We start from the raw sequence: 138695 nt of genomic DNA, 5'->3' as shown, positions 1-138695 counted from the left end.
CCTCTAGTCAGGAGCATATTCAGGTATAAGTTTCTTCTGAGATAATAGCCCACAAAGTCCTCATTTTGTCTGACAGAATTAATAAACCTTATTTCTTTTGTTCTAAGACCCTGATCTCATTCTTCATCAATTGTCTGGGAGGGGAAAGTCCATGAGATTCTCACCTCCAATGAGCCAGCAAAAAGCTGGAAATAGAGGTATAACTCAGGTGGCGAAGCACCAGCCTTGAGCAAAATAGCTCAGGCACAACAACCAGGCTCTAAGTTCAAGTCTCAGGAACAACACACACACACACAAACACACACACACACACACACACACACAAACACACACACACGCAAGAAAAGACAGTCTCTCCTCCATCAGGACAGAGAAAAGCAGCTGCCCTTAAGCTACGGAGGGTATTTCTAGGAAGGAGACTGAGAGAGATGGGGGGAACTGTGTTGAGAATGGGAGACAGGGTTAACCTTAGTGGCCAGGCCAGAGCAACCTGGAGACACAGAGAGCCAGGCAGACATGGCCTCGGGGCAGATAGAGCTTGGGCTTAGGGGCAGACAGACATGGCCCCGGGGCAGACAGAACTTTGGCCTGGGGGAATGTAGGCCTCACAGAATGACTTCACACATGCAAACATTCCACCTTTCTCCCATTTTCTTTTTTTTATTATTATATCTTTAATAGTTGTACAAAGAAGTTCCCATTCTACAAAACAGTACATGAGTACAAGGGCCCGACCACATCATCACCCATCACTCCTAACCCATCCCTTCTCTCACTTTTCTTTTACATTGAGATTACGTGATTACCTAAATTTCACGTTTCACCGCGTTGTGCAATAGTGACACTTAGTTAAAGTCACAATCACATTTGAACCTTCACTAGGCAAATTGTCATTATCATGGTCTATACATTTGTCAATTCCGGGATCTTTGACAATAGAAATCCATTCTTCCACCGCAGGGAATGATTACTTTTCCCTTTTTGCCTCTTTCCCTCTTTCCTCCCTTCCCATCGCTGTCTTTGGGTTGCTTAGTTCTTGTTCTTCTATGTCCAGTGCAGCCGATGGGCCCCTTTGTTGTACGTTGTTCCCTTTCCCACTTATTCTGTTCCTTGTTTTTGGCCAGGAGAAGAGATAGTGATCCCTCTTCTGAAGTTGCTTCCTGCTAGAAAGGGGCGATGACTCTATGGGGTGGCCTCCTGAAGGTCTGGGTATCCATCGGACTTGTGGGTGGAAGTTGACTGTAGCCTCCATACCCACCATCTGGTTAACCCAGCATACCCACCATCTGGTTAACCCAGCAGATGACCAGATCATCTATGGAGGACTGATGCCAACCCCCGGTGGTGACCAGACCATCAATTGGGGTCAGATGCCAATCCCTGGTGGCGACCAGACCATCTATGGAGAACTGATGCCAACAGCCGTTGGTGAACAGACCATCAATGGGAGTCAGATGCCAGTCCCCGGTGATAACCAGACCGTCGATGGGGAACAGATGCCAGTCTCCGGTGTTGACCAGACCATGTATGGAGGACAGATGTCAGTCCCCGATGGTGACCAGGCCGTCAATGGAGGACAGATGCCAGTCCCCGGTGGTGACCAGACTATTAATGTGGGTCAGATGCCAATTCCCACGGGTGTCCAGACCATCTATGGACGACTGATGCCAGTCCCCGGTGGTGACCAGACCATCTATGAAGAAGTGATGCCACTGCCCGGTGCTGAGCAGACCATCATTGGAGGACAGATGCCAATCCCCGGTGGTGTCCAGACCGTGTATGAAGGACAGTTGCGAATCCCCAGTGGTGTCCAGACCCTCTGTGGAGGACAGATGCCAGTGCCAATGGTGTCCAGACCAGCTTGGAGGAACAGACAATGGCTTTTCTTCCTAAGCATGCTTTCTGTAGTGGTCATGTAATCACCTACAATAGTACCCAGAACCTCTCCTGGGACTCTGTGCCATCTCAGCAACTTCTGTCGTTGACATGCCCACAACTCGTCCGCGTCTCAAGTTCCCCTTCCACGCAAGGACAAGCCCCAGACAAGTGGGACCTCAAGACCCAGAGTTTCCAGCTCCCACAGGATCCTGCCCGACTGAAGCCCTATGTCTGCACATACCCAGGCTGTGGCAATTCCTACTTAAAGCCTTCCCACCTCCGGATCCACAATCGCAAACACACTGGGGAGAAGCCCTATGTATGCGATGTGACGAGCTGTACGTGGAAGTTCTCCCGCTCAGATGAACTCAAACGACACAAACGGACACACAGCCAAGATCGGCCCTACCTGTGTACCAAATGCAACAAGAATTTTGCAAGAGCTGATCACGTAAAGCAGCATGAGAGAGTCCACAGGTAATTTTGTCCTCATGGAGCTTGAACTCAGGGCCTGGCCACTGTCCCTGAACTCTTTTGCTCCCGGTTAAAACTCTACCACTGAAAACCACATTACCTCTTCTGGTTTGGTGGTTGTTAATGGAAGATAAAGCTCACAGACTTTCTTGCTTAGGGTGGCTTTCAACCACGATCCTCACACCTCAGCCTCCTGAGAAGCATTCTAGAATTATGGAGCCAGCTTGTACTCTAAATCGACAATAATCTGTACATTTAGTATAGTGAATTATATTGTTTCTATTATTCTTATAACTGTAAGAGGTTTTTGTAATTTCTATTTTGTATATGATGTTTATGGTTTGTAGTTATTTAGTTATATAGCACAGTATGTAATGAATATTTTTATAACCTTTCAAATTCCAAATAAAATACTACTTTGAATACACACAAACACACTCACACTCACACAAAAGCTCCTTCTTAAGTAAACCTCTAGTCAGGAGCATATTCAGGTATAAGTTTCTTCTGAGATAATAGCCCACAAAGTCCTCATTTTGTCTGACAGAATTAATAAACCTTATTTCTTTTGTTCCAAGACCCTGATCTCATTCTTCATCAATTGTCTGGGAGGGGAAAGTCCATGAGATTCTCACCTGCAATGAGCCAGCAAAAAGCTGGAAATAGAGGTATAACTCAGGTGGCAAAGCACCAGCCTTGAGCAAAATAGCTCAGGCACAACAACCAGGCTCTAAGTTCAAGCCTCAGGAACAACACACACACACACACACACACACACACACACACACACACACACACACACACGCAAGAAAAGACAGTCTCGGGGCTGGGAAGTTGGCTCAGTGGTAGAGCGCTTTCCTTGCATGCATGAGGCCCTGGGTTCGATTCCTCAGCACCACATAAGAAAAAAAAAAGCCGGAAGTGGCGCTGTGGCTCAAGTGCTAGAGCGCTAGCCTTGAGCTGAAGAACTGAGGGACAGCGCCCAAGCCCAGAGTTCAGGCCCCACGACCGGACCCAAAAAAAAAAAAAAAAAAAAAAAAAAAAAAAAAGAAAAGAGAGTCTCTCCTCCATCAGGACAGAGAAAAGCAGCTGCCCTTAAGCTACGGAGGGTATTTCTAGGAAGGAGACTGAGAGAGATGGGGGGAACTGTGTTGAGAATGGGAGGCAGGGTTAACCTTAGTGGCCAGGCCAGAGCAACCTGGAGACACAGAGAGCCAGGCAGACTTGGCCTCGGGGCAGATAGAGCTTGGGCTTAGGGGCAGACAGACATGGCCCCGGGGCAGACAGAACTTTGGCCTGGGGGAATGTAGGCCTCACAGAATGACTTCACACATGCAAACATTCCACCTTTCTCTCATTTTCTTTTTTTATTATTATATCTTTAATAGTTGTACAAAGAAGTTCCCATTCTACAAAACAGTACATGAGTACAAGGGCCCGACCACATCATCACCCATCACTCCTAACCCATCCCTTCTCTCACTTTTTCTTTTACATTGAGATTAGGTGATTACCTAAATTTCACGTTTCACCGTGTTGTACAATTGTGACACTTAGTTAAAGGCACAATCACATTTTAACCTTCACTAGGGAAATTGTCATTATCATAGTCTACACAGTTGTCAATTCCAGGATCTTTGACAATAGAAATCCATTCTTCCGCCTCAGGGAATGATTACTTTTCCCTTTTTGCCTCTTTCCCTCTTTCCTCCCTTCCCATCGCTGTCTTTGGGTTGCTTAGTTCTTGTTCTTCTATGTCCAGTGCAGCCGATGGGCCCTTTGTTGTACGTTGTTCCATTTCCCACTTATTCTGTTCCTTGTTTTTGGCCAGGAGAAGAGATAGTGATCCCTCTTCTGAAGTTGCTTCCTGCTAGAAAGGGGCGATGACCCTATGGGGTGGCCTCCTGAAGGTCTGGGTATCCATCGGACTTGTGGGTGGAAGTTGACTGTAGCCTCCATACCCACCATCTGGTTAACCCAGCATCTGCTTAACCATTTGGTTCGTGAAAACTAGCTCATGCCAGCAGTACCTCCTGTAAGCACTTGAAATAGGCAGGAGGAGGGGGGCTGGGAATGTGGCTCAGTGATAGACTGCTTGCCAGACATCCATGAAGCCCTGGGTTTGATTCCTCAGTACCAAATACACAGGAAAGCCAAAAGTGGTACTGTGCCTTAATTGGTAGAGTGCTAGCCTTGAGCACAGAGAAGCTCAGGGACAGTGCCCAGGCCCTGATTCACGCTCCACAACTGGAAAACAGAAAGAAAGACAGAAAGACAGAAAGACAGAAAGACAAACAGAAAGACAGACAGACCAAAAGACAGAGAGAAAGACAGAAAGACAGAAAGACAGAAAGAAAGAAAGAAAGAAAGAAAGAAAGAAAGAAAGAAAGAAAGAAAGAAAGAAAGAAAGAAGGAAAGAAGGAAAGAAGGAAAGAAAGAGAGAAAGAAAGAAAGAAAGAAAGAAAGAAAGAAAGAAAGAAAGAAGGGAGGGAGGGAGGGAGGGAGGGACAGAGGGAGGGATGGAGGGAGGGAGGGATGAAGGGAGGGAATGAGGAAGGGAAGGCAGGAGGGTAGGAAGAGAGATAGAAAGAGAGAGAAAGAGAGAGAAAAAAGGAGTCAGACATGGATGCAGGGAGGGAGGGAGGGAGGGAGGGATGTATGGAAGGACACAGTGTCTGGGGAAGGGATTAAGGAAAGAAGAAAGAAGGAAGGACAAGAAAAGAAAGGAAAAGAAAAGTCAGGGTAACTAAAATGCCGACTTAGCTGGGCACCAGTGGCTCCCACCTGTAATCCTAGCTACTCAGGAGCCTGAGATCTGAGATTTGCAGTTCAAAGCCAGTCCAGGCAGCAAACTCTGAGATTCTTATCTCCAATAATCCACTCAGAAAACCAGACTCTGCCACTCTGACTCCAGTGGTAGAGCACTAGCCTTGAGCTGAAGAGCTGAGGGACAGCGCCCAGGCCTTGAAATAAAGCCCCCAGACTGGAAAAGAGAAAGAAAGAAAGAGAGAAAGAAAACAGGAAAGAAGGAAGGAAGGAAGGAAAGAAGAAACAGAAAGGGAGGGAGGGAGGGAAGGAGAGAAAGGAGACAGAAAGGGAGGGAGGGAGGGAAGGAGGAGGGAATGAAGGAAGAAAGAAATGAAGGAAAGAAAGATGGAAGGATCGGGAAAACACAGGATAGAAAGAAAGGAAAGAAGATAGAAATAAAGACACAGAAAGAAAGAAGCAAAGAAAGAAGAAAGAAAAAGGGAGGGAAGGAGGAGGGAATGAAGGAATAAAGGAATGAAGGATTGAGAGATGGAAGAATAGGCAAAAGACAGGATAGAAAAAAGAAAGAAGAAAGAGAGACACAGAAAGAAAGAGAGAGAGAGAGAAAGACATGGACACAGGGAAGGAGGGATGGAGTGATGGAGGAAGGGAGGAAAGAAAGAATGAAGGAAAGAAGAAAGGAAGGAAGGAAAAGAACAGAATGGGTCAGGGTTACTAAAATGGGGGCTTAGCTGGGCCCAAGTGGCTCACACCTGTAATCCTAGCTACTCAGGAACCTGAGTTCTGAGGATTGCAGTTCAAAGCCAGCCCAGGCTGGAAACTCCAAGAGATTCTCATCTCCAATAATCCACTCAGAAAACCGGAAGTGGCGCTCTGCCTCAAGTGGTAGAGCACTGGCCTAGAGCTGAAGAGCTGAGGGATAGCGCCCAAGCCCAGAGTTCAGGCCCCAGGACCAACAAAAAAAATAACAAAACAAAACAAGAACATTGCCGGCATTAGTAGAGCGGTTACAGGACCGAGGAGTGGCATGAGCCAGGAAGTCATGGGTCTTAGCAGGGAAGAGGCCCAGAAGCCATTTTTTTCTCTTCCCCAGAGAATCTAGCAAATTTAGTCATCTTTTCCTCCGTTCTGAGTATTTGGTTTTACTTTAGCCAATACGTTAACATAGTAGCAACACTCTTCACCCCAGCATACACAGATGTCTCCTATTTGGGCAATGGGAAGATCTAGGGCCCTTTGGTTTGGGGCCAGAAAGGAGATCCGTTGTTAGAGTAGGCCAATGGTGGCAAGAGAAGTCTGAAGGCATTGTGTTCCCAGCTGCTAGAGCTGGGGATGCTGTGGGGCTAGCTTTTAACTGTGGCCCAGTGTCCCTCCCGAGAGGACCACTGAGGCAAGAGTGGTAGCAGAGCTTCTGCCCACCAGCATGGCAAGAAGCACAGCTCATGTTTGTCTTGGTGGAACTCCACGTGTAGGGCAAATTCTGCAATGTTGTAGAAGGGAAGGTGAAGTGAGAGGGAAACCAACAAACCAGGTCGCTCAACTGAGGAGTTTGCACACGAGTATAGGATCTGTCGGGGGAGAGGGGGAGAGCCTTTTCTTTGCTTGTGTGTGTTGAAGCACTCAAACAAGAACAAAAGCAAAACCTACGTTGGCATGCACATGTAGAATCTAGGAATGACCTTTCTGAGGTTCAGCCATCTCCTTGTAATCTTCTATTCTGTAATCAATTCCGATGACTGTGTAGAGCTGGAAGGGGTTAGTCCATGAGGACCCCTTCCTGACACTGAGAGGTTCTGGGAAATTCTTGTGCTGCCTGGAGGCGGTACAGGTGGGCACTTCCATGGCTGCCTGAGGCGCTTAGAGGAGGACAGGAAACTGTGATTGGCTGATGGGTTTGCTCCGCCCTTTGGGAGTGTCTTCCACCCCCTGGTGCTATAAAAGAAAGGCCAGGGCCATCTTCGGGTCATTGGGCTGGTGTGCTGCTCTCCTCTGGCTCCAGCTCTTGGCCGCAGCCGTCTCCCGTCTCGCTTGGGGTCCTCTGCTGAGAGTACGGAGGGCACCAGGCGACATCTACAACCGTGCCTGTGTTTAGGGATGTCCTGGGGAGCATCCCTGCTGTTCCTTCCTGTGGTGCTGTGCTGCACCTGCCCTCTGTGACTACCCGCATCTGCTGGCTGAAACAACCTACCAGCGCACAGACCTCTGCACGCAGACCTGAACCAACGCTCTGAACCTGCTCTTGGACCTTACGACTGAAGAACTGACTCCACTGTCAGACACCAGCAAAGAGATGTCTACCTTCCCTGAGACACTGGAAGAAATGGAAGAGTCTCTCCAGAGCCTCTCGAACGCCTATCAAGACTATGCCAACATCTCCACTATTCTAGAATCACATCCATCGATACCTCTGACCGACTTTGGGGAGAGCAGCCAGCACAATCCAACCCACAGCCAGGTGAGAGCTTCTCCAGCCCTCGGTGGTGAGCAGACCATCAATGGGGGTCAGATACCGGTGCCCGGTGGACACCAGACCATCAGGGGAGGACTGATGCCAATCCCTGGTGGAGACCAGACCGTGTGTGGAGGACAAGCGCCGATCCCTGGGAGTGAGCAGACCATCAATGCGGGTCCGATGCCAGACCCCGGTGGGGACAACAGCAAAGAGATGTCTACTTTCCTTGAGACACCGGAAGACATTGAAGAGTCTCTTGAGAGCTTCTCTAACCCCTATAGAGACTATGCAAACATCTCCACTGTTCTAGAATCACATTCCTCCATACCTCTGGCCGACTTTGGGGAGAGCAGCTGGCACAATCCAACCCACAGCCAGGTGATGACTTCTACCGCCCTCGGTGATGAGCAAAACATCAATGGGGGTCAGATGCCAGCCTCCACTGCTGACCAGACCACCAATGGACGACTGATGCCAATCCCCGGTGGTGACCAGACCATCAACGGAGAACAGAAGCCACTCCCCAGTGGTGACCAGACCATGTTTGGAGGACAGATGTCAGTCCCCAATCGTGACGGGACCATCAATGGAGGACAGATGCCAATCCCCGGTGGTGACCAGACCATCTCTGAAGGATTCATGCCAGTCCCCGGGGGTGACCCAACAATCTATGGAGGACGGATGCCAGATCCCAGCGGTGACCACAGTGCCAATGGAGGACAGATACCAATCCCCAGTTTTGGCCAGACCATCAATACGGGTCAGCTACCAGTCCCCAGTGGTGACCAGATCATCTATGGAGGACTGATGCCAACCCCCGGTGGTGACCAGACCATCAATTGGGGTCAGATGCCAATCCCTGGTGGCGACCAGACCATCTATGGAGAACTGATGCCAACAGCCGTTGGTGAACAGACCATCAATGGGAGTCAGATGCCAGTCCCCGGTGATAACCAGACCGTCGATGGGGAACAGATGCCAGTCTCCGGTGTTGACCAGACCATGTATGGAGGACAGATGTCAGTCCCCGATGGTGACCAGGCCGTCAATGGAGGACAGATGCCAGTCCCCGGTGGTGACCAGACTATTAATGTGGGTCAGATGCCAATTCCCATGGGTGTCCAGACCATCTATGGACGACTGATGCCAGTCCCCGGTGGTGACCAGACCATCTATGAAGAAGTGATGCCACTGCCCGGTGCTGAGCAGACCATCATTGGAGGACAGATGCCAATCCCCGGTGGTGTCCACACCGTGTATGCAGGACAGTTGCCAATCCCCAGTGGTGTCCAGACCCTCTGTGGAGGACAGATGCCAGTGCCCAGTGGTGTCCAGACCAGCTTGGAGGAACAGACAATGGCTTTTCTTCCTAAGCATGCTTTCTGTAGTGGTCATGTAATCACCTACAATAGTACCCAGAACCTCTCCTGGGACTCTGTGCCATCTCAGCAACTTCTGTTGTTGACATGCCCACAACTCGTCCGCGTCTCAAGTTCCCCTTCCACGCAAGGACAAGCCCCAGACAAGTGGGACCTCAAGACCCAGAGTTTCCAGCTCCCACAGGATCCTGCCCGACTGAAGCCCTATGTCTGCACATACCCAGGCTGTGGCAATTCCTACTTAAAGCCTTCCCACCTCCGGATCCACAATCGCAAACACACTGGGGAGAAGCCCTATGTATGCGATGTGACGAGCTGTACGTGGAAGTTCTCCCGCTCAGATGAACTCAAACGACACAAACGGACACACAGCCAAGATCGGCCCTACCTGTGTACCAAATGCAACAAGAATTTTGCAAGAGCTGATCACGTAAAGCAGCATGAGAGAGTCCACAGGTAATTTTGTCCTCATGGAGCTTGAACTCAGGGCCTGGCCACTGTCCCTGAACTCTTTTGCTCCCGGTTAAAACTCTACCACTGAAAACCACATTACCTCTTCTGGTTTGGTGGTTTTTAATGGAAGATAAAACTCACAGACTTTCTTGCTTAGGGTGGCTTTCAACCACGATCCTCACACCTCAGCCTCCTGAGAAGCATGGTAGAATTACGGAGCCAGCTTGTACTCTAAATCGACAATAATCTGTACATTTAGTATAGTGAATTATATTGTTTCTATTATTCTTATAACTGTAAGAGGTTTTTGTAATTTCTATTTTGTATATGATGTTTATGGTTTGTAGTTATTTAGTTATATAGCACAGTATGTAATGAATATTTTTATAACCTTTCAAATTCCAAATAAAATACTACTTTGAATACACACAAACACACTCACACTCACACAAAAGCTCCTTCTTAAGTAAACCTCTAGTCAGGAGCATATTCAGGTATAAGTTTCTTCTGAGATAATAGCCCACAAAGTCCTCATTTTGTCTGACAGAATTAATAAACCTTATTTCTTTTGTTCCAAGACCCTGATCTCATTCTTCATCAATTGTCTGGGAGGGGAAAGTCCATGAGATTCTCACCTCCAATGAGCCAGCAAAAAGCTGGAAATAGAGGTATAACTCAGGTGGCAAAGCACCAGCCTTGAGCAAAATAGCTCAGGCACAACAACCAGGCTCTAAGTTCAAGCCTCAGGAACAACACACACACACACAAACACACACACACACACACACACACACACACACACACACACACACACACACACGCAAGAAAAGACAGTCTCTCCTCCATCAGGACAGAGAAAAGCAGCTGCCCTTAAGCTACAGAGGGTATTTCTAGGAAGGAGACTGAGAGAGATGGGGGGAACTGTGTTGAGAATGGGAGGCAGGGTTAACCTTAGTGGCCAGGCCAGAGCAACCTGGAGACACAGAGAGCCAGGCAGACTTGCCTCGGGGCAGATAGAGCTTGGGCTTAGGGGCAGACAGACATGGCCCCGGGGCAGACAGAACTTTGGCCTGGGGGAATGTAGGCCTCACAGAATGACTTCACACCTGCAAACATTCCACCTTTCTCTCATTTTCTTTTTTTATTATTATATCTTTAATAGTTGTACAAAGAAGTTCCCATTCTACAAAACAGTACATGAGTACAAGGGCCCGACCACATCATCACCCATCACTCCTAACCCATCCCTTCTCTCACTTTTCTTTTACATTGAGATTAGGTGATTACCTAAATTTCACGTTTCACCGCCTTGTACAATTGTGACACTTAGTTAAAGTCACAATCACATTTGAACCTTCACTAGGCAAATTGTCATTATCATGGTCTATACATTTGTCAATTCCGGGATCTTTGACAATAGAAATCCATTCTTCCGCCTCAGGGAATGATTACTTTTCCCTTTTTGCCTCTTTCCCTCTTTCCTCCCTTCCCATCGCTGTCTTTGGGTTGCTTAGTTCTTGTTCTTCTATGTCCAGTGCAGCCGATGGGCCCCTTTGTTGTACGTTGTTCCCTTTCCCACTTATTCTGTTCCTTGTTATTGGCCAGGAGAAGAGATAGTGATCCCTCTTCTGAAGTTGCTTCCTGCTAGAAAGGGGCGATGACCCTATGGGGTGGCCTCCTGAAGGTCTGGGTATCCATCGGACTTGTGGGTGGAAGTTGACTGTAGCCTCCATACCCACCATCTGGTTAACCCAGCATACCCACCATCTGGTTAACCCAGCAGATGACCAGATCATCTATGGAGGACTGATGCCAACCCCCGGTGGTGACCAGACCATCAATTGGGGTCAGATGCCAATCCCTGGTGGCGACCAGACCATCTATGGAGAACTGATGCCAACAGCCGTTGGTGAACAGACCATCAATGGGAGTCAGATGCCAGTCCCCGGTGATAACCAGACCGTCGATGGGGAACAGATGCCAGTCTCCGGTGTTGACCAGACCATGTATGGAGGACAGATGTCAGTCCCCGATGGTGACCAGGCCGTCAATGGAGGACAGATGCCAGTCACCGGTGGTGACCAGACTATTAATGTGGGTCAGATGCCAATTCCCACGGGTGTCCAGACCATCTATGGACGACTGATGCCAGTCCCCGGTGGTGACCAGACCATCTATGAAGAAGTGATGCCACTGCCCGGTGCTGAGCAGACCATCATTGGAGGACAGATGCCAATCCCCGGTGGTGTCCAGACCGTGTATGCAGGACAGTTGCGAATCCCCAGTGGTGTCCAGACCCTCTGTGGAGGACAGATGCCAGTGCCCAGTGGTGTCCAGACCAGCTTGGAGGAACAGACAATGGCTTTTCTTCCTAAGCATGCTTTCTGTAGTGGTCATGTAATCACCTACAATAGTACCCAGAACCTCTCCTGGGACTCTGTGCCATCTCAGCAACTTCTGTTGTTGACATGCCCACAACTCGTCCGCGTCTCAAGTTCCCCTTCCACGCAAGGACAAGCCCCAGACAAGTGGGACCTCAAGACCCAGAGTTTCCAGCTCCCACAGGATCCTGCCCGACTGAAGCCCTATGTCTGCACATACCCAGGCTGTGGCAATTCCTACTTAAAGCCTTCCCACCTCCGGATCCACAATCGCAAACACACTGGGGAGAAGCCCTATGTATGCGATGTGACGAGCTGTACGTGGAAGTTCTCCCGCTCAGATGAACTCAAACGACACAAACGGACACACAGCCAAGATCGGCCCTACCTGTGTACCAAATGCAACAAGAATTTTGCAAGAGCTGATCACGTAAAGCAGCATGAGAGAGTCCACAGATAATTTTGTCGTCATGGAGCTTGAACTCAGGGCCTGGCCACTGTCCCGGTTAAAACTCTACCACTGAAAACCACATTACCTCTTCTGGTTTGGTGGTTGTTAATGGAAGATAAAGCTCACAGACTTTCTTGCTTAGGGTGGCTTTCAACCACGATCCTCACACCTCAGCCTCCTGAGAAGCATGGTAGAATTACGGAGCCAGCTTGTACTCTAAATCGACAATAATCTTTACACTTATTATAGTGAATTATATTGTTTCCATTATTCTTATAACTGTAAGAGTTTTTTGTAATTTCTATTTTGTATATGATGTTTATGGTTTGTAGTTATTTAGTTATATAGCACAGTATGTAATGAATATTTTTATAACCTTTCAAATTCCAAATAAAATACTACTTTGAACACACACAAACACACTCACACTCACACAAAAGCTCCTTCTTAAGTAAAACTCCAGTCAGGAGCATATTCAGGTATAAGTTTCTTCTGAGATAATATCCCACAAAGTCCTCATTTTGTCTGACAGAAATAATAAACCTTATTTCTTTTGTTCCAAGACCCTGATCTCATTCTTCATCAATTGTCTGGGAGGGGAAAGTCCATGAGATTCTCACCTCCAATGAGCCAGCAAAAAGCTGGAAATAGAGGTGTAACTCAGGTGGCAAAGCACCAGCCTTGAGCAAAATAGCTCAGGCACAACAACCAGGCTCTAAGTTCAAGCCCCAGGAACAACACACACACACACACACACACACACACACACACACACACACACACACACACACGCAAGAAAAGACAGTCTCTCCTCCATCAGGACAGAGAAAAGCAGCTGCCCTTAAGCTACGGAGGGTATTTCTAGGAAGGAGACTGAGAGAGATGGGGGGAACTGTGTTGAGAATGGGAGGCAGGGTTAACCTTAGTGGCCAGGCCAGAGCAACCTGGAGACACAGAGAGCCAGGCAGACTTGCCTCGGGGCAGATAGAGCTTGGGCTTAGGGGCAGACAGACATGGCCCCGGGGCAGACAGAACTTTGGCCTGGGGGAATGTAGGCCTCACAGAATGACTTCACACATGCAAACATTCCACCTTTCTCTCATTTTTTTTTTTTATTATTATATCTTTAATAGTTGTACAAAGAAGTTCCCATTCTACAAAACAGTACATGAGTACAAGGGCCCGACCACATCATCACCCATCACTCCTAACCCATCCTTTCTCTCACTTTTTCTTTTACATTGAGATTAGGTGATTACCTAAATTTCACGTTTCACCGAGTTGTGCTATAGTGACACTTAGTTAAAGTCACAATCGCATTTGAACCTTCACTAGGCAAATTGTCATTATCATGGTCTATACAGTTGTCAATTCCAGGATCTTTGACAATAGAAATCCATTCTTCCGCCTCAGGGAATGATTACTTTTCTCTTTTTGCCTCTTTCCGTCTTTCCTCTCTTCCCATTGCTGTCTTTGGGTTGCTTAGTTCTTGTTCTTCTATGTCCAGTGCAGCCGATGGGCCCCTTTGTTGTACCTTGTTCCATTTCCCACTTATTCTGTTCCTTGTTATTGGCCAGGAGAAGAGATAGTGATCCCTCTTCTGAAGTTGCTTCCTGCTAGAAAGGGGCGATGACCCTATGGGGTGGCCTCCTGAAGGTCTGGGTATCCATCGGACTTGTGGGTGGAAGTTGACTGTTGCCTCCATACCCACAATGTAGGAGCATCTGCTTAACCATTTGGTTGGTGAAACCTAGCTCATGCCAGCAGTACCTCCTGTAAGCACTTGAAATAGGCAGGAGGACGGGGGTTGGGAATGTGGCTCAGTGATAGACTGCTTGCCAGACATCCATGAAGCGCTGGGTTTGATTCCTCAGGACCAAATACACAGGAAAGCCAGAAGTGGTACTGTGCCTTAATTGGTAGAGTGCTAGCCTTGAGCACAGAGAAGCTCAGGGACAGTGCCCAGTCCCTGATTCACGCTCCACAACTGGAAAACAGAAAGAAAGAAAGACAGAAAGACAGAAATACAGACAGAAATACAGACAGAGAGAAAGACAGAGAGAAAGAAAGAAAGAAAGAAAGAAAGAAAGAAAGAAAGAAAGAAAGAAAGAAAGAAAGAAAGAGAGAGAGAAAGAAAAAAAGAAAGAAAGAAAGGAAGGAAGGAAGGAAGAAAGAAAGAAAGTAAGAAAGAAAGAAAGAAAGAAAGAAAGAAAGAAAGAAAGAATGAGAAGAACGAAAGAAAGAAAGAGGGGGGAGGTAGGGAGGGAGAGAAAGAGAAAGAGAGAAAGAAAAGGAGACAGACATGGATGCAGGGAGGGAGGGAGGGAGGGAGGGATGTATGGAAGGACACAGGGCTGGAGGAAGGGATTAAGGAAAGAAGATAGAAGGAAAGACAAGAAAAGAAAAGAAAGGAAAAAGAAAATGGGTAACTAAAATGCCGGCTTAGCTGGGCACCCGTGGCTCCCACCTGTAATCCTTTCTACTCAGGAGCCTGAGATCTGAGGTTTGCAGTTCAAAGCCAGGCCAGGCAGGAAACTCTGAGATTCTTATCTCCAATAATCCACTCAGAAAATGGAATCTGCAACTCAGCCTCAAGTGGTAGAGCACTGGCCTTGAGCTGAAGAGCTGAGGGACAGCGCTCAGGCCTTGAATTAAAGCTCCCAGACTGGAAAAGAGAAAGAAAGAAAGAGAGAAAGAAAACAGGAAGGAAGGGAGGGAGGGAGGAAAGAAACAAGAAATAGAACGGGAGGGAGGGAGGTAAGGAGAGAAAGGAAAGAGAAAAGATGGGTGGGAGGGAAAGAGGATGGAATGAAGGAACAAAGAAATGAAGGAAAGAAAGATGGAACGATGGGAAAAACACAGGATACAAAGAAAAGAAAGAAGATAGAAATAAAGACACAGAAAGAAAGAAGGAAAGAAAGCAAGAAGAAAGGAAAAGGGAGAGAGAGGGGGAAGGAGGAGTGAATGAAGGAATGAAGGATCAAAAGATGGAAGAATGGGAAAAAGACAGTATAGAAAAAAGAAAGAAGAAAGACACAGAAAGAAAGAAAGAAAGAAAGCCAGACAGAAAGACAGAAGAAAGAAAGACAGACAGATAGAAAGAAAGAAAGAAAAAAGGAAAGACAGACAGAAAGAAAGAAAGAAAGGAGAGATAGATACATGGATGCAGGGAGGGAGGGATGGAGGGAGGGATAGAGGAAGGGAGGAAAGAAAAAATGAAGGAAAGAAGAAAGGAAGGAAGGAAGAGAATAGAAATGAAAAAGTCAGGGTAACTAAAATGGGGTCTTAGCTGGGCCCAGGTGGCTCACACCTGTAATCCTAGCTACTCAGGAGCCTGAGGTCTGAGGATTGCAGTTCAAAGCCAGCCTAGGCAGGAAACTACAGGAGATTTGTATTTCCAATAATCCACTCAGAAAACCGGAAGTGGGGGCTGGGAAGTTGGCTCAGTGGTAGAGCACTTGCCTTGCATGCTCGATGCCGTGTGTTCGATTCCTCAGCACCACATAAGAAAAAAGCTGAGAGTGGTGCTGTGTCTCAAGTAGTAGAGTGCTAGCCTTGAGCTGAAGAGATGAGGGACAGCGCCCAGGCCCAGAGTTCAGGCCCCACCACCAGACCTAAAAAAAAAAGAAACTAAAAAGAAAACCGGAAGTGGTGCTCTGCCTCAAGTGGTAGAGCGCTGGCCTTGAGCTGAAGAGCTGAGGGATAGCTCCCAAGCCCAGAGTTCAAGCCCCGCCACTGGACCAAAATAAATAGAGAAAGAAAGAAAGAAAAAGAAAGAGAGAGAAAGAAAAGAGAAAGAGTGAGAACAAGACAAAGAAAGAAAGAAATTAGGAGGGAGGGAAAGAGTGAGAAAAAAAAGAAAACAGAGAGAACATGAGAAAGAGAAAGAAACTAAGAAAGAAAGCAGGTAGGAAGGAAGGAAGGAAGGAAGGAAGGAAGGAAGGAAGGAAGGAAGGAAGGAAGGAAGGAAGGAAGGAAGGAAGGAAGGAAGGAAGGAAGGAAAGAAGAAAGGAAAGAAAGGAAAGAAGGAAGGAAAGAAGGAAGGAAGGAGAGAGACAGGAGGGAGGGAGGAGGAAATGAGGGAACAAAGGAACGAAGGAAGGAAAGAAATGAATGATAAAAGACAGGATAGAAAAAAAGAAAGAAGAAAGAAATACACACACAGAAAGGAAGAAAAGAAGGAAGAGAGAGAGAGAAAGAGAGAGAGAAGGAAGAGACAGACATGGAGGCAGGGAGGGATGTATGGAAGGACACATTGATGGAGGAAGGGATTAAAGAAAGAAAGGAAGGAACAGAAAAGACAAAAAAAGAAAAATAAGGAAAAGAAAAAGACAGGGTAACTAAAATGCCAGCTTAGCTGGGCATCAGTGGCTCCCACCTGTAATCCTAGCTACTCAGCAGCCTGAGATCTGAGGATTGTAGTTCAAAGCAAAGCCAGGCAGGAAACTACCTGAGATTCTTATCTCCAATAATCCACTCAGAAAACCAAATCTGCCACTCTGGCTCAAGTGGTAAAGTGCTGGCTTTGAGCTGAAGAGCTGTGGGACAGTGCCTGGGCCTTGAAATAAAGCTCCTAGATTGGAAAAGAGAAAGAAAGAAAGAGAGAAAGAAAACAGGAAGAAAGGAAGGAAAGAAAGAAGAAATAGAAAGGGAGGGAGGGAGGTAAGGAGAGAAAGGAGACAGAAAGGGAGGGAGGGAGGGAAGGAGGAGGGAATGAAGGAAGAAAGAAATGAAGGAAAGAAAGATGGAAGGATCAGGAAAACACAGGATAGAAAGAAAAGAAAGAAGATAGAAATAAAGACACAGAAAGAAAGAAGCAAAGAAAGCAAGAAAGAAGAAAGAAAAAGGGAGGGAAGGAGGAGGGAATGAAGGAATAAAGGAATGAAGGATTGAGAGATGGAAGAATAGGCAAAAGACAGGATAGAAAAAAGAAAGAAGAAAGAGAGACACAGAAAGAAAGAAAGAAAGAAAGAAAGAAAGAAAGAAAGAAAGAAAGAAAGAAAGAAAGAAAGAAAGAAAGAAAGAAAAGAAAGAAAGAAAGAAAGAAAGAAAGAGAAAGAAAGACATGGACGCAGGGAGGGAGGGATGGAGGGAGTGATGGAGGAAGGGAGGAAAGAATGAAGGAAAGAAGAAAGGAAGGAAGGAAAAGAACAGAATGGGTCAGGGTTACTAAAATGGGGACTTAGCTGGGCCCAGGTGGCTCACACCTGTAATCCTAGCTACTCAGGAGCCTGAGTTCTGAGGATTGCAGTTCAAAGCCAGCCCAGGCTGGAAACTCCAAGAGATTCTCATCTCCAATAATCCACTCAGAAAACCGGAAGTGGCACTCTGCCTCAAGTGGTAGAGCACTGGCCTCGAGCTGAAGAGCTGAGGGATAGCTCCCAAGCCCAGAGTTCAAGCCCCAGGACCGACAAAAAAATAACAAAACAAAACAAAACAAGAACATTGCCGGCATTAGTAGAGCAGTTACAGGACCGAGGAGTGGCAGGGAAGAGGCCCAGAAGCCATTTTTTTCTCTTCCCCAGAGAATCTAGCAAATTTAGTCATCTTTTCCTCCGTTCTGAATATTTGGTTTTACTTTAGCCAATACGTTAACATAGTAGCAACACTCTTCACCCCAGCATACACAGATGTCTCCTATTTGGGCAGTGGGAAGATCTAGGGCCCTTTGGTTTGGGGCCAGAAAGGAGGTATAAAGGTTTAATAAGGTAAGTGCACAGAGCTGTCACTACCATCCTAAAGTAACTTTTAGAAATAAATGAGAGGGCTGGGAAGGTGGCTCAGTGGTAGAGCGCTTGCCTTGCATGCTAGAGGCCCTGGGTTCAATTCCTCAGCACCACATAAGCAAATAAAAGAAAAAAGCCAGAAGTGGTGCTCTGGCTCAAGTGGTAGAGAGCTAGCCTTGAGCTAAAGAACTGAGGGACAGTGCCCAAGCCCAGAGTTCAGGCCCCACGACCGGACCCCCCCCCCAAAAAAAATGAAATAAATGAGATTTTTAGAACTATAAAATAAGTCAGGAAATATCCAATTGATAGAATATTATTCAGCTCTTAAAGGTAATTGAGATGATGAGACATGAGGAAATGCTGAGCCACACAGTGGAGTCCCTGCTACACAGTGGTAGTACACATGTAAAAACGACACAGGCACATCTTAATTGCTGAATCACTTACTGGGGGAAGAATGTTCCCTTTATTGAAAAACAACATAAAGATGGTGTAGAGGCTATACACAAAACAACAAAAAAAAAATCACAAAGTACAGAATAAGTGAAAATGTCTTTGAAAGCAAACACTTCTCAAGGAGACACACTACTGGACCCCATCCCAAGATCAATTTGCCTCTACCAGATGCCACCTCATCCAGCCCAGGGCCCAGCTCTCATGAGAGGTACACTGAGAAGACTGAACGAAGGGAAAGCACTTAAGTGTGCCCAAATCTGCCCACTCTGAACACTTCTATTTCGCATATCCTTCTATGTTTGAGAGCAAGCTTCCTATTAAAGCTTTTTGTATTTCTGCTTACAGAAAAATCCAGTCACACAATTATCTCCTCTCAATTAGCACTCAGGTTCTGAAGGATTGGTTTGTTCTGTGGTACTGGGGATAGAACCCATGGCCTTGCACATGTCAGGCAAGAGCTCTACAACTAAGTGACCTCCCCAGCCCGTTACATTTTTTTTAAGTGGCAAAATTGTGTTACCATGGGTACACATGACCATAAATGAAGGCCATGGTGACGTCCAGCCCTAGCAGGACCAGGGATCTCTAGTAAAAAGGACAATTCTTAAAAGAGAGGGGAAATGCTCCATTTTCTACATCACTGCTAAACAACTTAGGCAAAAGACTGGACTTTGTAAAACTGCAACACAATAATAGGAATAGGAAGGCTTCTTTACAGGCTTCAAAATACAAGGGTGGAAAAGGTTTGATGGTTTTATGATGACACCTATAACCTCCTCTCAATAATGGCTCTCAAGAAAGTGTTCAGTCAAGACTAAATTACAGAGCTTTTACATTCTCAAAGAGTGGAGTAATAATGCAATTTTAAAATATGAAATTATGTATAACATTAATCAAAATGTGGATAAGCAACATTAACAAATACTATAATATTTATTAGTGTATTTCATACTCTACTACAAAAATAGTCATAAAGAACTTGACACATTCAATACAATGATCGTGTTTTACTTTTTGCAAGCCATGTATCTCTGAGCTACATTCTCCCAGTTGATTACATTCCAGATGGCCTTCAGGTAGTCAGGTCTGACGTTTTTATACTGCAGGTAGTAAGCATGTTCCCACACATCAATTCCCAACAGTGGAATAAGGCCTGTCAGATAGAAAGGGAAAAGAGCAAAACATGAATTTGTCTCTCTCAACTTTTATTACTCTACACACAAAGTTACCCTTTACAAAAGAATTTGTTTCTTACATAATTGGAAATCTGCTTAAGAATGGAAATTCGGACTAGGAAGGTGGCTCAGCGGTAGAGTGCTTGCCTACCATACATGAGGTCTTGGGTTTGAATCCTCCATACCACATACGCAGAAAAAGCTGGAAGTGGTGCTGTGGCTCAAGTGGTAGAGTGCTAACCTTAAGATGAAGAGCTGAGAGACAGCACCCAGGCCCAGTTCAGGCCCCATGACAGGAAAAAAAAAAAAGAAAGGAAATTCTTTTGTGCCAGTATTGAGGCTTGAACTCAAGACCTACACCCATTTGGCTTTTTCCCTCAAGACTGGTGCTCTACCACTTAATCCACACTTCCATTTCTGACTTGTTGCTGGCTAGTTATAGATAAGAGGCTCTCAGGTTCATCTGCCTGGGCTGGCTTTGAACCTTGAACCTCTAATCTCAGCCTCCTGAGTATCTAAGACTTAATTAAGCATGAGCTATCAGTACCTGGCTTCAGCGACATTTTTTTTAAAGTTTCAAATTCAATTAGGATCATGGGAATTTGCTGATCCTAGGCTAACATTTCAAAATCAAATAGCTTCATATACCAAAGAAACGCAGGAAGGCAGGAGTCTGGGGACCTGAGTTCTGATCCCAGCTTAACATAAATGTTCAGCAGAATAGAGAGAAAATCACAGGTTCCAAAGTCAGTCTCAATTTATAGATTCTTCCTCTTTATCTTGCTATTTATCTACTATAGGCTTTAGGGTTTTTGGTTGGCTGGTATTTTTATTGTTTGGGGATTTTTTGCTTATTCTGGGGTTTGAACTCAGGGTATCATGCTTCATTTGGTTTACTTGTTTGGCTGGCGAGACACCACTTGAGTCATGCCCCTAAGCCCAGCTTTCTGGATCCTGTTGTAGAAACAAAGTCTTGTGGGATTTTCTGCCAAGGCTCACCTTAAGCAGAACCCTTCAGATCGGAGCCTCTACTGGCATAAGCCACACGCACGCTCCCAGCAAGCTTTAGTTTTTTAAGCACATGGTTGTTTGAATGGACACTAATTCTCTATAGAACAAACAAGGGTGAATGATCTACAAAATTATACATGCTTATTTTATAAAATATTGAGGAAACCTGTCGTTCCTTGCAGTGGATCCTGATTTGAACACGCAGCAATCTGGAGCTGTCCCCGCTCCTTATTGAAGCCAAGCCAACCCCACCCTGAGCCTTGGACACCAACAGACACCGCCGTCAGCTTCTCCTTAAACTTCTCAAAAGAGCCAAAGTCACGCTTGATGGCTTCTAACAGCTCCCCTATTGAAAAAAAAAAAAAAAAAAAAAAATATATATATATATATATATATATATATATATATACACACACACCAGATATAAACAATTATAAAATATTATATACATCAGGAAGCATCATCATCAATGGTATTCACCAGGCACTATGATGAAAATGATCTATACAACTTATGGGTAAGGGATGGGAGGGGAAAAATTGGGAGAGCGAGGAAAGGGCTGACATCGTCCAAAAAGAAATGTACTCTTTACCTGACTTACGTAACTATAACTCCTCTGTACATCACCTTTAAAATAAAAAAATTTTAGGGGGGTGGACGGGGGTGGGGGTGGGAGTGGGAAGGGGAAACAAAGGAGGAGGCAACAATGCTTGATAAGAAATGTACTCATTATCTTGCCCATGTAATTGTAACTCCTCTATATGGTATTTTCACAATAAAAAAATTTTAAAGATAGAATCAAATTGAAGTTAAAAACCTGTATTTTCATCCTTCACTTTACATTTTGTTTTAATAAAAGGCACATTTACATAGCTTTTGCATAGACAAAATATATCCAATTCAACAATATGTATGTTTCAACAAAGAGTGGCTGAACTTGAGTTCAGCCCAAACTTCATCTTTAGCTGAAAATTCCCTTCAGGATTCATTCTTTTTTTGGTTGGTTGTGGGGCTTGAACTCTGGGCTTGGGCGCTGTCCCTGCGCTCTTCAGCCCAAGGCGAGCGCTCTACCACTTAAGCCACAGCACCACTTCCGGTTTTCTAGTGGTTTTATTGGAGATAAGAGTCTCATGGACTTTCCTGCCCAGGATGGCTTTGAATCGAGATCCTCAAAACTCAGCCTCCTGAGTAGCTAGGATTATAGGCGTGAGCCACTGGCGCTTGACTCAGGATTCATTCTTTTACTATGCAAGTATGCACACTGAGCATATTTTGTAAATCAAACTATAAATAACTATATGTAAACTGGAAAAAAAAAAAAAGGAAAGAAAAGAAAATCAGCTATTTCCTGAGAGTATAACTCAATAGCAAATACATGCTTGGCATGCATGAGACCTTGGGCTCAGGGACCAACAAGAAAAAGAAAATCCTACTGTGCACAAAAACAGACTTGGTGGCATAAGCATATACCAACCTTTAGGTTCTCCACCACCATTAGGGCTGAGGTTTGTCCAGAAAATGCTGTGATTGATATGGCCCCCACCATTGAACTTCAGGGCAGGCTGAAGAGCTACCTGGGCCGTCACATCTCCTGAAATGTAAAAGGCACACATATTTTTTTTTAAATTCTTGTTCTTATGGCAGGCACCACTGGCTTATGCCTGTAATCCTAACTGCTTAAGAGGCTGAAATCTGAGGACTGGGGTTTGAAGCCAGTCCAAGCAGGAAAATCCATGAGACTCTTATCTCTGATTAACCACCAAAAAGCTGCAAGCGGAGCTGTGGCTCAAAGTGCAGAGCAATAGCCTTGAGCAAAAGAACTCAGGGACAGTGCCTAGACCCTGAGTTTACAGGGGGGCGGGGGAGGGTGCGAGAAACACCTCTGAAATTCAACATTTTCTTTGGTTTCAGTTCAAGTTTTATTTCCTCAAATACAATAAAGTTAAAGTTAAGGCTGAGTGTGATGAGGCACACCTGTAATTTCAGCTACTCAGAGGCTTAGGCAAGATGGGGCAGGAAAGTCCACAAGGCCAGCCAAAGCAACCTGAGACTCTGTCTCAAAGAGAAAACCTCTTTTTATTTAAAAAAAAAAAAAAAGAAGAAGAAGAAGAGGGGCTGGGAAGGTGGCTCAATGGTAGAAGGCTTGACTTGCATGCATGTGGCCCTGGGTTTGATTCCTCAGCGCCATATAAGCAGAAAAAAAAAAAAAAAAAGCCAGAAGTTGAAAACAATGGAGGGGGTAACAATGCTCAATGGGAAGTGTACTCCTTACCTTGCTCATGTGACTGTAACCCTCTGTATAGTATCTTTACAATAAAAAATAAAATAAAATAAAATAAAAAAAGCCAGAAGTGGCACTGTGGCTCAAATGGTAGAGTGCTAGCCTTGAGCTGAAGAACTGAGGGACAGCGCGCGTAGGCCCAGATTTCAGGCCCCATGACTGACCCCAAAAAAAGAGCTAGTGATATAGCTCAGGAGTAGAACACTTTTCCAGCTCAATGAAGCTCTGGGTTGGATTCCCTAAAAAGATTCCTCCCAAAAAAGGAAAAAAGTTAACAACTTCTAACTAAAAGTTGACTAAATTATGTTAGTAAAGTACGTGTGATGGAATCATGATGCTATTTTGCTTGTACATTTCTTTTTCCCACAAGTTTTAAATAGGAAATTTTAACCTTTGACTAATTTCAAAAATATAATTTTGAAATAAAAGGTGGCTCTACAGGTACTCGTACAAATAAGCAATGGAGTATTATTATAATAAAATGTAAGGATTTTGTTCCATTGGCTCTCATTAAATAAAGTGTTTCTCAGGCCACAAGAACTGAGATTAAGATGTTTTCACTTTTTTTCAGCAGAGCCACGCCCCCAGTTGAGCTTTTCCAGTACTGAGCAGAGTTCCCAGGTGTCAGATGTTGTCTTGCAGGAAATACTTTCACAACTAGATATTCCCCAGCATCACCATGACCACATCCTTCAAACATTTGTTTACTGAATGAGAGCCTTTTCCCGTATCAAGATTCATCTGATTCTTGCAAGTAAATGTTCCAGAATGTGGTAACTTCCTCTTCTACTTGCTTAGCCATTTACCTAGATACAATCCTGCTGAAATACCACATGCTTCCACTAGATGTCCCTAGTCACTGTCTAAGAAAACCTCTAAATTTCACGTGCCTGAAATTCAGTAAACAAACCTTTAAAAAAACAAAAAGTCCTACTATGTGGCTTACGAAGCAATACAGACTCAAGCACGGCTATCAATTATTTTCTTGTGCACACTGCTAACGGATTAAAAGGACAATATACAATTTTGCATAGACATTAAAACATCTAATTCCCTTATACATCTCCCTTCTGAGGTACAAACATAAGTCCACATACTACTAGTTGTGAGCTCTTAAAAAAAAAAAAAAAGTTAGGGCTGGGAAGGTAGCTCAGTGGTAGAGTGCTTGCCTTGCATGCCTGAGGCCCTGGGTTCGATTCTTCAGTACCACATAAGCAAAAAAAGCCAGAAGTGGCACTATGGCTCAAGTGGTAGAGTGCTAGCCTTGAGCTGAAGAGCTGAGGGGCAGTGCCCAGGCCCAGAGTTCAGGCCCCACGACTGCAAAAAAAAAAAAAGCTGGGAGCCGGTGACTCACGCCTGTAATCCTAGCTATTCAGGAGGCTGCGATCTGAGGATCACGGTTCAAAGCCAGCCTCGGCAGGAAAGTTCGTGAGACTCTTATCTCCAATAAACCACTAGAAAACAGGAAGTGGTTCTGTGGCTCAAGCGGTAGAGCGCTTGCCTTGAGCTGAAGAGCACAAGGACAGCGCCCAAGCCCAGAGTTCAAGCCCCACGACCGACAAAAAAAAAAAAGTGAGCTCTATATTATATTGTAATTGAATTACCAATATCTGTTTTCCTACAAAATGGTACTTTTCCTTGTGAACTTTGACCCCTAAGTTAAATCAAGAAGTGTGTCAAGTCTAAAGGGGCCAGACGTGTTCCACAACTCGCTAAAAGATTATCACAATGCTAACTCCTGCCTCTCTACCTCTCCCACACAGAGTAAATCCCCTTGCAAGGGGCAGCTCAGAGCAAACAGTGGGCATCTCCAAGTTCGAGGCTGGGATCCCAACTATTCCCAGGACTGTGGGAAACGCCCAGCACTCCCCTTCCCTCTCACTGTCCCAGTGACCATTGCCTGCAATGCACCAGATTGGGGGGGAGGGGGAGAGCACCTGCCTCTCCCACTTGCTGCCCAGGCACCAAGGCACTGAGTTGCTTACAGCCACAACTCAGCCCACTTCGGACGCCACCCAAGGGCACTTGTGTGACCCAGGCCGCCAGTGGACAGGCCTCTAAGCGCTCCCGCTAGTGGCTGGCAAACCTACCTTGAGGCCGGGCAGTCCCAAGAGCACATTACATAACAAGGCTGGATTTGAAACGCACACAGGCAACACTGAGCTTGTGTCGTGCACGGTCCTACAGCTCACCAACGCTCCCGAGGGGTCACAGGAGGCTCGACTCCGCTGTTCTCTGAGATACTAAGGGGCTGTCCACCCGTCCACGCAAGGCTCACGGGCGGCCTTGGGTGCCTGGAAACCCGCGGGGTGTGCGGCGCTGCGGGTGGACCCGGCACCTACCCTTGGCCAGCGCCTCCTGGTACTTCTCCTCGGTGGCGTTCAGGTTGTTCACGTAGGCCAAGTGGTGCTTGCTGTGGTGCAGCTGCATGATCTGGGCGTTGATGTGCGGCTCCAGGGCGCCATAGTCGTACGGCAGGTCCGGGAGGCTGTGCTTCTGCCGGGAGCCCAGAGCGCCCAGGGCCGGGCCCAGGCTCCGGCCCGCGCTGGGAGACAGAGGCGGCGGCGGGTCACCCGCCGCTCGGGAGCGCTCCGCGTCCGCGCACGCGCGCGCCGGGCGCAGTCCCCTCGGCGTCCCCTGCGGCCCACGGCGCCCGCGGCCCGCCCCCGCCGGCCCTCGCCCGGGACCGGGACCGGAACCGCGCGCCCGCCAACGCCGCCGCCACGCGTCCCTCACCCCAGGGTCTGGGCCGAGGCCCGCCGCCGCCCGCCGCTCACCTGCTCGCCACCCGGTACCACATAGCGCCGCTTCCGCCCCGCGGCCTCCCAGGGACACTGACCACCGTCCGCTCCGAGGCGCGCTTCTTAACCGCGGCGTCCGCGCCGCGCGCCAGGACCGCGCCGCCCCGCCCCGCCCCCTTCCCGCCGCGCCCAACGCGTGGGGGGGACCGCGGGGAAGTCGGGGCGTGTGCTGCCCGCCGCGGCCCCCACGCTGCCAGCCCGGACGACACCGGAAAGGGAACCGCAAGCTTGGCCGCGGTCGCGGCATCTCGGTGCCAACTTGTGGCGGCGCTCAGGCACGTTTCCCAAAAGAAGGTCGGACCCTCCCCCGCTCGGAGTTGGTTCGGTCCGCAGACCCCGCCCCAGCCCCGCCCCCTGGCCTGGCCCCGCCCCTCCTCCGGCCCCGCCCCGGCCCCGGCCCCGCCCGCCGGCCTCCACAAGAAGCCGGGGTCGGTCGGCCGCGCTTCCCGCGCTCTCCTGCGGCCAGGGCGCCTCCCAGTCCTTTACTGGAAAAGTCCGCATGGCCTCAGCTCGCCCTCCGACCCCCCGGACCGTGCTTGGGGCCGGTGGGACCTAGCTGCTCGTCAGGACCGCCCGGCGAGGTGTAGGGCCAGGCCGAGCGTGGAGCCCTCTTGTCCCTGGTGACCTTGCTCTGCCAGCGAGCTGGCTCCGGGCCCGCCCGCCGCCCGCCGCCCGCCCCGCCGGCTGCCACCGAGAAGTCGGGCTGCGCTGCAGAACCGGCCTCCAACTGTCTTTAATTTGCCCTTGGGATTCGTGGCGTCGACTCCGGGTGACAATGAACTCTCCCGAAGAGCGTACAGCTCGCACACAGTTGATCAGTCGAACAGGATGGAACGCCAGGCTCACACTTTCCTGGTCAGCGGCGTGTCTGGTTCACAGGGACTTCTTTGAACCAGCTCGGGAGCATATAACGGAAATTACTTCCTGTGCTGTCTTACAGTCCAATGAACTGTGAGTGGCCAATGGTTTCTAGACCACTTGAAAAACAATCCTGAATTGTGTGGCTTCTCCCTAAAAGCCTTGTCCTGCCAGTGACATGATCTGGGTCTTTATTGGATAGACCAATATCAAAGGAAGCATAGAGCAGATGCTGGAGAGTTTCTAGTGCCCCCACCCACCCTTGGCTTTCCACCCAGGGCTGACTTAGACGTCGGGTAATTGGAATGGAAGGTCAAATTTGGAAGAAAAAGACTCGTTTACAGACATCAGGAGAATGGAGTCCGGGTATGTGTTGGAGTGAAGAAGAAAATTCAAAATGAGCAGTGTACTGCCCTAGCATGAATAAGGCCTAGGTTCAATTCCCAGCACTGTTTAAAAATAAAACAGAGAAGTTCAGGTTGAAACTTGTTTAATGGCTATCCTCAAAGGGTTAATACATCAGTTCCAGGTAGTTGAAATACATGTAGCTGAGATCAAGCACTCCATTAAAAAACAAAACAAACAAACAAACAAAAAAAAAACAGTTTGAAGGATGAAACAACAGGACAAGAGAACAAAATGGAACCGTGACGTAAAATGAACCTAAACGATGTTATTGCCAAGCCTGTGAATCAACTAAAAGCTGAGACTACACACACACACACACACACACACACACACACACACACACACACACACACACACACACGCACGCACTTTACATTTATGTCTGTGCTCTTTGATCTAAACCATTCTCTCCCAGAAAAAAAAAAAATCTGTGACAAAAGGCAAATTACCCCTCAGACAGGCAATGCCAACTTCTTTTCTGGAAGATACCAGCCCAAAATCTTGGTACAGACAACCCACTTGTTTTGCTTCTCTCAGGTGGTAAAGTAATAACATCCCCAGAGACAAAGACAGAAGTAAGAGTCAATCAGGCCATATGTGTTACTTGGAACTCTTATTCATCCATATCTTTCTCAGGCCCAGCCTCTGGTTCTCCCAATGTCTGTATACCTGAGGGTGGCTGAAGGCAGACTGAAGTGGTCTTCTCATGGCTGTCACGTAATATACCTTTCTCCGTGCTTCACCTTATCTTTTCTTTTTTTTTCTTTTGTCATTGGTGGGGCCTGAACTGTAGGCCTGGGCACTGTTCCTCAGCTCTTCAGCTCAAGGTTAACACTCTACCACTTGAGCCACAGCACCACTTCCAGCTTTTTCTGCTTATGTGGTGCTGAGGAATCTCTACCACTGAGCCACCTTCCCAGCCCCCACCTTATCTTTTTATTTGGCATAAGGGGGCAAGTGGCTGCGTGATATCCAAGAAACTCCTCCTAGAGTTCAGGCCTGGTGTCTAAAAACCTCATTTCAATAAGAGACAGACTGGTCAGAGTGGTTTAATGTACTTCTTGTTTCTACAGATGATTCTTTGAGATTTAATGTGACCCCTAGTAAATGCCCTCTAGAACAAGTAACACATATTGGAGTAGAGAATATCTCTCGTATCATAACTACCAAAAGCAGCATCCTGCCAGAATACTGCCTCAATTCTAGGAGCATCCAGCATTGATAGGTAGTTGGGGTATGGGAGCATCCAGCATTGATAGGTAGTTGGGGTATGGGAACTAAAGATATTTGTCGTATTGAGGTCTTTTCTATTAACGCTTAATAAACATGTTTTGTTTTCTTGTTGTTAGGTGGGATGGAAAGGAGTACTACATTCAAGTGGCCCAAAGAAAAACACTTGACTAGTTTTGTTCCAAATTCCTTCAGCCACCTCCAGGTGCCCTCTGCAATATCAAGGCACCATGACTGCTCATCTCCCGTACATAAATGTCCTATGGTTCCACAGCCATGCTGAGGTCCACCATGGTCTAGATGTTGATTGGAGGAGGCAACCAGTGGTGGATTGAGATGAAAGCATTTTGAGCTGGCTATTAATTATTCTCCTATTCCAGTAACTGAAGTCCAGCCAGTCTTAAACATAGGAGAGTCTATTGTGTGTAGCATATGTGAAACAAGAAGTTACAGCAGGGATGGCAGTCCTGGGAAGCCATCAGGAATGCCTGCTTCTCTGACTTAGAGTAACCTCATGATCCATTATAGCTTATCCAGGCAGTGGGGAGGAAAAGAGATTCTTCTAAAGATCCTTTGTAGTAGATTTACTAAGTCAATTCTACTCAGTGCTCATGGGCCCAAACTTAGGTACAAGTTTCTAGTTAACCATAAGAGAGGCCAGAGAATATTTGATTTAGCTCTGCACATTTTTGGTCTGAAAACAATGAATTCTGTTAACTAAAGAGAAAATGAGTGAATTGAGAAATACCAGTTTTGTGACATATTCTGAACAGCAATATTTCCACCTGCTTGGGCATAAGCACTGGTCATTAAAAGAATGATATTAGCTACATTTCTTATTTTTCTTTTTCTTTGTATCACAAAACTTTGGCAGGAACCTAAAAGAGAACATCTGATATCCAGCATTGATCAAAATCTCGGAAGTCCATTCCCACTGCCACAATTCCTAATATTAAGAGTCCCACAATATTTTTTAAAAAAAAAAAACCTGTATTATAAATTCCTAAAGGACAAGATCCTTAAAATCAAAATCCTGAAAGATTACTATCCAGAAAGTTGAAGTCCTAAAAGATGCAATTTGAAAAACCTCCATTTCTATGGAGGGGGGAGTGTTAAGCTTATATAAAAAGAGTAAAGTCTGGGCTGGGAAAGTGGCTCAATGGTAGAGCGCTTGCCTTTCATGCATGAGGCCCTGGGTTCAATTCCTCAGCACCACATAAGCAGAAAAAAGAAGCCAGAAGTGGTGCTGTGGCTCAAGTGGTAGAGCTCTAGCCTTGAGCTAAAGAGCTGAGGGACAGCACCCAAGCCCAGAGTTCAGGCCCCATGACCGACCCCCCCCCAAAAAAAATAAAAGAGTAAAGACAAATTTAAGGGGAAGTAATTGGCTACAACATGTGACAAAAAAATTCAGTTTTTTCCATCTGTCTATATGGATATTCCTCACAGCTGGTGAAATATAGAAGCTTTTAATGATTTAAAGGTGACTTGAAGCAAGAGCCACCCCGGGGACGAAAGGCAAATTCTGGGCCCTTAACCCATTACCCATTAAAAGCAAGCTTTCAGCAACTTTGTCATAAGATACAAGATTGGGTAAACAAGGCTAGAATTTACAGATTATAAGCCCCTATGACTAGATCAAACAAAATCTAGTAAGTTTCAAGATGGCTGACTAAATGACACACAAAGATGAGGGGGAACTATAGTGAATAAAAGGATCTAAATAAGCTAGCCTTACTTGCTCTCAGTTAACTTGGCAATCACTAATTTTGGAGGTCACACAATAGGGCAATACATTATTCGTTTCCTACTGGCTAGCATGTCTGACATGCAGATTATGGTACTGGTTGCCCAGGTTAATTTGCAGAAACTTGTCCACTTTTGCTATGAATACTGACTCTAGGGCTTACAGTTATCTGATGGATAAAACAGGATAAAAGACTCCATATTATATCTGTCACTGAATCAGACTTTACTCAGCTCTGTATGTAGACATGTTGAGCATTTAAGGAAATTTTTGTCCATTATACAGGATTAACTTGGCCTGTTGTCTATCGGAACAGAAATTTGTTTTTCCTACCCCACCCTTCTGCTTTCCCAGCAACTCAGGCACCTAAAGTCCCTCAACTAGAACATTTATGCAAGATGCTGATATTAGCAAGAGGAGAAACTCAAAGTTCCCGAGTTAAATCATCACTGCCAGTTAGCTTAAAAAACACATACACACACAAAAAGAAGACTGCTTGCCCCTATTTTGCAACCATGCTCATGACTAATGGACAAATTACCAAACTTTGCCACCCCATCCTGTAGCCTGATCCCCTCTCAATCACTGCTGTTTCCCTTCAGCCTAAGCGGAAGTCATCCAGCTCCAACTGAAATCCCAATATAGGAGCTTTGCTTGTCTTAATACATGGCTTGTTCTCATGCAGTTTCCTTGCCATAAAATCCTACTGTCGATATTACATTTGCTTGAAGAAGCCAGCAAATAACTCACTGACAGGAAAATAATGGTGTATATGACTGGACAAGACACACCCAACTTGGCATCTCACTCACCAGTACCATTTCTGTGGTCTAGGTAAGAGTGAATATGGACTGGAACTCACACTCTGAAAGATTGAATTTAACCCTGCCTTGTTTGTAGGCAGTTCAAGTTTTGAAACTTCCCCCCTCCTCCTGCCCCTATAACTTCCCAACTTTTTGCTGTCTCCTCAATTTCTGATTGGCATTGTTTCGTATCTTGCATGGAACATGGGCCATTACTTTTTGGACCTGAAGCTTGCTATTACCCCCCTGTTCTGACCATGGACCATTTGTCCCTTGTAATACATTTGTCTCTCAAACCTCAGTGAAGCCCTAGATTCTTTTTTTTTTTTTTAGCCCTAGATTCTTAAGAGTTTCCTTTGACTGCCAATCTGACTCTTCCCACCCTAGTTTATAGTATAATTACACTGGCAGTGAACTGTGGAAACCAGAACAAAATGGAGGTTTTAGAAAGGTTTTTCTGGGCTGGGAAGGTGGCTCAGGGATAGAGTGCTTGCCTTGCATACATGAGGCCCTGGGTTTGATTCCTTAGCACCACATATGCAGAAAAAGCTGGACGTGGCATTATGGCTTAAGTGGTAGAGTGCTAGCCTTGAGCTGAAGAGCTTTAGGATAGTGCCCAGGCCCAGCATTCAGGTCCCAGGATTGGCAAAAAAAAAAAAAAAAAAAAAAAGTGGCTCAGTGGTAGAGTGCATTCATGAGACCCTGGGTTCAATTCCTCAGTACCACATAAACAGAAAAAGCCGGAAGTGGCGCTGTGGCTCAAGTGGTAGAGCACTGGCCTTAAGCTGAAGAGCTCAGGTTCAAGCCCCACGACCGACAAAAAAAAAAAAAATTACTAATGGGACTATGGAAGCATTGAGTATTCCCTTGAGCCAAATAAAGGAGGTTGGCGTTTGTTATTGAGGCAGGGTCTTACTGCTTCAAATTTCACAATCTTCCTGAGTGACAGGATTATAGTTGTGTGCCACCATTCATGGTTAGTTTTTACAGACAAAAAATTGAAGAAGGGGGGCTGGGAAGGTGGCTCAGTGGTAGAGTGCTTGCCTCACAAGCATGAGGCCCTGGGTTCGATTCTTCAGTACCACATAAGCAGAAAAAGCTGGAAGTGGTGCTGTGGCTCAAGTAGTACAGAGCTAACCTTGAGCTGACGAGCTTAGGGACAGCGCCTAGGCCCAGAGTTCAGGCCCCACAACCAACCAAAAAAAAAAAAAAATTGAAGAAGGCAAAAATGTAAAGTGGACTGGTGTTTCAAAGCTATTGTTCTTGGAAAAGAGATCTTCTCAGCTCTTCATTAACTGCCTAGCATAAAGAGCCTCTGCCACTATCTGTAGCTTTTATTTTGTCTCCTTGTTCAAAAGGCAGTAACTCCACAATAAAAGATTTACATGGTAGTGAAGAGGAAGAAATTTCAAAGAAAAAATTTAAAAACAATGACAACTCACTAGTGAAATGGAGGAGGTGATTTATAAGCAGCTGAATGAATCAAAAGGATTCAAATAACTGAGCTCAAAGAAAATTCAAAGAAACAGATGGATGAAATAAAGAAGAAGCAATGCAGGATATGAATGAGGAATTCAATTGACATGGAAATCCTAAAAAATCAAATTGTAGTCTTAGGAGATCTCAATAGGTCAAATTGAAAAGAAGAAAAACTCCATTAAAAGTTTGATGAATAACCAGCTTTACAATGTCAGTGTGGGGGGGGGGGAGGGGGGTATAATTGGGTGGGGGGAGGGGGGTAAAATTGGGTGGGGGGAGGGGGGAGGCGGGGAAGGGAAGTGAAGGGTAAACAAAGGAGGAGGCTGCAATGCTTGGTAAGAAATGTATGCATTATCCTGCCCATGTAATTGTAGCCCCCCTGTACAGTATGTTCTCAAATAAAATAAAATACAATTAAAAAAAAAAAAAAAGATTCAGAAACAAAAAAAAAAAAAGAAATGTACTCATTATCTTGTCCATCTAATTGTAACCCCTCTATACAGTATTTTCACAATAAAAATTAATAAAAAAAAATAAAAAAATGGAGGAAAAAAAAGTTTGATGAATAGAAAACAGGATGTCAGATAAATGAAAGGTATTAGAGCAATCATTTAGATACTGAAAAATCACTAATAGATGGATTTACAAGACTGTAGGATACAATCTCAATACTAAACCTATAAATCATGGGAGGGAGGCGGGGAAAAGGGGAAGGGGGAAGAGGAAGAAAGGGGGAGAGGAAAGGGAAGGGAAGAAGGGAAAGGAGGAAGAGAAGAGACACAGACTGAAGGCATAGATAACCTACTGAAGAAAATAATAGCAGAAAACTTCCCCAACCTTGGAAAGAGAGGGTCATTGAAGTAGAGGTTTATAGAACACAAAACAGAAAAGATCAAAGAAGAAACACCCCTATATTGTAGTTAAAAGACCAAATACAAAGATCAATGAATATTGAAAGCTTCACTTTGTAAAGATATAGCTTGGTGGTAGAGAGCCAACCTCACAAGTATGAGGCCTTTAGTTTAAACCCCAATACCACCAAAAGAAAGGAAAGGAGGGAGGGAATGGAAGAAGGGAAGGGAGGGTAAGGAGGGAGAGGAAGGACAGAACAAAAAGAAAGATGGAGACCAGGATTTCACCAAGAGAACGGGGACACAAATAGGCTAAGGTAAACATCTAAGGAAGCCTAATAAAAGCAGAAAAGAGCAATGGATAAAAACAAGTTATCACATTCCTGTAGGGAAAAAAAGGGCTGCTTTTTTCCCCACTCACCATAAAGGGTCATGGCTAATACCCCCATGATAAAGGATAAGTTAGCAAGAGAAATGCATAACAAATTGTTTATTTTTGGTTCTAGGAGTAGAGTTCAGTTCTTCACACATGCTAAGGATGGAGCTAGACTGCATCTCAGTTCTCATTATAAATTTATTGAAGTACATAAGTATAGGAATCTTAAAAATACAAATTCCAAGGGAGTCCCATCTGGTTGGCACCTAAATGGTCTTTGTAGGAGAAAGGTAAGTGGAGTCTATAGGCAAAAGTCAAGCATGAGTTCTTGATGTGAATCAACTCAGAACACACAGTGACCTCTCTGGGTCTGGTGTATGCTATAAATCTTTCTCTGTGACATGTTAAGTCCTTCTTGGCTAGGGAAAGAAGACTGAAGATAACTGTGCTCTTCTTTGGTGGCGTGGTCTTTGTGCCTGAAAGGAAACATCATGGAACGCCTGTCCCTGTGCTTTGGAAGAGAAAGAGGATCAAAGAAAGATCAGAGATTCTTTGGTTATGAGAATGTTTTTCTAGTTCAGAATATCAAAGTGCCACACATTGGAGTCCCCTCCCCCCTCTCTCTGACCCTTCCTTCCTTCTTTTTTTGGTGGTACTGAGATTAGAACTGAACTCATGCTTATAGGGCAGGTACTCTACCACTTGAGCCACTACACCAGCCTGTTTTTGCACTTGTTATTTTTGGCTAGGGTATCACTTTATATCCAGGCTACGACTGCAGCTTTCTATCTGTGCTTCCCAAAGTCACAGGGATGACAGGCACAAGGCACTGTGCCTAGTCATTAAGCTTCTTCACTAATGTGACATTGGTTGAAATGGAGTCTTGTGAACTTTTCTGTTGAGATAAGACATTGACATTCCATCCCCAGATCTTCGCCTCCAAGTAGTTAGGATTGTAGGACTGTAGGTTTCCTAACAAGTACTTGCAGAAGGCATCTGCATGGACAATATTAAAACAATAATCCACCCAAAGTCCAGTAGTCTTCTGTCAGAAGTTTAGATTTGTGCTGGGCACTGGTGGCTCATGCCTGTTATCCTATTTACTCAGGAGGCTGAGATCTGAGGATTGCAGTTCAAAGCCAACCTGGACAGGAAAGTCTGTGAGACTCTTATTTCCAATTAACCACCAGAAGATCAGAAGTGGTGCTGTGGTTCAAGTGGTAGTGCACTCACCTTGAGCTGAAGGGCTCAGGGACAGTGTGTAGTTTAGATATGCAATCTTCAGTGGTAAAATTAGCAATTTGTCAATAAGCATGTAACTTTTTTTCCAAAATTATATATTTCTTTACAAATAAAATTACAATATAAACTATAGAAAATGCCAAGGTTGAGTTCTAAAATATTCTGCTTCTGAAGGATACCTTGGGCTCTACTTTAAAGCATTCAGCTTAATCGCAGGGCTTTAAGAACATCTTTGCTTTTCTTGGTTTTATGTTTCCATTTTCATCTTCTTCATAATTGGCATGATCCCACTTCTTGGTATTTTTTTCCAACTGTGTCCACCAAGGTTTCATATCTTCTGGTCATTTCTTCATCGGCCACATCAAGCTGTTTCATCTTCCTCTTCTGCTTTGTTCTTAGCATTCATCTGATGCATTAATTTCTCAACTTCAGGATTAAATCCTCTGAATGACCTTCTTCCATAGAGAAGATCTTCACATGACAAGAAACTCTGCTATTCGAATATGAAACCCTCTCTTTAAGCTCTGGCAAATCCAAATACGAGTGTTCTTCACTAATGATCTTTTCTTCCTCTTCTAGTTGTTTCTTGGTTTCTGAATCCAATCCCCTTCACATGAACTTCATGTGAAGCAGGTTCTTGGACAATTTGGTCTTGTGTTTGGACACCATGCTGGCTCTAGATCCAACTACAAACCCCCAGCAAACATATGATTTTTTAATGTACTGTATTGTGAGATTATGGGTTTTCATTTCTTAATTTTCATTTTTAAAAATTACAAGGTTGGCTGGGAAGGTGGCTTAGTGGTAGAGTGCTTGCCTAGCATGCATGAAGCCCTGGGTTCGATTCTTCAGTACCACATAAACAGAAAAAGCCAGAAGTGGCAATGTGGCTCAAAGTGATAAGAGTGCTAGCCTTGAGCAAAAGCTCAGGGACAGTGCCCAGGACCTGAGTTCAAGACCCAGGACTGACAAAAAAAATTAAACTAAAAAATAAAAATTACAAGGTATTTCACCAAGGTGTTCCATCTGACAAGGTTTTACCTATGGTTTATCAGGTTAAACAGACTTAACAAGCATTAGTATATTGAAATACAATTCTCTGCTACCCCCTTTTTTTCCCTTTAGCTCAGGGTGAGTGCTCTACCACTTGAGCCACAGTGTTACTTCTGGTTTTCTGGTGGTTAATTGGAGCTAAGAGTCTCATGGACTTTCCTGCCCAGGCTGGCTTTGAGCTGGAATCCTCAGATCTCAGCCTCCTGAGTAGTTAGAATTATATGTGTGAGCCACAGGCACCAGCCTTGATTTTTTTTTTTTTTTTTTGGTTGGTTGTAGAGCTTGAATTCAGGGCATGGATGCTATCCTTGAGCTTTTTCAATCAAGGATAGCACTCTACCACTTTGAGCCACAGAACTACTTACAGTTTTTAGTTGTTAGTTGGAGGTAGGGTCTCACAGACTTTCCTGCCTGGGCTGGCTTTGAACCACAATCCTGAGATCTCATTCTCCTGAGTAGCTAGGATTGCAGGCATGAGCTACTGGCCCCCAGCTACCCTTGAATTTTTTATGTAGCTGAGTCTGCTTCTTATAAAAGTTTGGTTTTCTGGAAGCAAATAGTGGTTTTCAAATGTTTGCATTATCATACTGCTAATAATGTGGGCTTTGCGTGTCATAATATAATATAAAAACCACAGCAATAGAGCATACTGCCATCGGACCTTTAAAAGATGTGGCCCAGTATGCTGGCCTGTTGCCATGTTCTTCAGCTTATACATTATGTAACTGCTGCTCTTTTCTGACTGTGTAAGTTAGAATATGCTTGGCTATGTGTACAAGGAAACATGATAGACAGTGGTTTTAAATGAGGAATTTTCCATTTTACTTAATAAAAAGTCCAACAACTAGCAATCACTGGTATGCCTGGAAACTCACGCAGTGAAGTCAGCTGTGGTCCAGGGACTTTCCAACCTTGAGTCAGCATTCTCGGCAGGGTTTTCCAATATCATGTAATCCTAGGGTTCAATGGCTCTTGTGGCCAAGAATCACAGCCTTCCTAAGTCTACTAAGAGACAATAAGGCAGGACTGGCAGGGCATAGCAGCACACACCTAAAATCCTAGCACTCAGAAAGTAGGCAGTAGGGTTGTGAGTTTGCGGCCAGACTGTATACTTCTCATCTATCAGAAAGGGAAGTCTTCCTCAGCATCCTAGAGAGGCTTCTTGTGGTCCCAGGCAGAGCTGTTCACCTGAGCAACAGAATAGCAACACTATTTGGTAAAGATGATACTCACCCTAACTTTAGGTTTTAATCCTCTTCCTTTCCTTCTCACTTTCCTTTCTCTTCTCTCCTTCTCTCTTTCTGTCTGTCTCTCTCTCTTTCTCGTAGTGGGGCTTGGTTTAAACTCAGGACCTTAAGCTCCTGCTTGGATTTCTTGCTCAAGGTTGGTGCTCTACTCCTTGAACCTTACCCTTAAGGGTTATTATCAGGGCCATAGCCATAATGTTAGAAATAGGGAGAGCAGCATCAGTGGTCACATGAAGAGGAACATAGGGGGTGATGCTGGCACCTGGTAGGCTGGGCTAACAAAGGCAATTGAAAAAAAGAAGTACTTTCAAACTCATAAAAAAAGATTTCTGCTGGGAAGGTGGCTCAGTGGTAGAGCGCTTGCCTTGCATGCTCGAGGCCCTGGGTTCGATTCCTCAGCCCCACATAAGAAAAAAGAAAAAAGCCGGAAGTGGCACTGTGGCTCAAGTGGTAGAGTGCTAGCCTTGAGCTGAAGAGCTGAGGGACAGTGTCCAGGCCCAGAGTTCAGGCCCCACGACTGGACCCAAAAAAAAAAAAAAAAAAAGATTTCTTTTGGGCTGGGAAGGTGGCTCCGTGGTAGAGTGCTTGCCTTGTGTGCATTAAGGCCTTGGGTTCAATTCCTCAGCACCACATAAGCAGAAAAAACTGGAAGTGGTGCTGTGGCTCAAGTGGTAGAGTGCTAGCCTTGAGCAGAAGAGCTAAGGGACAGTGCCCAGGCCCAGAGTTCAGGCCCCACAATCCCCCCCAAAAATACTTTTTGACATAAAAAACTCATTTTGTCTGCCTCAAATCCCAATATTATGCTTGACAAGAAACATGTTTTAGCTAGGTATGGTGGCCGTACCTGTAATCTTTTTTTTTTTTTGGCGGGGGGGGGGGGGGGGTCCGGTCCTGGGGCCTGATCTCTGAGCCTGGACGCTGTCCCTCAGCTCTGCTCAAGGCTAGTACTCTACCACTTGAGCCACCGCGCCACTTCTGGCTTTTTTCTTTTTGCTTATGTGGTGCTGAGGAATCGAACCCAGGGCCTCAGGCATGCAAGGCAAGTGCTCAATCACTGACCCACCTTCCCAGCCCCCGCACCTGTAATCTTTTTTAGCAGTTTTTTTTTTTTTTTTCCCTGCCCGTCATGGGGCCTGAACTCTGGGCCTGGATACTGTCCCTCAGCTCTTCAGCTCCAGGCAAGTGCTCTACCACTTGAGCCACAGTGCCACTTCCGGCTTTTTTTTGTATATGTGGTGCTGAGGAATCGAACTCAGGGCTTCATGCATGCAAGGCAAGCACTCTACCACTGAGCCACCTTCCCAGCCCCATTTTTTTTAAGCAGGTTTTTTTTTTTTTTTGCACCTGTAATCAGGAGGCTGAGTTTGAATCTAGCCTGGGTAACACAGCAAACTTGTGAAGGGAGAAGAGGGAGGGGAGGAAGAGAAAGGGAAGTAAGGAGGGAGGGAGGAGAGTTGGCTCATACTAGTGGGTAATTCACCCCCTTGTCTGAAGATAGTAGGACCCCAAATCAAGGCGCTGTCAGCCAGAACATGGCTCCCAGCAGGGCACTGCAGTCCCCCCCCCCCCCGGCTCAGGTGGGAGGAGCGGCAAGGCCCGGCTGCTCTCACCCCACCTTCAGAACTGAGAGGTTTGTTGCTTAGGTCACTCAGTCCATGGTACTTCGTTGAGGCAGCTAGATGAGCCAAATGCTTCCTATTCATATCTTACGGATTCTTAAATCAATGTAGAAAGAATTTAAGTTATAGGACAAATATTAGAAAGAGACCAATTTATTTTACATAAGTGTAACTTAACAGTGGGTGAAAGTTATGACAGGAATTCCATTACACTTGATACCTTATTTGAAATGATATGTTGAAGCTGACTGGATATTGATTCTAAGATACTGCAGTAGGCTTCACCCACTATTCAATCCATATTTATTGCTTATAGACTTACAAAGTTTTTCTGTAATACTTTTGTTAGTATTGGTAGGTTTGATTAGGACACTTTCCCCTGTATTTTCTGGAAGTTAGAGGTTATTCTATTAAGCTTGAAGCTTTGGCTCAGATGACCGACCACCAGATGGCTCCACTACAAGATGTGCTCTCTTCACAATGACAAAAAAAGCCCCAAACATAAAAGATCGAAGTCCATTTTGGTGCTTGTTTGATGAATTCTGATATGCACACCTGGGTAACCAGGATACAGTGTATCCATTTCTCCCCCAAAGTTCTCTTATTTTCCTTTGTCCCTTCCTCTCCTAGCCAACTTCTACTCTGAAATCTACCCCGAGGATGTTTTATCTTTTCTCCTAAATCCTGTTGGTGTGCCCAACCAAAATATTACTGTGTTCAAGCACAAAAATCACTCATCTCCCCTAAGAGTAGAAACAGTTAATTCTCCAAAAATTCCTGAACATTTTTAGCAGGAAATGTAATTTAGGAAGCTAAGATGTGGATACTGGGTACTCATTTCTACTAGGGGATCAAAACTCCTGCTTTATCTGGAAAAGTTCTAACCTGAAAGTCCAGTATCCCTGGAAAACCCCTCGGTTTCTGGCAAGCAGGGACAGCTGTTCACCGTCACTTCTAAGGCCTTCAGTACACAGAACTTGGACATTAAAAAAAGTTTTATTTTTCAAACAGCATATTTTAACTGTACAAAATGAGTTTCATTATGATTGGTTGTGTGTGTGTTGGCACTAGTCTTGAACTCAAGGCTTTGCACTTTTGTGTGTCTTTTCACTCAAAGCTGATGCTCTAGCACTTGAACCTTACCTCCACGTCTGGCTTCTTATGGACTTTTCCCAGTCTAGTTTTGAATCCTGAATACCTGCCTGAGTAGCTAGGATTACAGATGATGTAAGCCACCAACACCTGGTTTGTCTATTTGTTTTTGCTGGTCCTGGGGCTTGTACTCAGGGCCTGGGCACTAGAGCCACAGCGCCACTTCTGGCTTTTTCAAAGTAGTTTATTGGAGATTATTTCATGGGTTTTCCTGGCTTCGAACTGCAATCCTCAAAATTCAGCCTCCTGAGTAGCTAGGATTAAAGGTGTATGCCACTGGCAACAAGCAACATGTCATTTTCATAGATGCATATAATATGCTTTGATCATACTCTTTCGTTATCCTCTCTTGCCCCTTATCCAGGCCTTTTAGGACACTTAATCTTTAAAATCATGTGTCCATGGCAAAGCACTTGTCTAGCATATAAATGGACCCAGATTCAATCCTCAGCACTTAAAAAAATATTTACAAATTATAATTATAAACCAAGCCATCTGTGGCTCCCACCCATAACTAAGTACTCAGACCTTCAAGATCAGTCTGAGTCCAGCCCAGGCAAAAAAAAGTTTGCTAGAGAGCCTGACAGAAACAATAGTAGTGCAGCTCAAGTGGCAGGCTTTAGTAAACACAAGGGCCAGAGTTCAAACCCCAGCATATTGCTTTTTTTTAAAAAAAGTCATATGTGGGCTGGGAATGTGGCTCAGTGCTACAGTGCTTGCCTAGCATGCATTAAGTCCCAGGTTCGATTCCTCAGTACCACATAAACTGAAAAAGTTGGAAGTGGCACTGTGGCTCAAGTGGTAAAGTGTTGGCCTTGAGCAAAAGAAGCTCAGGGACAATGCCCAGGCCCTCAGTTCAAGCCCCAGGACAGGCAAAAGAAAAAAATCACATGTCCAAATTAATATTTTGAATTTAATTTTTTTATTTTTTTCCTGTTGAACTTCCTTGGTCTTTTATGTATCTAATTTTTTCTTCTTTGTTGACAAGTCTTTATACAAAATAACATTAAAATACTTGTGCTACAATGTAAACATAGCAATAATATTACTATATCACTGGTTTAAACACTTGAATTGAAACCAATTTGACTTAAGTTGATATGTTTCAACTTGCTTTCCACTCTGGGGCTTGTTTCTTTTTCAGTAAATAAAACCTTAAATTTAGGCAAGTCTTGCCTTCATTCTCTCTCTCCCTTCTCTTGGGAGCCAACTATATTAAATCTCTACATCCTTCTCCCAGTGAACGTGTTATCTACTTCAGCACCGTGCTTTATTCACTTAATCAAGGACTCTTTCCAAAGCAATACATAATTATTTTCTTCATTGGGTGTCTATATCTAAAAAGCTGGCAGGGCGCCGGTGGTTCACACCTATTATCCTAGCTACTCAGGAGGCTGAGATTTGAGGATCATGGTTCAAAGCCTGCCTGGGCAGGAAAGTCCTATCTCCAGTCTTATCTCCAGTTAACCACCAGAAAACTGGAATTGGCACTGTGGCTCAAGTGGTAGAGCACTCGCCTTGAGCTGCAGAACTGAGGAACAGTGCCCAGGCCCAGAGTTCAAGCCCCACGACGGACAAAGGAAAAAAAACAAACTTTTTACACTTTTGGGGTTATTTCCACACTTTTGTTGTGACAGCACTTCAAGGAGTAACCTTGTCTTACATACACTCCATTTGTGGCGGTGCATCTTCGGTACAAGGCGAAGCTTAAAGGAGAAATCGCAAGGTATCGTTCTGTGACACCACAGGGATTCAACAGCCTTCCATTCCGAGAGGGCAACGTAATTTCAGTGTGCATTTCCACGGTAGGCGGGGCCCAGCATCCTTTCCTTTTCTGTTTGGCCGGTTGTGGGGTTTGAACTCTGGGCCTGGGCGCTGTCCCTGCGCTCTTCAGCTCAAGGCGAGCGCTCTACCCCTTGAGCCACAGCACCACTTCCGGGTTTCTGGTGGTTTGTTGGAGATGAGAGTCTCACGAACTTTCCTGCCCGGGCTGGCTTTGAACCGCGATCCTCTGATCTCAGCCTCCTGAGTAGCTAGGATGACAGTGAGCCACGGGCGCCCGGCCAAACATCCTTTCTTCATTACGGACCCGCGCTTTCTCCTTCTGAGACTTCTTCCCATCCTCCCCTTCGGCACCTTTCCTCTCCGACCTCTCCGGTGAGCCCGTTACACACTCACTTTGCACCGCGATTCCTCACCTCGAATCCCAGTCCGGTCGGTCGCCGCCCTCCAGTTCCGGAGCCGCCGGGTAGGAAGGACCACCGCCCAGAGCGCTCCGGCCCGGCCCGGCCCCGCGCGGGACGACGACGCGCGGGCGGACAGTTCGATTGACAGAACCGACTAAACCCTCGCCATGGCGAGCTGCGGCGACGCAGCGCCCCCCCTCCCCCCCAGAGGGGCGAGCCCGCCTAAGCTTCGCCCGCAGAGACGTCCGCGACGCCGGGCCGCGGCCCGAGCCGCTGCGGCGGGGAGGCCCGGCCCCGCCCGGGGACGCGCGCGCGGCTCCCGCCCGGCGGTGACACGCAGCGGCGTCTCCACGTGCGGAGCCTCGCGAGGTGAGGCCCAGCCCGGCTCCCAGGCAGCTGACGCGCGGAAGCATCACGCACGGGTGTGCGCCGCGCAGACGCGGCCCAATCATGCTTCGCTTTGCCTAGATCCCTCCGCCCAGGCCGCGCCGCAGCCGCAGGTGGCTCCGACGAGCGCGCGGACGGGCGGCTGCCGCCCCATGATGCCTCGCGCCGACCTCCGACCTCAGTGGCCCGCCCCTCGCTCCGGCCGCCTCCCTCCCCACCCGCTCCGAGCTTGCTGAGCCCCGGCGGCGGCGGCGGCGGCGGCGGCGGCGGCGGCGGGGCGCGCGCCAGGCTCCCGGGAAGGCCCCGGTGTGCGTCCCGGGCGCGGCTTGCTCCTACACGCCTCGAGACCCCGGCCGGGCCGGGTCGGCGGCCGGCCTCGTCTCCCCTTCCTCCCCCGGCGGCGCCCGGCCGCGGGCGGGTGACCGAGGCGGCGCCCGAGGAGCGGCGGCTCGGTGAGTGCGCCGGGCGGTCACGGCGGGCGGCGGCGGCGCGTCCGGGCCGGCGCAGGGCGGGGCGGAGCCGGGCCGGCGGCAGGGCGGGGCCGGGCCGGGCGGCGGGGCCTGGTTTCCTCCCTCAGCGCCATTTTGAGGCAGCGAGACCCGCAAATAAAGGGGAGCGCGGGCCCGAGCGCGGCGCGGCCGGCGGCGGCCTGGGCGGCGGCGCGGCCTCGGCCTGGGTGACTGCCGGCGCCCGCGCGGCCCGGCTCTGGAGAGGTAGGTGCGGCCGGCGCCGGGGAACGGCGGGGCCCGGGGAGGCGGCACGCGAGGCCCGCAGGCCGACTCGGGCTCGGCCGGCGCCGGCCTCCCGTTAGCCGCCGCCGCTTGCAGCCTGCGGAGACATTGCCGCCTCCCGAAGCCATCTCGCCCGTGCCCCCGAGGCTCCCCGGGATCCGGCCTGGAGCCGGGAGGCCGCCCTCTCGGGGCTGACTGGCCGCGCTCCGCCTTTCCCCGCCCTGCCGCCCCCTCCCACCACCTCCCCCGCCGGGGACCGGGCGGAACAAACGGGCCCTGCGGGGGGGGGGGGAGGACGGGGGATGCGGGGTTCCTTTACCGGATCTCGCGTCCCCCGTCTCGGGGTAGCGCCTTGCTGCAGCCGCCCGCTCCTGTAGACTCCCGCTTACAAATGGGAGCTGGCGGCGAGAGCAGCCAGGTAGCCGGGGAGGTTTTTTGACAGTTTCGTGGACGTCCTCGGGAACTCGCGTCTAGGAGCTCGGTGAAGCTGTTTCTGTTAGGTTGTTAGGTTTTCGTTTTTTTCTCCCAAACCGTTTTTCGGAGGTTTGTGGTTGTAGAGCGGAAAGGCTCAGCTTCTGGCGCATTTTTATTTTATTTAGTTATTGGGGGACGGGGCCAGGGGAGGAGATGCTGGGGATTGAACCCAGGGAAGGAAGGGCCTCGTGCATGCTCCGGCCAGCGCTCTGCTACCGAGCTGCACATTACACCCTGGGCCCAAACTTAATTTGATGAAGAGTAAATTTCTTTGATTTCAAAAGATTACATAAACCTTAACGGATGGTCAAACACAAAACTATTCTTTGGTAGAAAAATGCTAGGATGCGCACTTTACAACCACGTATTTACGTTTTATCTAGCTTTTAATCTATATCTAGCTTTTAATCCAGTTCGTTGTTTCTGAGAAAGTGAGGGTCACACATTTATCACTGATTCGTCCTGTTTTTATTTTAAAATTTGACCATTTGCTTTCTCTACCATATCAGTTCCTCTCCCCAGCCCCCCCACCCCACCCCTTGGTGCCAGTCCTGGAGTTTGAACTCGGAACCTGGGTGCTATCCCTGAGCTGCCCACGACTAGCATTCTACTTCTCCACTTCTAGTTTTTTTTGGTGGTTAATTGAAGCTAAGAGTCGTGTGTGTGTGTGTGTGTGTCTGTGTGTGTGTCTGTGTGTGTGTCTGTGTGTGTGTGTAAGGGGTCTTGAACTCAGTGTCTGGTGTTATTGCTTGGCTTTTTTAGTTCAAAGTTGGTGTTGTACCACTTCCATCTCCACTTCACCTGTTTTGTTGTTGGTTAGTTGGAGATAAGAGTCTCACAGTCTTTTCTGCCTTAATTGCCTTTGAATCGGTATCTCCCACTTTTCTGTCTCTGAATACTTTTTTCTTTGTTACTAAATTTGGAGAAGGTTCCAGTATTCCCATAATAGTATAACCTATTTGGTATAATATTAAGATGTTTGATCAGGCTACAATTCAGTTTTACAAATGGAAGTTTTTTGCCTTTGAGGATGTAGCTGATGTAGGATGTAGGATTCACTCCTAAATGTTAGTTTTTTTGCGTTTATGAAAAATCCATGTATAGCATTCTTATGGTTTTGAAAACATTGAGATTTGCAACACTTCATGAGGCAGGCAAAAATTGGAATCCTCTTTTTGCTGAATTGGAAGCTTGCAACCTAGAGTTAAGTGACTTGAACAAGATTGTACATGACTGACTGATAGAAAAGGAAAAGGAAAAAATGGTTTAATGCCTAACCACTACCTTTTCTAACTCAGTGCTAAGGCTGTGATTTCTTTTTTCTTTTTTTTTTTTTTTTTTTTTTGCCAGTCGGGAAGCTTGAACTCTGGGCTTTGAACATTGTCCCTGAGCTCTTCCGCTCAAGGCGAGCACTCCACTACTTGAACTACAGCGCCACTTATTGGACGATTTCTTGCATTCAGTTTTGACTCTTTTTCAATGAGGCACATGCCTTCTTGCTGAAGATGTGTTGAATGATGTTTGCCTCTGTAAAGGAAAATCTGAGTTGTCTGACTTGGAAGCATAATGCTAAGATCGGGATGCTAGGCATCTAGAGTTAATAGTGGTTTCTACTTTATAAATTTGGGTTGCCTTATCTCTAAACTATCTGCATAAATAAAAACATTTACATTATTTAAAAATGAATTATCCTAAACTTGATAAAATTTTGCTTCCAAAATAGTTTGAATTTTTTTGTTTTACTTTTCTTGGCATTTTCATTCTTTAGCCAGCCTCAACTATTATTGAGGATGGGGACAGTGAAAGAATTATCCATCATTATTAACTGCCAACTTTGAAAAGGCATTTAGGGACCTGACTCCAATATATTAACTAAGTGACTTTAAGTCGTATTTTTTTTTTTTTTTTTTTTGGTTGGTTGTGGGGCTTGAACTCTGGGCCTGGGCTCTGTCCCTCAGCTCTTCAGCTCAAGGCTGATGCTCTACTTCGTGAGCCACAGTGCCACTTCCAGTTTTCTGAGTGGTTTATTGGCGATAAAAGTCTCGGACTTTTCCTGCCTGGGCTGGCTTTGAACCAAGATCCTCAGATCTCAGTCTCCTGAGTAGCTAGGGTTACAGGCATGAGCCACTGGTGCCCAGTCCAGATTTGTTCTTAAAACCTAGAATATTCTTTGTATCTAGTATTGATTTTAGATGATTATTGCACTTGCGAGGCTAAAAGAAATGCTTGAGGAACGTAAGTTTCTTATCACAGTCATGCAGTGTGAATGTGATAGGAATTAGGTTCTATTGACTGAATTGAATGTTGCAGATGCTTTTTAACATTTAAGCCTATTCTAATTTGCCTTTTGTTTTGAATCCATTTAACTGTTGAGGCATATCATAGGATTTTTTTTGGTGTGGGGGGCAGGTCCTGAGCCTTGAACTCTGGGCCTGGAGCGGTGTCCCTAAACTCCTTTTGCTCAGGGCTAGCACTCTACCACTTGAGCAACAGCACCATTTCTAGTTTTTTTGTGATTAAGAGTCTCATGTACTCTGCCTGTCCTGGCTTTGAACTGTGATCCTCAGCCTCCCTAAGTAGCTAGGATTGCAGGTATGAGCTGCTGTTGCTTGTCTTGCTGAGTTTCTTTAGGATGTTTTCATATGTAAATGTGTATTTTGTGTATATATATTTATTTGCGATCTGTTTCTAAGTTATTTACCCTCTTTCCCCTTCTAAGTAGTCCCTTAGATTTATATTCTGAGTTTATCCACACATACAATTTATATATGTATAAATATATATATATATGTCAGTATGATGTATCCTTCTGGCCATTTTCCTGTAAATTCCATGGTTTCATTTTCCCTTGTGATCAATCGACTCCCCATTCTTAGTTATCAAAGTTGGATACCCTTTTCTAGACCTGCTTTATGTGTTTCCTAGACTTATAAATCCCCTTAATCTTTTATTGCCACTTAAGCTTTCAGTTAATCATCTTTCTATGGAATAAGAATCTAGGGTGACTTATCAGGATGTAGAAGCATGTAATAAAACTTAAAATGCAATTACTGAATAACATGGGTTTTCACTTTGCAACTACAATTCTATGCTGAGGTGGTAGGATGGTTGATAACTAGATAATATAGGTAGACACAGTAGTCTTCATGGTAAATTAGCTGTTCTCAAGCTGATTTATTGAATTCTACTACAATTATCTGTTATATTAGGGTCGGTGTTCTCAAAAATTTGTTATGGCCTGATCACTTGGGTAAGCTCTAGAAAGAAACAACTGGGTTGGCTTATTTAAATAAACTCACCTTTGTGATTTTATATTAAAACAGAGCAAATATATTTATTCATACTTTCCTTATCCTGTCTTAGTGCCTAGCAGAGATATCAGAGAATGAAATACTTCATTATGGAGCTTTGAGCTCATTACTGAAGTATTTGGGAAAATATAAGTATAAATTGTCAAGAACTATGAGGGTATAGCAAAAGATAGGTATGCACTATTTTCAGTAAGATAAGAAGCCTCTTAGAGGATTTAACAAAAAATGTAGATATACACATAAGGTAGTTCAAATGGCTAGATGTTCATGTTATTTTATGTCTGAAACTGGGACTCCAACTCAGTACCTGCTGCTTTCATTTATTGACTAGTGTTCTTCCAACTGAGCCATGCCTCCAACCCCAAACTGTGTGTATTTGCCTGTCTTGGGGCTTGAACTCAGGGCTTGGGCACTATCTCTGATTTTTTGTGCTCACAGCTGGTGCTCTACCACTTGAGTCACATCTCCATATCCAAGGGTGACTTTTTTAAAACTGTTTATGATTTAAAAATACTTGGGGCTGGGAAGTTGGCTGAGTGGTAGAGCGCTTGCCTTGCATGCCTGAGGCCCTAGGTTCGATTCCTCAGCACCACATAAGCAAAAAGAAAAAAGCCAGAAGTGGTGCTGTGGCTCAAGTGGTAGAGCGCTAGCCTTGAGCTGAAGAGCTGAGGGACAGCGCCCAGGCCCAGAGTTCAGGCCCCACGACTGGACCCCAAAAAAAAAAAAACTTTATAATAAAGGTAATGTACAGAGGAGTTGTGGTTATATAAATCAGGTCAAGAGTACATTTCTTTTAGAACTATTTGCCAGGCTAAAAGAAATGCCTGAGGAACATAAGTTTCTTACCACAGTCATGCAAGGTGAATGTGATGGGAATTAGGTTCTGAATTGAATGCTGCAGATGCTTTTTAACATTTAAGCCTATTCTAATTTGCCTTTTGTTTTGAATCCATTTAACTGTTGAGGCACAGCACCCAGGCCCTGAGTTCAAGCCCCAGGACTGGCAACCCCCCTAACCCCCCCCAAAAAAATCCTGATATTTCCCACCCCCTCCCCTTTTTTTTTTTCATTTTCACTATGGAAATTAAATTCAAGATAGTTTATCTAGACACTGAGCCATACTCCTAACCCATTTTGCTTTAGAATATTTTTCAGATAGGGTCTCATGGTTTTGAAGAGTGCTGTCTTTCTTTATCCCTTCAGCAACATGCCTAGCTTCCCTCCAGAAGTCAATATCTAACATCAGCACAAAGTTAGACTTAGGCAAGACTTGTATCTAGCCATTTTATAGCAGCATCCCAAGACATCAATACTTTTTAAGGAAATAATGTTAGATCACATACATAATGGAAGATACTAACAAAAAAGAAATTGGGTATAGATTATACAAAAACTCTTAATGTGTTTGTACCTTTTTTTAATGTCTATTTTATGTTGGAGGTAGGGCTGGGTTCAATGTCCCAGCACCATAAATGATCCTGTTAAATAGATGAAGCAGTTCTAAAATAAAAGGTTTATATAAATCAGATTAGCTATTTACCATTTCACTTAGGTTAATAATTGGCTTAAAATAACATTTTTTTTCTGTTTTGCTTTAATTGGAAGAAACTAGCAATTGAACTTTTTGTTGTCTTTTTTTTTAGGATTCAAGATGACCAACGAAGAACCTCTTCCTAAAAAGGTATGTTTTAAAGGAAAAAAAAATTGTGTGTGTGTGTGTGTGTGTGTGTGTGTGTGTGTGTGTGTGTGTGTGTGTGTGTGTGTGTGTGTGTGTGTGTGTGTGTGTGTGTGTGTGTGTGTGTGTGTGTGTGTGTGTGTGTGTCTTGAACTCTAGGCTTAGGTGCTGTCCCTGCACTCTTCGGCTCAAGGTGAGCTCGCTCTACTGCTTGAGCCCCAGCGCCACTTTCGGTGTTCTAGTGGTTTATTGGAGATAAGAGCCTCACAGACTTTCCTGCCCGGGCTGGCTTTGAACCGAGATCCTCAGATCTCAGCCTCCTGAGTAGCTAGGATTACAGGCATGAGCCACCGGCGCCCGGCAAGAAAAAATTTTTTAATGAGTTTTATTTACTAACCTTGAAATCCTCCTATGTCCATACTTTGAGTTTAGTCACTAATGTGTGTATGCTATAAACCTACATAGGATGACTGCTACAAAAGACTCTTGTAGTTTATAGGAGGAATTTGTGGTCCAACTGAAGAGTATGGCTTTTTAAAATAGCTAATATTTAGGGGGGGGAGAACTGGGTGGGGGTTTGGGGGGAGGCTGGGAAGGGATGTGAAGGGTAAACAAAGGAGGAGGCTACAATGCTTGATAAGAAATGTACTCATTATCTTGCCCATGTAATTGTAACCCCTCTGTACACAGTATGTTCACAATAAAAAAAATAAAATGGCTAATATTTAAGTGAGCTATTTTTTTCCCCTGGTACTGGGGCTTGAACTCAGGGCCTGGGCACTGTCCCTGAGCTTTATGCTCAAGGCTAGTGCTAGTGCTTTACTACTTGAGCACACAGTGATACTTCTGGCTTTTTCTGAATAGTTTATTGGAGATAAGAGTCTCACAGAGTTTCCCACCTGAGCTAGCTTCAATCCTAAAATCTCAGCCTCCTGAGTAGCTATGTTTACAGGCATGAGCCAGTGGCACCTAGTTTAAATGAGCAATTTTAAATTATTATTTTGCAGGTCCTGTGGCTTGAGGAACTGTCCCTGAACTTTTTTGCTTAAGGCCACAGCTCCACTTCCAGCTTTTTGGTAGTTAATTGGAGATAAGAATCTCACAGACTTTCCTGCTTGGGTTGGCTTCCAACTGTGATCCTCAGATCTCATCCTCCTGACTAGCTAGGATTTACAAGTACCCTGCTTAACTGAGTAATTAGATTATACATCACAGAAATTTCTATCTTAAGTTAGAGAATGAGATCATAAAATGAATGACGAATTCTACTATATTTATGTAATTTGAGAATTACTGAGTGCTTCAAGTAGTCTTTTTTTTTTTTGGTCTGGTCCTCTGTGCCTGGGTGCTGTCCCTCAGCTCTTCAGCTCAAGGCCAGCACTCTACCACTTGAGCCACAGTGCCACTTCCAGCTTTTTTCTTTTTGCTTATGTGGTGCTGAGGAATTGAACCCAGGGCCTCATGCATGCAAGGCAAGCGCTCTACCACTGAGCCACCTTCCCAGCCCTTCAAGTAGTCTTTTAATTTGCTGTTCAAATGCTTTTTCCCACTTCTATTTTATAGTACTATATCACTGGTCATTATTACAACCTATAAATTTTTTTTTTTTTGGTTGGTCATGGGGCTTGAACTCTGGGCCTGGGCGCTGTCCCTGTGCTCTTCAGCTCAAGGCTAGTGCTCTCTCTACCACTTGAGCCACAGCGCCACTTCTGCTTTTCTGGTGGTTTATTAGAGATAAGAATATCATGGACTTTCCTGCCAGGGCTGGCTTTGAACTGAGATCTTCAGATTTCAGCCTCCTGAGTAGCTAGGATTACAGGGGTGAGCCACCAGTGCTTGGCTCTACAACTTAAAACTTTTTTAAGGAAATACTTTTTTTTAAGCTTATGGTGCAGGGGATCTAACCCAGGAAGTATCAAATATACTAGGAAAATGCTCTAGCACTCAGCTACACCCCTAGTTCTAAGTGGGAAAATTAATTTTTTTATTATTTATTTATTTTTGCCAGTCCTAGGGTTTGAACTCAGGGCCTGGGTTCTGTCCCTGAGCTTCTTTTGCTCAAGGATAACATCCTACCACTTGAGCCATAGCACCACTTCCAGCTTTGTGTTTTTTTGTTTTGTTTATGTGGTACTGAGGAATGGAAGCCAGGGCTTCATGCATGCTAGGTGAGCACTCTACCACTATGCCATATTCCCAATCAAAAATTAATTTATTTAGGAATTTGATAACATTGTAGTTTTAAACTAAACCAGGAAAAGTACCTCACCTTTATAATTCTTCCTTAGAATAGGGAAAACAGTATTTGTCCATTTATGAAGCATTTTTAGCGTATGCCCTGTTTGTTGACTTGTTTTTAACATCTTTGTGTGCCAATGCTATGGCTTGAATTCAGAGCTTCACGCCCTTTCTTTGCTTGCTTGTGCTTGACTGTTGCTCTGCCATTTGAGCCAACATGCCTTCAGACTGGCTTTTAGTTTAGTGAGACAGGGTTTTGTTGTATATCCCAGTCTAGTCTTCAACTCAGAATCCTCCTGCTTCTCGTTCCCAAGTACTGGGTTTTGTCTTTCTTCAGGAATAACATTCAATTCTTTTTTTAATTCTCTTTATAGGTTCGTCTGAGTGAAACAGACTTCAAAGTTATGGCACGAGATGAGTTAATCCTAAGGTAAAATATTGTTTTATCCAAAATAGATCAATACTCTACTATAGTGTTTTATCTTTATGCCATATGTTTTGTTTTGATTTTGTTTTTGTTCTTTGAGACAGTTTATTGCTGTAGATATAGCCCAGCCTTCTCTGAAGTTCATGATCCTGACACACATGATCCTGATTGTTGGGATCACAGGGGTATGCCACCACACCCAGAAAATTCTAATGTTAATTCTGATTCTACTGTTAATATAGCCTCAGCCACTCTGTGGTATTGTTATTGTTTCATTTTGGTTTGTTTTTGGGGGGCTTTTTTGTTTGTGTGTTTGTGTTTGGTAGTTTGTTTGATTTTTGCACATCCTGAAGCAAAGTAGCCACAGTGCTACTTCTGGCTTTTTCTGAATGGTTTCCTACCGGGGCAGGCTTCAAATCTGTTTGATTCCTCCCTTCCTCCCTCACTGCTTCCTTCCCTTCATCCTGGTGCTCGCTCTCTCTCTCTCTCTCTCTCTCTCTCTCTCTCTCTCTCTCTCTCTCTCTCTCTCTCTCTCTCTCTCTCTCTCTCTCTCTCTCTCTTTCTGTGTATGCAGGTTCTGTGGGCTGTGTCCCTGGGCTTTTTTGCCAAAGTCTTTTTTGCTCTGCCTCTTGAGCTACAGCTACACTTCTGGTTTTGTTTTTTTTTTAATTGATTGATTGGAGATAGGAGTCTCAGGGATTTTGCTGAGCAGGCTTAGCAGGATCCTCATCTCAGCCTCTTGAATAACTAGGATTACAGGCAGGAGCAACAGGTGCGTGGTAATCCCAACTTTGTTGTGCACAGCTGACACTCTTACCCCTTGAACCACACCCCAATCTAGAATTTTGGGTGTTAATTGGAGATGTAATCTAGTTAACATTACTGCTCAGGTTGGCTTTGTGACCCCAGTCTCCTGATTTCACTCTCCAGAGTAGCTGGAATTGTAAGCATGAGCAACCAGTGCCTGTCTGTAGAGGGGTTTTTATTTAGCTTCTGTTATCTAGCTATTGTCCTTAAGCATCAGTGATTCCAGAATGAATTTGGGTGTAATTTCCCCCAAAAGAGCATGTATGTTTGTGTTTAAAATGGAAAGCATTTTTCTGGCTTCTTTTACCATCTCCTAAAAATTGAGGTATAATGAAGCAATTAATTTATTATAACCATGGCCTGGGCACTGTCCCTGAGCTTTTTTGTTCCATGGTAGTGCTCCACCACTTTGATCCACAGCTCTACTTCAAGTTTTATGGTGGCTAATTGAAGATAAAGAGTCTCACAGACTACCTGCCTGGGCTGGCTTGGAACTGTGGTCTTTAGATCTCAGCCTGCTAGAGTAGCTAGGATTTCAAGCATGAAACACTGGTACTGGGTTTGTCCTAAAATTTTAAGTTTATAGATATGACTTTTAGTACCATTAATAAAAGCAATCTCAATGTCACACTAATATGGACTTGTTTTTATACTAGATGGAAACAGTATGAAGCATACGTCCAAGCTTTGGAGGGCAAGTACACAGATCTTAACTGTAAGTTTTATTTATGTTTTAGCTTTCTACAGATTGTTAATATATCCATCTCCTTTTAGTTCATTGCTACAAACATAGAATAATCTGTTTTATTATGAATGTATTCTTTTTTTTTTTCTGGGGGTCCGGTCGTGGGGCCTGAACTCTGGGCCTGCACACTGTCCCTCAGCTCTTCAGCTCAAGGCTAGCGCTCTACCACTTGAGCCACAGCGCTACTTCCGGATTTTTTCTTTTTGCTTATGTGGTGCTGAGGAATCGAACCCAGGGCCTCAGGCATGCAAGGCAAGTGCTCTACAACTGAGCCACCTTCCCAGCCCTGAATGTATTCTTTTTATGTTAAGCACATGTATTTTTTAAAGTTTATTACAAATGCTTTTCATTGGTGTTATTGAAACAATTGTAATTTTGATTCAGCTTTTAATGTAAGAGCTCTGTGCAGGCACTGTATTGAGCTGGAAAATAAGCTACAGGAGATAAAATTTTTTCTGAGAAGTTATAAGGGCCCGTCTGTTCTTAGTAAGATTCCAAGAGTATATCTGAGAGTAACTCACAACTACTTCAGAGTTTCTTTTGAGTGTGCTTAAGTCTTCTACAGAGCAGTTTGAATTGAAACATGAGTTATAAGTCTAGAAGAGAGATACGTAGAAGTACCAGTACTAACTTTATGAAAATTTAAAATTAGGATATAACTGTATATTTAGATTTTTCAAAATTTGCTAAAAAATAATACCAACAATTTAATTTCAGTTTGTAACTTTTCAGTAGAATAGCATACTAGAACATTTCAGGTACTGGGCTGGGAATGTGGCTTAGTGGTAGAGTGCTTGCCTAGCATGCATGAAACCATGGGTTTGATTACTCAGTACCACATAAAAAAGGAAGTTCAGGTACTAATTTTTCATGTGGTAAATGGCATTTTGTATTGAATAGGTTAGAAAAGGACTAGTAAGGGCTGGGAAGGTGGCTCAGTTGTAGAGCACTTGCCTTGCATGCCTGAGGCCCTGGGTTCGATTACTCAGCACCACATAAGCAAAAAGAAAAAAGCTGGAAGTGGCGCTGTGGCTCAAGTGGTAGAGCACTAGCCTTGAGCTGAAGAGCTGAGGGACAGTGCCCAGGCTGAAGAGCTGAGGGACAGTGCCCAGGCCCAGAGTGCAAGCCCCATGACTGGATCCAAAAAAAAAAGAAAAGGACTAGTAATTGGGGTAAGGGGCCAAAGAGAGATCAAGAGTTACTCTGATTCAAGTAAAATATATGCATTGCAAAACCATGATAAAAATTCCCTTGGTACAGTTAACATACATTAAAAAATGAGTGTACAGGGTAAGTAAAATGGGCTCCAGGACAGGGTGATAACAGAAGGAGAGTGAGTATGGTTGAAGTACTTCATATGCATCTGTGAAAATAGAGCGGTGAAATCTGTTGAAATCTTTTTAAGAAGGCACAGAAGGAACAAGGGCAAGTGATAAAGAGGACTGAGGTTGATGGGGTACATTGTATGATGTATAGAAATGTCACTGTCAAACTCTTTATTTACTAATTAGGAATTTTTATCATATGCTATGAAAATTGAGTGTAATGTGTCCTGTGTTCTGGTGGGAACAGATTTGATTTTTTTTTTTTTCTTGTGCTGGGACTTGAACTTAAGGCTTGGGCGATGTCCCTCAGCCTTTTCACTTAAAAGACTGGTGCTCTATCACTTGAGCCATAGCTCTACTTCTGGTCTTCCGAGACTGATTAGAGATGAGTCTCATGGACATTCTTTCATAGGCTAGCTTCAAACTGTGCTGTTCAGATCTTAGCTTCCTGAGTAGCTAGGATTATAGGCATGAGTTACTGATTCCTGGCAAGATAAGCTTTAAGAACATAATTCAGTAGTTGTGGATCACTAAGATCAGAACAAATTATAAGAAAGGGTAAAGACTGAAAATTTGATGTTTTTTATTGTTCTTAGTGGGAAGTTAGAACTTGAGTTTTATCTTGAAATCATGTTTATATTTTGGATTATTTTTCTTTTAACCAGCAAATGATGTAACTGGCTTAAGGGAGTCTGAAGAAAAACTAAAGCAGCAACAGCAGGAATCTGCACGACGAGAGAACATCCTTGTAATGCGACTAGCAACCAAGGAACAAGAGATGCAAGAGTGTACTGTAAGTATTTCAAGTTGTTAAAAATTCAAATTGAAGAATTAGATTTTAGTGCAGATTTTACAGGTTAATTTAAAAGGTATTGGTGCATTTTGGGGGGGATGTACACTCTGAATTGTAAATATACTGAGTGCAAAGTTTTCATGTACAGCTTTTCTAACTTAGATTTTGAATTTCTTTTTGTGGCCAAGAAGGCATTCTATGAAATTTCCATTCATTTTCTTGTTTCCCTTTCTTCTTTCTTGGTACTAGGGTTTAAACTCAGGGCCTCATGTTTGCTAGGCTAGTGACTCTTCACTTTAGCCATGTCTTTAGCTCATTTTGCTCTGTATTTTTGAGATAGGGTCTTGATTTTTCCCTGGGTTAACTTGGACTGTGATGCTATTATTTTCTCTCCATAACTATGATGACAAGCCTGCACCACAGCACCCAGCTTTTTTCTTTGGAGATGTAGTCTCTAAAGCAAGCTTGTTCCTACGCTGGCCTAGAACCTCAGTCCTCCTTATCTCAGCTACATTTCCACATATCCCAGTCAGTCTCATCTTTTCTGTAGCTCTTTCTTCCCAAAAGTCATTTCAACAGGTTTCCAAGTTCTGTTTTCATAGTTGCAGACTATCTACTTTGACCATATTCCTTTTATTTTTGCCTTCCATTAATTCATAAATGAAAATCTTTATTTCCTTTGTTTTTTCCTATTTTTCATATGATCATTTGTCAACTCAAAATAGTTTAGGAATACAGTTATCTTTTTAAAATACTTCACACAAAGCCAAGTGCTGGTATCTCATGTATGTAATCCTAAGTACTCGAGGCTAAGATCTGAGGATCTTGGTTCAAAGCCAGCCCAGGCAGAAAAGTCAGAGGCGGGACTCTTTATCTCCAATTAAACCACCAGAAAACCAGAAGTGGAGCTATGGCTCAAAGTGGTAGAGTGCTAGCCCTGAGAAAAAGAGCTCAGGGACAGTGCCCACACTCTTTTGAGGTCAAACCCCATAACCAACATCCCTGTCTCCCCCCCCCCCAAAAAAAAAAAAAATTCACACAGTAGTCTCTTCCATAGAAAAAAGAATTGGTTTCAGTCATATTTGCCTCTCCTTCCATGACTGAAAATTAGTGACTTTTTTGATTTTGCAACCTATGCATGTGTTTCAGTATATAGACACTTTATTTAAGTCACAAATGCTCAGTGTATACTGTTAAAATTGCTTTATTCTTCCTATATTAAATTAGCCTATTAGCTGGCCTAATATTGAATAAGCAATTGTACTTTTTTGGTTAAATTGAATTACTTTAAACAAATCTTAAGTTAAACATTATTTCATTTTTCTTTTTTCTTTTTTGCTGGTCCTGGGGCTCCTCTGAGCCTGGGCACTTCCTGAGCCTCTTTGTGCTCAAGCCTAACACTTTACCACTTGAGCCACAGCACCACTTATGGCTTTATCTATGATTAATTGGAACTAAGTCTCATGGACTTTTCTTCCAGGGCTGGCATCAAACCATGATCCTCAGATCTCAGCCCTCTGAGTAGCTAGGATTACAGGCTTGAGCCACTGACGCTTGGCATTATGTCTATTTTTCATAATGAAACCATATAATATTTCCCTTGTACTAAATTTATAGTGGGCAGTTTTTTAACTTTCATCCTATTTAAGTCTTAGTATAGAGCAGGATCTTAAACCAGTTCTGCTCTGGATATGAAGCAAGTGGTAAATGCTAAATGACTGTATTTCATATTTTAGAGACCTATTTTTAGTCTGCTGCTAAGTAGTAAACTGTTGTTAAAATGCAATGTTTGATATGTGATAGAGGGTTCTAGTTCTGTGGACTGAGCACTATGCTGGCAGTCAGGAGGCCTGAGAGCTGGAATTCTAGTCATAAGCAGCTACTTCGTTGCCCAAAAATAAGCAGTGTGAACTAGATCCAGTTACGTTTCGGCTTTTATAATTCTGTGATGTAGATCAACTCAAAAGGGGGTGGTGAAACACAGCACCTCCTCTTTTGTGCTTATAAAATAAAGTTATAAAGCTAGTATTGCATTTTTTTAAATTTAGAAGTGCAGTTGCTTTTGTGCTTAGTGTATATATATACACACATACGTACATATGTATATTTTTTTAAATTTAATTTCTTTTTTGGTTGGTCGTGGGTCTTGAACTCTGAGCCTGAGTGCTCAGAGTAAGACTCTACCACTTGAGCCACAGCACCATTTCTGGTTTTCTGGTGGTTAATTGGAGATAAGAGTCTCATGGACTTTCCTGCCTGGGCTGCGTTTGAATCGCCATCCTCAGATCTCAGCCTCCTTAGTATCTAGGATTATAGCTGTAAGCTACTGGTGCCTGGCTTTGTGCTTAGTATATTTTTAGAAAAGTTTAATGTAGAATTATTTCTATCAGCAAAAAAAAAAAATAGAGAAAATAAGCTAGTATTTCACTAATTTTCACACACCCATATTTTTTCCTTGTGTGTATATACATTTGTGCCAGTAATGGGGCTTGAACTGAGGACCTGGACACTGTCCCTTAACTTTCTTAGCTTTTTCTCTTAAGATTGGCACTCTAGGGCTGGGAAGGTGGCTCAGTGGTAGAGCGCTTGCCTTGCATGCCTGAGGCCCTGGGTTCGATTCCTCAGCACCACATAAGCAAAAAGAAAAAAGCAGGAAGTGGCTATGGCTCAAGTGGTAGAGCACTAGCCTTGAGCTGAAGAGCTGAGGGACAGCGCCCAGGCCCAGAGTTCAGGCCCCACGACCGGGCCCCTCCTCCCCCCCCCAAAAAAAAAGATTGGCACTCTACTGTCTGAGCCACAGCTCTGCTTTGGGCTTTTTTCTGCTGAATTTTGGAGATAAGCCTTGAAAGCTTATGCAATACCATGCAGACACCAAGTCACATATAGCAAAGTTTCTTGTCAGCAAGCTGAAAGGCCAACCCACTCAGGGACAAAACTTTACCTTGAGCAAGGGGGTATATATGGCTAGGGGACTGAGGGTGGAGAATTTCAATAGGGGTAGGGAGTAGTTGGTAAGAGTGGAGAATTTTGTTGTGGTGGGGCTAAGGTTTATGGTTGTACCTTCCTGTGTCATCTGATCAGGCCCAAGTCAGCTAATTTTGGGGAAAGGCCATGCTTTACAGTAGGGCCTAAGATAGAGGAGTGGCTCCTAAGGTGGACGACATAGGCTAACAAGCCTAATTGTATAGGCTTTCCTGCTTAGGCAACTTTGAACCACAATCTTCAGATCTCAGCCTCTGAGTAGCTAGAAGAACTAGCCACTGGTTCCTGGTGAGTTTTCTATAATATATTAAACTTTGCTTTTTTTTCCAGTGAATAAAAGGCTGGGGGGAAAATAATAAAAGCTGGGTGCTGGTGGCTCACACCTGTAATCCTAATTGCTCAGGAGGCTGTGATTTGAGAATCAGTTTGATCAGTTTGGGACAGGAAAGCCTATGAGAGTCTTACCTCTAATTATCCACCAAAAAGTCAGAAGTAGTAGTGCTAGGCTTGAGGAAAAAAACAAAACAAAAAAAAAACAGGGGCTGGGAAGGTGGCTCAGTGGTAGAGCACTTGCCTTGCATGCCTGAGGCCCTGGGTTCGATTCCTCAGCACCACATAAGCAAAAAGAAAAAAGCAGGAAGTGGCGCTGTGGCTCAAGTGGTAGAGCACTAGCCTTGAGCTGAAGAGCTGAGGGACAGTGCCCAGGCCCAGAGTTCAGGCCCCACAACCGGACCCAAAAACAAACAAACAAAAAAAAAAACAGAGGAACAGTATGCCCAGGACCTGAGCTTAAGCCCTGGGACAGGCACAAAAACAAACAAACAAAAAAACCCTGTTGGTTGCAAAATAATTTAGGGTCCCAATAATGAAAATGCCAGTAGATAGCCATAATTACTACATAAATAACCTTAAAGGAATGGTGTTTGTTTTTTGTTTCATTTGATTGGCTTTTTTGAGACAAAGTCTTACTGTGTTACCCTAGCTAGTCTCATTGTGATTCTCTTGCCTCAAATGCTGGGATTACAGGTACGCATACCACAAGTGACAGCAATTGTTTTTTCACTTTATTTTTGCTTTTAAAAAGTCATGAGGATCAAACCCAGGGCCTTACATTTGCTTGGTCAGGACATCCCTACCCCTTTGTTTCTTTGGAGACAAGGTCTTACAAATTTTTACTTTTTCTAGAGTTTAGATTAAAGAGGATAGGATAGAGGTTTAAATGAATAAACTAGTGACTCAAGTTACTGAGGGACAGTCTTTTCCTTTGATTTGGTAATAATTGTTTCTTTTGCTTTGCACAGACTCAAATCCAGTACCTCAAGCAAGTCCAACAGCCGAGTGTTGCCCAACTGAGATCTACAATGGTAGACCCAGCGATCAACTTGTTTTTCCTCAAAATGAAAGGTGAACTGGAACAGACTAAAGACAAACTGGAACAAGCCCAAAATGAACTGAGTGCCTGGAAGTTTACGCCTGATAGGTAAACAAATCATACTCCCCAGTCAAGACTTCCCTGACAGTCCCACTGCGAGAAAGCTGTGGTGGGTCAGCCAAGTACTCGTTTCCACACCAAGACTCAGACTTTTTGAGCCAAAAAAAAGCCACATTCTTAGACTGTCCAGCTTGTAATGGTTAATGTAAAACTTACCAGATGAACCTTGTGTTTCAGCTTTTCTCTCTTCCCCTTCCCCTTGCTTCAGAGGCCTGATTTGCCATCGGACTATTCCGAAGAAGAGGCCACCTCCGAAAAATTCCCCATCTAGAACATGTAGACACTTGAGAAATGTTTCTGTTTGAAGAAAATAGAGGGAGAAAAAGAAGTCTTAAGTCTGTGGCACACTGTGTCTTCAGACAATTTGGAGGATTGAAAACCTAGAGATTTTTAAATCATGAATTGAACATGTAAAATTCCTGTAAAATGTAAGAACTGGAATATTCATCGCTCTTAACCTTGAGCACAGTGACTTAGAGACACTGTATATCAGTTTTACTGATAAGACTGTGGACTTCATGATTGTTGTTGAACAACTGGGTTAAAACTAAAATTAGGTGAATTTTGCTTTTAAAGGATTCACTTGCTAAGAACCAACTTTGAATAGCCATGAGAGAATCAAGTAATAGATGTCAGAACAAGTAGTGCGTATATTTAATCTATTAGCTTAGGACTCTGAATTCCTCAACGGAGCCTTAAATCAATGTGGTTTAAATCAATGGTTTGTTCATTTAATGGTTTCAAAACTGTAGATAATCTTAACTGAGGAATGTACAAACAAGGTGTGGTATCAAACTTGAGCTTTAAACTGTTTGAAGCATTATAAACATTCATTTCACAACTAGATTGTATGGCTGTGATGAGATTCACTGCATTACTTTTTTCAGTGATGAACTTAAACCCTCATCCCATCCAACAGGCACATGTTAAAAGAGCATTGTTGTTGGTGTTAATGGGGGAATGTGTTCCTTCATTGTACTTGGGCCTTTTGTATTGCACTCTTGATATTAAATTAAATGTGCCTTCAAGTAGTTGGGTTTTTTTTTTAAAGTTCAAGGAATACTCTGATTTTGTTGTACTCTTAACATTATTTTGGGAGGGGCTGTGGAGAGCAGGTTCGTTTCAGAAAAATTGTTCTGTGCTCTTCAAAGTGAAGGAAAAGGCTGTTTATTTTAAAGGACCTATTCCATCTGGTATAAAAGACAAGGAGAATTGACTGCTGATTTTTGACATGTTTTCCCAGAATAATGCAGTAGAAAAGAATGTGAGCCAGACTCACAAGGTACCTGACAAGATTGGGGAAATATGTGGAATTGTGGGCTGGCCTCAGTGAGACATTTTGTAAATTGACAAACGATAATAGTGCTCAATTTATCTAGCAAACTCATTTGACCATTTAGATGGAATGAGGCATTATTTTCCATCCAGTCCTGGAAGTGAATTTTTTTCGTCAGATCATTCTATATGTCACCAATTTGAATTTTCGCTTGGTGATAATGGAGTCTGAGATGAGTGGAAGATATATCCAGCTTGCCCCAACGTTAAATGTTTTAACAAGGGTGACTTAAGTTCTCTCTCTTAATCATTCAAATCAATTGTAAGTATCATGTGTTTGTGCTTTAGGGAACTGATTGTGGGGCGGGGAAGGGTTACAAAGGTATTTTGTGTGACTTTTCAGGAAGAGTTCTAAAAATCTCACAATTTATGGGACGTGGAGGGTAAGTAACCAGATCTGTTTGAAATTAGCTTATTGTGCCCAAATTAAGTCTTTTGTATTTATTTTACATGTTTTATTGCCACTGTAGAAATGGACTAATTACATCTTCAGTAGGTCAAGAAGTAATTCATAAAATGTATTATTAACAGTATCTTTCTTTTCCAGCTAGGTAATGAGTCACTCTGAGGTCTATGGCCTGTTTTTCTTGTTATTGTTAAATTTTCTCTAAGATAATATTTGTGTATAATATTGAAACATTGGAGAAAGGTAGAGGTGGAAAGTGTCAGTCCTCGATGTGAGTAGATCATTTTGCTCTTTAGGAGCTATAACTGTTCTTGTTTCTTGGGTACGGTCAAGGTAATGTGTATGCACATACAGTCATGTATATTGGTTTTAAACAACTGGGATAATATTGCACGAACAGATAACTTGCAGGTCCCTCCCTTCCCCCTTCATTTTATCTCTTGGGCGTTTTTTAGTGTGTTTAGATTACTACATTTTTATGTGTATATCATAGTTCCATTATACTAATTATCATGATTTACTTTAATCACCCATAAGCAGATATTTTATATAAATTAGATCATAAGCCAGAGTATCTTAGGTACTTTAGGTACTATATACGTTATTAACATGAAATAAGTCATGCTTACCCAGTAATACTTAATGCAGAATTAGTCAACTAGTTTGAGTTGTGGTTTTTGTTTTTGACATGAAGTATGTATTGATATTTTGTATTCCCTTAATATATTTGTGTGATTTGTCTATCTGCCTGCCTTGCTGTTTGTTGGTGGTACTGGAGTTTGAACTCCTGTTTAAAGGGCCTTGCACTTCCTAGGCATATTATTGGAGACACTTTTCCAGCCCAGTTTTTTGCTTAGATTTTAAAGAAGAACTCTGGGCTGGGCGTGGTGTCTCAAGCCAATAATCTCAAGCACTCAGGAGGCTAAGGCAGAAAGATCCAGTATTTGAGGCTAGCTTGGGCTACGTAATAGTAAGACTGCCTCAAAAAGTAGGGGTTGGGAAAGGGAAGATTTCCTACATTACCTTGTCCACTTTAGTTTGTGTCTTTGGTGACACATATATTTGAGTAGTTTATTTATTTATTTTTTATGGTTGTGGGAATTGAACTCTGGGCCTGGGCACTGTCCCTAAGCTCTTCAGCAGAAGGCTAGAGCTCTACCACTTGAGCTACAGCACTACTTCTGGTTTTCTGGTGGTTGATTGGAGATAAGAGTCTCACAGACTTTCCTGCCCCAGCTGGCTTTTTGAACCGAGATCCTCAGAGCTCAGACTCCTAAGTATCTTAAGATTTCAGGCATGAGCCACTAACACCCAGAATATAATATTTTTTTATGAACCTTAAATTCAGTTATACTTAGCATTTATTGAATGGGTGGGTTTGTTTTTTGTCGGTCATGGAGCTTGAACTCTGGGCCGGGGCAATGTCCCTCAGCTCTTCGATTCAAGGCTAGTGCTCGATCACTTGAGCCACAGCACCACTTCCAGTTTTCTGGTGGTTTATTGGAGATAAGAGTTTCCCAGCCTTTCCTGTCCAGGCTGGCTTTGAACTATGATCTTCAGATCTCAGCCTCCTGAGTAGCTAGGATTACAGGTGTGAGCCACCGGTGCCCATCTGGGTTGGGTTTTCTGTGATTGAAAAAAAAAATCTAAAAACATGTGAGTGAAAGGAGTAAGCCTCAGTTTTTATGTATTTGTCAAGTATTTATTTGCAGTTTCTCATTTTTATGTGTGTGTAAATGCATCCTCTTTATTTCATGGTGTTGGGAATTAAACCTGAGGGTCTTAAATGGGCTAGGCCAAGGCCCTACTACTGAGCTATATCCTTAGCACCCTCATACCTGCTAAGCACACACTTTACAAATGAGTATACTCCTAGACTCATTTGTGTGTGTGTGTGTGCACGCTAAGAGCACAAGAAATTCTTTAATGATGGTAATTAAGTCAGGTCACAAATAAGTATTTTGCAATATGATACTTTTTGAAAATATTAAATCCATATAAGAGTTTGTAAGCTAGTTGGAAAACTTCGAGGCTTTTTTTAAAATTAAGTGATTACATAAATTATACAAATTTCACAGTATTGTGGGATAGTAATACTTAAAAAGTCACACTTAAACCTTTATGAGGCGCATTGTCATTATCGTGGTCTATAAAGCTTATGGACTCTACAAACTTTGACACTACAGCTATTTGTTTCAAATTGGATGATAAGTACATTTCTTTCCTTTTGCTTAGTATAAGCTAGTCCCTCTTTCTCTCATTCCCTCCCTCCCAACACTGTCCTTGAATTGCTTAGTTCACTTTCATCAATGTCCAGTGCAGCTGATGGGCCCCTCTATTGTATCCCCCCCCAACCCCCCGTTTCCCTCTGATTCTGTGCCCTCCTCCTAGCTTCTGAGGCTATATTTGTTTGCAAGAAACAAAGGTGTTGGAGCCAGGTAGCCAAGTGGAAAGGATTCCACTTTGACAATAGTGTCTTCATCTTATTTCTTCACCATTTGATTTCTAAGCCTGTGTTTAGTAGAGGTGCTAGTTGGAGACATCTGTGGCCCCAGATGTCTCCAGCCATTTAAAAATGAAAATCCCAGGGGCTGGGAAGGTAGCTCAGTGGTAGAATGCTTGCTTAGCATACATGAACCCCTAGGTTCAATTCCTCAGTACCATATAAACAGAAAAGGCTGGAAGTGGCACTGTGGCTCAAGTGGTAAGAGTGCTAGCCTTGAGCAAAAGAAGCTCAGGGACAGTGCCTAGGCACTGAATTCAAGCCCTAGGACTGGTCAAAAAAAAATCCTTATCATGTGCTAACTCAGGGCTTTCAGATAGGCTCTTTTGAATGGTAGTCACCTAGATTTTCCTGTCTGGGATTTTGAAAGGAAATGTAATTTCAATCATTATTACATTATATCAGGTTAGACTACAAACTCTAGGGGTTGGAGGTGTGGCGCAGTTGGTAGAATGCTAGCCAGTGAATGAAAGTGGCAGATACTGAGTTTGAGTTATGGTCTCTGACCTAAAAAAAAGTAAAAGAACTTAGTAAAAGAACTTTGCAACATTACTTCAAAGAGGGAAAATTTAAGAAGCACCATGGGAGCACCTAATCTAAGATATTCAGGAGACTGAGATCTGAGGGTTGCAGTTTGAAGCCAGCCTAAGCAGGAAGAGCTGTGAGATTCCTATCTCCAATTAATCAGCAGAAAAGTCAGAAGTGGAGCCATGGCTCAGTTGGTAGAGAGTTACCCTTGCGCAATAAAGCTCATGGACAGCACCTGGCCCTGAGTTCAAGCCTCAGAACCAGCACCAAATGTAATTTTAATAAGCACTTCAGCTTTTAAAATTGTTCAGTTTTACAAGATCAGATGCCCTGGAAGTAATTATCAGGCAAGTGGAAGTCCTATTAGAGGAAAGCTAGAATAGAATAAGGGCCCAACTCACTGACAGTGTCCCTGTCTAGGATTCCAGTATCACAATTACGTATTTAAATCAGGTTCCTTTAAAAACAGTAATTGATTTCTACTGGAAAGTATGGTATGCTTAATTTGGCACGTATTTCCAGGTTTGAATTATTTCCTATAAGTAGTCCTTTAATGATACAGGGATGATCTTTACTAACATCAGTAAAATCTGAATCATGGCAGTATTACGTTCTACAAAAACTCTCCACCCCCCAGTTTGGGAGCCCAAAAGTAAATATATTACATAAAGAAGTTAAATGAGGACTTAATGAATAGAAACAGTAAAAGAATTGGAGTTGTTTTTTTTGGGGTGGGGGTCTTGCACTGAGGCTTCAACTTAGAACCTTGCCTTCTGGCTTTTTGCTGGTTAATTGAAGATAATAGTCTCTCAGATTTGTTTATGGGGGCTGGTTTTGATTTGTGATCCTCTGATCTCAGCCTCCTGAGTAGTTAGGATTACAGGTATGAGCCACCAGCACCTAGCTAGAGCAAGTATTTTATGATGGCACCAATTTTTGTAGGATGAAGCTAAGTACCTAATTATTGTATTAATATTGGTATTTCCAAGGCATCTGTTAACTGTCCTATTTCTATTTCAAATGGTAATTCAGGATGGAATAGATAATTGATTCACTAAAAACAAAAGTGACTACTTGGACACATTTTGTTCAGGGTTTACTTTTGTAACCGTGTTGGCAAAATACAGAAATGCAGAAGATGGATATGTTCCAGAAAAGAAGATGGAAACTACAGGGCGCTATCCTGTGTTCTGTATGTGTTCACCCATCACTAATAATTGTAAGCAAAGGCTAATGAGAGGATTGTCTTCATTTTGTGATGGTTGACTCTTTCCATTGCAGCCAAACAGGCAAAAAGTTAATGGCGAAGTGTCGAATGCTTATCCAGGAGAACCAAGAGCTTGGAAGGCAGCTGTCCCAGGGCCGCATTGCACAGCTTGAAGCAGAGTTGGCGTTACAGAAGAAATATAGTGAGGAGCTTAAAAGCAGTCAGGATGGTAAGGTTTGAGGGGGTTTGATTGCTTTTGGTTTGAAAAGTTCATTTAACTTTGAACTGCCTATTGAAAAGTGCCAGGCATGAATATTGTAGGTTAGATGGTTCTCAGCTGATGATTGTATGAAACATTTCTTGTAGAGTCAGCAAAGGGATTTATTTCATCTTAGGGGTTTTCCTTTTCCGTTATCCTGATTGCTTATTATACAAATTTCATATTTGTATTTCATATTTAGGATAAAGGTATTGTGTTTTAACTGGCATAAAAATTTATTAATTACTTGAAAATATCTTTCTCGTAAGTATAAATCTTGGAAACAGTTGGAATTCCAGAAGATAATATAACTGATCCAATCTGTATAGATTTTGTTTAATAAGAGATTTCATATTTAAATTTGTAAGACTAAGCTTTTTTGTGTGTGTTTAGCTACCTCTGCTGTATCTTCTGTTTGTGAAGATGAATGTTAATACAAACATAGTCACACTAACTTTTGCAGTTGTTGGTCGTGGGGCCTGAACTCAAGGTCTCTCCCTGAGCTTTTTATGCTCAAGATGAGCACTCTACCACTCTGTACCACAGCACCACTTCAGTTTTCTGGTGGTTAATTGGATATAAGTCTCATGGACTTCCCTGCCCAGGAAAGTGGCTTTGAACCAGGATCCTCAGATCCTAGCCTCCTGAATAGCTAGGATTATAGGTGTGAGCCAAGGCACCTGGTTTCAAACTAATTTTGTTTGTTTGTTCTGGAGCTTGAGCTTAAGGCCTGGGCACTGTCCCTGAGCTCTTCAGCTCAAGGCGAGCACTCTACCTTTTGAGCCACAGCACCATTTTCAGTTTTCTGAAGGCAAATTGGAGATAAGAGTCTCATGGACTTTGCTGCTTGGGCTGGCTTTGAACAGCGATCCCTAGATCTCAGCCTCCTTGAGTAGCTAGGGTTACAGGCATGAGCCACTGGCTCCTGTCATTTTTCAGGGCAGTTTATTGGAGATAGAAGTCTCACAGACCTTCCTGACCAGACTGGCTTCAAACTATGATCCCTAGATCTCAGTCTTCTGAGTAGCTAGGATTACAGGCTTGAGCCACTAGAGTCCCTCTTCAAACTAAACTAAAATTTTAAACTAAGAATATATCTGATGACTAATTGCATTTCTGGCCTTTTGGTTAGTTAGTGGAGGTCTTCCTGGGCTGGCTTTGAACTGTGATTCTCAGATCTCAGCTACCTAAGTAGCTAGAATTACAAGAATGAACCACTGGCTCCAAGTATTATTTTTTAAACTGCCTTTAAAGTAATAATTTTTAGCCCTTACTACTTGTTAAGTAGGTTTTATCTACCAGTGAGGGATTTTTTAAAGCCTTTTTAGAAACTTAATGGACATGTGAACTTGTTTGTGTGGTTTTATTCTTGTATGTGGAACACAGTCCTTGGTTAGAGTATAGGAGCTCACTGTCCTGAGGACTGGCCCACTATGGATCCAAGGCACTGGCTAAAAGTTTAAGGGGCAAAAGGGTTGCCATGGTACACTTAAAGATAAATGTGGACTAGAGTTTTTAGGCTATTAGTCAGATACATGTGGCAGGATATAATATTAGAAGCATCTGATTTTCTTCTACTCTCATTCCTGAATATCTACTTAAAAATTCCAAGTAAAACTGGGCACCAGTGGCTCATATCTCTGTAATCCTAGCTACTCAGGAGGTTGAGATTCGGGGCTGGCTGTTCAAAGCCAGCCAGTTTGTGAGACTTTTATCTTCAGTTAACCAAAAAAGGCTGGAACAGTGTTAGCATTGAGCAAAAGAGCTCAGGGACAGTGCCCAGGCAGCAAATTCAAGCCCATTACCAGCACACAGACATACACACGCGTGCGCACACACACATGTGCGCACGCGCGCGTGCACACACACACACACACACACACACACACAGAACTTCCAAGTAAAACTTAAAAATAATACTGTTAAGCTTTTAGAATTGTATTTGTTCATTTCTCGGGAATTTACTGACTTGGCTTTGTGGCAAACACTTAAATATATCAAATATGTTAAGAGAGATATTAAAGTAGGTTTGACTCTCCTTTGCACAGAACTGAACGACTTCATCATTCAACTTGATGAAGAAGTAGAGGGTATGCAGAGTACCATTCTAGTTCTGCAGCAACAGCTGAAGGAGACGCGCCAGCAGTTAGCTCAGTACCAACAGCAGCAGTCTCAAGTGTCAGCTCCTAGCACCAGCAGGACTACATCTTCTGAACCTGTTGAGCAGGCAGAGGCCACCAGTAAAGACTGCAGTCGTCTGGCAAATGGACCAAGTAACGGCAGCAGCTCCTCCCGCCAGAGGACGTCTGGGTCTGGATTTCCCAGGGAGGGGAGCACAGCTGAGGATGGCTTTCCTTCTTCTCCAGGGAATGGGAATAAGGCTGCCAACAGCTCAGAGGAGAGAACTGGCAGAGGTAGTAGTTTCGTAAACCAACTCAGTGCTGGGTATGAAAGTGTAGACTCTCCCACTGGCAGTGAAAACTCTCTCACACACCACTCAAATGATACAGACTCCAATCATGACCCTCAAGAGGAAAAAGCAGTGAGTGGGAAAGGTAACCGAACTGTGGGTTCCCGCCACATTCAGAACGGCTTGGACTCAAGTGTAAATGTTCAGGGCTCAGTTTTGTAATGTTTTCTCCAGCAAATTTTGATACAGTGTCATTTAATTGGGGAGAGGAGACTGTCCAGAAAATCAGTGCATACTTTTGTCACAATTTGCCTTTTTGTGGGTGTGTGTTTTTGTTTTGTTCTTTTTCTTTTTGCTTCAGTACCTCTGCCACTTTGAACATTGTAATAGTTAATTCCTTTGAATGTTGCTAAAAGGACATTTTGTGTAGGGTCAAGTTATTTTTATATGAGTTAATGTGAAGTTGTAAATGGGAATCTTTAAGTATAACACAATGACGTCTGTATATATCTGTGCTGTAAGGCATTCTTCCTTGTGCTGTTATATACTTACGCACCATCCAGACTTGTTAGAGTAGATGTGATTTAGGACTGCCAAGTTTGCCCAGTACAGTAGTTTTTTTACCACTAAAAATTGGACTTGTTGATGGAGTCCTACAGTAGTTTCAGTGTTAGATACAGTTTTTTCCACCATACATCTGTGCAATTATCTTTAGGTGACTGAATGTTTAAGAAGTCTGTGTGCAGAGTTACTCAGTTTTTATGAACTGTTGTATCCTGTTAGTGCATATTGCTGTGACTCCACTATATCTTACCTGTACTGACCAAACCTAAATAAAGATTTTTATTGTAACTCCTTCATTCATTGTTCCCTGTGTTTGTCCTTGCTATGTATTTTCATTGAATCATTGGATTCCTCCTTAGCATCTTATGACAAATTGAAGTCAGTCTCTGTATGGATTTTTTTTGGGGGGATCGGTCATGGGGCTTGAACTCAGGGCCTGGGTGCTGTCCCTCAGCTCTTCAGCTCAAGGCTAGCACTCTATCACTTGAGCCACAGCACCACTTCCGGTTTTCTGGTGGTTTATTGGAGATAAGAGTGTCACAGAGTTTCCTGCTTGGGCTGGCTTTGAATCACAATCCTCAGATCTCAGCCTCCTGAGTAGCTAAGATTAGAGGCGTGAGCCGGGCGCTGGTGGCTCACGCCTGTAATCCTAGCTACTCAGGAGGCTGAGATCTGAGGATCGCGGTTCAAAGCCAGCCCGCGCAGGAGAGACCGTGAGACTCCTATCTCCAATAAACCACCAGAAAACCGGAAGTGGCGCTGTAGCTCAAGTGGTAGAGCACTCGCCTTGAGCTGAAGAGCTGAGGGACAGCGCCCAGGCCCAGAGTTCAAGCCCCACGACCGACAAAAACAAAAAAAAAAAAAACAAGATTAGAGGCGTGAGCCACCGACATATGGCTTTCTGTATCTATTTTGATTGTGCTCCTAACTTTCAATGTATAAGGTCAGATTATACTTATAATTTTTTTCTGGCACATAAAAATATGTTAAAATAATTGAAAAGAACAAAAATCTAAAGGAAACAACCTTCCCAAGTATTTCTTAGGTTTTAATTGAACAGCTAGTGTCAGGATAATTAATGTATCTGGGGTCATGAGGTTTGTTGAATTCTAGCCCATGCTGACAAGGTATGTACATGAATTATCAGTGTATCTTGTCAACTTGTTAGAATATGAGAAAATTATCAAGGCATAAGACAGTTCAAAATTTCCTTTATTTTATCCAATGTAATTTAATAAAGTATCCAGTCTCCCAACATACATTTATATTTGTGGTTAAAATGAAACATTTCTGTTAAGAGCAAAACAGTTGTTTTAGATATACCCTGTAATATAATCAACCTCAGAAGTAGAGGCTCATTTGAAACAGGTCTACATTGCTATTTGAAGATAGCAGTTATGGCTGTAAATGTGGCTTAGTAGTAGAGTGCTTGCCTAGCATGAAAATCCTAGATTCAATTCCTCAGTACTGCATACACAGGAAAAGTCAGAGGTGGTGTTATGGCTCAAGTGGTACAGTGCTAGCCTTAAGCAAAAGAAGCTCAGGGACAGTGCCAAGGCCCTGAGTTCAAGCCCCAAGGTTGGCAAAAAAAAAAGCACAATTACATTTTTGCTTATCTAGCAGATATATTTATGGCCTTAAAGGATGTATCAGAAATACTGTACTGTTTGATCAGCCTTTTGTGCAGTCTTCTCAAGTAAATCAAAATTCTATACATAATGAAATTTTAGACATTTTGATGTACAACAAAATAGTCCCTTGTCAAACAAAATAGTCCCTTGTTAAATATAGGGCTTTGGCTTAGTAATTTAACTTGCTCCTGTTGATGTTAATAATCATTGGTGTTCAGTAGGAAATGAATTTTTCAACCAGGAATTTTAAGGCTAAACTAAGAGACTTGGGAATATTAACTACCAGTGTTCATAGTATTTGTCAAACCTTCTTTGACAAATAGCTTATAGGATCTCTGGTGGTTGTGTAGTCAGTAGTTCCTTATTTCTGGAATTGGCTTTTTCACTTGCTGGTATGACTGTTAGTAAGAAGAGCAGTGAAAGACCACTTCCTAGGTTGAGGTGGTTCTTGGAAGTAGTGGCTGGCATTGCATCTGATCTGTCATGTGACTTAGGGAAAGTCCTGCTCTGACTCAGCACTGAATGAATTAAGTACCTGTGCTGTGTTAGCTTGGGCTACTTATAACGGAAGTAATATTTCAGCATACACCTAGTTACACAGTTCTGGAGGCTGAGAAGTCATAATCAGATTTGGCTGGTTTGGTTCCTGGCAAGGGTCCTCTTCCTGGCTTACAGAGGGCTGTTATTTCTCTTCTAGAGAGTGAAGAAGGATCGCTTATAGAATGGAACCATCCTTATGACCTAAGTCCTCCCTCCCCCCAAAGGACTAGCCCCACAGCATCCATTACACTGGGGATTAAAGCTTCAATGTATTAATGTGGGGGCAGGCACATTGGGTTCACAAATGCCAACAAAGAAACTGTTCAGTGTTATCACTACCATCATGTCCCACTTTAAGTATTTATTTATTTTTTTGTCCATTGTGGGGTTTGAACTCAAGGCCTGGGTGCTGTTCCTGACCTCTTTTTGCTCCATGCTAGCTGTCTCATCACAAGAGTGGCTCACACCTATAATCCTAGCTATTCAGTAGACCAAGAACTGAGGATCATAGTTTGAAGCCAGCCCTGGCAGAAAAGTCCCCATGAGACTTAGCTTCAATTAACCACTCAAAAAACAAGAGCTGTGGCTCAATGTGATAGAGTGCTTAAACCTTGAGCAAAAATGCTTAGGGACAGCGCAGGCCCTGAGTTCAAACCCCACAACCAACAAAAAACCAAAAAGTTATGCTTTGGAACAATTAATAACGTCAGCCAAGTGTACTGTTTCTATATTCCAATGCCTCCGGGGCTGAAGCAAGAGGATTTCAAGTTTGAGACCAGCCTGTTTTACAGAAATGTGTAAGGAAAACAGGTGAAGTGCTTCTATAATAACATGTGGCTAATTCTAGTTTCTGGGCCACTTTTGCAAAACAATGCAAGGAAGTGCCATTCTGACAGCTTTCCCTCAGATGTTCTGTGTGAATGTAAAAGGAAGTGCCATTCTGACAGCTTTCTCTCAGATGTTCTGAGTAAATGTATATGCTGTATTCAAACATTGTTTATCTTTTTTTTTTTTTTTAATTTTGATCATGACCAGGTTTGGACTCAGCTGGAATTCTAGTGCTTGAGCCATGTCCATTCTGGCTTTTTACTGTTTACTTTGGATATGAGTCTCTGATTTTTCTATCTGGCTGGACCTCAAAACGGCAGTCCTCCAGATCTCAGCTTCCTGAATAGCTAGGATTATAAGTATTAGCCACCAGTGCATTGTTCTTTTGAGTGTGTGTGTGTGGCCCAGCACTCACCATTCTCCTTCCTGAGCCTCCTCAGTGCTGGAATTACAGGTATGTGCCATTATACCCAGCACTCCATGGATATAATGAAAATTTTTGTGGTAAGGGATGCTATGGACCCATTATGGACAGCTGTGATTAGACAGTGTTGAACTACTTTTACTAGTAGTAAGTAAGGAGTGTACTTCTAATTTGATCCCATAGGAAATCCACTGGGATTCACTTGTTCTGCTCTGAGACCAAGAAGGAAGTTTGCTGTATGCTAGGTTGGGGAACTCTGCCTGTGGCTAAAACTTGTCCTAGATTCCTGCAACTACAGATCAATCTAGGAATGATTACAGGCCCCTTCAGGACAAACTAGCTAGCTAATTCACAGTGGTCTCAGCCTTCTGAGTAGCTGGGACTACAAGTGTGAGCCAGCAGTGTCTGGCCAGTATTCAATTATATTAAATGCCCACAGACTGCATAAAGTGTGTGTGTGTACATATACATAACTATAACTATATCTATCTATCTATCTATCTATCTATCTATCTATCTATCTATCTATCTATCTATCTATCCTGGTCATCAGACAATGCTTGTAGATTTCAGTACAGGAAACAGATGAAACTAGGAGCTACAACATGGTAAGTAGAAAAGGTTAGGTGTAAGATTGAGGGGTACCAAATACAAGAAATAGGCTACCTGCAGAGTGTAGAGCTTAAGTGGCATTTGAGAGATTTCTAGCTTAACAGATTATATTCTTATTCATTGAGATTTTATGTAGAGAATAAAAAACGTATGCATGCAGACATACAAGGTCACAGGCATATATTCACAAACACGTTAACTGAAGTAATATGTGCAGGGAGGATTCCAATGCTGTGACTTCTTTGAACAACGTGTTGAAAGGCAAGCTCGAGGGAAGGGGGGGAAGACAAATTGAAAGAGGAAAAGTGAGCAAATAAAGTTATAGTATTCGATGTACCTATGTGAAAATGGAGCCAGTAACTTGGAGATTGGAGGGGTTGGGAGAGATGGAGAGAACAATGAGCAAAATGCATTGTACTCAAACTGTTGAGTTGAAATCCCTTTGTACAACTATTTAAGGATAACAACAAAAAAATGAAAGAGGTGAATATAATGAGATTGGTTTAGATATGTTAAATTGGGCTGGGAAGGTGGCTCAGTGGTAGAGCGCTTGCCTTGCATTCATGAGGCCCTGGGTTCGATTCCTCAGCACCACATAAGCAAAAAGAAAAAAGCCGGAAGTGGCGCTGTGGCTCAAGTGGTAGAGTGCTAGCCTTGAGCTGAAGAGCTGAGGGACAGCGCCCAGGCCCAGAGTTCAAGCCTCACGACCGGACCCCCCCCAAAAAAAAAAACAAAAATAAAAAAAAATAGATATGTTAAATTTTATGTGTTTACGGAAAATTTAAGTGGGAAGGTCCAGTCTGCCAAGCAGATCAAATTAGAAAGATTTCAGCCCAGTTAGCAACTACGTGGTAACAGAAGACAGAACCGACTGGTATTATCCAGGTTGCTGGTGCAAAGTAGGAATCTTGGAGTAAGCCCACAAAAGGAGACTAAGGTGTGGCCAGACAGCAGACAAAGAAAACGGGGGCTGGGAAGGTGGCTCAAGGTAGAGTGCTTGCCTAGCATGCATGAAGCCCTGGGTTCCATTCCTCAGTACCATCTGCACAGAAAAAGCTGGAAGTGCACCCCAGACCTCCGAGCAGGTCATCTAGAGAGGCTCGCCACCCCGCACTCGTACCCCAGGCCCTGGTCCCAAGGCCCGCAGTGCCCCGAACTCCAGACCCCAGGGCCCCGCGGGGCGCCCCGCACGCTCCACCCCCAGACCAGCCGTCCCTGCGCCTGCGGGCCACACGGAAGTGGCGGGGCGGGGCGAGCGTGGGCTCCGCCCCCTGGCGGGGCATGTGAGCTGAAGTGCCCTCTTTACCTCCTTCGCAGACTGAGCGGGACGCGCGGCGGCGGCTGAGGCGGGCACGGCAGGATGAATGCATGCTCCGACCCCGTGGTCATCGTCGCAGCGGCGCGGACCGTCATTGGTGAGTTGTCCTGCTGCTTTTGCCCTAGCCACCTGCCCGCTGCGGGCAGGGCCTGCGTAGGGGAGGGCCGGGTGAGGGGCCGCCCGAGTCCTCGCGACTCTGGGAGACCCTCGCCGCGCGCCTCCGAGCCTGGACGCCACGCCCTCTTCTTGCATAGCCGGTCCGCTCCGCCCCTCGGGCTTGGATTGGCTCGCTGCAGTAGAGCCACCTGCGGCCTGGATCTCTCATTGGCTGTCGTAGAGAAGCGCCCTCTACCGAGACCTCTAATTGGCTGGCTCGGGGGTGCGCCACCAGTCCGCCTGAGGTGGCCCGCTGGGCGCTGGTGGGCGTGACGCGGGCTCGGCGACCGCGGCCTCCTCGCGGCCTTTGAGGAGCTTGGTGCAAATCCACCCGGCCTGTGTCGCGCCGCCCCGGGCGGGCGCTCGTCCTCCGGCCGCAGATAACTTGGCCTCCCACCCTTCCCTTGTAGGCTCCTTCAATGGCGCCCTGTCCACCGTGCCGGCCCACGACCTGGGCGCCACGGTCATCAAGGAAGTCCTGAAAAGGGCCGCGGTGGCTCCGGAGGAGGTGTCCGAGGTCATATTCGGCCACGTCTTGGCCGCAGGTAACTCCTCGGTGAGCCCGCCGGAGGGCAGGTTCCAGTCCCGGCCGCACACGCACGCACCCTCGCCGGCGCACGCCCGTGCGCACGCGTCCCCCCGTGGCCCCTGCCAGCCTGCTCCCCGCCTCAGGCTCGCTTGCTGCTGGTTTCGTGCCGGTCCTGCCTGGGGCTTGAACTCGGGGCCGGGCACTGCCCCTGAGCTCCCACCCCCCTACTTCTGCCTTTTTGGTGCTCAGGGGCGGGCGATAAGAATCTCATGGACTTTGCTACCAGGGCGGTTTTGAACCACGGTCCTCAGACCTCAGCCTCCTGAGTAGCTGGGATGATAGACAGGCATGAGCCACCCCACTGGGTAGTGAGCCTAACGGGCAGCATCCCGGCATCTTGGTGCATGTGGGGACTTTCTGAAAACTGTCAGAGGTGAAATCCAGGTCCCTATCCCCACCCCCAGGCCATAGGCTCCTAACTGGAAGCAGATGAACAGGGACTTGGACAATAGGTTCCCAGCCCGGCCAGACCTGTACCCTGAACTAGAGAGTCTCTGAACTCCTGAGTTCCCTGTTGCCCCCCGACCGTAACCCTATTTAGGCCCCACCACCTCACCCGCCATTGGCACCATGCCTCAGGTCTCCTGACCCTCCTCAGGTCACCATGGTGTCCCTTTTCAACTCTCCATTAGAGTTGATTTGGTTTGTTGAGGTTGTTTTCCTGCTCTTTCTTTCTTTCTTTTTCTTTCTTTCTTGTTTTCTTTCTTTTCTTTCTTTTTTTTTTTTTTTTTTTTTTTTGCGAATCCTGGGGCAGGGATTGAACTGGGCCTGGGCACTGCCCCTGAGCTGCTTTTGCTCACAGCTAACACTACATTTGAGCCACAGTGCCACTTCCCACTTTTTCTGTTTATGTAGTACTGAGGAATCAAACCCAGGGCATCATGCATGCTAGGCAAGCACAGTAGCAAGCACAATAATTATGTGGATGAGTTGAGGTACATAAAGGTATTTGCTCAAGCACTAGGTTATTTCATTGCCATCCAGTAGGTGTTGCAGTTCACCCATCCAATACAATCCTATTCCAACATCATCCTGTCTGTCTCAGGACTGCTTATCTGCTAGGTCACTTGGTCTGAGAGTCTCAGTCTGGTTGGCTCCAGAATGGCTTCAGCTGCTTGAGTAGTTCCAAGGCGGGCACTTCTTCCTAGGTTAGGTGAGTCTCTGACTCTGCACACTTCTGAAGAGTAGTAAGTTGGTTTCAGGCTTGCTCCGTTTTTATGCTATCACATGTGTCTCCTTAATGTCATTCAGGTGTGAGCAGTTAAGCTCTTATGTGGGAAGTGGCACTGTGCTCAAGTGGTAGAGCGCTTGCCTTGAGCTGAAGAGCTGAGGGACAGTGCCCAGGCCCAGAGTTCAAGCCCCACAACCGATCAAAAAAAAAACCAACATGAAGATTGGGCTTCCTTTTTTTTTTGCCTGGGAAGGTGGTTCAGTGGTAGAGTGCTTGCCTTCATGCATGAGGACCTGGGTTCGATTCCTCAGCACTACATAAGCAGAAAAAAAACAGAAGTGGCGCTGTGGCTCAAGTGGTAGAATGCTAGCCTTGAGCTAAAGAGCTGAGGGACAGCGCCCAGTCCCAGAGTTAAAGCCCCATGACCACACACACACACACAAAAAGCCCCCATGTGGGCTTGGTGCTTCTGGGTTTGTTTACTATTTTCTAGCTATGTTCCTAACAGGCACTCTACCACTAAACCATATTCCCAGGACATGCTTTTTCTTTAGTACCCTGTGGTTCAGTTTCCTAACAGTATTAAGTGTATTCCAGGCTGCAGTTGTTCCGGGGAACATGTGTCAGCTAAGAGTTGGCAACTTTCTAATAAAAATTCCCAATTCAACCTTGCAAACTGTAGCTTCCTTGTATCTTGTAATCAGATTCCCATATAACAAATGAACTTCATCTATTCTTAATATTCAGCCTAATGCCAGACAAATAGCATTGATTAATATAATTTTAAGTTTTGCTCTGTGGCTCATTTTTGTTGTTTTTGTTTTGTTTTGGTTATGTTGGACACCAAACACAGGTCCTTGTACATGCTATGCAAGCATACTACCATTGAGCTACATTCCCTACCCTTGTTTTTTGTTTGTTTTTCATTTTTTTATTTTTTTTGTCTGTCGTGGGGCTTGAACTCTGGGCCTGGGCATTGTCCCTCAGCTCTTCAGCTCAAGGCGAGCGCTCTACCACTTGAGCTGCAGCGCCACTTCCGGTTTTCTGATGGTTTATTGGAGATAGGAGTCTCACGGTCTCTCCTGCCCGGGCTGGCTTTGAACGGCGATCCTCAGATCTCAGCCTCCTGAGTAGCTAGTATTACAGGCGTGAGCCACCAGCGCCCGGCTTGTTTTTCTTTTAAGGTGAGCCAGGATCTTGCTTTATAGCTCAGGCTCGCCTGAAACTCTGCCTCCTGAATGCTGGATTAAAAGCAGTCACCACCACCACACTTGATTGGTTAGATTATTTTTCCCCCAACAAACTCTAAGGAAAGGTCTGAGATACGGATATATCTGAAAATTGCAATAGAGCAACTACTAAATAACTAAATTTACTGTTGACCTTTAGTAACAGATTGTGGTGAGAGTATTTGAAATTTTCCATTTAAATATCTTCTGCTTTCAAGAAGTGTTGAATTTCTTCTTAAATTATGGAAAAGCGTTTGTCAGTTCTGACTTCATACTTGTTGAATAACCATTTATCCAAGAGATAGTGAATAAGTACAGAATGATTTCTTTGTGGAGGAGAAATCTTCAAATACTAGGAGACTGGACACTGTATATCCATGGGCAAACTGATAGGTGCCAAGGATATACAGGCCTTTTGGCCTTTAGTGGGAACTAAGCTGCCTGCAGATTTTCAGAAGTGGCAGGTGACCTAGTTGGCATGTGGCATGCCTGTATGTACACTGTATTGTACTTTCCTAGTGATTGCCTTTGTGTTCCTTCTTCCAGGGTGTGGGCAGAACCCTGCCCGGCAAGCCAGTGTGGCTGCAGGGATCCCCTACCCGGTTCCAGCGTGGAGCTGCCAAATGGTGTGTGGGTCAGGCCTAAAAGCCGTGTGCCTGGCAGCCCAGTCCATACAGATAGGTGACTCCAGCATTGTGGTGGCTGGAGGCATGGAAAGCATGAGCAAGGTAAGGCTCTCCTGGCCGCCCATGTCCTGTCATGGCTGAGGAAGCTGATGGGTGCCAGAGCTGGAATCACAGTGTGCACGTGAATGACACCTACCTAAGGCTGTCTATTCTTCAGATTGCTTAGGAAATCCCAGTAGAAGAAAAGCATACGTCAACCAGTGCAATTGGAAGAGAATATGTATTTTCTACACTATTGTTACTGAAGCATACAGTATTTTCTGAATTAAACTCAGAATAGTAGTAGATTGATAGCCCTGGTTTGGTTTTGTTTTGTTTTGTGTTTTGTGAAAATACTGTACAGAGGGTTACAATTACATGGGCAAGATAATGAGTACATTTCTTTTTTTTTTTTTTTTTTGGGGTCCGGTCATGGGGCCTGAACTCTGGGCCTGAGCACTGTCCCTCAGCTCTTCAGCTCAAGGCTAGCATTCTACCATTTGAGCCATAATGCCACTTCCGGCTTTTTTTTTTCTCCTGCTGAGGAATCGAACCCAGGGCCTCATGCATGCAAGGCAAGCGCTCTACCACTGAGCCACCGTCCCACCCTAATGAGTACATTTCTTATCAAGCATTGTAGCCTCCTTTCTTTCCCCTTCTCATCCCTTACATCCTCCATCCCCACCAAAGTTGTAAAGTTCGTTTTCGACATAACGACTTGTACATCTCATTGTTGCAATGAGTCCACCTGTATCCCTATTTAAACAATTTGTTTTTTCACTTCCCCTCCACAAATTATACCGACATCAAATACAGTGAAAGCAGGGGTTATACCGTGGGGGAGGAACATACAAAGCAACAAAGAAGTCATCTTATAAATGTGTGAGAAAGAATCGCATGAAAGAAAATTGTTTTGTTTTTTATGTCTTGTTTGGATACATGGCCCAGTCTGGGCTGGATCTCAGTGATCCTCCTTCCTCTTCCTCACGAGTGCCCCGCTTGTAGGAATGTGGCGCCAAGCCTGGCGATATCCTTGATTATAAGTTTCCTTCCTATTATGAGGAAAACTGAACACTTGTGGTTTCCACTTTCCTTCCTGTACATGACAAGGAAGACCTCAGGGATCACCTTGGCTGACTTTGTAGGTACAAAACATGGCAAGAGTCAGGTTGTGGTTGGGCATATGTATAGTCCCAGCTTCTCAGGAGGTTGAAACAGAATGATCACTTGAGCCCAGAAGTTTGAGACCAGCTTGAGTAACATTTCTTAAACCTCATCTCAAAAACATAAATAAGGGGCTGGGAAGGTGGCTCAGTGGTAGGGTCCTTGCCTTTCATGCATGAGGCCCTCTGGGTTTAATTCCTCAGCCTCACATCAGCAGAAAAAACCCAGAAGTGGTGGTATATTTCAAGTTGTAGATCACTATCCTTAGTGCTCTCAGCTGAAAAGCTGAGGGACAGCGCCCAGGCCCAGAGTTCTGTCCCCAGGACCAAAAACAAAAACAAAACCCATAACTAGTGGAGATATGGCTCAAGTTATAAACCTCCAGCCTTGAGTTCCAAAGCCCCAAAAGATTGAAAGGCCATGAGTTCAAGTGCCATACTGGCACATAAACAAAGGGAGAACATGGAAAGGAGGATTACTGAGTGGAGCCCTCAGGCAACAATAGGTTTGCCTTGTGGGATTTCTTCCCCCAAGTCCTGTCCCTCAAATCTGCCCAGTGGTGATAATGGTACCCCCACTTCTACCAAGTATGTTACCTTTTCCTTTCTATTCTAGCACCTTTTTCTGAGTAGTTGACTGGAGATAAGAGTCTCATGGCCTGTCCTGCCTAGGCTGGCTTTGAACTATGATCCTCAGGTCTCAGCCTCCTGAGTAGCTGGGATTACAGACTCCATTTTTACTTCTTCCTCCAGGCTCCTCACCTGGCTCACCTGAGAACAGGAGTCAGGATGGGTGAGATGCCCCTGGCTGATAGCATTCTCCACGATGGTCTTACAGATGCCTTTCACAACTATCATATGGGCATTACAGGTAAGGCAGATATAGTTGCAAGTACACTAGCTTTAAGAAGTTTGCAAGAAGTATATCATGTTAGTGAGTCTTGCTGTCCCAGGCTGTGGGTCTGGCAGTCACTTGATTCTTCCATGGCCAGGAAACTGAGTCATGAAATGGTGTCCAAAAGGTAAGTGCATGGTGCTCAGGCACTTGAAGGTGGTTAGCTGGTGGCCTGTGTTTGCTCTAGGACTCACGTGGGAAAATCGGTCATGGCTGCAGAACTTATTGATAAGAATTGGGTAGGGCCAGGCGCTGGTGGCTCACACCTGTAATCCTAGCTACTCAGGAGGCTGAGATCTGAGAATGGAGGTTCCAAGCAAGCCTGGGCAGCAAAGTCCATGAGACTCTTATCTCCAATTAACCACCAGAAAACTGGAAGTGACAATGTGGTTCAAGTGGTAGAGTGCTTATCTTGAGCTAAAGTGCCCAGAGACAACGCACAGGCCCAGAGTTCAAGCCGCACAACCTACCAAAAAAAAAAGAATATGGTGGGTAGACTTTACATTAGACAAGGAGATAGGCTGTACCTTTCAGATGCACCTGACTTGCTCAATCCTCAAATCCTCACAGAGTAGCCAGCAGTTCTGCTTTCAATCCCTCTACAAGAGAGGTGTAAGGAGTTGGGGAGAGGGTAGATTGGGGCAGAAGGATAGGGTGGTGGGTAAATTCACAAATGTAAAATGAGTTTAAGCTGTAGCTATGAATTTATATAAAAAATATTGGGGGACTGGGAAGGTGGCTCAGTGGTACAGTGTTTGCCTAGCATGCATGACGCCCTGGGTTCATTCCTCAGCAACACATAGTTAGAAAAGGCCGGAAGTGGCGCTGTGGCTCAAGTGGTAGAGCACTAGCCTTGAGCTCAAGGGCTCAGGGACAGTGCCCAGGCCCAGAGTTCAGGCCCCATGACTGACAAAAAAAAAAAAAAAAAAATATATATATATATATATATATATAGGTAGTATACACAAACACACATACACACACTTTTCCTTCTCTTCAGAAGAATGCTAAAGCCAAGCCCGAGGTGCAAAAATATAGTTACTGTGTTCACGTTTACAAGAAAGGGAGTGAGAAGAGGAAAAAAATGGCCTCCTTAGAAGGACTGCCATTTTGGGGTGTGGTGTGTGGACAAGAGGCGCACTCTATACACACACGCACTTCCGTCCACCCAAGAGTGTGCTGGTGTGTATACCTTTTATTACATAAAACAGTTCATTGACATGTTGGGTTTTTGCTATTTCCCTGTAGCTGAAAATGTTGCCAAGCAATGGCAGGTGAGTAGAGAAGATCAGGACAAGGTTGCACTGCTGTCCCAGAACAGGACAGAGCATGCACAGAAAGCTGGCCATTTTGACAAAGAGATTGTACCAGTTCTCGTGTCTTCCAGAAAAGGTGAGTGTATAAATCAGAGTTGGAAGTTCAAACGTGTGCATGTGTAGTGGGCACTCACAGGAGTCAGATGTGGAGATGCTTCTTGGATGGGTGTGTGCTGTGGGAAAGACCGTGCTGGATTTGTGTACCTGGTTACATGGGGTGTGCAGCCCAGAGGGCCACAGCCCCTGTGCCTTCCCTGCAGGTGTCCTGAGCGCCTGCAGCACTGGTCCTGGTTGTTGGGAGGGAGCAGCTGCCTGTTCCCCTTCAGCAGTGAATGGCCATCCTGTGTGGCTGCTTCTGTGCACTTTCCCATTCACATCTCTAGAGGAAGGGCCTTCTGGGCTATTGTCTTAATCTAACACAGAATGCAACAGCCCAGATTCCCTACTGCAAACTGCTATCTTACTGGCAGCCTGACTGCTTTAAGACTGCTGCCCTCTGAGTTCCAACCAGCCAGGTGCAGGGACACAAAGCACAGCTCCTTGTGCCCAGTACTCCTAAACTTTCATCTGAAGGAAGAGGGATTTAGGAACGATTCCCCTAAAATGTTTGTGTGTACTTTCCTATTGGAATGAAAGTGGGTAGATACTAATAGACCTTTTTTTTTTTTTTTGGTCGGTCATGGGGCCTCAACACTGGGCCTGGGCGCTGTCCCTCAGTTCTTCAGCTCAAGGCTGACACTCTACCACTTGAGCCACAGCGCCACCTCCAGCATTTTCCTACTTATGTGGTGCTGAGGAATTGAACCCAGGGCCTCATGCATGCGAGGCAAGCACTCTACCACTGGGCCACCTTCCCAGCCCCACTTCCCTTGTCTTTGAAGCCTGCTGACTGCCAGCTCTGTGGTGTTCTTGGTTTTATGCTTCCCAGGCATTACTGAAGTGAAAACAGACGAGTTTCCTCGCCATGGGAGCAACCTTGAAGCCCTGGCCAAGCTGAAGCCATACTTCCTTACAGACGGCACAGGGACCGTCACCGCAGCTAATGCTTCAGGTTTGCTTTCAAAAGGGCGTTTGGAGAAGTGCCATCTTCTGCAAGGTCTACCAAGTGCATACCTTTCCCACACAGAATGATGAAAAAACTCTTACAGTTTCTCCATATTTACTGATTTACCTGAATTTTTCTTTTTATTATTCAGGGTGGGGGTGCTTTGTAGCACAAACTAAGCTTGAGATCACAATCCTTAAGAGTCTTATATACTGGGGAATACAGTGTGTCCTACCATGCCTGGTGTTAATTGCCTGACCTTGCAACTAGAGATAAATGAAGAATTCCTGAGTTTAGTGTGGACATGGTAGCATTCACTTGTAATTTCAGATATAGGCTAACTGAGGCAGTTAGCAAGGCTGTATCTCAAAACTGAAAGGACTGGGGGCATTCTTCAAGTGTTAGAGCTCTTGCCCAACATGCCTGGGTTTAGACCCAGTACTTCCTGATATCAGAAATACCCAGTATTCCTTAGGAGTTCACTATTCCCATTTCTCTACCTTCCCCGTCTGCTCTGGGGAAAATCAGGTTCTTATGTTCTATGGAGTTATATGGTCAAAAGTATTTGTAAGTACACTGTAAACTGCTGAATTTCAGTGAACCGCTTTCCCAAGATGTCAATGTAACTCATGTCCACTGGTGGAAAATACAGGATCTACAGATAGGTAGCTTAAAAAAATATCTTACAAAAATCAAGCAATATTTTACAGGAATCAATGATGGTGCTGCAGCTGTGGTTCTTATGAAGAAGTCAGAAGCTGAAAATCGTGGTCTTAAACCTTTAGCACAGATAGTTTCCTGGTCACAAGCAGGTGTGGACCCTTCTATTATGGGAACCGGACCCATTCCAGCCATAAAGCAAGCTGTGAGTTTTACTTCCTACACCTTGTCATTTGGTCTCTTGATTGAGCTAAGGCCAGACTCCTAATTCTTTACTAAGTTCTGTTTAAACTCACCTTTCTACTTCAGATCATCAGGATTGTCCTTGATTGTGTCATTAAAATGCCTCTAACCCTTAAATTAGTTTCATTATACTTTTAGTGATTTTCTACCATGAGGGGCAGCCAGAATCACTTTCCCTATACTGACATTTGAAGTCAGGGCCTGGGCATCTGCAAGTGTTCCCCCATATCCAGCCTGCTTCACAGTTTTAAGATTGTTTGGCTACATGGTGTAACAGCTCAACCCTGTGCTGGGATTACAGGCATAGAATACCCCGCATAGCTTCATAGTGGCACCTTTAAAGAGTGACATTAAAGTGACACTTTCATGTTGTAAATCTTTTGTCAACAGGAATGGTTCATTCCACCCTTCATTACCCAGGGCTCTATCCATTCTTCTTTCCTGCAGGTCTTTAAAGCAGGCTGGTCTCTGGAGGATGTCGATGCATTTGAAATCAATGAAGCCTTTGCAGCTGTCTCTGCTGCCATAGCTAAAGAACTTGGATTATGCCCAGAGAAGGTAATTGCCTGGGTTTGGCCATTGGGTAATGGATGAAGAAATAAGTAGTTAAACTCCTAGTATGACAGAGTTCAGTTGGTTTCCCAGGGCAAAAATACTTTGACCTCATTAATTTATTTACAATGAATGGGGCATTGTGAAATAAAGAACAGGGAAGATGATCAACAGTTGATGTGGGAGGCATGAATTATTTGCCAGCAGTGAAAGGGTAGTTTTCTGTTAAAGCATACTTGGGAATTTAATCTTTGTTCATGAATCCAATGATTTGATCCTTTCCCTCCTCTTCAGGTCAACATTGATGGAGGGGCTATAGCCTTGGGCCACCCCCTTGGAGCATCTGGCTGTAGGATCCTTGTAACCCTGCTACACACACTGGAGAGAATGGACAAGAGCCGTGGTGTTGCAGCCCTGTGTATTGGAGGTGGGATGGGAATAGCAATGTGTGTTCAGAGAGGGTGAACCGCTTAACAGTACTCACAACTATACGTGAACCTTGATTTTTTTTTTCAATGTAAATTTTAATATGTAAAATCTAAGGACCAAAATGAGGAAGGAAACCATTCTACAACTTCAGAAGAATCCAAGTTTACAGATTGTGTGTGTTAATATTGACATCTAACATTGTTATAAATAAAGGGGAGATCAGTCATGAAAGACTCCGGAGTAAACCGCATCCTGATATCCTCCATGTTTATCATCGTTGCTCTCAGGTGTAATTTTATAAGGTCATCAATTCAAAGAATGGTAATTAATTGCAGTGTCTGTGGCAGATTTCAAGTTCTTTACCTTAACAATAGTGGGTTCAAAACCCCTGCTTGTCTGGGCGCCAATGGCTCATGCCTGTAATCCTAGCTACTCAGGAGGTAAGATCTGAGGCTCACAGTTCACAGTCAGCCCAGGCAGGTTCACAGTCAGCCCAGGCAGGAAGTCTGTGAGACTGTTATCTCCAGTAAACCACTCAGAAAACCAAAAGTGTTTCAGTGGCTCAAGTAGTAGAACACGAGCCTTGAGCTAAAGTGTTGAAGGACAGCATTCAGTCTCACAGTTCCAGCCCCATGACCAACAAAACAAAACAAAATAAAAACTTTGCTTGCTGGGTGCCAGTGGCTCATGCCAGTAATCCTACTATTCAGGAGGCTGAGATCTGAGGATTACAGATCAATGCCAGCCCAGGCTGAAAAGTCAATGAGACTCTTATGTCTAATAAACCACCAGAAAACCAGAAGTGGCACTGTGGATCAAGTGGTAAAGCACTAGCCTTGAGCTGAAAAAAACAAAATAAACCTGCTTGTTTTTTGTCTTAGGGTTTCCCATTTACCAAATCCAGGCCAATCCTATAATTAAAGAAAATGGATTTTATAGCTGACAGACTTCTTAACCTGATAATCTATTACTCCACTCCCATACACGCCCTTCAAATCTGCATAAGGAACAGTGCACCAGGTGTTGCAGAAAAGGGGACATGGCAGTAAAGTTTCCTATTACTTAATGATGATGGTCATGGTTTGTGTCAGTACCTGGATGAGGCTCTCACACTGGCCATTGGCACATTTGTCAGAATGTACTCCCACGAATTTGTGGGTGATTGTGAGAGCTCCCAATTGGATACTCATGACCTTTTTGTAGTAGTGATGACCCAGAGAAGCTGAGTAGGAAAAGTGTAACCCTCCTAATCATCGGTCATCATGCTTTGGATAAGTTATCTTTTGGACAAGTTAAATAATAAAGGCTTGTTATAATGGTTTAAATATTAATGCTAAATCTATGTTTTAAAATGATGTTGGGCTGGGAAGTTGGCTCAGTGGTAGAGTGCTTGCTTTGCATGCATGAGGCCCTGGGTTCGATTCCTTAGTACCATATAACAAAAAGCTGGAAGTGGCTCTGTGGCCAAGTGGTTGAGCTGAAGAGCTGAGGGATAGAACCCAGGCCCAGAGTTCAAGCCCTGTGACCAACAACAACAAAATGTTTTGAGTCAGGTGATGGTGGCTCATACCTTTGGATTATAAGACCTCAGGATTGTGGTACGCAATTAGTTGGCTGAAAAATATGTGAGACTTATGTCCAATTAAACACACACAAAAACTAGCAAGTGGAGCTGTGGATCAAGTGGTAGCGCACTAACCGTGAACACAATTTAGGAAGAGGGGTAGGGATGTGGTTTAGTGTTTGCTTCGCATGTATGAAGGCCTGGATTCGATTCCTCAGTACCACATAAACATTTGAAAAAGCCAAAATTGGTACCCCAAAACTCAAAAATTTAGGGATAGAACCAAGACCCAGAGTTCAAACAGGAATGGAAAATAGTTAAATAAATTGCTGTTTTCAGGGGACAGTGATGGAACAGGAGATGTTCAAGACACTGTAACCAGAACTTGACATTGACCTGAAACCCCTTTGAACAGGTATGGATTTAAAAGAAATGGACACAGAACTAAATTGTTATGTATGATTATTAGATGAAAATGAAAAAGACCTGGAAATCAAATACTTACCATTTTAGGTTTTTGCGTTCTGGGTTAACTTGAGCCTCATTATGAAATGCTCTTTGCAACCAGGTCTGTGGAGTCTTGAGCAGTGTTAACTGCCAGAGTATTAGGAATAACAAGGAGAGATCTTGCAAATTCAGCAATCGCAAGCTGTTCCCGAGACCCCTAAGAAACACAAAAGGCACCTGAAGCCCACTGCAGCAGCTAAGGTCTCCAGGTAGTAGTAAAACAGGAACTGACCTGCCATACTCTTGAAAACAAATGGCACTTACATGCTGGTTGCATAGTTTTCAAGGTAAATGGAAAGGGCTGTTTCTACGGCCCCACCACCTGGGACCACAGACTTGGACTCTAAAACTCTCTTCACCACACACAGAGCATCATGTAGGGAGCACTCCATCTCATCACACATGAAATCATTTGCCCCACGCAAGATAATTGACGCAGATGTACGAGCCTTTGTACTATTAAAACAAAATGGGAAATTCCTAGTATTTCCACTGCATGTGCCTGGATTAAATTCTGCCTGTGTATGACATTTTGCCTATTCAGCAGTACAAACAATGTCTAGACCATGCAAAAAGATGAAATGCATTTCACCTCAATTTACCATGTCTCAATATTACTTTATCCCATGCTTACAGCTGCTCATATCACCAAGGGATTACAGCAGCAAATAAGTGGGAAATTCACTAAGTCTGCATAGTTTCAGAACTTAGAAAGTTGCTTACTTTTTGATTAAGATGAGTTCATCATCACAAATTCTTTCTTGTACCACCTCTTCTGCCTCTTCTGTTCGTCCCAACATTGTAGCATCAAAAGTTTCTTCACAGATGGGAATAGCTTAGTGGTAGAATGCTTGAATAGCATGCATGAAGTCCCAGGTATGATTCTGCAGTACCTCATAAACAGAAAAGTCTAGAAGTAGTGCTGTGGCTCAAGCAGAGGAGTGCTAGCCTTGAATGAAAGAAAGCTCACGGACAGTGCCCAGGCTCTAAGTTCAGCCCCAGGACTGGCCAAAAAAAATTTTTTCACCTTCCAAATTGGCCAGGGTTGATAAAACACTTGCTGTGAAAGATATGAAAGGTTTTTCTCTTTCTTTCTTTCTTTCTTTCTTTTTTTTTTGTTAGTCATGGGGCTGTTCATCAGCTTTGTTTTTAATTTTAATTTTTACTTTTTTATTTTTTTTGTCGGTCGTGGGGCTTGAACTCTGGGCCTGGGCGCTGTCCCTCAGCTCTTCAGCTCAAGGCGAGCGCTCTACCACTTGAGCTACAGCGCCACTTCTGGTTTTCTGGTGGTTTATTGGAGATAAGAGTCTCACAGGCTTTTCTGCCTGGGCTGGCTTTGAACCATGATCCTCAGATCTCAGCCTCCTGAGTAGCTAGGATGACAGACATGAGCCACCAGCGCCTGGCTGTTTATGAGCTTTTTCACTCAAGGCTAGTGCTCTACTACTTTGAGGTACAGCACCACTTTGGGTTTTCTGGTGGTTAACTGAAGCTCACTTTCCTGCCCAGGGTGGCTCTAAATGTGATCCTCTATAAAATCCTCTATAAAAATGCTATCTCGACTTCCTGAATATCTAGGATTAGAGGCTTCAGCCACCAACACTCAGCATGGCTTTAGAATCTTCAAGATTCAGACTTTTATGATAAAAGTGGCTTATATTATCGTTAAGCATCAGACAAGCAAATGTCTTCCTAATTAAGACAGAACAATTACTTTTTTTTTTGTCGGTCCTGGGGCTTGAACTCTGGGCCTGGGCACTGTCCCTCAGCTCTTCAGCTCAAGGCGAGCGCTCTACCACTTGAGCTACAGTGCCACTTCCGGTTTTCTGGTGGTTTATTGGAGATAGGAGTCTCACGGTCTTTCCTGCCCAGGCTGGCTTTTAACTGCGATCCTCAGATCTCAGCCTCCTGAGTAGCTAGGATTAACAGGCGTGAGCCACCAGCGCCCGGCAGAACAATGACATTTTTGAAGAGAATAAAAGTAAAATAAACTCAGTGAGTTAAAGACCCAGGATTTCTAGGTATATGGCAATGGCTCTGAATGTACTGCTGCACAAAGCATTAAGTGAAATTGTTTTGAAAAGCTGTATAGTCAGTATTTCAAAGTAAAGTGGTTTCGATATGGTCACATACATTGGGGTGAGATATTTTATGAGAGCCAGTAGAAGACCTACACCCAGAAGCCTTAGCAACATGTTTAAGGTCTCTCTTTAAAATTCTCTGGACTGGGTCTGGGAAGGTGGCTCAAGGGTAGAGTGCTTACCTTGCATGCTGGGTTCAATTCCTTAGCCCCACATAAGCAGAAAAAGGTGGAAGTGGTGCTATGGTTCAAGTGGTTGAGCCGTAGCCTTGAGCTGAAGAGCTGAGGGATAGCGCCCAGGCCCAGATTTCAGGCCTCACAACCACCACCACCACCAACAAACTCTCCAGACTGCCTTAAAACCATAAAATACTTGAGGCACATGTCATCAATCCCTCCAGCAGTGAGAACAACATTAGCGACAGCCACCAGGATCTTCTGAATCCTCTCCTTGGTGATATCTGACTCCCTAAAGAGAAAGTGATTGGTAATGTAACAGTGACATCGTTTTCAAAAACATTTGTGTTAAATTAACTGGGTTTTTCTCCCCATCTATAACTAGAATTTAAAGTCACTCCAATTTATAGAAAAACTCAAAAAAACTATGCTGTCAATTCCAGTTTGATTTCCTAATCAAGCAATGTAGTCAGAACTCTACTGCTTTTAAGTAAGAGCCTGAGGCAGAATTGAGTGTTTCGAGCCAGTCCAGGTTATGAAGTTCACAGAGAGATGGAGACAAGATTACTAATGGGTACACAGGCCAGGTCGTCAAGAGAAACAACTTTCATGGGGCTGGGAAGGTGGCTCAGTGGTAGAGCGCTTGCCTTGCATGCATGAGGCCCTGGGTTCGATTCCTCAGCACCATATAAGCAAAAAGAAAAAAAGCCGGAAGTGGCACTGTGGCTCAAGTGGTAGAGCGCTAGCCTTGAGCTGAAGAGCAAGGGACAGTGCCCAGGCCCAGAGTTCAGGCCCCACAAATGCACCCCCCCCCCATGCTACAGCACAGGAAGATATGTAATCATAGTTACTGACACTTAAGTACTTTTAAGTTCCTAACAAAGAAATCATAAATCTGAGATCATAGATATGTCAGACATCCTGATACATCATTAAGCATTGTATACAAATAGTGCAACATCACATGTGCTCCACAGCATTTAGTTACCACATCAACTGAAATAAAAGTAACCCAAGTTATCTGAATGATGCAGGTCACATGGAATTAGGCAGACAAAATCTCCACAACTGTCTACTGCAATGTACAGGTTGAATCCTATCACTGGCAGCCTTAGTGTCAATCATACTAAGTTAACACTCAACTGTCAGGTTTTAACTGCTTCTTTGATGAAATAGGATTCTAGATTTTGACTTTTAGATCTTTAACCATAACATGAAACACACACAGATCAATTTTCATGTATCATCTTCAATCCTATTGAAACCTCTGAGCTTCACTTGGATAAGATGTTAAAATCCTTCAAAACACACACTTCAAACTCCCAATTGTAATCAAAACTAATATATTTTTACTAATAAGCCACTTGTTTGGTTATCTCTAAGACTCATTTTTTTGGCAGGGTCCAGTCATGGGGCCTGAACTCTAGGCCTGAGTGCTGTCCCTCAGCTCTTCAGCTCAAGGCTAGCGCTCTACCACTTGAGCCACAGTGCTACTTCCCAAGACTCATTCTTTTTAGCACACTCAATCCGTTGTGACCCAAGAATAACTCACAAACAGCTCCTTTCAAAGGCCAAAAATTTCCCACCATACCTCTGTCTAATTTGGTCCAATTTCTCAGGGTCTGTGATAACCACTTGTACACCAAGTTTCATTTTTGTTTTCTGCAGGCTGAAGTCAAGGCAAGCAATTTTTGCATTAACTATCCTCTTGGGCATGCCTGTAAGTAAACATAATGTAAGGTAACTATAATAATGCTATGGTCCATGAAATGCAGCTACTTTTAGATCAAAATAGAACAGAACAAAAATGTAACATTACATACAAATACAATTTAACTTGTAATTCATTACATTAAACCTTAAGGCACTAAGGACATGCAACCTCCTATTTTCTGTGTTTATGTTAGAGAAGACATTACTGTACACAAACCACAACAAAGGCACTCTTATACTGTAGTAATTTAATTCCAAGATCTTACCCTGGGATCCCACCACACAGTTGAGTGCATAGCCATTGACCAGCATGCTTTCTGTTTGACTTCTCCCGTGAGCTTTCAGAATATTAACAGAAGTGACTGGATAGCGTGGCTGGCCTCTTGAGTCTGTGTACTTAATAGCAAGCACGGCATCCACTACCATGTTGGAGAAGAAATCACCATTTCTTGTGAATAGTTAAGGATAAGGAGACTCTCAATGAAGGAAGGGCACACATTTAACACCCAAAGCAATTATACCCCTATTTGCTCCATAGTTCTGGGCTGGCCTTGAACTCTCCATCTTCCTACCTTTGCCTTTTGTTGTGGTATAAAAATTAAAGATAGGGCCGGGCACTGGTGGCCTGTAATCCTAGCTACTCAGGAGGCTGAGATCTGAGGATCTCGGTTCAAAGCCAGCCCGGGCAGGAGAGACCATGAGACTCCTATCTCCAATAAACCACCAGAAAACCGGAAGTGGCGCTGTAGCTCAAGTGGTAGAGCGCTCACCTTGGGCTGAAGAGCTGAGGGACAGCACCCAGGCCCAGAGTTCAAGCCCCACGACCGACCAAAAAAAAAAAAAAAATTAAAGATAGAATATTTGATTTAGGTCCTTAGGCCATGCAAAAATTAAAAGCCTGTGCTTATCAATAATGGATGATTTTGTAACTTTATTTTTGTGGTTATAAAATTTAAATTGTAAATCCACTTCTAACTATCACTCCCATCTTTGGTTCTATTCCCCAAGTTTCCCGTCAACAGTCCTAGGCAGAGGGCCCTGGCAGAAATTGTAATAATCTCTGGAGTAAACATTGGCCAGAATGGACAAAGCCCAACTGAGCAAAGCTTAAGCTCTCCCCCTTCCCCTTCAGGTCAAAAATGCTTAAAAGCTGACACAGGCTGGCACTCAAGGCCGAGCCCTGAGCTCCGACCTTGGGCACGGCCCTGACGCATCAGCACTTTGTTCTTCCGCTCAAATAAAAGTTTGTTTAAACCTCAACTCATCAGTGGTTTGGGGTCCTGGTGTCTACTGATGCCTGGGCACTCGAGGCCTTTCAAGTACCAGCATGTCACCAAGCTGGTTACAAAGAATTACCTGTTACCCAACTGCTATGGTGTTATTTGCTACCACCGTCTTCGATTCGAGTCACTTTTACACACCTCGTGTTACCTTCTCCTCCGAGGAATGCCGGGAAGGCATAGGCAATGTTAAGAGTGTAACTTTTCTCCTAACACGATGTTCAACCTTTACCGAGATCAGTGGGCTGAGCAAGCAGTTCTGATAGAGAAATCTCCAAGTTAAAAGAAAACACCGAACTTTGAAACAAGTGAGGATAAAGATCGGGGCGTGGGGAGGCTATGCAGCCAAAGGCTCGCGGGTCCGGCCTGCACCCCGAGATCTGTGTCATTGGCGGGTGGGCCTGCACCCCCAGACCTCCGAGCCGGTCATCTAGAGCGGCTCCCCACCGCGCACTCGTAACCCAGGCCCTGGTCCCAAGGCCGCAGCGCCCGGAACCCCAGGTCCCAGGGCCCCGCGGGGCGCCCCGCCCACTCCACCTCCAGCCCAGCGGTCCCTGCGCCTGCACCGCGGGGCTGAAAGTGAGCCGCCGCGGGGCGGGGCGAGCGTGGGCTCCGCCCCCTGGTGGGGCCGTGCCCTGCGGTGCCCGGTTTTATCTCGCCCGCGGGCTGAGCTAGGCACACTTGGAGTCGGAGGCGGGCGCGGCAGGATGAATGCAGGCTCCGACCCCGTGGTCATCGTCGCGGCAGCGCGGACCGTCATTGGTGAGCTGCCCTGCTGCTTTATCCCTAGCCACCTGCCCGCTCAGCAAGCGCGCTGCGGCCCGGGCCCACGTCCGGGAGGGCCGGGGGCCGAGTGAGGGGCCGCCGCGGGACCTCCTGACCTAGGACTCCGGGAGCACAGCTCCGGGCGCCTCCGGGTCCACGCGCCACGCCCCCTTCTCGAGCCTCCGGCCCATTCCGCCGCTCGGGCTCTGATTGGCTGGCTGCGGTACATCCACTGGGCCACGCGCTATTTCATTGGCTGGCATAGGGAAGCTCCCTCTCGCTAGACCTCTGATTGGCTGTCTAAGAGACGGCTCGGGCAAGCACCCCCAGTCGGCCTGAGGTGGCCCGCTGGGCGCTGGTGGGCGTGACGCGGGCTCGGCGACCGCGGCCTCCTCGCGGCCTTTGAGGAGCTTGGTGCAAATCCACCCGGCCTGTGTCGCGCCGCCCCGGGCGGGCGCTCGTCCTCCGGCCGCAGATAACTTGGCCTCCCACCCTTCCCTTGTAGGCTCCTTCAATGGCGCCCTGTCCACCGTGCCGGCCCACGACCTGGGCGCCACGGTCATCAAGGAAGTCCTGAAAAGGGCCGCGGTGGCTCCGGAGGAGGTGTCCGAGGTCATATTCGGCCACGTCTTGGCCGCAGGTAACTCCTCGGTGAGCCCGCCGGAGGGCAGGTTCCAGTCCCGGCCGCACACGCACGCACCCTCGCCGGCGCACGCCCGTGCGCACGCGTCCCCCCGTGGCCCCTGCCAGCCTGCTCCCCGCCTCAGGCTCGCTTGCTGCTGGTTTCGTGCCGGTCCTGCCTGGGGCTTGAACTCGGGGCCGGGCACTGCCCCTGAGCTCCCACCCCCCTACTTCTGCCTTTTTGGTGCTCAGGGGCGGGCGATAAGAATCTCATGGACTTTGCTACCAGGGCGGTTTTGAACCACGGTCCTCAGACCTCAGCCTCCTGAGTAGCTGGGACGATAGACAGGCATGAGCCACCCCACTGGGTAGTGAGCCTAACGGGCAGCATCCCGGCATCTTGGTGCATGTGGGGACTTTCTGAAAACTGTCAGAGGTGAAATCCAGGTCCCTATCCCCACCCCCAGGCCATAGGCTCCTAACTGGAAGCAGATGAACAGGGACTTGGACAATAGGTTCCCAGCCCGGCCAGACCTGTACCCTGAACTAGAGAGTCTCTGAACTCCTGAGTTCCCTGTTGCCCCCCGACCGTAACCCTATTTAGGCCCCACCACCTCACCCGCCATTGGCACCATGCCTCAGGTCTCCTGACCCTCCTCAGGTCACCATGGTGTCCCTTTTCAACTCTCCATTAGAGTTGATTTGGTTTGTTGAGGTTGTTTTCCTGCTCTTTCTTTCTTTTTCTTTCTTTCTTGTTTTCTTTCTTTTCTTTCTTTTTTTTTTTTTTTTTTTTTTTGCGAATCCTGGGGCAGGGATTGAACTGGGCCTGGGCACTGCCCCTGAGCTGCTTTTGCTCACAGCTAACACTACATTTGAGCCACAGTGCCACTTCCCACTTTTTCTGTTTATGTAGTACTGAGGAATCAAACCCAGGGCATCATGCATGCTAGGCAAGCACAGTAGCAAGCACAATAATTATGTGGATGAGTTGAGGTACATAAAGGTATTTATTTGCTCAAGCACTAGGTTATTTCATTGCCATCCAGTAGGTGTTGCAGTTCACCCATCCAATACAATCCTATTCCAACATCATCCTGTCTGTCTCAGGACTGCTTATCTGCTAGGTCACTTGGTCTGAGAGTCTCAGTCTGGTTGGCTCCAGAATGGCTTCAGCTGCTTGAGTAGTTCCAAGGCGGGCACTTCTTCCTAGGTTAGGTGAGTCTCTGACTCTGCACACTTCTGAAGAGTAGTAAGTTGGTTTCAGGCTTGCTCCGTTTTTATGCTATCACATGTGTCTCCTTAATGTCATTCAGGTGTGAGCAGTTAAGCTCTTATGTGGGAAGTGGCACTGTGCTCAAGTGGTAGAGCGCTTGCCTTGAGCTGAAGAGCTGAGGGACAGTGCCCAGGCCCAGAGTTCAAGCCCCACAACCGATCAAAAAAAAAACCAACATGAAGATTGGGCTTCCTTTTTTTTTTGCCTGGGAAGGTGGTTCAGTGGTAGAGTGCTTGCCTTCATGCATGAGGACCTGGGTTCGATTCCTCAGCACTACATAAGCAGAAAAAAAACAGAAGTGGCGCTGTGGCTCAAGTGGTAGAATGCTAGCCTTGAGCTAAAGAGCTGAGGGACAGCGCCCAGTCCCAGAGTTAAAGCCCCATGACCACACACACACACACAAAAAGCCCCCATGTGGGCTTGGTGCTTCTGGGTTTGTTTACTATTTTCTAGCTATGTTCCTAACAGGCACTCTACCACTAAACCATATTCCCAGGACATGCTTTTTCTTTAGTACCCTGTGGTTCAGTTTCCTAACAGTATTAAGTGTATTCCAGGCTGCAGTTGTTCCGGGGAACATGTGTCAGCTAAGAGTTGGCAACTTTCTAATAAAAATTCCCAATTCAACCTTGCAAACTGTAGCTTCCTTGTATCTTGTAATCAGATTCCCATATAACAAATGAACTTCATCTATTCTTAATATTCAGCCTAATGCCAGACAAATAGCATTGATTAATATAATTTTAAGTTTTGCTCTGTGGCTCATTTTTGTTGTTTTTGTTTTGTTTTGGTTATGTTGGACACCAAACACAGGTCCTTGTACATGCTATGCAAGCATACTACCATTGAGCTACATTCCCTACCCTTGTTTTTTGTTTGTTTTTCATTTTTTTATTTTTTTTGTCTGTCGTGGGGCTTGAACTCTGGGCCTGGGCATTGTCCCTCAGCTCTTCAGCTCAAGGCGAGCGCTCTACCACTTGAGCTGCAGCGCCACTTCCGGTTTTCTGATGGTTTATTGGAGATAGGAGTCTCACGGTCTCTCCTGCCCGGGCTGGCTTTGAACGGCGATCCTCAGATCTCAGCCTCCTGAGTAGCTAGTATTACAGGCGTGAGCCACCAGCGCCCGGCTTGTTTTTCTTTTAAGGTGAGCCAGGATCTTGCTTTATAGCTCAGGCTCGCCTGAAACTCTGCCTCCTGAATGCTGGATTAAAAGCAGTCACCACCACCACACTTGATTGGTTAGATTATTTTTCCCCCAACAAACTCTAAGGAAAGGTCTGAGATACGGATATATCTGAAAATTGCAATAGAGCAACTACTAAATAACTAAATTTACTGTTGACCTTTAGTAACAGATTGTGGTGAGAGTATTTGAAATTTTCCATTTAAATATCTTCTGCTTTCAAGAAGTGTTGAATTTCTTCTTAAATTATGGAAAAGCGTTTGTCAGTTCTGACTTCATACTTGTTGAATAACCATTTATCCAAGAGATAGTGAATAAGTACAGAATGATTTCTTTGTGGAGGAGAAATCTTCAAATACTAGGAGACTGGACACTGTATATCCATGGGCAAACTGATAGGTGCCAAGGATATACAGGCCTTTTGGCCTTTAGTGGGAACTAAGCTGCCTGCAGATTTTCAGAAGTGGCAGGTGACCTAGTTGGCATGTGGCATGCCTGTATGTACACTGTATTGTACTTTCCTAGTGATTGCCTTTGTGTTCCTTCTTCCAGGGTGTGGGCAGAACCCTGCCCGGCAAGCCAGTGTGGCTGCAGGGATCCCCTACCCGGTTCCAGCGTGGAGCTGCCAAATGGTGTGTGGGTCAGGCCTAAAAGCCGTGTGCCTGGCAGCCCAGTCCATACAGATAGGTGACTCCAGCATTGTGGTGGCTGGAGGCATGGAAAGCATGAGCAAGGTAAGGCTCTCCTGGCCGCCCATGTCCTGTCATGGCTGAGGAAGCTGATGGGTGCCAGAGCTGGAATCACAGTGTGCACGTGAATGACACCTACCTAAGGCTGTCTATTCTTCAGATTGCTTAGGAAATCCCAGTAGAAGAAAAGCATACGTCAACCAGTGCAATTGGAAGAGAATATGTATTTTCTACACTATTGTTACTGAAGCATACAGTATTTTCTGAATTAAACTCAGAATAGTAGTAGATTGATAGCCCTGGTTTGGTTTTGTTTTGTTTTGTGTTTTGTGAAAATACTGTACAGAGGGTTACAATTACATGGGCAAGATAATGAGTACATTTCTTTTTTTTTTTTTTTTTTGGGGTCCGGTCATGGGGCCTGAACTCTGGGCCTGAGCACTGTCCCTCAGCTCTTCAGCTCAAGGCTAGCATTCTACCATTTGAGCCATAATGCCACTTCCGGCTTTTTTTTTTCTCCTGCTGAGGAATCGAACCCAGGGCCTCATGCATGCAAGGCAAGCGCTCTACCACTGAGCCACCGTCCCACCCTAATGAGTACATTTCTTATCAAGCATTGTAGCCTCCTTTCTTTCCCCTTCTCATCCCTTACATCCTCCATCCCCACCAAAGTTGTAAAGTTCGTTTTCGACATAACGACTTGTACATCTCATTGTTGCAATGAGTCCACCTGTATCCCTATTTAAACAATTTGTTTTTTCACTTCCCCTCCACAAATTATACCGACATCAAATACAGTGAAAGCAGGGGTTATACCGTGGGGGAGGAACATACAAAGCAACAAAGAAGTCATCTTATAAATGTGTGAGAAAGAATCGCATGAAAGAAAATTGTTTTGTTTTTTATGTCTTGTTTGGATACATGGCCCAGTCTGGGCTGGATCTCAGTGATCCTCCTTCCTCTTCCTCACGAGTGCCCCGCTTGTAGGAATGTGGCGCCAAGCCTGGCGATATCCTTGATTATAAGTTTCCTTCCTATTATGAGGAAAACTGAACACTTGTGGTTTCCACTTTCCTTCCTGTACATGACAAGGAAGACCTCAGGGATCACCTTGGCTGACTTTGTAGGTACAAAACATGGCAAGAGTCAGGTTGTGGTTGGGCATATGTATAGTCCCAGCTTCTCAGGAGGTTGAAACAGAATGATCACTTGAGCCCAGAAGTTTGAGACCAGCTTGAGTAACATTTCTTAAACCTCATCTCAAAAACATAAATAAGGGGCTGGGAAGGTGGCTCAGTGGTAGGGTCCTTGCCTTTCATGCATGAGGCCCTCTGGGTTTAATTCCTCAGCCTCACATCAGCAGAAAAAACCCAGAAGTGGTGGTATATTTCAAGTTGTAGATCACTATCCTTAGTGCTCTCAGCTGAAAAGCTGAGGGACAGCGCCCAGGCCCAGAGTTCTGTCCCCAGGACCAAAAACAAAAACAAAACCCATAACTAGTGGAGATATGGCTCAAGTTATAAACCTCCAGCCTTGAGTTCCAAAGCCCCAAAAGATTGAAAGGCCATGAGTTCAAGTGCCATACTGGCACATAAACAAAGGGAGAACATGGAAAGGAGGATTACTGAGTGGAGCCCTCAGGCAACAATAGGTTTGCCTTGTGGGATTTCTTCCCCCAAGTCCTGTCCCTCAAATCTGCCCAGTGGTGATAATGGTACCCCCACTTCTACCAAGTATGTTACCTTTTCCTTTCTATTCTAGCACCTTTTTCTGAGTAGTTGACTGGAGATAAGAGTCTCATGGCCTGTCCTGCCTAGGCTGGCTTTGAACTATGATCCTCAGGTCTCAGCCTCCTGAGTAGCTGGGATTACAGACTCCATTTTTACTTCTTCCTCCAGGCTCCTCACCTGGCTCACCTGAGAACAGGAGTCAGGATGGGTGAGATGCCCCTGGCTGATAGCATTCTCCACGATGGTCTTACAGATGCCTTTCACAACTATCATATGGGCATTACAGGTAAGGCAGATATAGTTGCAAGTACACTAGCTTTAAGAAGTTTGCAAGAAGTATATCATGTTAGTGAGTCTTGCTGTCCCAGGCTGTGGGTCTGGCAGTCACTTGATTCTTCCATGGCCAGGAAACTGAGTCATGAAATGGTGTCCAAAAGGTAAGTGCATGGTGCTCAGGCACTTGAAGGTGGTTAGCTGGTGGCCTGTGTTTGCTCTAGGACTCACGTGGGAAAATCGGTCATGGCTGCAGAACTTATTGATAAGAATTGGGTAGGGCCAGGCGCTGGTGGCTCACACCTGTAATCCTAGCTACTCAGGAGGCTGAGATCTGAGAATGGAGGTTCCAAGCAAGCCTGGGCAGCAAAGTCCATGAGACTCTTATCTCCAATTAACCACCAGAAAACTGGAAGTGACAATGTGGTTCAAGTGGTAGAGTGCTTATCTTGAGCTAAAGTGCCCAGAGACAACGCACAGGCCCAGAGTTCAAGCCGCACAACCTACCAAAAAAAAAAGAATATGGTGGGTAGACTTTACATTAGACAAGGAGATAGGCTGTACCTTTCAGATGCACCTGACTTGCTCAATCCTCAAATCCTCACAGAGTAGCCAGCAGTTCTGCTTTCAATCCCTCTACAAGAGAGGTGTAAGGAGTTGGGGAGAGGGTAGATTGGGGCAGAAGGATAGGGTGGTGGGTAAATTCACAAATGTAAAATGAGTTTAAGCTGTAGCTATGAATTTATATAAAAAATATTGGGGGACTGGGAAGGTGGCTCAGTGGTACAGTGTTTGCCTAGCATGCATGACGCCCTGGGTTCATTCCTCAGCAACACATAGTTAGAAAAGGCCGGAAGTGGCGCTGTGGCTCAAGTGGTAGAGCACTAGCCTTGAGCTCAAGGGCTCAGGGACAGTGCCCAGGCCCAGAGTTCAGGCCCCATGACTGACAAAAAAAAAAAAAAATATATATATATATATATATATATATATATAGGTAGTATACACAAACACACATACACACACTTTTCCTTCTCTTCAGAAGAATGCTAAAGCCAAGCCCGAGGTGCAAAAATATAGTTACTGTGTTCACGTTTACAAGAAAGGGAGTGAGAAGAGGAAAAAAATGGCCTCCTTAGAAGGACTGCCATTTTGGGGTGTGGTGTGTGGACAAGAGGCGCACTCTATACACACACGCACTTCCGTCCACCCAAGAGTATGCTGGTGTGTATACCTTTTATTACATAAAACAGTTCATTGACATGTTGGGTTTTTGCTATTTCCCTGTAGCTGAAAATGTTGCCAAGCAATGGCAGGTGAGTAGAGAAGATCAGGACAAGGTTGCACTGCTGTCCCAGAACAGGACAGAGCATGCACAGAAAGCTGGCCATTTTGACAAAGAGATTGTACCAGTTCTCGTGTCTTCCAGAAAAGGTGAGTGTATAAATCAGAGTTGAAAGTTCAAACATGTGTGCATATGTAGTGGGCACTCACAGGAGTCAGATGTGGAGATGCTTCTTGGATGGGTGTGTGCTGTGGGAAAGACCGTGCTGGATTTGTGTACCTGGTTACATGGGGTGTGCAGCCCAGAGGGCCACAGCCCCTGTGCCTTCCCTGCAGGTGTCCTGAGCACCTGCAGCACTGGTCCTGGTTGTTGGGAGGGAGCAGCTGCCTGTTCCCCTTCAGCAGTGAATGGCCATCCTGTGTGGCTGCTTCTGTGCACTTTCCCATTCACATCTCTAGAGGAAGGGCCTTCTGGGCTATTGTCTTAATCTAACACAGAATGCAACAGCCCAGATTCCCTACTGCAAACTGCTATCTTACTGGCAGCCTGACTGCTTTAAGACTGCTGCCCTCTGAGTTCCAACCAGCCAGGTGCAGGGACACAAAGCACAGCTCCTTGTGCCCAGTGCTCCTAAACTTTCATCTGAAGGAAGAGGGATTTAGGAACAATTCCCATAAAATGTTTGTGTGTACTTTCCTATTGGAATGAAAGTGGGTAGATACTAACAGACCTTTTTTTTTTTTTTTTAAACTAATGTGACTCCGCTTGTCTTTGAAGTCTGCTGACTACCGGCTCTGTGGTGTTCTTGGTTTTATGCTTCCCAGGCATTACTGAAGTGAAAACAGACGAGTTTCCTCGCCATGGGAGCAACCTTGAAGCCCTGGCCAAGCTGAAGCCATACTTCCTTACAGACGGCACAGGGACCGTCACCGCAGCTAATGCTTCAGGTTTGCTTTCAAAAGGGCATTTGGGGAAGTGCCATCTTCTGCAAGATCTACCAAGTGCATACCTTTCCCACACAGAATGATGAAAAAACTCTTACAGTTTCTCCATATTTACTGATTTACCTGAATTTTTCTTTTTATTCTTCGGGGGGGGGGGGTGTGCTTTGTAGCACAAACTAAGCTTGAGATCACAATCCTTAAGAGTCTTATATACTGGGGAATACAGTGTGTCCTACCATGCCTGGTGTTAATTGCCTGACCTTGCAACTAGAGATAAATGAAGAATTCCTGAGTTTAGTGTGGACATGGTAGCATTCACTTGTAATTTCAGATATAGGCCAACTGAGGCAGTTAGCAAGGCTGTATCTCAAAACTGAAAGGACTGGGGGCATTTTTCAAGTGTAGATCTCTTGCCCAATATGCTTGAGTTCAGCTCTACCAATATTCCTTAAGAGTATCTTCTTTCCATTTTCCTACCTAGCTCTCCCTTCCCTGTCTGTTCTGGGGGAAATAGGGTTCTTGGAGTTCTATGGTCAAAAGTATATGTAAGTATAATGTAAATTGCTGAAATTCGGCTTCACCAAGATGTCAATGTAACCCATGTCTAGTGGTGAATACAGGACCCACAGATAGGTGAGAAGTTAAAAGAGCCTCCTAGAAATCAAGTATTTTACAGGAATGGGCGATGGTGCTGCAGCTGTGGTTCTTATGAAGAAGTCAGAAGCTGAAAATCGTGGTCTTAAACCTTTAGCACGGATAGTTTCCTGGTCACAAGCAGGTGTGGACCCTTCTATTATGGGAACCGGACCCATTCCAGCCATAAAGCAAGCTGTGAGTTTAATGTCCTACACCTGTCAATTGGTATCTTGATAGAGCTAAAGCCAGACCCCTAATTCTGTACTAAGTTCTTTTAAACCCACCTTTCTACTTCAGATCATCAGGATTGTTTTTTTTTTTTTGGCCGGTAGTGGGGCTTGAACCCTGGGCCTGGGCACTGTCCCTGCGCTCTTCAGCTCAAAGCGAGCACTCTACCTCTTGAGCCACAGCACCACTTCCAGTTTTCTAGTGGTTTTTATTGGAGATCAGTCTCATGGACTTTTCTGCCCAGCTGGCTTTGAACCATGATCCTCAGCCTCCTGAGTAGCTAGGATTTTATCTGTGAACCACTGGTGCCCAGCATCTGGATTGTTCTTGATTGCACCAGTAAAATGCTTCTAACCCTCAAGTGAGTTTCATTATACTTTTAGCGGTTTTCTTTTTTTGTCGTCGTTGTTGGTTGTGGGGCTTGAACTCTGGGCTTGGGCACTGTTCCTCAGCTCTTCAGCTCAACACTAGCACTCTACCACACCAATTCTGGCATTTTCTGCTTACGTGGTGCTGAGGAATTGAACCAGGGCCTCATGCATGTGAAGCAAACACACTACCACTGAGCCACCTTCTAGTCCCCCTTTAGTGATTTTTTACCATGAGGGGCAGTCAAAATTACTTTCCCTATACTGATGTTTGAAGTCAGGGCATGGGCATCTGCAAGTGTTGCCCCTCCGTGTCCCACATCTAGCCTGCATCAGTTTTAAGATTGTTTGGGTACACCATTTACCAGCTCAACCCTGTGCTGGGATTATACATGGAGCACCCCACATAGCTGCATACAGGCACCTTTAAAGAGTGACATGAAAGTGGCACTTTTATGTTGTGAATCTTGTCAACAGGAATGGTTTAATTCCAGCCTTCATCACCCAGGGCTCTATCCATTTTTCTTTCCTGCAGGTATTTAAAGCAGGCTGGTCTCTGGAGGATGTCGATGCATTTGAAATCAATGAAGCCTATGCAGCTCTCTCTGTTGCCATAAAGAAAGAACTTGGATTATGCCCAGAGAAGGTAATTGCCTGGCTTAGTCACTTGGTAATGGATAAAAAAATAAGAAGTCAGGTGCCAGTGGCTCACAGCATTAATCTTAGGTACTCAGGAGGCTGAGATCTGAGGATCACAGTTTAAACCCAGATCAAGCAGGAAGTCCCTGACTCTTACCATGAGAAAACCATAGTGGTTCCAGTGGTACAGCACTAGCTTTGAGCTGAAGAGCACCCGGGCCCAGAGTTCAAGACCTACGACCAACACACAATAGAAATAACTAGTTAAGCTCCTACTATGATAGTTGAATTGGGTTTCCCAGGGCAAAAATACTTTGACCCCATTAGTTTATTTACAATGAATGGGGCATTGTGAAATAAAGAACAGGGAAGATGATCAATAGTGTATGTGCAGCATGAATTATGTCAGCAGTGAAAGGGTAGTTTTTTGTTAAAGCAAACTTGGGAATTTAATCTTTGTTCATGAATCCAATGATTTGATCCTTTCCTTCCTCTTCAGGTCAACATTGATGGAGGGGCTATAGCCTTGGGCCACCCCCTTGGAGCATCTGGCTGTAGGATCCTTGTAACCCTGCTACACACACTGGAGAGAATGGACAAGAGACGTGGTGTTGCAGCCCTGTGTATTGGAGGTGGGATGGGAATAGCAATGTGTGTTCAGAGAGGGTGAACCGCTTTAACAGTACTCACAACTATATGTGAACCTTGATTCTTTTTTTCAATGTAAATTGTAATATGTAAAATCTAAGGAACAAAATGAGGAAAGGAACCACTCACAAGAATCCAAGTTGACAGCTTGCTGTACTTTTAATATGTAAGTTGTAAGACACTGCCTCTAACATTGTTATAAATAAAGGGGAGTGAGATCAGTCATCCAGGGCTCCGGAGTGAACGGCATCCTGATAGCCTCCATGTTTATCGTCTTTGCTCTCCGGGTGTAATTTTATAAGGTCATCAATTCGAAGAATGGTAATTGCAGCTTCTGTGGCAAATTTCAAGCTCTTCACCTTAACAATGGTGGGTTCAAAAACCCCTGCTTGTTTGTTGTCTCGGGGCTTCCCATTGACCAAATCGAGACCTATCCTGTAATTGAGGAAAATGGGTTATAATAGCTGACAGAGATCTTGTTGATAATCTATTACTCCCATCCACGCCCCTCAAATCTTCATAAGGAGCCGGGTGCTGGTGGCTCACGCCTGTAATCCTAGCTACTCAGGAGGCTGAGATCTGAGGATCGCGGTTCAAAGCCAGCCCGGGCAGGAGAGACCGTGAGACTCCTGTCTCCAATAAACCACCAGAAAATCGGAAGTGGCGCTGTAGCTCAAGTGGTAGAGCGCTCGCCTTGAGCTGAAGAGCTGAGGGACAGCGCCCAGGCCCAGAGTTCAAGCCCCACGACCGACAAAAAAAAAAAAAAAAAATCTTCATAAGGAACAGTGCACCAGGTGTTGCAGAAAAGGGGACATGGCAGTAAAGTTTCCTATTACTTAATGATGATGGTCATGGTTTGTGTCAGTACCTGGATGAGGTTTTCACACTGGCCATTGGCACATTTGTCAGAATGTACTCCCACAAATTTGTGATTGTGAGAGCTCCCAATTGGATACTCATGACCTTTTTGTAGTAGTGATTACCCAGAGAAGTGGAGTAGGAAAGGTATAACTCTCCTAATTATGTCATCATCCTTTGGATTAAGTTATGGATGATTAAATAAAAATAAAGGCTTGTTATAATGATTTAAATATTTGTGCTAAATCTATGTTTTGAAGTAATCTATTGAGAGCCAGGTGCTGATGGCTCATACCTTTGGATTATAAGACCTGAGGATTGTGGTTCACAACTAGCCTAGGTTGAAAAATCTGTGAGACTTATGTCCAATTAAACATACACAAAAGCCAGCAAGTGGAGCTGTGGTTCAAGTGGTAGAGCATTAACCTTGAACACAACATAAAGGAATAGGGGTGGGAATGTGGTTTAGCATTAGAGTGTTTGCCTTGCATGTGCCTAGATTCCATTCATCAGTACCACATAAACATTTGAAAAAGCCAAAATTGGCACCCCAAAACACAAAAAACCTAGGGATAGCATGGAGACCCAGAGTTCAAGTAGAGGAATGGCAAATATTTAAATGAATTGGTTTTCAGAGGACAGTGATGGAACAGGAGATGTTCAAGACACTGTAACCAGAAATTGGCATCAACTTGAAACCCCTTTGAACAGGTATAAAAAGAAATGGTCACAGAACTAAATTGCATGTATGATTAGTAGATAAAAATGAAAGACCTGGGGCTGGGAAGGTGGCTCAGTGGTAGAGCGCTTGCCTTGCATGCATGAGGCCCTGGGTTCGATTCCTCAGCACCACATAAGAAAAAAGCTGGAAGTGGCGCTGTGGCTCAAGTGGTAGAGCGCTAGCCTTGAGCTGAAGAGCTGATGGACAGCACCCAGGCCCAGAGTTCAGGTCCCACAACTGGACCCCCCCCCCCCCCCCAAAAAAAGAAGAAAGTGAAAGACCTGGAAATCAAATACTTACCATTTTAGGTTTTTGCGTTCTGGGTTAACTTGAGCCTCATTATGAAATGCTCTTAACTTTGCAACCAGGTCTGTGGAGTCTTGAGCAGCGTTAACTGCCAGAGTATTAGGAATAACAAGGAGAGATCTTGCAAATTCAGCAATCGCAAGCTGTTCCCGAGACCCCTAAGAAACACAAAAGGCACCTGAAGCCCACTGCAGCAGCTAAGGTCTCCAGGTAGTAGTAAAACAGGAACTGACCTGCCATACTCTTGAAAACAAACGGCTCTTACCATGCTGGTTGCATAGTTTTCAAGGTAAATGGAAAGGGCTGCTTCTACGGCCCCACCACCTGGGACCACAGACTTGGACTCCAAAACTCTCTTCACCACACACAGAGCATCATGTAGGGAGCGCTCCATCTCATCACACATGAAATCATTTGCCCCACGCAAGATAATTGACGCAGATGTACGAGCCTTTGTACTATTAAAAAAAAAAAGGGAAATTCCTAGTATTTCCACTTCACGTGCCTGGATTAAAAGTCTGCCTGTGTATAACATTTACCTATTCAGCAGTACAATGTCTAGACCATGCAAAAAGATGAAATGTATTTCACCTTAATTTACAATGGCCTATTTTACTTTATCCCACGCGTATAACTGCTCATATCACCAAGGGATTACAGCAGCAAATAAATGGGAAATTTACTCTTACTCATTAAGTCTGCATAGTTTCAGAACTTAGAAAGTTGCTTACTTTTTGATTAAGATGAGTTCATCATCACAAATTCTCTCCTGTACCACCTCTTCTGCTTGTCCCAACATTGTGGCTTCAAAAGTTTCTTCACCTTCCAAATTGGCAAGGGTTGACAAAATACTTGCTGTGAGAGAAAGATAAGGTTTTTCCTGATGGGTTTAGAATCTTTTCCTTCTTGGTTAGTTGGGACTCTAACTTGGTCTGGATGCTATTTGTGACCTTTTTCACTCTAAGGTAGTGTTCTACCACTTTGAGGCACAGCACCACTTCAGGTTTTCTGGTGGTTAACTGAAGCTCACTTTCCTGCCAGGGGTGTCTCTGAATGTGATCCTCTATAATAATGCTATCTCAGCCTCCTGCATAGCTAGGAATAGAGGCTTCAGCCACCAACACCCAGCATGGTTTTAGAATCTTCAAGATTCAGCTTTTCCGATAAAAGACATTAGAACAAATAAATATAAAATGGTATAGGTCATATTTAGCAATGGCCAAATAAATTTTCTTGATATTCCCCACAGGAGTAAAACTAATGAAGTTTTCAGAAGTATATTCACCCTAGCCATCTTCTATGCTCTTAAAAAAAAATTCAACTCTGGATTGGGAATGTGGCTTAAAGGTAGAGTGCCTAGCATGCATGAAGCCTTAGGTTCAATTCCTCAGTACTACATAAACTTTGCCCTGAGTGCAAGGCCCAGGACTTGCAAAACCAAACAAACAAAAGTGCAAATTATTTTGAAAAGCTGTATAGTCAGTATTTCAATGTAAAATGGTTTCCATATGGCCACATATTGGGGTGTGTGTGTGTGTGCGGCATTTTATGAGAACCAGTAGAAGACATACCCCCAGAAGCCTTAGCAATGCGTTTAAGGTCTCTCTTTAAAACTCTCCGGACTGCCATAGCACCAGCTTCCACAAAATACTTGAGACACATGTCATCAATCCCTCCAGTGGTGAGAACAACATTAGCGCCAGCCGCCAGGATCTTCTGAATCCTCTCCTTGGTGATATCTGACTCCCTAAAAAGAAAATATTTTCCTTTAGAAATCCAGATCATTGGTAATGTGTGACATCTTTTTAAAAAATAATTGTAAGCTAATGGCGCGTGCTGATGGCTCATGCCTGTAGAACTAGCTACTCAAAAGCCTGAGATCGTGGTTTAAAGCCAGCCCAGGCAGGAAAGTCCATGAGACTCTTGTCTCCAATTAATCAACAGAAAACGGGAAGTGGCGCTGTGGTTCTAGTGGTAGAGCATTAGCCTTGAGCTGAAGAGCTGAGGGACAGCACCCAGGCCCAGAGTTCAAGCCCCATGACTGACCAAAACAAAAAAGTTAAATTAACTGGTTTTTTTCTCCCCATCTATAACCAGAATTTAAAATCACTCCAATTTATAGAAAAACTCAAAAAACTATGCTATGTCATGAAGCAATGTAGTTCAGAATTCTACTGTTTTTAAGACAAGAGGCTGGGGCAGAATGGAGAGATTTGTGCCAGTCCAGGTTACAAAGTTCACAGAGAGACAAGATTGTTAATGGATACATAGGCCAGGTCGTCATGAGAAACAACTTTCAATATGCTACAGCACAGGAGGGTACGTAATCATGGCTGCTGACAATTAAGTACTTTGAAGTTCCTAACAAAGAAATCATAAATCTGAAATCATAGATATGCCAGACACCCTGATATATCAAGCATTGTATACAAATAGTGCTAACATCATATGTGCTCCACAGCATTTAGTTACATCAATTGAAATAAAAGTAACCCAAGTTATCTGAATGATGCAGGTCACATGGAATTAGGCAGACAAAATCTCCACAACTGTCTACTGCAATGTACAGGTTGATTCCTATCACTTGCAGCCTTAGTGTCAATCATACTAAGTTAACACTCAACTGTCAGGTTCTAACTGCTTCTTTGATAAAATAAGGATCCTAGATCTTTACTTTGATTTTGAAACTAAACGTACCACAAAAGACAGACATACACAGATCAAATTTCATGTATCACCTTCAATCACACTGAAACATCTAAACTTGACTTGATGTTAAAGTTTTCCAAAACACACAGTTCAAACTCCCAGCTGTATACAAAAATCATGTTATTTCTACTAATGAGCCCCTTGTTTGGTTATCTCTAAGACTCATTCTTTTTAGTACACTCAATTTGGTGTGACCCAAGAATAACTCACAAACAGCTCCTTTCAAAGGCCAAAAATTTCCCACCATACCTCTGTCTAATTTGGTCCAATTTCTCAGGGTCTGTGATAACCACTTGTACACCAAGTTTCATTTTTGTTTTCTGCAGGCTGAAGTCAAGGCAAGCAATTTTTGCATTAACTATCCTCTTGGGCATGCCTGTAAGTAAACATAATGTAAGGTAACTATAATAATGCTATGGTCCATGAAATGCAGCTACTTTTAGATCAAAATAGAACAGAACAAAAATGTAACATTACATACAAATACAATTTAACTTGTAATTCATTACATTAAACCTTAAGGCACTAAGGACATGCAACCTCCTATTTTCTGTGTTTATGTTAGAGAAGACATTACTGTACACAAACCACAACAAAGGCACTCTTATACTGTAGTAATTTAATTCCAAGATCTTACCCTGGGATCCCACCACACAGTTGAGTGCATAGCCATTGACCAGCATGCTTTCTGTTTGACTTCTCCCGTGAGCTTTCAGAATATTAACAGAAGTGACTGGATAGCGTGGCTGGCCTCTTGAGTCTGTGTACTTAATAGCAAGCACGGCATCCACTACCATGTTGGAGAAGAAATCACCATTTCTTGTGAATAGTTAAGGATAAGGAGACTCTCAATGAAGGAAGGGCACACATTTAACACCCAAAGCAATTATACCCCTATTTGCTCCATAGTTCTGGGCTGGCCTTGAACTCTTCATCTCCCTACCTTTGTCTTTCAAGTACCAGCATGTCACTAAGCTTGTTACAAAGAATTGTTACCAAAACTGCTACATTATTATTTGCTACTGTTAGATTCAGTTCCAATTACTCTTATGTCTCTATTATCTTTTCCTCCTTGGAATTCAGGGAAAGCAACAGGGAATTTAATAAGTGTTATGTATATTTCTATAACAGAATGGTTCACTCAGATGAGTATCCCAGGAAAAAATGGTAAGTCTTAATGGCAAAAAGGAGGAAAAAAAATACACAGAAAAATAACCAAGGATACATTCCAATAATTTTGGAAGACATGGATGTCTTAGCAGCATTAATCAGGCAGTCTCTTCCAAGTTCATCTGTGTTAATAATTAGATTTTCACTGATGTATCGCACGGCTTCCCTGAAGCATAGGAGAGAACAAGACTCATATATTCACTGAACTTTTTGGTCTCATCACACTTAACAAACATATTGTCAAAATGTTACAGGCATTTTGTTCATGTCATAGGCATCTACTGTTCAGCCATTTCATATAGAAGGAGGGCACTTCAGAACCCTCCCCCTTCAGATCATGGCAACTTTAATGTATCCCATAAGCATAGCCACTAAAGTCTATGTTTAGGAGAAAATGTGGTAGTCAAATGGGAAAATGCACTCATCCCAGTGCTTTGAAATTTTTTCAAACAAAATTATGTTAGTAATCAATACTGTAAGAGTATTTACAACCACTACATCAGCAAACTTTCTCTAAATGGAAATAATCTTACTTGCATGCCAGCCGATAGCCACTAATTACTGATGTGGGATGAATTTTCTGTTTGACGAGTTCATCTGCATTTTTCAGAAGTTCTGCTGCAATAATAACCTGTCGAGAAAACAATCATTGTTGTAAGTAAACAGAATGTTCAATATATGCAATGCATATATAAATGACAGTAAAATGGCCAAGTATTAACTAACCACAATTGCCATAATGGGGAATGAGTTACAGGTTAGTGAAAATATTAGAAAACTAAAGTACTCCATGTAAATGGCCCAAATAGAGAAAATAACGTGGCGAACAAACTAGTTCAGATGTTCCTGGAAAAGAAAACGTATCCAATAGGTTTAGAGTTTAACACTCATGACTAGAACTATTTTATTAAATTAACAAATCCTGTATTTTCTTTTGGAAGAAATGATGTTATTTCTTAAGTCACATTACTTACATGAAGACTGCTCCCATATTTAGGAAAGATTCTTCCAGCTCAAGACTAAAGCTTAATATAGAAGTAATTTTTCCTCAATTTCTTGTTTTGTCAGAACCAACACCTTTCTCACCAAACAACAATATATTGGTTGCTGGATAATCTATGAAGACTTTATGTATCAAATCATGTTCACTCACAGGCCAGTCTGATATATTTACTTCCATTCTGAATTTAATAAAAGTATTTAAAATACTTGAGCTGTGGCTGAAATGGTAGAGACCTGCCTAATACGTATAAAGTCCTCATTAAGTCCCAGGGACGCCAAACAATGGATAACAATCCCTCCTTTATAGAATATAAAACAATTGTTCTGAGTTTCACACACCTATTTATTATACTGAAGGGGGGAAGGAGTGGGAGAGGGTCCCCAAACATGTGAAATTCCAACTTTTAAAATGAAGGGGCTATTTTTGTGTGTCTTATTCCTGGGGTTTGAAGTGAGAATGGTCATTGTTCCTTAGATTTTGTGCTCAAGGCTAATGTTCTACTGCTTGAGCCACAGTTCCAGTTCTAGCTTTTTGGTGATTAAGAGTCTCACAGACTCCTACCCAGGCTAGGGAGCTGTGATCCTCACAGTTCAGCCTCCTAAGTATGTAGAATTACTGGCATGAACCACTAGCCTGGTTGAAGGGGCCATTTTTATCATCTCCTATTCTCTTTCTAAATTGTACTAGGCAATTATAATCTGTTTTCAATCCCTGTTTATTAATCACTTCTGGAGAAACATCACCTTCTTAACTTTCTAGCTCATTTCTGACTCTCCTTAGGGCTGTTCTTTAGGCATCACCTACCACAGAAGTGGTCCCATCCCCAGCTTCTTTGTCCTGCAGATCAGCCAGCTCACAGAGAACTTTAGCTGCAGGGTGTTCCACCTCCAACAACTTCAGGATGGTCGCACCGTCGTTAGTAATGGTTACATCCTGAGAAAGCCAACGGAAAAGCGGTCAGCACAGCACAGGTCCCCTGCAAATGCAGGCTATCCCCTGAATCAGCACACATCTATGAAGGTACCCGTTGGGCTTTATACAATTCCCAAAGAAGTGGTGCTGTGCCACCAAGTGACAGAGTGCCCTCCGTGAGCTCTTTTACTCAGGGACAGCGTTCAGACCCTGAGCTCAAGCCCTACAACCGACAAAAAACCAAATACACTTTCTAATATCCAGGTTTAGGAGAAAAGGTATATTCAAGGTCTTTCTTCCTTTAAAGCAACTAACAGTTACACGTACTTACTCCAATATCATCCACCAACATTTTGTCCAAGCCAACCGGACCAAGGGAGCTTTTTACAATATTGGCAATGGAAGCTGCAGCCATAACTGTAACCAATTGAGAAAGATAAAATTAGAAAAATCTTACTGCCTAAAACCAAATCTAAAGATTAAAGGACACCTGACAGCCTCTCAAATCCCTCAAGCCTATCAATACCCTTTCTGTTTCTCAAATTATTGGGGGCCAGCCAGTTTCAAGTCAAGTGTTTTCCATAATGGACTTTAGAGAAATCAAGTCAGAAATGTCACGCTGTCACTTCACACTGAAAAAAGCGAGGGGAGAGGGGGGAGAGGCAAGGCATCATACGCAGCGAATGGTGCAAGCTTTATTTTCAACTCGTCCAAGCAAAAATGGCAAGGCCCAAAGGGTCAGGCACGTGATTCCGAAGCGCAAGCGCTCCCGAATGAAGCGCCACGTCCGACCACAAATGACTCGCTAACTGCCGCTTTCGTCGGCGCCTCCTTCTTCCTCACGTCCAGGTAGCATCTCAGTTCGGCTCTAAGAACGTGTCAGGGCAGGTTCTGCCGAGCCGGGGGCCGTGTGGGGAGCGGCGGGGCGCGGGGCGCAGGCCCTGGCTCCGGGGGCCTTCGCCCGTCAGCAAACGGAACCGAGCGCGGGGCCGCGCCGCCGCCAGAACAAAGGCGGGGCGCGCGCGCGGGAGCGCCGGCGCCCCGGGCTCGCGTCCCCGGACGCCGCCCCGGCCGAGGGGGGACGGTGGAAAGGCGGCGGGCGGCCCAGCCGCGGGGGGCCCCGGAGGCCGGGATCGGCCTGCGCGCCGCCCGCGGGCCAGCCTCGCCTCTCCCGCCCTCACCGTTCTGGGAGCGGATCGCCTCCCCGGTGCTGCGGTCCCCGAACACAGATAAAGGCCCCTCCATCTTCACGGCGGGCCACGCGTGCGACTTCTACCGGTTATCTCGGCTCCTAGGCCGGGCGGCGGACACGAGCGCGGCGGCGACGGCGTGAGGAGGGCTCCAGCGGCGCCGCAGGGGCTTGTGGGCCGCACGCCCCGCCCGCTTCCTTCCTCCCACACCCAGCCGCGAGGCACTTCGGGAAGTGGGGGCAGAGGGGGGGGGGGGAGAGAGAGAGAGAGAGAGAGAGAGAGAGAGAGAGAGAGAGAGAGAGAGAGAGAGAGAGAGAGAGAGAGAGAGAGAGAGAGAGAGAGAGAGAGAGAGAGAGAGAGAGAGGAACTAGCCGGAAGTGAGGAACTTAGAAGGGGCGGGCCTTTTTCTTTTTGGTCAAATTAGAGGCCAAATGAGAAGGGCGCGAACGTAGTACCGGGAGTCAGGCTCGCGGACCGCCGGAAGGAGGAAGTACTCCTCTGGGTCCGCCCTCGCGGCAGGGTCGCGTTTGCTCCTTGCATATTCTAGTACCTTCTAGAAGAGGTGGGAGGTAGGGCGGGGCTTGGGGTGTACTTGTGGTAGGAAAGGGAAGGAAGGCCCTCGGAGGTCCGGGTGGACGGACTTCCTGAGCAGGCAGCCGGAGGCCAATCGGCAGGCTGGGCTCTGGGGACGTCGGTTCCTGGGTGGGATGGAGGAAGGCTGCCCTGCGCCGTACGGAAACGTCTCGCCTTTTTCGAGAAGAAAAGTGTCCTGACAAGGTTATCAGTGCAACCCCGGTGCAGCTGTCAGATGCACGTGTGCACACGGCAGGACCAGCTTAAGCTGAGCTCCTAGCGGGCTCAGACCCCGGCGTCCCTCGCGGAGGAGCCCGTGCGCAAAGTAGCGCCCAGAGCGAACGTCGTCCCGCCCTCTCCCGTTGCTACGACATGATTGGTCGCCTCCAGACCGGCTTGCGCTCCGACGTCAGCGATGATTGGCGGAGCAGAGATGACCTCCCGGCCACTCAGAGGCCGGGATCTTTTTGGTTCCGGGCCTTGAAGGTTCCTGTGGTCCGAGAGACTACGGCTTTTTTCCAGAGCCGGAATGGCCGCGGCCACCTAGCCGCCGGACGGCTCTGAACGAAGGAAGGCGAGGCTCGGGTGAGCGCCCCTCAGCGATGGCGCTGCAGCTGCGGTTCTGGAAATTGCCTTCGGCTTGCAGGAGCCTAGGTAATCCGCCCGGCCCCTCCCAGCCCGCCCCGGTCCTGCTCGGTACGCGCTGGTTTGCGAGTCCAGTTTTAACTTGGGGGTGCACGCGTCCCGTCGGAACGCGGAAGCGCCGCCGGCGTTGGGGTGACGGCGGAAAGTGAAGGTCGGGGGCTGAGGACCGCCCCCCTTCCCCCTCCTTCCTGGCCCGCCTGCGGGGTGGGGTCCGCCCGGCGCGCGCCGCTTCCTTGACGGGTCTGGCGGTTCGCCCTTCCCAGAGCGGGCCTGCGCCGCCCTCTCCAGCTCCACGCCGGCCGTGAGCCCTGCCGAGCAGCCTTCGGAAAACGAAGCCGTCGCCCCCGAGTTCACCAACAGGAATCCCCGAAACCTGGAGCTCTTGGCAGTGGCCAGGAAGGAACGAGGTTGGAGGACCGTGTGGCCCTCGCGGGAGTTCTGGCACAGGTAATAGGTCTGCTGGCAGTGCCCGGCGCCCGGCCAACTTGTCATCAGCTCCTTCAGCCCAGGGTACTCTGGGGAGGCCGGGCTTGTAGTAGCGGCTTAGGGAGGGGGTGCTTCTCCTGGACAATTAACAGGTGTCCTGGAAAGAACTTAGATTCGAAACTGGGTACTTACTGCGGCTTCTCAGAGTAGGTGACATTGAGAATGGTAAAACCCAGAGAAGTTATCTGTCAATAGAGCTTTAGAGCAGAGAAACTGCTGGAAGGGGAATGAACTTGATGTGTTTGGGAACTGACAGGCCTTTGTACCTGAACTTTGATGGATGTGAGGTTAATGATGCAGTATGAAGATAGAAGAAGAGGTAGGAGATAGGTTATGAGCTTTGTAAATTAAGATAAAATATGAGGTTGTCTTTTTAACTGCCTGGGGAAACTATGAGAAGATAATACATTTGTTATTCAAGGAGATCACTGTGATATTTCCATACAATGTTTCCAACAGGTATCTTACTGTGTTTGCCTATGTCTATATAAAGCACTTAGACCATACTCACCTTCCAGTTGGTAACTACCAGAGCTTGTTTTACTTTGTCATTTTTGTGTGTGTGCATTAATTATACAAAGGGATATAACCATGGTATTTCAAACTTACAGGTATTATGTTACAATCAGATTAACCCCCTTGGTTGCTCACTCTCTTCCTTCCTTACTCTCCTTTATTCATAAGCTTGTTTAACAATCATTGTATCCATATCTGCTTCAGGGAGAATACATTGTTGAGGTAAGGGAGCTAAATTGAAGACCAGTTAAAAGTATTGCTGGGAGAAGAGAGTACAATTGAGGAAGAATAATAGAGATAGAACAGGGTAAGTTTTTTTCTTGTGGTTAAGATAAAAGAGATTCATAAACTTCTGCCCCATCTTCAAACCACAAACCTTAGCTCTCAGCTACTCTATAGCAAGGATTACAAACATGAGCCACCAGCACCAGTTTAACAGTGTAAATTTTATAAAGGTACATAAGACACATGTATGTAAATGAAATCCCTTTGTATGATTAATTTATACTAATAAAAAATTTACTAATTTAATACATGAATATTGTGATAAGTTAGCATTGCTACTTTTTAAAATTAATAGTGAGGGCTGGGAAGGTGGCTCAGTGGTAGAGTGCTTGCCTTGCATGCATGAGGCCTTGGGTTCGATTCCTCAGCACCACATAAGCAGAAAACAAAACTGGAAGTGGCGCTGTGGCTCAAGTAGTAGAGTGCTAGCCTTGAATTGAAGAGCTGAGGGACAGCACTCAGACCCCACGACCAGACCCCCCCCCAAAAAAAAAAATAATAAAAATAAAAAATAAAATTAACACTGAAATAGAACAAATTTTCATATCTATGTTTGAGAATTTGTATTCCTTTATAAATTTCCTTGTATAAAAATATTTGTGGGTTTTATTCATTTATGTATAACGATGATTTTCTTTTTTTTTTTTTTTTTTTTTGAGGATATTGTGTTTGAACTCAGGGCTTTTTTTGATCGGTCGTGGGTCTTGAACTCTGGGCCTGGGCCCTGTCCCTGCACTCTTCAGCTCAAGGCGACTGCTCTACCACTTCAGCCACAGTGCCACTTCTGGTTCTCTAGTGGTTTATTGGAGATAAGTCTCAGGGAGTTTCCTGCCCAGGCTGGCTTTGAATCTCGATCCTCAGATCTCAGCCTCCTGAATAGCTAGGATTACAGGTGTGAGCCACTGGCGCCCGGCTTGAACTCAGGGCTTTGAACACAATAGGCAAATCTATCACTAAAGCTGTATCTCTCACCCCAAGATGGTTGTTTATTGACGACTTTTTCTATACCTAGTTGCTCTAATTATGTTTTCTCCTAAAAGTATGTTATGAAGCAGATATAATAACTTTCTCCATTTTACAGGGGCAAGGAAATTGAAGCTGAAGGAGACAGGATTAATAAGTGACAGAGCTAAGATACGTGACCTATATGACCTTAGTGGCAGGACATAAAATTTTCACCACTATGCTACAGTGTGTAGGTTTTTTATCTGCTGCTTGTTTTCCTTGGTGAGGATTTATTAGAAATAAATAGTTTGTAAGGAGCATTTAAAGTTAAGTTAGATGTCAGCATTATTTATTAGGTAGACATATAGCCTGTACATTTACAAGGCATTATATTGGTGTAGAAGATTCAGTTATTAGAAGTCTTTCATAGTTTTATAGTGGAAGGTAGACTAGGGATCACTGTTATAGTGGCATAATATGTTTTTAGGTAGTTAATGTAGGAAACAGGGAAAAGTCAAAGAAAGGATGTGAGTGAGTTCACTTTGAAATAATCTGGATCCTAAGCCTTAAAATCTTATTGAATACTAAGCTTAGTACTTTACTTTCACTTAGTTTGGATCATTTAAACTGCAGATCCTTTTCCATCCCTGTCTGGCTTTCTTAACCATCTTATCAGAGAATTTTGAAATATTCAAAATATATTTTGATTATAAAGCCAATAGGAAAGGGCCTCAGAGATACTGAGACCCTCCCTTTCATAGAGTTATTGGTCATTTTTCGTGTGTGTGTGTGTGTGTGTGTGTGTGTGTGTGTGTGTGTGTGTGTGTGTGTGTGTGTGTGTGTGTGTGTGTGTGTGTGTGTGTGTCTCAGTTGTGAGGACTGAACTCTGGGACTATGTGCCGCCCCTCAGCTCTTCGGTTCAAAGTGAGTGCTCTACCACTTGAGCCACAGCACCACTTTCAGTTTTCTGGTGGTTCATTGAAGATAGTCTCATGGACTTTCCTACCCAGGCTGGCTTTGAACCACAATTCTCAGATCTCAGCCTCCTGAGTATCTAGGATTATAGGCGTGAGCCACCGGTGCCCAGCTTGGTCGTTTTTCTTAATAAGAAATATATTACGGAAATTAGCCCTTTGAAGAATATGTGTTAATTTTTTATTGCTTGTTTTTTGTTTTTTTATAATTTTTTTTTTGAGATAGGATCTTGATATAGCATAGGTTATCCTTGAGATCTCTGTGTAATGCAGACTGACCTTGAGCTAGTGATTTTCCTGCCTTAGCTTCTCCTGGGCTGAGATTAATGTACCACCATGCTCAGGCTCAGTCTAGTGGGTATTTTTTTCCTTTTCTTTTTAACCATGCAGAAATTTTGTCCATCTCTTTTATTAAAGCTATTTGACATTGTTGCTGTCATTTTTCTTTTATCTAACAGTATTGGGGCTTGAACTCAGGGGCCTGAGCATTTACTCTTCCTTAGCTTTTTTTTTTTTTTCTCAAGGCTAGCACACCACCACTTGAGTGAGCCACACCTCCACTGCTGGCTTTTCTGGTAGTTAATTGGAAAACTGGAGAGAAGAATCTCATGGACTTTCCTGTCTGGGCTGGCTTTGAACTTCGATCCTCAGATCTTAGCCTCTTAAGTACTAAGTTTATAGGCATGAGCTACTGGTGTCGATCTTCTAGTATTACGACTTTCAACTTTTTATAAAGCAGCTAAGTAAATAAGCAAAGCTCTTCAGAAATGCCAAGTTTAAGATGGGCGGCTCACTCCTGTAATCCTAGCTACTCAGGAGGCTGAGAGTTGAGGATCGAGGTTCAAAGCTAGCCCAGGCAGGAAACTCTGTGAGACTCTTATCTCCAATAAACCACTCAGAAAACCAGAAGTGGCACTGTGGTTCAAGTGGTGGAGTGCTAGCCTTGAGCTGAAGAGCTGAGGGACAGTGCCCAGGCCCAGAGTTCAAGCCCCACCACCAACCAAAAAAAAAAAAAAAAAAAAAGCCAAGTTTTTTATTGGATGCTTGAAGTTAAGTGTGAGTGGTATTTTTATTCTTGAGTATAGTTTCACAAAGGCTTTTAAAGAGGAAGCTTACCTTTTCCAAGTGAAATCTAGGTTAAGTATGTTGAAGTAAATTAAGCATTGAATTCTTAAGAAGTAGATGTTGAGCTGAAGTCATTTAACTTTTGGTTGGGTGTTTTACAATTTTATTCTCTTTTTGTCCTATTTAGGTTACGAGTTATAAGGACTCAGCATCACGTAGAAGGGATTGTTGAGCATCGAAATGGCCAGGTTGTGGTTTCAGCATCCACCCGGGAATGGGCTATTAAAAAGCACCTTTACAGCACCAAAAATGTGGTGGCTTGTGAGAGTATAGGACGAGTGCTGGCACAGCGTTGCTTGGAGGCAGGCATCAACTTCATGGTCTACCAACCAACCCCATGGGAGGCAGCCTCAGATTCGGTATTTTTGCTTTTGTTTACTTTAAAAAGATACCATAGGGGGCTGGGAAGGTGGCTCAGTGATAAGAGCACTTGCCTTGTATGCCTGAGGCCCTGGGTTTGATTCCTCAGCACCACATAAGCAAAAAGAAAAAAGCCGGAAGTGGCACTGTGGCTCAAGTGGTAGAGCGCTAGCCTTGAGCTGAAGAGCTGAGGGACAGTGCCCAGGCCCAGAGTTCAGGCCCACGACTGGACCCCCCCCCCCAAAAAAAAAAAAAAGATATCATAGGATTAAGGCTGTAAGCTTAGTTGTAGAGCACATGCCCAACATGACTAAGAGCCTTTGGGTACATTCCCCAGGAACACACAGACACACAAATATCAAAGGCATGATTGTGTTAACTCTTGATGTTGGATATTATGATTCCCAAGTACTTTCTATGTGAGAATTGTATAAGAGCAAATCAGTTTCTTTTTCTCTTAGAAAGCAACCTTTTTTGTTTTTCTTGTTGATATTGAGGTTTGAACTCAGAGCCTAAGCTTGCCTCCAGTAATTTTCAGCTTTCTTGAGTGCTGACTTAACCTTTTTTTCTATTCCTGATCTTCAAAACCAGATGAAACGCCTACAGAATGCCATGACAGAAGGTGGTGTGGTACTGAAGGAGCCTCGGAGAATCTATGAGTAAAAAGCAGCATTGTTTTGGATGTGTAAATATAAGACCTATCAGCTACTGCAGCCATTCAAAGAAAGCATCTAGAAGAACAAGCAGCATGGAGTTGAGAGCAATAATATAACAGAGGAAGATGATTTGTAGTTAGGGTTCCTTGTCTTCCTTATCTGTGTATGGTTCTAGAATCATTTTTAATCAAGGCTATTTTTTCTCCTTTCTTGACCCTGTGAAGTGTCTATAGATACTTAAGCTATCTCACAGTATCTAAGGGAGATGATCATCAATGACATGTTAACTATTTGAAGGCAAAGTTGTTTGTAAGTTTCAAAATAAAAGTATATTATTAACTCTTATTTTCTGGTTCTGTGAGATTTCTTGTAAGCTTCCTGTGGCAAGATTATGCAAGTGTGGTTACGAAAATTAATCATTACTGAGGGTAGCTTATCATGGCATGTGCTCTCAGTAAGTGGGAATTGTTTGATGCTGAGGGTATGGGCTATTATTTAGTTGTTTATTTGCCAGTTCTCGGGCTTGAACTTAGGGCCTGGGCACTGTCCCTAAGCTGCTTTTGCTCAAGGCTAGCCACAGCACCACTTCGGGTTTCTTTTGTTTATGTGGTACTGAGGAATGGAACCCAGGGCTTCAGGAATGCTAAGCAAGCACTCTACTACTAAGCCACATTCCTAGTCCTTTGTTCTTTTTAAAGCAGGAGTCATTTAAGCATACAGTTAGAAAACAATCTTAGTCATGAAGATAAAAACAGTACATGCTACTCAGGAGGCTGAGATCTGAGGATTGCAGTTCAAAGCTGGCCCAGGTGGGGAAGTCTGAGACTTGTCTCCAGTTTACCATGTAAAAAAAAGTTTAGCTGTGACTTAAAGTGATGGAGCACTAGCCTTGAGCAAGAGTTCAGAAACAGCCCAGGTCCTGAGTTTAAAAAAAAAAAAAAGTTCATACTATGCTCCCTTAGGCCCGATTTACTGTTTAGAGAGGTACATTTGGAAGATGAAAGGCAGGCAGAGCTGCAACTGGAGGTGGACACTGAGGGGCAGAGTGCTGGGTTGTGAGAATTAGGAAAGGCAAGCCAACTGGAGCTTGGGAGTTGATTACATACACAAAGTATTCAGGGTTTCCAGCTACTTGATTTGTGTGAGGAAACAAAGCCTGTACCCATTTAAAGTGGTTTTTAGAGCACTGTGCCTCTTTCTAGGGATTTAGCATCCGATGGCTTAACAGCTCCCTTTCTCAGTAAAGTCTTGGTGGAGACAGTTTTGTTCATTCCAATTCTTTCTTCTCTCACCTTAAATATTGACTGAAGTACTTCACTTGGAAGACCAAGGATCTAGAAGACAGTACAAACAAGTTTAGAATTCAAGGATAGCATGTAAAGACAATCATGGACTAGTCACTGGACACATATTAAAAACTGTGTCCCCCTAGGAGGAACTTCTGCAGGCCTAGGGCACGTGAGCTTGGCCTTGGGCACCGAGGTCACCTTCAATCCAGCGGGGCAGCTCTTGATCACCAACAGCTTTCACCTTCAGATTAAGAAGGTGGCCGCCACCTGCAACTCCTCCCTTGGGGTCAGGCTGTAATAACCCGTGAGCCAGAAGATCCACGGAAGCACAGTTAAAGGTGACAAAGGGGTTTTATTAGTTGGTCTGCAACTACCTCCAAGAGGGCAAGTTTTCTTTTTCCTCCTTCCCAGGCCTTACCTCCATGGGCCTCTCTGACTCTGCGAGCCTCTCCACGGGCCTCTCCCACTCTCCGCAGGCCTCTCTGATCTTCGCAGGCCTTCCCACCTCTCCATCTGCCTCTCCGCTCTGTTCGGGCATCCCCCTGGCCTCTCTTCCGGCCTCCCCTCAGGCCAGCCAGGCATCCCCACCCCCCGGCTTCTCTTCAGGCCCGAGGGCCCAGGCACTGCTCTGCTTCGAGGTCCGAGTCCCATGTGTCTCTGGTAGCGCCCTTGTCTCTGATCTCCAACCTCGGAACCCCTCCTCCCTATATCCGGTGGTCCGCCCCCTTCCCCCCCCCCCCCTTGACGCCCCGCCCCTCAGCAGCCTGGCGTGCTGGCGTGCGGGACGTCAGCGCGGGGCGGGACTTCCCGTCCCCCCAGGTTCTCACAAGGCATGGGTGGGTGGGGTCCCGCGTGCACTGGGCGGGGTGGAGGCGGCGTGAGGGTGGCGTGGGTGGCGCGGCTGGCGCACAGGGCGCCCGGCCGGCCTCCGTAGGCCGAGCCGCCATGGACGTCTGCGCCGATGACTTTGAGCAGACCCTTCCCTTGCTGCAGAAGCTGGTCCTGGACGCCGACTTCGTGGGTACGGCTGCGGGGGTGAGGGCCTGGTGGTCAGAGAGCCGGGCCCCGGGGGGCTGAGGCAGGGGGTGGGGACGGGTCTGGGCAGGAGGGGTCTGCGGGCCCGGGGCTCAGCCCCCGGAAGGACACGGGGGTTTCTGCTCCAGCCCGGGACAGGGGGCGTTAAGCAGCCCCCATGCCCCTTGCTGGCCAGACACCCCCGCAGAGGCCCAGGGGCGGCCTGGCCCGTCCTGAGTTTGGCTCCTTGTTTCTCCCTTCTTGACTTCACCTGGGTCCAGGAGCAGAGGGTGAACAGGTGAGTGTCAGCCCCCTGAGGCGGGTTTCCCAGTGGGGACTCTTGTCTTTCTTGCCCCCCTGTAGGTCTGGACATAGAATTCACTGGCCTCCGCTCAAATCTGTGTGGACCCCAACAAATCAGGTAAAGTTCAAGCTGTCTTGGAGCCCCTGGGAGGCCACTCAACTCTGTCCCCCAGTTCCAGACCTGGCCAGGCCAGCATGTTTCTCAGTAGGCACCGTTTGGGTCTGGGGGCGGGGGGGGGGGGTGAGGGGGGGAGACAGGACTTTTTGGGACCCGGCTTTTTGTTCACTAAGTGTCAGTACTGTGCCCTCCTTGTGACAAGGAAAGAAGTGGCTCCTGCTTGAGGGGCCGAGCCATCCTGCAGGCCCATGCCTGGAACTGCGCCTGCAATGACATGCCTTTTTTTGTTTTTGTCCAGTCTTTTTGATTTGCCATCTGAGTGGTACCTAAAGACACGTCAGAGTGTTCAGCAGTTTACAATCTGTCAGATTGGTGAGTCTGTTCAGTTTCTTATTAATCGTCTAACAAGGTATTTTATAGTTTTTAAAAGCGGTATTTTAGTGCTTCTGTTTTTAAAAGCAGTATTTTAGTGCTTGGGTCTTTTTCAGAGACATTGTTATCATGGTAGATGTTAGTATTCTGTTTGGGGATACTTTATGCTTGTGGGATCAATACTTTGGGGCAAGCAGAAAATACAGTGGTAATATTTCCATGCCTCAGTAAACCAGTGCTGTGAGCAGCCTCTGCCACCTGCTCCATCTCCCAAGTGAAAATTCGCGTGTGGTTTCTTTTCTTTAAAATGAAACGTGACACAAACAAGATACTACAAATATTTCTACATTTTGGATTCTTTTTTTGGTCAGTCATGGGGCTTGAACTCTGGGCCTGGGCACTGTCCCTCAGCTCTTCAGCTCAAGGCTAGCGCTCTACCACTTGAGCCACAGTGCCACTTCTGGCTTTTTCTGTTTATGTGGTACTGAAGAATTGAACCCAAGGCCTCACGCATGCGAGGTCAACACTCTACCACTGAGCCACCTTTCCAGTCCCCAGCTTAGACTTTTAGTTAATAGTTTTTAGTTTCCTCTGGTTATTTCTTTTCTTTTTTCTATTCATTTTTTTGTCGTTCATGGGGCTTGAACTTGAGCCTGAGCGCTGTCCCTGAACTCTTCAGCTCAAGGTGAGCACTCTACCACTTGAGCCACAGTCCCACTTCCAATTTTCTGGTGATTTATTGGAGATAAGAGTCTCACGGACTTTCCTGCCCCAGCTGGCTTTGAACCGCAATCTTCAGATCTCAGCCTCCTTAGTAGCTAGGATTACAGTTGTGAGCCACTGGCACCTGGCTCCTCTGGTTATTTCTAAAACTATAAAAATGGTGTTAGATATTTGTGTGTGTGTGCACACACGCATCCATGCATGTGCGTGTGCACATGTACATGTTTGCATGTGTGTGCATGGTACTGGGTTTGAATTTAGGTCCTCATCACACTTACTTGGTAGGCGCTCTACCACTTGAACTACACATCCAGTCTGTTAATATTTCTATATTTAAAGAACTTGTTAGAATTACATTTTAGTAATTTCAGTACAAAGTACAGCTTGAGGTAGAGGGTGTGGCTTGTGCTTTGGTCGCAAGCACAAGGTCCTGAGTTCAAGACTCTAGTATCATAAAAAAATCACAATTGGAAAGTATGTCTTTGTTTTTGTTTTTATTTTTCAGACCTAGGTGTAGAATTTAGGGTTTCATGAATGGCAGGTGATTCTATACCAGTGAGTTACATCCTGGTCCTTGTTTTTATTTATATTTTGAGACTGTCTCAAGTTGGTCAGACTGGCCTTGAACTCACGGTATATAACCCAGGCTGGCTTCAAATGCTTGATCTTCCTACCTCAGCCTCCCAAATCGCAGACTATTGGTGTGTACCACCATACCTAGCCCTTTATTTTTCAGTAAGGGTATTATTCTGCTCTATAGCCAACACAGTAGTATCTGTGGCTACAAAGCACTGTTCAAAATACTTTGTCTTTGCAGTTAACTTTAGGTAGCTTTTTTCTGCGCCTTATTACATCTGCTGTCATTCCTCTAGGATTGTCTGTGTTTTCCAGTGTTGAAGGAGAGTCAAACAAGTATGTATAAAGAGCTTTGGGAAAACATTTGGCCCCTGCCCATCTGTGTTCTGCAACTTTTCTGCCTTCAGATTCTGCCTTGGGTACTTGAGTTACTTTTGTCTTGGACACTCTGGTCTCTTCCCTACTTTCTGGATTTTTCCCCTTGCTCTGACCTTTGTACATTCCAACTTAACCTTCAAATGTCTCTTAAAGCAGTACTTTAGCTGGGTGTGAGTGACTCACATCTGTAATCTAAGCTCAGGAGGCTGAGAACTCAGGATCATAGTTCGAAACCTGCCTGAGCAGGAAAGTCTGTGAGATTTTTATCTCCACATAACTCCCCCAAATCCAGAAGTAGAGCTGTGGCTCAAGTGATAGAGTGCTAGCCTTGAGAGCAAAAAAGGTTAGGGACAGTCCACCATCCCTGAGTCCAAGCTCCAGGACTGACACAAAGAAGAAAAAAATACCCAAACTACTTTTTCTGTGAGACTTTTCCCGCCACCCGCCCCTGTACCTTGGGTTCCGTGGTCCCTTGTGTGCCATCATGAAGCAATGAAGGAGAGTGAAGTTTAAGCTCTCCAGTGGCTCGCAGGTCCTGCAGTCAGACAGGATACACTGTCTTATCCACAGCCCAGTGTGGAAGCAGCCCAGGGGGCCGAGCCTCTGCTCGGCTGAGTAGCACCCCTGTGGTAGAAGGCAAGATCCTCCTCTACTCAAGCCCGGGCTCCTCACCAAGGGCCATATTGCTGCCTTCTTTTCTTTGGTCTCCAGTTTCTTGACGAACACTTGGATCTTCAAGTACTTCCTCAAGGAGAGACAGAGCGCATTCTGAAGCCTGCTTTATGAGTCCGAGTGGTGTTCATTTGCTTTTTAATAGTTTGAGATTTTTATTTTTTATTTATTTTATTTTATTTTATTTTTTTGGGTCCTGAAGTCAGGACCTGGGCGCGGTCCCTCAGCTCTTCAGCTCAAGGCTTGTACTCTACCACTTGAGTCACAGCGCCATTTCCGGCTTCTTTCTTTTTGCTTATGTGGTGCTGAGGAATCGAACCCAGGGCCTCAAGCATGCAAGGCAAGCGCTCTACCTCAAGCATGCAAGGCAAGCGCTCTACCACTGAGCCACCTTCCCAGCCCTAATAGTTTGAGATTTTTAAAAAACTGAGATTAAAAAACATTATCTTTAAGTAGTTGTACAAAGGGAGTGCCATTTAATGAAACAATCTAGGAATACAGGGCATCTTGATCAATGCCATCCCTTCAGCATTCCCGCCCCTTCCACCCACTCTTTCTGTTTTTAGGTTTGTGGTGTTTACAATGAATTCTTTTTCTTTTCTTTCTTTCTTTCTTTTTTTTTTTTTTTTGGTCAGTCTTGGGGCTTGAACTCTGGGCTTGGACGTTGTCCCTGCGCTCTTCAGCTCAAGGCAAGTGCTCTACTACTTGAGCCACAGTACCACTTCTGGTTTTCTAGTGGTTTATTGGAGATAAGAGTCTCACGACTTTCCTGCCCCGGCTGGCTTTGAACTGTGATCCTCAGATCTCAGTCTCCTGAGTAGCTAGGATTACAGGCGTGAGCCACCAGGGCCCGGCTTACAATGAATTCTTGACTGCATTGTCTCTTCCTCCCCCCCTTCACCTATCTTTCTTCCCTTGCCCCCCAACCCTCCACCTTGCACGTACTCATTTCCTGGTGCTCATTTTGTTGGGCTTTGACTTTTTCTTTCTAAAAAAATTACATTATTTGATGTTTTTTTTATCCTTATGTTTGAACTTTTTTTGTTTTTTTAAATAGATATGTAGCCCATTCATGTAACTTCTTTCTCTTCCCTACCACGTTTGGGATTTTGGATTCAGAATTCTCTTTCCAGGCTTCCAGTGTTCAGTTTTTGAATCAGTATGGCTTCAACTATAACAAGGTATGGCATGGGGGGAGGGGCGGGCATGTCCAAGCCCAGTCTGACTGGCCTAGGCCGCCCATCTCCTCTGCTCCCATTCTGATATGGCTCTCTTCACTGCGCTGCCTCTCACTAGTCTCTTGTCCTGCTCTTGTCCTCAGTTTCTCAAAAATGGAATCCCCTATATGAATGAAGAACAGGAAAAGAAAATTAAGCACAGCATCCTGACGGGGAACTGGAGAGTTCGCAGGTGAGGCCCTCGTTCCCCTGCTGCTGTTTTCCCGCGGGCAGGTGGGTGATGTCATGCCATCCGTGTTTAGTGGGACTGGTTCAGCTGCCCATGCTCCCAGCAGGACAGTCTGTAGCGTTGAGAGTCCACTCGCCCCCAGATGAGAGCAGCTGTCCTTCTCTCAGCTCCCTTGGGAACTTCCCACTGCTTGGAGGGTGACTTTGCTGTTTAAAAAGGAAAAAGAGAGCCAGGCGCCAGTGGCTCACTCCTGTAATACTAGCTACTCAGGAGGCTGATATCTGAGGATCAAAGCCAGCCTAGGCAGGAAAGTCCATGAGGCCTTTTTATTCCCCCTCCAGTTCTGTGGCTTGAACTCTGGGCCTAGACACTATCCCTGAGCTTTTGCTCAAGGCTAGCACTCTACCACTTGAGCCACAGCTTTTTCTGTATATGTGGTGCTGAGGAATTGAACCCAGGGCTTCATGTATGCTAGGCAAGCACTCTACCACTAAGCCACATTCCCAGCCCCTGTGAGACTCTTTTTTTGGGGGGGGGTCCGGTCGTGGGGCCTGAACTCTGGGCCTGGGCGCTGTCCCTCAGCTCTTCAGCTCAAGGCTAGCGCTCTACCACTTGAGCCACAGCGCCACTTCGGCTTTTTTTCTTTTTTGCTTATGTGGTGCTGAGGAATCGAACCCAGGGCCTCTGGCATGCAAGGCAAACACTCTACCACTGAGCCACCTTCCCAGCCCCCCCTGTGAGACTCTTATCTCCAAAACCACCAGAAAACAAGAAGTGGTGCTGTGGCTTAAGTGGTAGAACGTTTGCCTTGAGCTGAAGAGCTCAAGGACAGCACCCAGGCCCAGAGTTCAAGCCCCACAACTGACAAAAATTGGGGGAAAAGAGAATGGCTGTTCATCTGGTACCAAAAAAGCAGTTTGGTTCCTCCCAGTGTCAAGGCAGGGGGTGGGGGTGGGGGTGGGGGAGTGGTAGTGGTGGTGCTTGCTGACGGGGTTGTGTTGGCCTCCAGTTTGATCTTCTCTAAGATTTTTGAGGGTAACTCACTGGTAACCTTGCCTGTGCCAGTCCTGTGGTGCACTGTGTCTAGTATTCTGGTGTGGTTTTCTGTAATGTTTCTTGTGCCCATTTTCAGCTCTCTGGATAAAGACCAAATCAAGGTGGTGATTGATGAGGTGACGAGGTGGCTGGACCTGGCTGAGGAAGGTGACTGGATGACTCTGCCTGGTATTGCAGGTAGGCAGGAGGCCACCAGTTCACCCTGGGAGAGTAGGGATGATGGTGGCGGTGCACCAGGACTCCAGGGACTCATTTCCCTTCTCGCTGATCCTGGCTCCATTTTCTCAGTCAGTGTCTGGTCTTTGAGGTTAGAGAAAGACATGAAGGCGTGTGTGTGTGTGTGTGTGTGTGTGTGTGTGTGTGTGTGTGTGTGTGTGTGTGTGTGTGTGTGTGTGTGTGTGTGTGTGTGTGTGTGTGTGTGTGTGTGTGTGTGTGTGTGTGTGTGTGTGTGTGTGTGTGTGTGTGTGTGTGTGTACGTACCAGTACTGAGGCTTGACCTCAGGACCTGTCCATACTCTGTTTCACTCAAAGCTGGTGCTCTACTACTTGAGCCATAGTTCTACTTCCAGCTTTTTGGTGGTTAATTGGAGGTAAGAGTCTCATGGACTTTCCTGCCTAGGTTGCTTTGAACTGCAGCAAATCTCAGCTTCTTGAATAGCTAGGGCTGTAGGTGTGGGCCACAAGCACCTCGCTAGAAGTAATATCTTAGTTCTACTAAGTCTCAGCTTCTTTTGGTTCATTTTTTTATTTAAATACCACGTGTCAGTGTAGTGTGCAGAATGGCAGCCTTGCTATTGAACAAGAGCATAGTGTCTTTATTCGAGAGTTACACTTGCTGGTCGTGAGCGCGCATGCACATAGCACAGGTGGCTGCCACCAAGCCCCAGCTGCTGCTTTTTTTGCCCATGAACTGTCATTGTCACAGGAAAGAATGTTAATGATGGCTATTTAAGCAGGTATTTTCAATCATTTTCTTAAGTAGAAAATGTAAGCCTCATGCTTTAAGGAAAGTAAGCAAGAATGTTTGCTAGTGATAAGATTTAAGCTTTCAATTAAAAACAAGAGTTTTGAAGAACCTGGAACTATCACCAGAAACTTGACAGCCTCCCAACACAGGACCTTTGTGGTAAAGTCAGCGATGTATACATGTGTCTTCTATTGACCTGGTGTAGTGAGATGTGTAACACTATGCCTGTGGTACCTAAATCACAAACCCATGGATGGAAATATCTAAAGTGTGTGACAGACTAGTTGACTCAATGTAACAGTACTAGGAAGGAAATTAATCGTGGCTGCCAATTTCATATAACAAGCTTTTATTTTGTTGTCAGTCATGGGGCTTGAACTCTGGGCCTGGGTGCTGTCCCTGAGCTCTTCAGTTCAAGGTGTGTGCTCTACCACTTGATCTGCAGTACCACTTCTAGTTTTTGGTGGTTTATTGGAGAACAGAGTCTCACGGACTTTTCTGCTCGGGCTGTCTTTGAACTGTGATTCTCAGATCTCAACCTCCTGAGTATCTAGGATTATAAGCATGGGCCACAGATGTCCGGCTTAACAAGCTATCTTGTAGAAATTGCCGCCCAATGAATGTTACATAGTATTAAAAACAAAGATGATCCAAAGTCATTTGATTAGACTGGTGACTCTCTTCCTTTATCTGTGTGAGCAGAATCTATGTGAGGCTGGGTCTCCTTCCTATACCCAGTGATTACAACATATCAAGACAGATTAAATGCAGAAGCAGATGTTAATTCCAGCCAGATGTTAGAAATGTACAAAAAATTGAAACAATTTCACTCTTTTCACTACTTTTAACTTTAAAAGAAAACTTGCAGTGTTTTCTGTTTATTATTAATTGGTGGTAAATGGGTTTGAACTCAGGATCTTACGCTTTCTGGGCAGGTACTGAACCACGTGAACTACACCTCCAGTCCTTTTGCTTCTGTTGCTTTTTAAAATAGAATCTTGCTTCTTTTATTTTTCATGGACCAGTCTGGACCTTAGTCCTCCTAATTTACATTTTCTACTTAGCTAGGATGCCAGGTACATAGCCCTGAACCCAGCTCTTTATTGACTGGCATGGTTCTCTTGAACTTTCTGCCTAAGCTGACCTCAAACCACAACTCCTAATCTCCTGATCTCATCTCGTGAGCAGCTAAGTTTGTAGGCAGGTGCCACCACATCCAGCTTGAAGTCTTTTCTTAACATTTTAATTCCGAACATGGGTAATGGCAATAATTGAAGCCCATAGAAACAAGTCTTTGGTGTCAAAAGCATCCTTGTGATCATAAATCTTGAGGATGCTGCCTTGGCATGTCCCGGCAGACCATGCCCTGACACAAGTGAGATCCCCAAGTCCCTCAGAGGCCCTCAGCTCCTCCTCCTCTCTGGCTTCTCTGGTGGGATGGCTACAGCGCACTTCCAGCTTCTCCATGTGCTTTGTGCTTCCTCTGCCATAGGGTTCCAGGCCTTTGAGGTCCAATTGGTGCTGAGGCAGGCCCTCCCCAACATCTGGACAGAGCTGAAGGAGAAGGGGGTGAGTTTTCCCCTGGGAATGGCTGCCCTCTGCCGAGCTGTCTCCTCACTGGCCTGAACAGCCATTGCTGTAAGCTCCGTTCTGGGAAACTTGTCTGGTTTTCTCTCCAGGTGGTAGTGAAGAAGGTGAGTCGACAGCATCGCTGGTACCTGGAGCACGCCTCTTGCGAACGAGCCAGCTGCTGGAAGGAGCAGATTCTTCTCTCTGCCAAGGGCTTTTCTGTTTTTTTCCAGATGTTGGTAAAAGCCCAGAAGGTAGGAAAACACTTCACAGTCTTTTGTATTTCCAGCTCGGTATTGAAGGACCCTTTGTCAATAAAATGAAATTTCTTTTTTTTTTTTTCACTGATTTATTTTTTAATGTGTGTGTATGTGTGTGTGTGTGAGTGTGTGTGTTTCTTTGATTCTGGGGATCGAACCCATGGTTTTGCATTTGTGGGCAAACATTTTGCCTCTGAGCTATATCCTAGCCCCAAAGGAGATTTTTTAAGATAAGCAATTATCTTCTTTTTGATACTGGTTGCTTAAATCCAGCTGTCTTTCCCCAAATACGATGGAGTAATTTGGGAAAAAACTACACGCGAAAAATGTTAATATACTCTAGCCCTGAGCAAAAGAACTCAGCAACAGCGCCCAGGCCGAGTTCAAACCCCACGACCTACCAGAAAAAAATCTAGAGGAAAAAAATGTGAATATTTTGTTGTCTCTTTTGGTGATAAAGGACTTCTATGCTAATTATCCAAAACTGTTTAGAAGTATTGGGCTGGAAGCATGGGTCAAGTGGTAGAGTGCCATGAGTGAAAAGCCAAGTGAAAGTGTGCGGCCTTGAGTTTAAGCCTGGATCCCAACACACACACACACACTCACGCATGCACGTGCGCGCACGCACACACACACATACACACAGAAACAATAAAACTGCTTGAAGGTTCAGATTCCCAGCAGACCATGCCTTAAGTACTGTTCATCCCTCCATCCCTCCAGGTCCAGTTCCCTCTTCTCTCACTTCCTGCCTTCCTTCCCTCTACTTCCTGTCTCCCTACCATCACTTCCTGCCTGTCTACCTTTACTTACTGTCTCCTCTCTCTTGCCTTCCTCCTCTTCTTCCTGCCTCCCTCCAAGTAGGCTCACCCCTTACTTGGAGGCAGAGTGAGTGAGGAGGCGACTATTAGCTGGCCAGAACTGTAGCAGAATATAACACTACCTCTTTTTTTTGCCAGTCCTGGGGCTTGAACTCAGGGCCTGGGCACTGTCCCTGAGCTTCTTTTGCTCAAGGCTAGCACTCTACCACGTAGCTTTTTCTTATTTATATGGTACTGAGGAATCGAACCCAGGGCTTCATGCATGCTCTACCACTAAGCCACATTCCCAGCTCCAACACTACCTTCTTTGTAAGAAACTGCTATTAAGTGGCTGGTGTCAGTCATTCTTTTTTAAATCTCATCTCTTTTTGTTGATTTACTCCAAGTAGCCCTTAGTGGGACATAATATGATGATGGATCTGCTGCATCTCCATGAGAAGTTCTTCAGACCTCTTCCAGGTAGAAACAAACCTGCCATTGTCTTTCCTTTTAGCCTTGTTTGCTGTCACAAGCTTCTGGAGAGGTTGGACATAGTCCTGTGTGATCTCTGGTCTGTGATACGTTGGGATAGATCCTAGAAATGTATAGAAAGTTCTCAATGAAACTCCCCTGAACAATTAACATCTACAATAATTTCTTTAAGAAACTTGTTTATTCTTTTCCTGTTGCACTGGCTAGAGCTTCTCAGCTATACGAGCTGATGTTGGCAATAGCAAGTATTGAGTTTGATGGAAAACTGCTTGGCATTTACAGTTAAAAGTAGTAATGGGGCATAGGCACTGTGGCTCAAGCCCATAATCCTAGCTACTAAGGCAAGTGAGATCCAAGGGTCACCTGGGCGGACAAAGCCAATAGATTCTTGACCTCCAGTTGACCAGCAAAAAGCTGGAAGTGGAGGTATGGCTCAAGTGATAGAGCACCAGCCTTGAAGGAAAAAAGCTAATCCTTGCATTCAAGCCCCAGTACTGTTACACACACACATACACAGTGGTATTTTGGGTACAGATTAGAAATTTTTAAGAATTAGGATTAAGGATGTAGGATGTTCTCAAATCCTGTTTTGTTGGCCTTACTCGTCAATGGGGTGACAAACTAGGTTAGACACAATTCCTTCTTTTTTTTTTTTTAACCAACTTGTAACTGTCTGGATCTTTCCCCTCAGAAAGTTATGACCAGTTTAAGCAGAACATCCACAACCTATTTCCTGTGCTCATTGATACCAAGAATGTGACGAAGGACATCTGGAAGGTAATGAGTGGCATGGTGCTTGGGCAAAGACCGCTCTGACCAGTAACACCCTCTGCTCAGTTTTGAATTTTGTTCTCTGAGCTTTTAGGGAACCAGTATCTGTTTCCTATGAATGTTGGCCTCTGTGGGTCATCTCATTAGCTAGTTTGGATTTTTCTTCCCTGCCTTCATAGGCCTTCTCAGGTTTTGATTTAGATTGGACAACGGGATAACTGATTTTGGAACTTGATACGTATTTCATAAATAGTTAGGCATGGAAAGCACCACAGTAGGATTCCTCTTAGAGTCTTCAGAAAATGTCATTTTAGGTCATGGGTTCTCACACTGATGGCAAATGAGAACTGAATATAGCACAAACCAGCCCCAGCCCCAGTGGCACTGCAGGATGGAGGCCAGGATGGTTAGGATAGAAGGCAGGATGGGCAGGATGGAAGGCAGGAGCTATACCGAAAGCTCCCCAGGTGATTCCATTATGCGCTGCCTGTGGAGAGGAACAATCTGACAGAGCTAACTGAACTGCGGAACAGAAAAAGAATCAGGTCAATGTTTTAAAGACTGCAGAAATAGGGATGTGTTCCTGTGATCTTAGATGTGTCCTTTGTGGTACCCGAAGGCCGTCTGGTTCCCAGAATGCCTGCTACTCTGTGTGTATGGCCTGGGACTCCATGGTGCCTCAGATTCCTGTGTGTGAAGAGTCCCCTAAACAAACCTGCTGAGGGAGTCGAGGTGGCTTGGGTATAGTCTGGTTACCAGGAGCCCTTGGAGGAAGCCCCAGGATCCTAGGGCCCTGACATTAAAGCCCCAAAGCAGCAGATACACGCAGGCACAAATATTGTGTTCTCCATAACTGCAGGAACTGCATTTCCCACGGGTGTCCAATCTCTCAGAAGTCTACGATGTGCTGAACAGGTGCGAAAGGGTCTTCGGAGCTGCTTGTGGATCAGAGTCTGCGGCCTCAGCTGTGCTTGTGCTCAGGGTCCTTGGGGCATGATGGGTACCTGCCCAGCACTGCTGGGACAACACCTCAAGCTCTTGGTGTTTCCTCCACCTGTCCCTGTCTTAAATAACCTCACGGTGCCCATCTCCAAGAAGAAATCAAGAAGACAGAGGCAGCGCCTGCCTGCCATGCTGATCATTTTGTGATCACTGACACTTTCTCCTTGTGTTTTATGTCACACACAGAGGCTCTCTTTGTGTGCCAGGCCAGGCAGACAGGGCTGCCCTTTCCACCCCTGCCCCTCTGCCACCCACTCCTCCCTCTACTCCCCAGCCTCCTTCCTAGCCCCTCAGCCTTTCCTCTCCTCGTTTCTCTCAGCGTCCACACTTTAAACTTCAATCCTTTTCTGACCCTTTGTTTTGGCTCTCTCGTAACCCTGTGGTGTGGCAGAGGTTTGTGATGGAGTGTGTGTGTGTGTGTGTGTGTGAGTGTGTGTGTGTGAGAGAGAGAGAGAGAGAGAGAGAGTGATGGGTAGGAGGAAGGAAAGGCTGGCACGAAGTCACCATGAGACGCCTAAGACCCGCTATTGCCAGTGACTGCGTTGTGACACAGGCACGCCCCTCTCCCCTCACTGCTGGCAGGTTTTCACACTCCTCACAAGGTGCCCTCTGCAGGGCACCCCGGTACACGCTTGTCTGTGGTTGTCTCTGACAGAACATTGCAGGTAGGCACTGGGAAAGGGCATGGCACCTAGTCCTGAGCAGCTGTCACACCTGCGCCACGGGAGATCCCAGGTCTCCTCTTTCCTTGGCTGTGTTGTACTCTCTGGAATTCTCTCCCCTGGTGGGAGAGGGGTGAATGTGTGGTACGGTGACTTTGTATTTGTTCCTCTGTTTGTTCATCTCTGCAATTCTGCTTCAGAAGTCCCTCCCCCATGTGCGAAGTCCCTCCTCTATGTGCCTCTTTAGAACCATGGGCCTCATGAAACTTGCCTTCCCAGTGCCACAGCCCGTAGGACCCTGCATCTCTGTCTGGGCCTCAGTGTGGCAATTACAGTGCATGTGCCATCACCTCCATGTTTATCCCTCAGACCACCAGAGGGCAAGCTCTGGAGAGTAGAGGGTGCCTGGTTTGTCTTGGTGACTGGTTTGTCTTGGTGCCTAGGTTGTCTTGGTGACTGGTTTGTCTTGTGCCTGGTCTGTCTTGGTGCCTGGGCTCGGGCTGCCTCTGCCCAGGGTAGCTGGTTGGGGCCTCTTGCCTGCTGATCTTGCTCTTGTTGCTTTGTCATCAAGACATCTGTCTGTGCCTTAAGGAAAAAAACTGGTTGGGGACAAACTTAAGGGACTGCTGGGTGCTGACTCACGCCTGTACTCATAGCTACTCAGAAGGATCTGAGGATCATGGTCATGGTTCATATCCATCCCAGGCAGGAAAGTCTATGAGATTCTTTTTTTTTGTCAGTTGTGGGACTTGAACTCTATGCCTAGACGCTGTCTCCGAGCTCTTCAGCTCAAGCCTAGCACTCTACCACTGGAGCCACAGCGCCATGTCCAACTTTGTCTGTTTATGTGGAACCCAGGGCCTCATGCATGTGAAGCCAAGCACTCTACCACTGAGCACCTTCCCAGCCCAGTCTGTGAGATTTTTTTTTTTGGGTTCGGTTGTGGGGCCTGAACTCTGGACCTAGGCGCTGTCCCTCAGCTCTTTAGCTCAAGGCTAGCGCTCTACCACTTGAGCCACAGCACCACTTTCAGCTTTTTTTTTGCTTATGTGGTGCTAAGGAATCGAACCCAGGGCCTCATGCATGCAAGGCAAGCGCTCTACCACTGAGCCACCTTCCCAGCCTCTCTGGGAGGTTCTCATCTCCAATTAACCACCAGAAAACCAGAAGTGGCACTATAGCTCAAGTGGAAGAGTGCTTGAGCTGAAGAGCTCAGGAACAGCACTCAGGACAAGTTCAAGCTCCATGACCAATCTAAAACAAAGCAAAACAAAAAAGCTTACAGGTCTCGGGAGAGTAAGGGGATTTTGTGATGTGATTGTGCGCGTGCATATGTGTGTGTGTGTGTAGATCTTTACCTATTTTTTTTTCTCTCAGTAACTTGAATCCCACAAAGAATTCTGGACCTGTGATTGTTCATGCCAGCAAGTGTGAAAGATATGGTATGTTTCCACCAGCTCTGGCTCCTTATACCATTGGCAAAGTACAACGGGGCCAAGCTGAGACATTCTCGGTCCTGGTCTCCCAGGCAGCAGATGGTGGAGGTTCCTGTGGGTTTCCTCCACAGCCTTCCAGCCCTGTCCTCCAGACAAGCACTCCTAGGCACGGCCAGGGAGCTGTCTGTTTCCTCCTGGATGTGGGGTATAGATCAGTCTGGAAGCTCTGGGCGCTTGTCGTTCCCACGTGGGGAGGATGGAGATGAAGTGAAGTGTGTTTGTGAATGGGGAACATACCCCTGTGGCAGTGGGGGGGTCAGATGTGCCACGGCTGCCACGGACACTGAACTGGGGCGGGGAGAAACTTCTTTCCCAGGCCCTGTTTCTAATGGCTGCTCAGTATCTCTCTTACTTACGGAAAAACGCTTCAGCCAAGACAAAGTGCCCCCACGAAGCAGCGTACGACGCCTTCCTCTGTGGGTCAGGTAAGAGCTGCTGTTCTTTAGAAAGAGACTTCTCTAATGGGCTCAGCCCCTCGAGCCAGAGTTTGCCTACTTCCACACGGCCTTGAAGTCTGTTAAATCTCAGCTTTTGTTTTTTTCCTAGTTCTTTTGAAGGTGGCTCACTTGCTCCTACAGAGGGTGCACAGGTGAGTGTCTTTCCCCGTGTCCTGCCAGTCGATGGCCAGGGCTTGGCAAGTCTGTGTTGTAAGCCAGGACCTCCCAAGAAGGGAGGCCAGCTCAAGAAAGAAGGCAGGATGTGCAATGTTGTGTGTGTGCTCATCTCTCTTGGGCCCAGGCAGCAGCTAGCATATTGTAGACAAATAGCCCTTTCCTGCCACCCCGGCCTCCTCCCTCGATCTCCGCATTTGGAGAATTTGAATGTCAGGGGACCCAAGCAGTCAGGTTTGACTTGTAGTATTTTTAATTTTTTTCTTGGTCAGTCATGGGGTTTGAACTTGGGGCCTGGGTGCTGTTCTTGAGCTCTTACTCAAGGCTAGCCTCTACCACTATGAGCCACAGCGCCACTTCAGATTTTCTGGTGGTTAATTGGAGATAAGAGTCTTATAGACTTTGTTGCCCAGGCTGGCTTCGAACCACAGTCCTCAGATCTCAGCCTCCTGAGTAGCTAGGATTACAAGTGTGAGCCACTGGCACCCAGCTTTGCTTTGTATTCTAACACCTTTAGAACATCAGCTTGGTGTGTTTGTTTTATTAGTTATTTATGTGTATTCCCATAGCCGAGGAGAAGACACATCATTGGGTTTCACAGAAGCTGGGGGGAGACTTTGAATAAAGCATCCACCCATGTAGCTCCAAATCAGAACTTTAACAGCATTCCCCGTGGGGTAGCACCCTGCCGCCTCCAGTACGGACCGTCCTAGGTGTGCATTTGTTCCATAGGACATCGTAGGCTCAGGGCTGGAGCTAGTCACGGTTGTAGCCTGTTCTTCAGGACTGACTTAGAAACGCACAATCTAATCTGTACTCTAACTGGAGCACTGCTTGTGTTCATCCATTTTGGCAGTGGATGTGAGAAGTACCTATGCCACTTATAGCTTACACCAGGAAGCTGCCCGCCCGCCTGCCGCTCTCCTGTGGCTTTGCAGCGCCCTGCTGCCCAGCGGTAGATGGCTGTGCTGGGCGGGACAGATGTGCCAGCAATAGAACACCTTGGTGCCTGGGCCTTCTGTTCTTTCACTCCTCAAGCCCTGAACGCCTGCCTTGGTTTAGGGATGTCTGTGGCCATCCAGACCTGTCTAGCTCCCTGGCCTGTACCTCTCAGGGTGACCCCTGGACAGAGAGGGCTGGTGGTAGAAAAGAGGCCATGGGCAAGGACGGCCATTTAGAACCAGCAGTGAGGAAGTGGGGCTTCCCCGCACCGTGACCTCTCCTGCTCTGAGCCTGTGGCCACTGTGGATCCTCGCCAGATGTCACCAGCTGATGGTGTCTTAGATGCTCTTGGGCCAAGTTGCTTTGCTTGTGTGTGTGTGTGAACCCACTGTCAGGAGCCCCAAGACTTGTGAGGGGCGGGAGGAAGAAGGCCCCGAGACAGTGTCCCTTCTCTGTTCTGCCACCAGGTCCTGAGCCCTGGCTGAGGACACGGGAAAGCCTCTAAGCCTGAATGCTTTGGGTTTTCTGTCTGCAGCAATGCCCCCGTGCCTGAGCCCTCCTTCCCGCAGTACCTCGGCGTGCTGACTCCTTATGTGAACCAAGTGAACCTTATCCGAGCTGGGGTCCCCAAAATTGTACGTAGATTTTGTTCTGTTCGGTGTTCCCGGGGTGGGGTATGTGTGCTAGAGTGGTTCAGGAGCAGCAGGTAGAGCTGGGGGAGGGGCAGATTACACTTCTCATGATTTTATTTGGGGAAGGCTGGTATTGGAGTGTGAACTCAGGGCTTTCTGCCCTTGCCTGGCTTTCCACTCATGGCTGGCACTCGACCACTGGAGAGTGGTTAAGCATCTTACAGACCTTTCTGCCCAGGCTGACTTTGGTTTTTTTGTTTTTTTGTTTTTTTTTTGTCGTGGGGCCTGAATTCTGGCCTGGGCACTATCCCTCAGCTCTTCAGCTCAAGGCTATTGCTCTACCACTTGAGCCACAGCGCCACTTCCAGCTTTTTTCTTTTTTTTTTTTTTGTTTATGTGGTGCTGAGGAATCAAACCCAGGGCCTCGTGAATGCAAGGCAAGCGCTCTACCACTGGGCCACCTCCCCAGCCCCCAGGCTGACTTTGAACCGCAGTCCTCAGATTGCAGCCTCCTGCCTGTCTAGGATTGCAGATGTGAGCCACCAGTGCCTGGCTTCACAACGCTTTTTATTTCTTCATTTTTTTTTTTCTGCCAAAACACAGATGGACTTGTCCTTCCCTTTATCCCACTCCCTTTTTTCCCCTCCTTCCTCCTCCCCTCTTGTTAAATAGAGCCTTGCCTGTACTCCTCTAGTATGTTCAGATAGTGTCAGATGGCAGTAAGATTTTTGGAAACTCTCTTTTGTTCTTCATGATTCTAGAACTTTTCTGGCCCAGATTACCCCAGCGTCCGACCTCCCATCCTCATCGTCAGCATCCGGAGGTGGCCCGGGGTCAGCGAGCAGCAAGTCTATTGTGAGTTCCAGAATCTCTGCAAGTTCGATGTCAGGCGGCTCACAAGGAACCAGTTCCTGCTCCTGACCAACAAGTTTAAGGAGTAGGTGCCCCGGCTGCCCGCCCCCGCCCCTGCTGCGGCCCGAGCCAGCTGCAGCGAGCAGAGCAGTCATGCTGCTTGCTAACCTGGGCACGCTTCTTTCACAGTGCCCGCAGTGTGTTAAAGGAGTACAGGTGCCACCCGACTCTGCAGGTGTCCCTGTACCGGTACTGGAGACACTCCCCCACCATCACCTGCGTGCTGCAGTGAGTGCTCTTCTCCCTGGTGTCCCCGTTGGGTCTGCTTCAGGCCGCATCCCCGGCGTTGTTGACAAGTGTGGTGAACGAGTTTTTCAGCACATTCCACAGGTCCTTAGCGGTGTTGACCCCGCCGTGGGTTCTGGGGATTCTGCAGTGAGCCCAAGTCCATGCTCAGAGTTCAGGTCCCCGAGGGAGGGATCAAACACGAGTGGTTGTATCAGGTGATGGGTGAGGAGGAGGCAAGCCGAAGGAGACAATGAGGAGCTTGGAAGAGACTGAGGGAGATGAGGGCTGAGCCAGTCAGGGCCCTAGGGAGCAGCATTCAGGCGGAGTGGGCAGCCTGGGCAAAAGCCTTGAGTGGGTGTTGCTGGAGAGTTGAGGGACACGGGTTTGGGAGGGGGAAGGGCACGATCCAACTCAGATGTGCAGACTCTTGCTGTCTTTTGTGCCAAGACAGACGAGCAGAGGGGGAGAGCAGGAGCACTGGGAAGCAGGTTGGGCAGGGTGCGGTGTGGTCAGGTCCAGGGAGCCTCAGCAGTGATAGTGAGAGAAGCCAGCGGCGGACCTGACGGAGGTCCGGTGTGCATGCGAGGTTGAGGGCCTGCACCTCTAGCATGATGCTTTTTGGAGACTGAAGCTCTCAGCTATAGAAGGATGGGCTGGAGTTCCACAGGCTTTCAGAGGACTCCGGCGGGCTGCTTAGGGAGCTACGGCCTGAGGGCACAACATTGTGGAAGAAAAACTCCTTGGCAGCCCCTTGTCCTGCCAACCTGTGATCCAAACTCTCCAGGCAATGTGGCCTGTCTGCATCCCAGAGCCATTGTTCCTGGGAAGCAGAAATTGAGCATTGATACAAGGGAAGTGAATGGAAGGAAGGGCGTTCAGCTGAACTAAGTCAGGAGGAGAAAAAGGGCCGCGTCCAGGGGCGGTTGGACCCTGTCCCACCTGGGCCCGACCCTTGTCCTTGCCTTGCAGAGTCTGCAGTGCAGTCACCACCTGGGCCCTGCTTGCTTTTTTCCTGGGAAGAGCCAGTCCCTGAGCACAGCCAGCCTCGCGCAGCTTGGTCAGCGTGCCTCTCCCCCCCGGGGCCTGCGTGTGTGAAGGCGCACCTGTACAGCCCTACCGCAAGTGCTGTTATGTTTGAATGTGAAATTCTGTAAATACTATCAATGATAAAGAAATTCTTACATCCCTCTCTTCGCACGTGGCTGAAGATTTCCTTTTCCATGACTGTGGGAAGTCTCCAGGGGTTCCAGCCTGTCTCCCAAGTGTCTAAAAAAAGAGCCACAGACCAGGTGAGCCAAAGCCCAGGTCATTTCTGGGTGAAAATGGTCAATGGGTTGTTGACAATTTAGGCCTGAGAGATGATTCTCCTCACAAAGGGACAGTGAAGCCTGGGAGTGTTGATGTCGCAG

At 45.4% G+C, this 138695-nt stretch overlaps 7 protein-coding genes, 1 long non-coding RNA gene, 3 other non-coding genes and 1 pseudogene across 14 annotated transcripts; 5 read left to right on the top strand and 7 right to left on the bottom strand.

Annotated features, from left to right (window-relative positions):
- Positions 1-18394: 18394 nt before the first annotated feature.
- Positions 18395-25771, bottom strand: Sod2 (superoxide dismutase 2). Its single transcript, XM_070010797.1, has 5 exons — positions 25664-25771; positions 25229-25431; positions 22080-22196; positions 20772-20951; positions 18395-19572 (listed from the first exon to the last, which is right to left on the bottom strand). The coding sequence occupies exons 1-5, from the start codon at positions 25684-25686 to the stop codon at positions 19427-19429; spliced, it is 669 nt and encodes a 222-aa protein (XP_069866898.1). The 5' UTR covers positions 25687-25771; the 3' UTR covers positions 18395-19426.
- Positions 25772-33616: 7845 nt separating this feature from the next.
- LOC138819164 (M-phase phosphoprotein 6 pseudogene) lies at positions 33617-42500 on the bottom strand (annotated as a pseudogene).
- Positions 42501-42692: 192 nt separating this feature from the next.
- On the top strand, positions 42693-68830 carry Wtap (WT1 associated protein). Of its 3 annotated transcripts, none has more exons than XM_070010469.1 (8): positions 42693-42774; positions 48482-48519; positions 51126-51181; positions 52642-52700; positions 54721-54848; positions 59132-59310; positions 65376-65530; positions 67609-68830. In XM_070010469.1, exons 2-8 carry the CDS (start codon positions 48490-48492, stop codon positions 68190-68192), a joined length of 1191 nt encoding a protein of 396 aa, XP_069866570.1. In that variant the 5' UTR covers positions 42693-42774; positions 48482-48489; the 3' UTR covers positions 68193-68830. The 3 variants fall into 3 exon arrangements, with proteins under 3 accessions (XP_069866570.1, XP_069866568.1, XP_069866571.1); XM_070010467.1 differs by lacking the exon at positions 42693-42774 and adding an exon at positions 42898-43035; XM_070010470.1 differs by lacking the exon at positions 42693-42774 and adding an exon at positions 43533-43553.
- Positions 68831-73877: 5047 nt separating this feature from the next.
- On the top strand, positions 73878-84250 carry LOC138819438 (acetyl-CoA acetyltransferase, cytosolic). The gene is made up of 9 exons (XM_070010955.1): positions 73878-73984; positions 74454-74588; positions 77579-77760; positions 79614-79731; positions 81004-81147; positions 82000-82122; positions 82827-82981; positions 83467-83577; positions 83866-84250. The coding sequence occupies exons 1-9, from the start codon at positions 73930-73932 to the stop codon at positions 84034-84036; spliced, it is 1194 nt and encodes a 397-aa protein (XP_069867056.1). The 5' UTR covers positions 73878-73929; the 3' UTR covers positions 84037-84250.
- A 2374-nt stretch (positions 84251-86624) lies between these two features.
- LOC138819595 (small nucleolar RNA SNORA20) lies at positions 86625-86751 on the bottom strand. The gene has a single exon (XR_011369513.1). It is a non-coding gene; the product is annotated as a small nucleolar RNA SNORA20 (small nucleolar RNA).
- Positions 86752-88528: 1777 nt separating this feature from the next.
- LOC138819439 (uncharacterized) lies at positions 88529-90515 on the bottom strand. Its single transcript, XR_011369435.1, has 3 exons — positions 90308-90515; positions 89920-90046; positions 88529-88620 (listed from the first exon to the last, which is right to left on the bottom strand). It is a non-coding gene; the product is annotated as an uncharacterized lncRNA (long non-coding RNA).
- A 1467-nt stretch (positions 90516-91982) lies between these two features.
- Acat2 (acetyl-CoA acetyltransferase 2) lies at positions 91983-103691 on the top strand. The gene is made up of 9 exons (XM_070010463.1): positions 91983-92083; positions 92592-92726; positions 95716-95897; positions 97751-97868; positions 99143-99286; positions 99962-100084; positions 100758-100912; positions 101849-101959; positions 102452-103691. The coding sequence occupies exons 1-9, from the start codon at positions 92029-92031 to the stop codon at positions 102620-102622; spliced, it is 1194 nt and encodes a 397-aa protein (XP_069866564.1). The 5' UTR covers positions 91983-92028; the 3' UTR covers positions 102623-103691.
- Tcp1 (t-complex 1) lies at positions 102741-112024 on the bottom strand. Of its 2 annotated transcripts, none has more exons than XM_070010461.1 (12): positions 111925-112024; positions 110611-110696; positions 110172-110300; positions 108898-108995; positions 108420-108530; positions 107832-108013; positions 107444-107570; positions 106057-106232; positions 105217-105340; positions 104751-104943; positions 104480-104643; positions 102741-103035 (listed from the first exon to the last, which is right to left on the bottom strand). In XM_070010461.1, the coding sequence occupies exons 1-12, from the start codon at positions 112007-112009 to the stop codon at positions 102819-102821; spliced, it is 1692 nt and encodes a 563-aa protein (XP_069866562.1). In that variant the 5' UTR covers positions 112010-112024; the 3' UTR covers positions 102741-102818. The 2 variants fall into 2 exon arrangements, with proteins under 2 accessions (XP_069866562.1, XP_069866563.1); XM_070010462.1 differs by lacking the exon at positions 111925-112024 and adding an exon at positions 111461-111684.
- Positions 105038-105163, bottom strand: LOC138819594 (small nucleolar RNA SNORA20). The gene has a single exon (XR_011369512.1). It is a non-coding gene; the product is annotated as a small nucleolar RNA SNORA20 (small nucleolar RNA).
- Positions 108640-108779, bottom strand: LOC138819600 (small nucleolar RNA SNORA29). Its single transcript, XR_011369517.1, has one exon. It is a non-coding gene; the product is annotated as a small nucleolar RNA SNORA29 (small nucleolar RNA).
- Positions 112025-112509: 485 nt separating the features above from the next.
- Mrpl18 (mitochondrial ribosomal protein L18) lies at positions 112510-118379 on the top strand. The gene is made up of 4 exons (XM_070010464.1): positions 112510-112696; positions 112951-113134; positions 117146-117377; positions 117970-118379. The coding sequence occupies exons 1-4, from the start codon at positions 112645-112647 to the stop codon at positions 118039-118041; spliced, it is 540 nt and encodes a 179-aa protein (XP_069866565.1). The 5' UTR covers positions 112510-112644; the 3' UTR covers positions 118042-118379.
- A 1889-nt stretch (positions 118380-120268) lies between these two features.
- Pnldc1 (PARN like ribonuclease domain containing exonuclease 1) lies at positions 120269-138466 on the top strand. The gene is made up of 19 exons (XM_070011007.1): positions 120269-120344; positions 120701-120758; positions 121057-121130; positions 122726-122765; positions 124537-124660; positions 124801-124889; positions 126019-126119; positions 128402-128478; positions 128589-128732; positions 129949-130018; positions 130722-130807; positions 131661-131716; positions 133843-133907; positions 134333-134386; positions 134508-134550; positions 136050-136149; positions 136908-137083; positions 137188-137286; positions 138256-138466. The coding sequence occupies exons 1-19, from the start codon at positions 120269-120271 to the stop codon at positions 138317-138319; spliced, it is 1596 nt and encodes a 531-aa protein (XP_069867108.1). The 3' UTR covers positions 138320-138466.
- Positions 138467-138695: the final 229 nt, after the last annotated feature.

This window comes from Dipodomys merriami, unplaced genomic scaffold, assembly GCF_024711535.1.
Source record: "Dipodomys merriami isolate MVZ:Mamm:240054 unplaced genomic scaffold, mDipMer1.0.p SCAF_8, whole genome shotgun sequence".
Lineage (NCBI taxonomy): Eukaryota > Metazoa > Chordata > Mammalia > Rodentia > Heteromyidae > Dipodomys > Dipodomys merriami.
This window is presented reverse-complemented; position numbering and strand designations above follow the sequence as displayed.

What these genes read in the sequence shown, in the direction of transcription:
- Sod2 (XM_070010797.1), bottom strand. Translation starts at nt 25,686, where the DNA reads ATGTGGTACCGGGTGGCGAGCAG. An exon ending in TGGTACCGGGTGGCGAGCAG is followed by an intron (nt 25,432 to 25,663) that starts GTGAGCGGCGGG and finishes TCTGTCTCCCAG; the next exon opens with CGCGGGCCGGAGCCTGGGCC. An exon ending in TGGTGGTGGAGAACCTAAAG is followed by an intron (nt 20,952 to 22,079) that starts GTTGGTATATGC and finishes TTTTTTCAATAG; the next exon opens with GGGAGCTGTTAGAAGCCATC.
- Wtap (XM_070010469.1), top strand. Translation starts at nt 48,490, where the DNA reads ATGACCAACGAAGAACCTCTTCCTAAAAAG. An exon ending in AAGAACCTCTTCCTAAAAAG is followed by an intron (nt 48,520 to 51,125) that starts GTATGTTTTAAA and finishes TTCTCTTTATAG; the next exon opens with GTTCGTCTGAGTGAAACAGA. An exon ending in TGGAAGTTTACGCCTGATAG is followed by an intron (nt 59,311 to 65,375) that starts GTAAACAAATCA and finishes TTTCCATTGCAG; the next exon opens with CCAAACAGGCAAAAAGTTAA.
- LOC138819438 (XM_070010955.1), top strand. Translation starts at nt 73,930, where the DNA reads ATGAATGCATGCTCCGACCCCGTGGTCATCGTCGCAGCGGCGCGGACC. An exon ending in CGGCCACGTCTTGGCCGCAG is followed by an intron (nt 74,589 to 77,578) that starts GTAACTCCTCGG and finishes TCCTTCTTCCAG; the next exon opens with GGTGTGGGCAGAACCCTGCC. An exon ending in TTGGATTATGCCCAGAGAAG is followed by an intron (nt 83,578 to 83,865) that starts GTAATTGCCTGG and finishes CCTCCTCTTCAG; the next exon opens with GTCAACATTGATGGAGGGGC.
- Acat2 (XM_070010463.1), top strand. Translation starts at nt 92,029, where the DNA reads ATGAATGCAGGCTCCGACCCCGTGGTCATCGTCGCGGCAGCGCGGACC. An exon ending in GCATGGAAAGCATGAGCAAG is followed by an intron (nt 95,898 to 97,750) that starts GTAAGGCTCTCC and finishes TTCTTCCTCCAG; the next exon opens with GCTCCTCACCTGGCTCACCT. An exon ending in CACCGCAGCTAATGCTTCAG is followed by an intron (nt 100,085 to 100,757) that starts GTTTGCTTTCAA and finishes AGTATTTTACAG; the next exon opens with GAATGGGCGATGGTGCTGCA.
- Tcp1 (XM_070010461.1), bottom strand. Translation starts at nt 112,009, where the DNA reads ATGCAAGGAGCAAACGCGACCCTGCCGCGAGGGCGGACCCAGAGGAGT. An exon ending in TGTTGGTGGATGATATTGGA is followed by an intron (nt 110,301 to 110,610) that starts GTAAGTACGTGT and finishes TGGCTTTCTCAG; the next exon opens with GATGTAACCATTACTAACGA. An exon ending in GAACGCAAAAACCTAAAATG is followed by an intron (nt 103,036 to 104,479) that starts GTAAGTATTTGA and finishes CCTCAATTACAG; the next exon opens with GATAGGTCTCGATTTGGTCA.
- Mrpl18 (XM_070010464.1), top strand. Translation starts at nt 112,645, where the DNA reads ATGGCGCTGCAGCTGCGGTTCTGGAAATTGCCTTCGGCTTGCAGGAGC. An exon ending in TTCGGCTTGCAGGAGCCTAG is followed by an intron (nt 112,697 to 112,950) that starts GTAATCCGCCCG and finishes CGCCCTTCCCAG; the next exon opens with AGCGGGCCTGCGCCGCCCTC. An exon ending in GGGAGGCAGCCTCAGATTCG is followed by an intron (nt 117,378 to 117,969) that starts GTATTTTTGCTT and finishes CTTCAAAACCAG; the next exon opens with ATGAAACGCCTACAGAATGC.
- Pnldc1 (XM_070011007.1), top strand. Translation starts at nt 120,269, where the DNA reads ATGGACGTCTGCGCCGATGACTTTGAGCAGACCCTTCCCTTGCTGCAG. An exon ending in GGGAACTGGAGAGTTCGCAG is followed by an intron (nt 124,890 to 126,018) that starts GTGAGGCCCTCG and finishes GCCCATTTTCAG; the next exon opens with CTCTCTGGATAAAGACCAAA. An exon ending in TGTTGGTAAAAGCCCAGAAG is followed by an intron (nt 128,733 to 129,948) that starts GTAGGAAAACAC and finishes TACTCCAAGTAG; the next exon opens with CCCTTAGTGGGACATAATAT.